At 45.8% G+C, this 144,179-nt stretch overlaps 1 protein-coding gene across 1 annotated transcript; it reads left to right on the forward strand.

The window, feature by feature from the left end:
* Positions 1-26,293: 26,293 nt before the first annotated feature.
* LOC143989919 (uncharacterized) lies at positions 26,294-118,069 on the forward strand. Its single transcript, XM_077490191.1, has 11 exons — positions 26,294-26,409; positions 35,074-35,197; positions 35,314-35,411; positions 35,491-35,697; positions 35,787-36,008; positions 36,088-36,294; positions 36,418-36,559; positions 44,769-45,684; positions 101,623-102,270; positions 113,347-113,353; positions 116,878-118,069. The coding sequence occupies exons 1-11, from the start codon at positions 26,323-26,325 to the stop codon at positions 117,436-117,438; spliced, it is 3,219 nt and encodes a 1,072-aa protein (XP_077346317.1). The 5' UTR covers positions 26,294-26,322; the 3' UTR covers positions 117,439-118,069.
* The last annotated feature ends 26,110 nt before the right edge of the window (positions 118,070-144,179 follow it).

Consider the following 144,179-nt stretch of genomic DNA (forward strand, 5'->3'; position numbering starts at 1 on the left):
TATCATCAAAAATTACACATACCTGATGCTCTCATGTCTTAATGGTAAGATCTTATTTTGGGTGGGTACTGGTGCTGTCCTGAAAGACTCCTGGAAAAAATGTTACCGGTAAGTAACTTTGAATTTTCCCTCTTTCGTCTTTCAGGACAGCACACTTGAGAGGATAAGCGTGCACTTACCCTAGGGTGGGACTACGGCTTGTAGGACTTTACGTCCAAAGGCTTGGTCCTGGGCAGATAATAAGTCCAGTCTGTGCTTAACGAAAGTCTTAAAACTTGACCACATTGCTGCTCTGTAGATCTGCTCGGGTGTAGCACCAGCCCACTCTGCTTGTGACGTTGCCATAGCCCTAGTGAAATGGGCCCTAATACCTTCCAGGACCTCCACCCCCTTTGCTATGTATGCCTGACAGATTGCCAACCTTATCTATCTGGCTATAGTATTTCTAGAGGCTTTGGACCCCTTCCTAGCCCCTGAAAAAGAGACAAAAATTAATCATACTTCCTGAATTTCTCCGTAATCTCCAGGTATTTGAACACACACCTTCTGGCATCTAACTTGTGAAAGACATGCTCCTGTTCCCTCACAGGATTTGAACAAAAAGTGGGAAAACTCATTTTCTGACTTCTATGAAATTTTGAAGCTACCTTTGGCAAAAAGGCCAGATCGGTTTTTAAAAATAATCCGATCCAGAAAAACCTGAAGGAAAGACGCCCTCCTTGAGAGGGCTTCTAGCTCACTAACCCTTCTCGCGGTAGCGATTGCTACCAAAAAAAACGTCTTGAGGGTTAGAATTTTTACCATACAAGAACTGATAGGTTCAAAAGGATCCTCTGTAAGAGCCTGCAATACTAAAGATAGATCCCAAACTGGAAAGGGATGGAAACTGACTGGCCTCTGTTTACTTAAACCTTTAAAGAACCTGGAAACCCAAGGATTCGCTGCCAGTTGCTCTTCAAGAAAAACACTTAAAGCAGAAACCTGTCCTTTAAGAGTACTGAGAGCCAGCCCCTTATCTGCCCCCCCCCCTCTGTAGGAACTCCAGCACGGCTACTGGAATACAAACATTAAAGGAGCTCTCCGCACACCAAGAATTTAATTTTTTACATACTTTCAAATAAATCCCACGTGTCTCTTCCTTTCTAGAACTCTTTTGGAGAACCCCTTGTTTCCCAGCATCTCCTCTTCAGTTGCCAGGCTGCCAGACTCCACCTCTCCACCTGAGGGCAGCAGATTGGGCCTTAAAAGAGTAGGTCTTCCCTGACCGGAAGTATCCAAGGCGGTTCCACCGCCAGCTTCTTTAGAATAGAAAACCCAGGCCTCCTGGGCAGTGTGGAGCTATAAAGATCAGGGTTGTGTCCTCTAACTGGAATTTCCTCAGAACTGCCGGCAACAGCACAGGAGGGGGAAAGGCATAGCACTTGGCAAAAGGCCATCTCTGAGAAAGAGCATCTCCTATTGCTCCATTCCCCCTGATTCAGAATAGAAGAGTTTTTGCGTTTTCTCTTGACGCAAAAAGATCCACACATGGGATCCCCCACTTCTGGACCAATCATCTTGTAGAGTCCCAGATTCAGGACCCAGTTGCTCTCTCCCAAGTTCCTCCTGCTAAGGAAGTCTACCTCTGATTTAGCGCTCCTTTCAGGTGTACTGCTGATAGAGCACCATGACCTCTGCCCAGCTGAATATTGCTTCCGTTAGAGAGCAAAGGGAACTGCTTCTTGTGCCCCCCTGTCAATTGATGTAAGCAACTGCTGAAAAATTGTCCGAACGGGCCTGAAGATGATGTCCCTGGAGTTCCTGCTGGAAAAACCTGAAAGCCAGGGAGATGGCTCTCAGCTCTCTCCAATTCAAGCACTTCCCCGCATCCTCGAAACTCCAGAATCCTTGGGCCAGACCTTTCTCCAGGTGTGCTCCCCAACCCATGCCGCTTGCGTCCGTTGAGATGACCTTGGACACTCTGTTTGTGGGGGGGGGGGCCTGAGAACTGCAGTCTTTACCCCCCCTTACAATGCTTAGTATAAATGGATTACAGGTAACCGACTCCCGTGTGGGAGAAAAGCCCCCAGTCTTCCTCCCACCGGGGTAAGCCTGTCATTGAGACTTTTGGGACTGCTCAGGAGGGCGAAAAATCGCTTCCTCACGCCCTCTGCCCTTGTTGGTTCAGACTTTTTTCTGGGACTCTGTCCTCGGAAGGTTAAACTTCCTTTGTGAGCGAGTCTTCTTTTTAGATTTTTCCCCCACTTTTTTCTTTAAGGGAAAAGCCTTCTTTTTATTCGCTGTTCAATCAAGGACAGCTTCCAAGTCTGGAACGAAGAGTAAATCCCCTTTGAAGGGAATTCCACAAAGCTTGATCTTTGAAGCATTGTCCCCTTGCCATGTTTTTAACCAAAGTGCCCTTCTGGCTGAATTAGCCAATGCAGAGGATCTAGCAGACATGCGGGGCGACTCTGCTGAAGCATCCGCTATGTATGTGACTCCTTTTAAAAACATTGGGACGGAGGAAAGAACTGTTTCCTTTGCGGTCTTCGCCTTAATATGAGCTTTTATATGAGGCAACCAATGCTACATGTTACGTGCCACCACTGTGACAGCCATGGCAGGCTTAAGATTGCTTAAGAAGAATCCCAAGATTTCTTGAGGAGAGAATCCATCCTCTTGTCAATAGGGTCTGCTAGCATATCTATATCTTCAAAGGCCCAATCTGTCTTTCTGGATACGCGAGAAAGGCTGCATCCAGTCTAGGAGATTTGTTCCTCACAGCAGCTTCATCCTCTGAAAAAGGGAATCTGCGTTTCAATGCTCTAGAAAAGAAAGGCTTCCTCTCTGGGTCTCGCCATTCCTTCCTAATGGTGTCTACCAGAACCTCATGGACTGGGAAGACCCTTTTCTTCGGTTCTCCGAGACCTTCATACATCTGGTCATGGAGAGACTGGGATTCTTTCTCCTCTTGGATACCTAGTGTAGTGTGAATAGCTCCCAGGAGCTCTTCCACTTCCTCCAGGGAGAGCTTGTATCAGGAGGATCTGGAGGACTCACCATCCACCTTCTTTCCCTCTGACTCTAAAGGGTCTGAGGATTCACTGTCAGGATCATCCTCTAATGTTGTTCTGTTACCCCCAAGTAACCCTTCATTAGCAGAGGGACCTGCTAAGGGGCCAGGTGTGACATCTTGCTGCGCTGGCAGAGGACTAGCTGGGGGTTGCATAGGTTGAACATTTTCAAACAAAGCCTTAAAAGATTGAAAAGTGCTGGAAAGTTCTTTAACAGAAGCCACCAAACCAGAACTTTGTTCCTCAGCATGATCCCTAACTAAGCCCTCAATGCAATTCCTGCATAACACTTTCCCCCAGGATTCCCCTAACACACTTCTACATAAGGGGCACGTCTTCTTGGACCCCTGTGAGAGCTTAGATTTTTCCATGGACTTTTCCTGTAACAACAAAAAAAACCCCACCAGCATCAGCCCCTGCCAGAAAAAAAATCAACACCAGACCGACACCAGGAGTGCACCCCCCAGGAACGACCACCACCAGGGTCCCAGACGTGCAACTCCTCCCTTCCCACCATTGAGGGGGTTCACCCGTGGAGCTAAGTGGGAAAATAGTAAGGAAACACCACCCTAGGGTTCCACTTACCGTAGAATGGCTAGTGCTGGCATCACCCGGAACCGAACAGGAACCGTCAGTCTCGGACATCCCTTCGGCCAGAATGATCGGTTTGCCACAAAACTGCTCCTCTTAGCTGTCACTACAGCCTGAATGGGGCACATACCAGCCTTCGTACCATTCGTTTCAGCGTCCCATGACCGGAACCAGAAGTCACTGGTGAACCGGAAGTGACCTCTCCCGTTGGAAAAGACGTCGCCCGTCATCAGACCCAGCCTTGTGCTCCATGCTGGCCGCACTAATGAGGGGGAGACTCAGACATTCCAGTAAACATCTTCCCCAGGCAGCGCCAAAATGAACGTCCCAGGCCTCCGCTTTCCCCAAGGGAGGATGGGACGCACCAAACACTGCAGGTAACAGACTCCCCAGCCCTGCTGCCGTGTATGAGAGACCTCAATCTCTCCGGACATCCCTTCGGCCAGAACGATCGATTCACCTTCAGGATAACACCGGCCTCAGCCTCCCCAGCTGAATTAAGCCCAGGTTCCTAGTGATGTCTCCTCGCCGGAGGAAACAACAAAACTGAAGGGCTGGAGGGAAGGAGTGGTTTTTAAGATCTGGTGGAGGCAGTGTTTCCTGAGAAGGGAGGAGCCGAGGTCTCTCAAGTGTGCTGTCCTGAAAGACGAAAGAGGGAAAAAATAATAGAATAAAGTAGGACACTAATTGTGCCTCAGGAGGAGTACAAATAATTGAAAGGCAATATAATTATACAAAAATAAACATATTTTTTCTAAAAAACTAAATTTAAGATACATTACAGTCTTAATGACTTAATTTGAGTTCAGGGATGTGCTAGTTCCCAGCAGGTTATATACATAGTTACATAGTTACATAGTTAGTCAGGTTGAAAAAAGACACAAGTCCATCCAGTTCAACCTTAAAAACAAATAAATAAAATAAAAAATAATCGTACAATCCAGATACCCAATTTTATGCCCACAATTGATCCAGAGGAAGGCGAAAAAAAAACCCAGCAGCGCATTCTCCAATTTACTACAGCAGGGGAAAAAAATTCCTTCCTGATCCCCCAATAGGCGATCGGATTTTCCCTGGATCAACTTTACCTATGTTAGTACCTAGTTATATTATGTACCATCAGGAAAGTATCCAAGCCTTTCTTAAAGGCCAGAACCACTGGCCAGAACCACCTCTGGCGGGAGTCTATTCCACATTTTCACTGCTCTAACTGTGAAGAAACCTTTCCGTACTTGAAGCTGAAATCTCTTTTCCTCTAGACGTAAAGAGTGCCCCCGTGTCCTCTGGGTTGACCGTACAGAGAACAACTCAACACCAAGTTCACTATATGGACCCCTAATATATTTGAACATGTTAATCATATCCCCCCTTAATCTCCTCTTCTCAAGAGTGAATAAATTTAGTTCCTCTAATCTCTCCTCATAGCCGAGTTCCTCCATGCCTCTTATCAGTTTGGTTGCCCTTCTCTGCACTTTCTCCAGTTCCCCGATATCCTTTTTGAGAACTGGTGCCCAAAACTGAACGGCATATTCCAGGTGAGTAGGGATGAGCTTCGAGTTCGAGTCGAACTCATGTTCTACTCGAACATTGCCTGTTCGCCTGTTCAGCGAACAGTGAACAATTTGGGCTGTTCGCAGCAAATTCGAAAAGCCCTATACAAGTCTATGGGAGAAATCTAAAGTGCTCATTTTAAAGGGTAATATGCAGGTTACTGTCCTAAAAAGTTTTTGGGGACCTGGGTCCTGCCCCAGGGGACATGGATCAATGCAAAAAAAAGTTTTAAAAACGGCCATTTTTTCAGGAGCAGTGATTTTAATAATGATTAAAGTGAAACAATAAAAGTGTAATATTCCTTTAAATTTCGTAGCTGGGGGGTATCTATAGTATGCCTGTGAAGGGGCGCATGTTTCTGGTGCTTAGAACTGTCGCTGCACAAAGTGTCATTTGTGCAGGAAAAAAAGTCTTTTAAAATCACTTGCGGCTAAATTGTCGGGTCTCCGTAATACAGAGAACACTCAATGAGTGTTCTCTGTATTAGCCGACAATTCATTCATTCATTCATTTAAAAAAAAAAAAAAAAAAAAAAAAAAGCGTGGGGGTTCCCCTAAATTCAATCAAAAGGCCCTTCAGGTCTGACATGGATATTAAGGGGAACCCCGTCAAATTTAAAAAAAAAATTGACGTGGGGGTCCCCCCAAATATCCATACCAGACCCTTCAGGTCTGATATGGATATTAAGGGGAACCCCGCATCAAATTTAAAAAAAAATTGACGTGGGGGTCCCCCTAAATATCCATACCAGACCCTTTATCCGAGCACGCAACCTGGCAGGCCGCAGGAAAAGAGGGGGGGACGAGAGAGCGGCCCCCCCTCCCTCCTGAACCGTACCAGGCCACATACCCTCAACATTGGGAGGATGCTTTGGGGGTCTGTGACCCCTCAAAGCACCTTGTCCCCATGTTGATAAGGACAAGGGCCTCATCCCCACAACCCTGGCCGTTGGTTGTGAGGGTCTGCGGGCGGGGGGCTTATCAGAATCTGGAAGCCCCCTTTAACAAGGGGACCCCCAGATCCCGGCCCCCCCCCTGTTTGAAATGGTAAGGGGGTACAAAAGTACCCCTACCATTTCACAAAGAAAGTGTCAAAATGGTTAAATAAGACAAACACACTTTTGAAAAATTCCTTTATTAAAAAAAAAAAAAATAAAAAAAAAATTCCAGCGGTGCTAATCCACTCTTGCTATCCAGCGACGGGTCTCCGGGGTCCAGCGATGGATGATCATATCCAGCGCCGGGGGATCTCTCAGTCCAGCGCTGTCCATACCTCCTTCTTCTGTCTCCACTGCGGAGACAATGCAGAGAGCCGAGCGATGACATTTCTTATATTGGGAGGGCGGGGCCACCCGTCACCTGACCCCGCCCCTCTGACGTAGGAGAGGGAAGCCAGGGGTTCCCCAGTGACGTGTGGGTGACCCCGCCCCCTCTGATGTAACGGAAACCTGCGTTACATCAGAGGGGGCGGGGTCACCCACACGTCACTGGGGAACCCCTGGCTTCCCTCTCCTGCGTCAGAGGGGCGGGGTCAGGTGACGGGTGGCCCCGCCCTCCCAATATAAGAAATGTCATCGCTCGGCTCTCTGCATTGTCTCCGCAGTGGAGACAGAAGAAGGAGGTATGGACAGCGCTGGACTGAGAGATCCCCCGGCGCTGGATATGATCATCCATCGCTGGACCCCGGAGACCCGTCGCTGGATAGCAAGAGTGGATTAGCACCGCTGGAATTTTTTTTTTATTTTTTTTATTTTTAATAAAGGAATTTTTCAAAAGTGTGTTTGTCTTATTTAACCATTTTGACACTTTCTTTGTGAAATGGTAGGGGTACTTTTGTACCCCCTTACCATTTCAAACAGGGGGGGGGCCGGGATCTGGGGGTCCCCTTGTTAAAGGGGGCTTCCAGATTCTGATAAGCCCCCCGCCCGCAGACCCTCACAACCAACGGCCAGGGTTGTGGGGATGAGGCCCTTGTCCTTATCAACATGGGGACAAGGTGCTTTGAGGGGTCACAGACCCCCAAAGCATCCTCCCAATGTTGAGGGTATGTGGCCTGGTACGGTTCAGGAGGGAGGGGGGGCCGCTCTCTCGTCCCCCCCTCTTTTCCTGCGGCCTGCCAGGTTGCGTGCTCGGATAAAGGGTCTGGTATGGATATTTAGGGGGACCCCCACGTCAATTTTTTTTTAAATTTGATGCGGGGTTCCCCTTAATATCCATATCAGACCTGAAGGGTCTGGTATGGATATTTGGGGGGACCCCCACGTCAATTTTTTTTTAAAATTTGACAGGGGTTCCCCTTAATATCCATGTCAGACCTGAAGGGCCTTTTGATTGAATTTAGGGGAACCCCCACGCTTTTTTTTTTTTTTTTTTTTTAATCAATGAATGAATGAATTGTCGGCTAATACAGAGAACACTCATTGAGTGTTCTCTGTATTACGGAGACCCGACAATTTAGCCGCAAGTGATTTTAAAAGACTTTTTTTCCTGCACAAATGACACTTTGTGCAGCGACAGTTCTAAGCACCAGAAACATGCGCCCCTTCACAGGCATACTATAGATACCCCCCAGCTACGAAATTTAAAGGAATATTACACTTTTATTGTTTCACTTTAATCATTATTAAAATCACTGCTCCTGAAAAAACGGCCGTTTTTAAAACTTTTTTTTGCATTGATCCATGTCCCCTGGGGCAGGACCCAGGTCCCCAAACACTTTTTAGGACAGTAACTTTCATATTACCCTTTAAAATGAGCACTTTAGATTGTGAACGTTCGAGTCCCATAGACTTTAATAGGGTTCTAAAGTTCACACGAAGTTTAGGTCTGTTCGCAGGTTCTGGTGCAAACCGAACAGGGGGGTGTTCGGCTCATCCCTACAGGTGAGGTCTTACTAATGATTTGAACAGGGGCAAAATTATATCTCTTTCTCTGGAGTCCATACCTCTCTTAATACAAGAAAGGACTTTGCTCGCTTTGCAAACAGCAGCTTGGCATTGCATGTTGTTATTGAGCTTATGGTCTACCAAAACCCCCAGATCCTTCTCCACTATGGATTCCCCCAGTTGTACTCCCCCTAGCATGTATGATGCATGCATATTCTTAGGCCCCAAGTGCATAACTTTACATTTATCAACATTAAACCTCATCTGCCACATAGTCGCCCAATTAGACAGTGTATTGAGGTCGGCTTGTAAATTGGAGACATATAGAAAATGGGCTACGCGTTTCATGGGTGATTCCGCTTCGTCAGGGCCTTGATGATAGCAGGGATGTAAACGCTGTGTGAATTCTACAAACAGAGTGTTGATGAATGTACCATATATCATATAATTAATGTAAATACATAATGATGCAATCAACACAGATATGTTAATCCATTTGTCTTTACTAAGGATGAGCCGAACACCCCCCTGTTCGGATCGCACCAGAACCTGTGAACAGACCTAAACTTTGTGTGAACTTTAGAACCCTATTAAAGTCTATGGGACTCGAACGTTCGAAAATCTAAAGTGCTCATTTTAAAGGCTAATATGCAAGTTACTGTCCTAAAAAGTGTTTGGGGACCCAGGTCCTGCCCCAGGGGACATGGATCAATGTAAAAAAAGTTTTAAAAATGGCTGTTTTTTCGGGAGCAGTGATTTTAATAATGATTAAAGTGAAACAATAAAAGCGTAATATTCCTTTAAATGTCGTACTTGGGGGGTGTCTATAGTATGCCTGTGAAGGGGCGCATGTTTCCCGTGCTTAGAACTGTCCCTGCACAAAGTGTCATTTCTGCAGGAAAAAAAATCTTTTAAAATCACTCACGGCTATAATGAATTGTCGGCTCAATGAGTGTTCTCTGTATTATGGGAGCCGACAATTCATTCATTGATAAAAAAAAAAAAAAGGGTGGGGTTCCCCTGAATTCAATTAACAGGCCCTTCAGGTCTGGTATGGATATTAAGGGGAACCCTGCATCAAATGTATAAAAAAAATTGACGTGGGGTCCCCTAAAAATCCATACCAGACCCTTTATCCGAGCACACAACCTGGCAGGCCACAGGAAAAGAGGGGGGACGAGAGAGTGGCCCCCCCCTGAACCGTACCAGGCCACATGCCCTCAAAATTGGGAGGATGCTTTAGGGGTCTGTGACCCCTCAAAGCACCATGTCCCCATTTTGATGGAGACAAGGCCCTCATCCCCACAACCCTGGCCAGTGGTTGTGGGGGTCTGGGGGTGGGGGGGCTTATCAGAATCTGGAAGCCCCCTTTAACAAGGGGACCCCCAGATCCCAGCCCCCCTGTTTGAAATGGTAAGGGGGTACAAAATTACCCCTACCATTTCACAAAGAAAGTGTATAAAATGGTTAAATAAGACAAACACACTTTTGAAAAATTCCTTTATTAAAAAAAAAAAAAATAATTAAAAAAAGGTTTCAGCGGTGGTAATCCACTCTTGCTATCCAGCGACGGATGATCATGCGGGGTCCAGCGATGGCTGATCTGATCCAGCGATGAGTGATTTTCAGTCCAGAGCAGTCCATCCATGCATCCATCTTCTGTCTCCACTGAGGAGACACTGCGGGGATCCCAGTGCCTGACGTTTCTTATATTAGGAGGGCGGGGCCACATGTCACCTGACCCCACACCTCTGACACTAGCGAGGGAAGCCAGGGGTTCCCCAATGACGTATGGGTGACCCCGCCCCCCTCTGATGTAACAGAGGTTTCTGTTACATTCATTATAGCCGCAAGTGATTTTAAAAGACTTTTTTTCCTGCAGAAATGACACTTTGCACAGGAAACATGCGCCCCTTCACAGGCATACTATAAACACCCCCCAGGTACGAAATTTAAAGGGATATTACACTTTTATTGTTTCACTTTAATCATTGTTAAAGTCACTGCTCCTGAAAAAACGGCCATTTTTAAAACCTTTTTTTTGCATTGATCCATGTCCCCTGAGGCAGGACCCGGGTCCCCAAACACTTTTTAGGACAATAACTTGCATATTAGCCTTTAAAATGAGCACTTTAGATTTCTCCCATAGACTTGTACAGGGTGTTCCGGCTTTTCGAATTTGCCACGAACAACCCAAATTGTTCACTGTTCGCTGAACAGGCGATGTTCGAGTCGAACTCAAAGCTCATCCCTAGTCTTTACATACACTTATATCAGAAAATATAAACATTGGCAGACTCACCCACGAAACGCATAGGAAATGTTCTATATAACCTGCTGGGAACTAGCACATCCCTGAACTCAACTTGAATGTATCTTAAATTTAGTTATTTTAGAAAATAAAAAATGTGTTCATTTTTGTATAATTATACTGTCTTTCAATTGTTTGTACTCCTCTGAGGCACATTTAGAGTCCCACTTTATTCTATTATTTTTTTTAAATATATTTACATATACTCTCTGGGATGGTGCCTCTGTAGGAGTATTGGTGTTCCACGCCCACCCCACCCCTACACATCCTTTATAATAAAGCCCCATTTCAGACTGAGGTAATTTACCCACACAGGACCCCCACACTATGCAGGTTAAAAGCTTGTTGCAGGTATTCTGATGCCATTACATACAATGCAGAACCAACAGTTCCACTTTGCATGTACCAAGGGTCCGCCCACATCCTAAGAGCCTCAGAAAAAAAATTCAGATGGAGGGACATTGGGAGGAGGAGCTGTGAGGTCAGTGTGATGTCATAGGACATATAGACTCTGGATGGAGGGACATTGGGAGGAGGAGCTGTGAGGTCAGTGTGATGTCATAGGACATATAGACTCTGAATGTAGGGACATTGGGAGGAGGAGCTGTGAGGTCAGTGTGATGTCATAGGACATATAGACTCTGGATGGAGGGACATTGGGAGGAGGAGGAGCTGTGAGGTCAGTATGATGTCATAGGACATATAGACTCTGGATGGAGGGACATTTGGATGGGGAGATTTGAGGGATCCTCTATATGAGGCTCCTGTGCAAACCAAATCATTGTTCCTGGGTGCGTCCTTCCTCTCCTAAACTGAAGAGTGAACTTTGACCTTTACCATACAGAATCTGTCAGGAATCTGTAAAATTAAGCTCTCATGTGATCAGGTGACGTGCGGAGGAATGCAATGTAAATAGCAGACAATTTTTCCCAGAGCTCCTTATGGTGGGGATGGATTTTGCTGAGCACTGGTGCCAAGTTTCCACCCTAGGGTTGCCACCTGTCCAGTTTTCTCCCGGACAGTCCAGTTTTTCAGTGATGTGTTCATTTTTCCATCTTCCTCAGACCCGGACACATCATTCACACCAGACTGCACCAGGAATGAAGAGTCTGATCGCCATCTGATGTGTGTCTTCCCTCCCGACGGCAGCCTGTTTCAGAACGGCAAAGTGTCAGTGGATCAAAGTTCCCCCTCCCCCACCTTCTCCACTCTGTTTACACACAAAAAACACACACACACACACACACACACACACACACAGAGGAGGAGGGGGAGGGGGACGTGCTGATCGTGGTCTGTACAAAGTTTTCTATGTTCTGCAGATGGACAGGGAGGAGGGGGAGAGTGGCTGGGAAGCCCTCTCCCCTCACAAAGCACCCCCCAGCACATATCTGCCCCCCCTTGCACTAACCCTCCCCTCTCTTAAAGCGTCCCCCAGCATATATCTGACCCCCATCTTGCACTAGCCCTCTCCACTCCCAAAGCGCCTCAGCACATATTAGACCCCTAAGCTCCCCCAAGCACATATCAGACCCCCAAGCAACCCAAAGCACATATCCAACCCACCCTTGCACTAGCCCTCTCCCCTCTTAAAGTGCCCCCAGCACATATCAGATCCCCAAGCACCCCCAGCACATATCTGACCCCTGCATTTTGTGCATTATTTATTTCTGACCCCCACTTTCCATGCAGAACACTCATAATTTGGCCACATGCACCGTTCACCATGGCGGGCTAGTCACCCCACAATACTGCTCTCTTTCGGGCCACCAAAAGTGTCATAGGTCTTTTACAATCTTATAGCGTATATGCAAAAAAATGCCACCACTAAAGTGTTTAGGTTTGACTTAAAGAAAAGGTGGCAAAACTATTCCACCCCACCCAGGGGCACTGCAGGTGTAGAGAAAATCTGTGTAAAATGAAAAAGGATATGGAGGATCTATGATGGAAAAGGACCAGGCTAACAAAGCAGACAGAATATTGGCATTAAAAAAGGATCAACACCAGAGATAAAACGATAATTCTCCCCTCTATAAGACTCTGGTGCGGCCGCACCTGGAGTATACTGTCCAGTTCTGGGCACCAGTCCTCAGGAAGGATGTACTGGAAATGGAGCGACTACAAAGAAGGACAACAAAGCTAATAAAGGGTCTGGAGGATATTAGTTATGAGGAAAGGTTGTGAGCTCTGAACTTATTCTCTCTGGAGAAGAGACGCCTCAGAGGGGATATGATTTCATTCTATAAACACCGGACTGGTGACCCCACAATATATAAATACCGGACTGGTGACCCCACAATATATAAATACCGGACTGGTGACCCCACAATATATAAATACCGGACTGGTGACCCCACAATTTATAAATACCGGACTGGTGACTCCACAATATATAAATACCGGACTGGTGACCCCACAATATACAAATACCGGACTGGTGACCCCACAATAAGGAAAAAACTTTTCTGCAGAAGGGAGTTTAACAAGACACGTGGCCACTTGTTAAAATTAGAAGAAAAGAGGTTTAACCTTAAACTACATAGAGGGTTCTTTAATGTAAGAATGGCGAGGATGTGGAATTCCCTTCCACAGGAGGTGGTCTCAGTGGGGGGCATCGATAGATTCAAGAAACTATTAGATAATCACCTGAACGACCGCAACATACAGGGATATACAATGTAATACTGACATATAATCAGACACATAGGTTGGACTTGATGGACTTGTGTCTTTTTTCAACCTCACCTACTATGTAACTATATGAGGAGAGATGAGGAGGAGATCCAGGAATCAGGATAAAGGTCAGGACAAGCAACAGACGAGCGCATCCAAGAGATGAAGCCGGGGTCACTACACAGAAAATCAATCCAAGGAAACAACAGGCAGGACGAGGAATAGCAAGAAGGAGCTCAGAGACAAATGAGAATATTGCTCAGCCAATGGGAGATGATCTCAGCATGACTTACATAATGAAGGAGATGAGGGGGAGGGGAGGAAGTCACTTATGGTGACCATAGAGACATGGAAATTCAGCTGGTTCAGCAGGGATCGGTCACATTTCCATCCATGTGTGGTCACTGCCGGATAAAAGTCACTCCATCAGCGGCTGCAGCCAATAGCTTCATCACTGATCTGTGTATTCTGAGAGCGAAGGAGCGCCCCCCATTGTCAGAATACAATAGTGCAGCGGGGAGGATTCCCCCATCCCCCTCCAATGTGTGGATGGGGGAATCACTTCCGTTTTTTCCTCTCATCCCGCTGGATGAACGATAAAACTGAACCATGTATGGCCAGATTTGGAGGGAAGATATATTCATCATCAACTGATCCCCCTGAAGGGGTTAATCTACATATTACCTCCTCTGCCTCCAGATCCAACAAGGTGTCCTCTAACACATGGAACTTCCTGTCTCTAGTTGACTTTACTTCCTGTCGTTCCTCATATCACTTTGTATTCCATAGAGACTTCCTGTCTGGGTAGAAGCGAGATCGCCACCTTGTGGAGATCAGAGCAACATTCATATATAAAGTGCTAGGGGGCTCAAACAATATTCTCTGCAGATCTACTGCTTCCACTTTACACCCACTTCACTGATCTTATGGTGTTTATTAATAAATGAAGTAAACTGATCCATGTTCAAATTCATATACAACATAAAGTGCTTTGTGCTCAGGATGCTGTTCCCTGCAGATCCACTGCTTCCACTTTGCATCCACTTCTTTAACCCTTTCCCGCCGAGCGTACGCATATCTGCATACTCGGCTTCCGGGGGGTATACCGGGATGATGCCCGCACCTGCAAGCATCGTCCCGGTACCGTTTTCTTCAGCAGGCGATTGGCTTTCCAGCCATAACAACCGATGCGGCTAAAAGCCGCTCGGCTGTTATGCCGGAGGAGCGGGAGGGGACGTCCCCCCCTCCCGCCGCTGTTACCGGTGCTCCCGTTCGATCGGGAGCACCGATTCAAGTTGCGCTGCCTCCGGCCACTGGGGAGGAACTGGAACGAAGCCGTAATTGGCTTAGTTCCAGTCTCCTCATAGTAAACACGTAAGCAACGTCATGACGTCACTTCCCGTTTACTCGGCTGCCAATGGCGCCGGTTTTAATAACAAAAATGTGAAAAACAGTGCAGCGCTTGATATGTATAAATGTAACATGTGACTGAATACAATAAAGCAATGAATCAGGAAAAAAACTTCAAAACTAGTGTTTCCAAAAAATTGAACATCAATGGTGAAAAATATAGATGTGCATACTGTGCAATGAGCAAAGAAATAATAAATTGAAATTGGTTATTGAACCAAAAAAACTTTTCTTTCTTTTTTTAAAAAGGCAAATAGTTGTTTAAACTACAGCTTTTTGCTATAAGACACAATATGATCAAGTGAAAAAATAAATAAACAACAAAAATAAAAAAAACAAATCAAAACAAGTCCCATGCCTTGGATGAGTGAAGTGATTTACAAGGCCCCATATACGTGAAGATAAAAGTTCCTTAAGTGAAACGTAAGTGAATGAAAACGTTAAAGTTGATCCCAGGTGTCACTGGTATAGGTGCTTGACCACGTAAATTCTTTCACTGTACAACTTAAGTAAGTAGTAAAGGCTTACCAGAGCAACCATTAGTGTGCGCAGATACGAACTCCCAAACGATTAGGATCAGACAAGATCGTTCCTCCGACACTCCTCGTGTGAATGGATGATTCGAATCACCTTTAGGGGCGGGAAGGTGAAAACTGACCCACACCTTCGGGTGTTCCTTGAACGTCGTCCGTTCCGGTCAATTCAAAAATTTCAGGTTGGCGTGTCACCGAATGGATGAAAAAGGAAAAAACGCCCAATCGTGTGATAAAGTCTAAAACATGTGAACTTTATTTTTCAACCAGATAGACTTTGGAAGCAACAAATGACTCGATCGAGTCGCATAAAATTGAACGAAGAAAAATGCTAGCAAAAGTATAAAATAAATAAAATCGAGCAGATAAAATAGCACGAGGTGTAGACGTATCTACCCGACGATCGTTTCGTCACAAATTGACGTCATCAGGGGTACGCCCACACCCTCGTGCTGAAGCTTTAAATAGCCTATGGGTGAGGTAGGGAGCCCTGCCATAGGTGCAGACCAAAACGTCCGTACGTAATCAGTTTAACCCACAAATGACCAGTCCCTTCGGATTGGTTACCACATAATAGAAAGACAAAAACGGTCAACGACCAGTTTGTTAGAATAAAATTGGAGTTCCATCATAACATAATGATGAAAAAATAATAACTAAAAAGAATACAGACATTAAATCCTGTGACAAATCCCCCCTTTTTTATTTAACAGATAGCCATCATCAACGCATGTGGCTATCTGACTGCATGTATATCCCAAAAATGGGTGGCTTGGTTAAAAAAACTAAATGCATACGTGTAGGTAAATGACCGTGATATTATGATGGGGGCCTATACAGCATTGACTACCCACCATCACCCATAGTCAGGTCACAAAAACTGCATGGGTGAAGCATATATAGCGGGTTTAGAAGAAACATTACATTAATTCTATTCTCATAAAAAATATATAACAAAAAAATGTATAAGTTACATGGCAAAAATTGCTATAGACAATGGTGATAAAATTAATCATCACGGTATATAAAACCCAAACTAAATGTAAAATCAGTACAGTAAAAGGGGAAAAGGAATGTTAAATCAACCGTTGTTGATAAAACAATTGATGTCCCATTCGATGTTAAGTCCCCCAGGGACGTGTGTCCCTAATTTATGGATCCAATTTGTTTCTGCCCTGGAGATTGGCCGCGCCAGTGAGGGGTGTATTTTTCTAAAGTCAAAAAGGTGGTACCTCTTGGATCTCGATTGTGTTTTAGATCATAATGTTTACTAACATTATGTTTGTCAAATCCTTTGCAAATGTTAGTAATATGCTCCCCCAGACGCACATGTAGCATGCGTACTGTGCGTCCCACATACTCCAAACCACATGGACATCTAAGTAAGTACACAACGCACTTGGTGGTGCAAGTAATAAATGCTCGTATGGGGTAAGTGAGTCCATTGCTAACCGAGGTAAACTCAGTGAATCTCCTACCCCGTAGAGCATTTAGCTTACAAGCTCTACATTTCCCACAGGGGAAAAAGTCCTTCAAATCCCCCAAAAAAGTGGGTCTAGTCGGGGGGTCAGGGACATTTGGAGCAATCATGTTTCGCAAGCTGGTTGCACCCCTGAAAATCACATTCGGTCTATCGGGAAGCTCGGGGCCCAAGATTCGATCATTTTTAATAACCGACCAGTGTTTCTGTAAGATTCTTTTCACAGCCCAATGTTGACTCGAAAAAGTTGTGATTAAGGAAACCCCATAGTTTTCCATGTTGTCAGTCCTGGGTGGTCTCAGCTAGCAATGTTTGACGATCCCTACTATTGACCTCCATTATGGTGGAATCAAGAGATTCATTGTTGTAACCCTTAGCTAAGAATCTCTCTTTTAGGATTAATGCCTCCTTGAGAAAATCATCATTGAAAGTGCAATTGCGTTTCAAGCGAAGAAACTGGCCCTTAGGGACCGCTGAGAGCCATGACTTATGATGGCAGGAATCAAGTGGAATATAGCTATTCCTGTCAGTTTTCTTGAAAAACGTTGTGGTGATTATGTTATTATCCCTGATGGAAATATTCAAATCCAAAAATTGGATATTAGTGGGGCTTGAAACATGGCTAAGAACTATCCCACGATTATTATTGTTTAAATGGGACAGAAAGAGTTCTGCTGATGAACCGTCACCATCCCAGATAAACAAGATGTCATCGATAAACCTTTTCCAGGTCACCAGTTCAGGGGGTTTGTCACTAAAGACTATATCCTCCTCCCACTTTGCCATGAAGAGGTTGGCCATGCTAGGAGCAAATTTAGCTCCCATGGCCACCCCCTTCACTTGCAAGAAATGGGTCCCATTATGCCAAAAGTGGTTGTGCGTCATGGCGAACAGAAGTAATTCCAGAATATAGTTACGTTGGGTCACCAAGATACTACCATCCTGGGCCAGAAAGTGATGGACTGCTTCATAGCCCAATTGATGGGAAATAGCGGTGTACAGTGAAGCTACATCCGCGGTGATCAGGAGATAGGTGGGTTTCCATTCAATCAATTGCAGAATGTTAATAACATGCTTAGTGTCTCTCAAAAAGGATGGGGTGCCCATCACCAGTGGTTGTAGATATTTATCAATGTATTTCCCTATACGCGAAGTTACAGAGTCAATTCCACTGATGATGGGCCGCCCTGGTGGATTTTCCAAAGATTTATGTATCTTAGGTAAAGAATACATAACCGGTAGGCGTGGCGCCAAAGGTACCAGAAAATCCCTTTCTTTTTTATTCAAAATGCCCATATTAAACCCTTTCTCAACCAACTCTTTTAATTCACCTTTGAACTGGGTAGTGGGGTCTAAGAGTAATGGAGAGTAGGTCTCGGGATCTGACAAAATCCTAGTCATCTCATTGGAATACATGGTTTTGTCAAGTATTACAATGGCACCCCCTTTGTCCGCCGACCGAACTACTATGTCTTTCCTATTGAGAAATGAGTCTAGCCCTGCCTTAAATTCCCGTGTGGGTTGGGCTGGTCTCAATTTCAAACCGTTAAGATCCTTTAATACCAGATCACGGAAAATATTAATGTTGGGTGCTGTATTACTGGCGCCGGTTTTAAAAAAATATACGGTATTCAGAATCGCCGTTTTCGGCGATCTGAATACATTGAAGTGTAAAGGAGGGGAGGAGGTCTTTTAGACCCCCCATCCCTCGATAAAGAGTACCTGTCACCGCCTATTACTGTCACAAGGGATGTTTACATTCCTTGTGACAGCAATAAAAGTGATCAAAAATTTTTTTTTTTAAAACAATTTAGTCATTTTAAAATAAATAAAATAAATAAAAAAATAAATTTTTTTTTTAAAGCGCCCGCCGTCCCCGCGAGCTCGCGAAGCAAAGAAAACGCATACGGAAGTCGCGCCCGCGTATGTAAACGGTGTTCAAATCACACATGTGAGGTATCCCCGCGATCGTCAGAGTGAGAGCAATAATTCTAGCACTAGACCTCCTCTGTAACGCTAACCTGGTAACCGTAAACATTTTTTAAAGCGTCGCCTATTGAGATTTTTAGGTACCGTACTTTGTCGTCAATCCACAAGTGCGTGCAATTATAAAGTGTGACATGTTTGGTATCTATTTACTCAGCGTAACATTATCTTTCACATTATGCAAAAAAATTGGGCTAATTTTACTGTTTTTTTTTTTTTAATTCATGAAAATGTCCCTTTTCCCAAAAAGTTGCGTTTAAAACACTGCTGCGCAAATACCGTGTGACATAAAATATTGCAACAATCGCCGTTTTATTCTCTGAGTCTCTGCTAAAAAAATATATATATATAATGTTTGGGGGTTCCAAGTAATTTTCTAGCAAAAAATATGGATTTTAACTTGTAAACACCAAATGCCGAAAATAGGCTTAGTCATGAAAGGGTTAATCTTATTGTTTTTTTTTATTTATTTTTTAATTGTCTTTTTATTAAATTTCAAAGAAAGTACAATATAATCGAGCAATGAGATACTCGATAAGCAGAAGTAAACATAGCGTACAACATAGACGTTAACTAGAGAAGTTCGATATTAATGTCCACAAATGCAGGAACAAAAGTGAACTGCATAACTATAACAGATAAAATAAATAACAAACAGTTTATGAATGACCAAAAAAAATCCGTGTGACAATAGGCCGGAGGCCAGAGAAAAACAAAGCAACAAAACATCCTTAAGATCGTCATGGTGAATCTCAGAGGGGGGAGTGGGTTACCCGGACTAATACATAACAAGGTTTAATGGGAGAGGGAAGGACGGGAGCAGAAGCCGGAAAGGAGGTGCTCCCACCGGCGGCTGCGGCCATTAAGGGTGTACAGACAGGGGAGCCCCATATTCCGACCGATCCCAGGGTTCCCAGACTTTATCAAACTGGAAAACCAAGTCATGAACCGAGGCTGTCAGGTACTCCATTCTCCATATCTCGGACACCAGTTGGAGAAATCTAGGCCAGGGGGAGTTGCGCCAGACAACCAGCATAGCGGGATAAGCCTCTTAGCAGCTAATAGAATATAGGAGATCAGCCGGTTTATATTTTTGGGTAGGCCCGGGATAGGGAAACCTAATAAGCAGTGTAGGGGGTCGATCCGAAGGGACGCCCCCGTCACCTCCATCACCAACGATCCCACCTCCAACCAAAAAGGACGTATCAGGGGGCACTTCCAGAAGATGTGGAACAGTGACCCGACGCCAAGCCCACAATGCCAGCAGCGCGGCAAAACTGAGGGATCAAATTTGTGGATGACATCGGGGGTCCTATACCAGAACATGAGAATTTTTATTGCCGTTTCCCTTTGCGTGACACACTTAGAGGATTTAAAAGTTGAAGCCCAAATCTTATCCCATGTCTGTAGGGGGAAAGGTTCCAGCAACTGAGACCATTTACTCATATACAGATGTGTAGATTCATTTAAGGGGGTCGACTCATGGAGGATTCGGTGGATAGAGGAGATTAGATGTAATTGGTGGGGACCCTGGGCGCAAAGGTGTTCAAAGACAGTGGGGTTGTCAAGGGTTAGGGTCAGAGATTTGGAGCTGAAAAGATGTCTAACCTGTAGGAATTTGTCACGCAAGGTTTCGAAAGCATGAAGCCTACGCGAGATGGGGTGCACCAGATTTCTAAGTTGGAAAAGGGGGGGTCCAGCCACGTGAAGGCCCTACCCAAAGACAATCCGTCAGGGATACTAGGGTTAAACAACACATTCGTGAGGGGGGGCAGGGCGAGGAGTGGGAGTACTTTTTGTTGCACTTTTGCCATATATCCAGGGTAAAGGACATTGGGGCCGTACATTGACGCCTAATATTAGGGTGAAATGGGATGACGGGGCACCTCAGATCAAGGAGCATGGGTGCACCGGATATAGGACCCCCTTCTCAATAGCAGCCCACTGACTCGTGGCGTAGAGAGAGGACCAAGAGGTAATAATTCGTAAATGAGTAGCATGGTAATATTTCATAATATCCGGAGCACCCAGACCTCTCCGACCCCGAGGCGCAAACTGTCAGCCCATATAAATTTTAAAAACCGTCTTTGGAGAAGTTTAAGCTGGGGAGTTGGAATGGCTACTGGCAGTGTCTCAAAATGATAGAGCAGTCTGGGCAAAACTGACATTTTAAGGACGTAGATCCTGCCCAAGAGTGACAGAGGATATTTGGACCAGGTCAGTAGGGAGTTATTGATGTCTTGGAATAGGGGAGGGAAGTTTGCACAGAACAGATGGGAATACGATGGAGTGAGTAAAAAAAACACCCAGGTATTTGAGTCTTTGCACCATCGATAAGGATAGGTTTCTTTAAGCCTAGAGAGTTGTGTAGCGGGTATGTGTATGGGTAGAGCTTCAGTCTTTGAGGTGTTCACTTTGTAACCAGAGATCCCCCCAAAGGATGAGAGTAGTTTGTGCAGTGAGGGGAGAGAGACCAGTGGGTTGGTAATAGTTAGCAAGATGTCGTCCGCGAAGAGTGATAATTTATACTCCACCTGTCGCATCACCACCCCACTGATATCTGGATGAGAGCGTATGGATTCGGCTAGGGGTTCAAGACATAAAATAAATAACAACGGTGATAAAGGGCACCCCTGCCGAGTTCCATTCATCAAGGGGAAGCAAGGCGACATGAAGGACGACATCTGTACCTGGGCAGTAACAGTTGAGCATAAAGCCTCAAGTGCTTTTAAAAAGGGGCCATCAAAATCATAGACTTTAAGCGTGGTGAACATATAAAGCCAGCATAGCCTATCGAAGGCCTTCTGTGTGTCTAAACTAAGTAGCAGTGCTGATTTGTTGGTCCTATCCAGAAGGTCCACTATGTTAATTGTGCGTTGGGTGTTATCTCCGGCGTGTCTGCCAGGGACAAACCCCACCTGGTCTCTGTGAGTAAGTTTGGGGGCAAGAACTGACAACCTAGAAGCAAGAATTTTCGTAAATATCTTGTAATCCGAATTTAAAAGGGAAATGAGCCTATAATTGTCTGGGATGGAGGGGTCCTTACCCGGTTTAGGGATCACTGAGATGTAGGAGTGTGAAAATTGGGGGTGGGGGGGTGTGCCCTCTAGTAAAGAATCGAAGAAAGTGAGCATGTGCGGTCCCAAGATATCCAGATAGGTTTTATAGTAGAAATAGGGGAGACCATCAGGGCCAGGTGATTTATGCGAAGGGAGCTCCTGTATAATAGCCGAGAGCTCATCTGCCGTTACTGTTTTATTTAGGGCCTCTAAATCAGTAGATGACAACTTGGGAAGTTTCAAGTTGGAGAAAAAGGACTTAAATTTCTTAAATTTCTTAAATTGTAAAGTGAAAATGGTTTTCTGGGGATAAGCAATTATACAGTTTGTGGTAAAAATTCGCCAAATGTGTTGGAGATTTCACGAGGGCAATGAGTCTTAGTTCCGTCTGGACGGGAGAGAAGGAGGGAAGGAGTTGAATGTGCGCAGACGTAATTTATTAACTAACATTTTGTGGGGTTTATTGGAAAATTCGTAAAATTTCTGTTTCATCCAGAGCAGCGATTTAGCTGCCCGATCGAGTTGGGCCGTTTTAATCTGTCGCCTGAGTAGGGTAACTTTCCGCAATCTCTCCACTGTGGGGGAGCCCAAAAGCCTCATCTCCGCCGAGAGAAGAGCAGAAGTTAGAGATCGAATATATTCGGTTCTGTCTCTCTTCAGTCTAGAGCTCTCTGCAATGCAAGCACCCCGAAAAATGGCCTTATGGGCCTCCCACAGGGTGAAAAAATCAGAGACCGACCCACTGTTTAGTTGGAAGAATTCTGCAAGATTCTGCGCAAGGACAAAGCAAGAGCTTTCAGATTGTAAGAGATGATTATTGAGTCTCCAATGACAAGCTCTGGGATAGGCCTGAGTGAGCAGGAGATCTAGGGTGATGGGGGCATGGTCAGACCAGGTAATCGGCATCACCTCAGAGTCAACCACAAATGGGATGAGAGGGGCAGATATAAAGAAGTGATCGAGCCGTGAATACATTTTATGAGCTGGAGAATAGAAGGTAAATTGCTGGTCTGTGGGGTGTTTAATCCTCCATGAGTCGAAAATGGTGGTGGGATCTAATAAGTTGCCGAAAGGAGGTAGCTTGAGAGGCAAGCTTCTTGGAGGGTGTTGAGGAGAACAGTGTTTGTCTATCTCTAGTGGGGGACATAACCAAATTAAAGTCCCCCCCAACAATCATAAAGGGCTGTGAAGGATAATGGGGAGAATCAAACATTAAGGAAGTCAATCTGACCAGCATTAGGAGCATACAGGTTGACGAGGGTCAGAGAGGTATTAAAGTATTGGCAGTCTAGGATTAGGTATCTACCATAGGGATCTACATGGGAGTTTTTAACCTTAAGGGGGCAAAATCGCAACACACGTCCTGCCTGTGGGGTCAGAGGCTAGGAAGGAGGAGGGGAAATGTTTGGAAGCAAACTTAAGGGAGCCATCTGCTTTAAAATTAGTTTCTTGTAACATAACCACATCTGCACCAGAGGACCTGAATTCCTTCAGGGCCACCCAGCGCTTACGTATAGAGCCTAGGCCCTTTACATTATATGACATGAGCTTTAAAGCCATAAGGGCAATCTAGGTAAGAAAGCATACTGTATGTAAGTACCTGGAAGTTATAACACAGCTGACAATAAGTAACAATGAGCCAGAACTCTAGTCGATATAAGGTATTGTTAGCATCAGTTATGCCTAGGCGGCGGGGAAAGAATAGGTACACCCAAAGCCAGGATAACTTGAGGCCAAACCAGCCTATGCAGTGCATAGGTAAACAACAAAACTGATCTGTAGGAATGGACACCGTAGAACAAAAAACATTAAAAAGAAACATTAAAGTGGTTGTAAACCCTTACAAACCACTTTGACCTACAGGTAAGCCTAGATTAAGGCTTACCTGTAGGTCCAAGAAATATCTCCTAAACCTATTTGGTTTAGGAGATATTTGCCCGAAAACAGGCACCGCTGTCTACGGCGCATGCGCCGTAGACAGCGGCGCGCAGGTGCACTGAGTGCGGCATTCTCAACGACGGAGCTGCCGCGCGTGTCGGCTCCCGTGCGCATGCGCGGGATTGACGTCATCGCGGCTTCGCCGAATGACAGCGGCGGAGCTGCGAGACCCCACCAAGAAGATGGATGCAGCGGACTACAGGGGACAGCGGCGACTTTGCTGGCTCCTGTGTCAGGTAAGTGACACATAATGGGCTACTATGCGATGCATAGTAGTCCATTATGCTTTGCCTTTGCAGAAAATGAAAGAGGAAGTAAACTCATCAGGGTTTACTTCCTCTTTAACAGAAGCGTCAGAAAAAGAAAAAAGAAAACAAGAACAAAAAAGAACAGAACATCTTGAGAGCCTGGGGAAAACATGTTCCTCAGGAGACCCAGGGCAACAACCCAGGCCAAGAGGGTCATGGCAGGACGACCACCGGAGGAGGTCTTACGTAAAAATGGAAGGGCCATCTACTCTCCTTATGAACTCGTAAAATTAACAAAGTGCATTAACAACATATAGTCTTTTGTAAGAACAAAACCCCATGGGAGGGGGAAAATAGTCTCGGCTTGAACATTCAAGGCAAAGGACAAACTTGCAACAGGATCTTTTCCTTTCAATTCACAGAGGACAGGAAAAGATGGGGGAGTATGAGCAACATACATAACTGAACCATGTGGGGTAAGGCGGGGGGGAGTCAGGGAGGTTGTTTGGAGAACCGTGGGCATTGAGGTGTAGAGAGATGCTAGATTTACTCTTCACGGGTGTCCAGATGCGGCTTGGTGTGTTGGGAAGAGGGCGAGTCTGGACATCAGCTGGATGCATGTCTTCTTCAGGCAGGGGAGGGAGCCCGAGGCTCTTTAGAAAGGATTCACTCTCCGGAAGATCACGAAGGGTGTGCTGAGTTCCAATTTTGGACACAAGCAGACAAAAGGGAAAGCCCCAACAGTATGGGACCTTGTGATGCTGCAAGTAAGAGGTAATTGGCCGAAGGTTCCTGCGTTTAGCCAGGGTGATGGGGGAGAGGTCACTGAAGATCTGCAACTTCACTCTCTTGTAGACAATTTGAGGTTTGTTGCACGTGGATTGGATCAGTGCCTCTTTGCTTTCAAAGAAGTGGAACCGGACAATAACATCTCTGGGTCTAGCCCCTGCAGGAGGCTTGGGGGCCAGAGAGCGATGAGCCCTGTCAAGGTGCCAGTCTATGTCCACTACCGTGGGGGGCCGGGTGTTAAAGAGGCCTAGCAGATAAGCACGTAAGTCAGAATCTTCCACAGTCTCCTCTAAAGAGGTAGACAGGATACCTCTAAAGCGCAGATTCTGGCGTCTCTCTCTATTTTCAAGATCCTCCTGTTGGAGCTGTAGTTGAGACACTGAGAGGCGTAGGTTGTGGTTGTCCTCCTCAACAGCCTGAACGTAGCTGACCATCTCATCAAATTTGTTTTCAAGCCTGTCCGTGCGATCACCAAGCTGGTTGATTTGCTTTCGTAGTTCCACCGCAAGTTTATTTACCTCGGCCGAGACATTGGTTGTGATCTGTTGAAGCAGGAGATATAATTTGGCATCCAGCTTGGCGTCCAATATATCGGGGGTAAGCATCCCCTGCGGGGGTGTCAGACCCAAGTCGGAGGCTTGGGGGACAATAACTGGGGGGTGCCAGAGCCCTCCATTCCCAGGGGCAGGTCCATATTGGAGAAAGGGTCCGGCGGGGGATGTGAGGGGGGCGGCTGAGATCTGGTAACAAAGCGGTCCATAATAGGCCCCGACTGCTGATCAGGGATGTGTTTGTAATATTCCTGTTGCTGACCAATTTTTCCCATGGGGCGCTTTAGCACTGCAATGAAGAGGAATGCTTACCCCCGGAGCTTTTAGTTGCTAGTGTGGCGTTGCGGGGGGTCACGGGGAGCAGATAGGCCCTTTAACTCATTTAAAAGTCATGATGGCAAGTGGTAGTGAGACACATATCAATAGCTGATGATGGGTTCAGATAGTTTCAGGAGAATTCACTCCCCCCTCACACTGGCAGACTGTGAAATTAGGAGCTGTAAAATGCTGGGTGTAGCAAAATGGCCGACTACTTCCAGGGTAGGCCGGAGCCAGGACCTTGCCTAGTTAAAGCTGCAGCCAGAGGACACCAGGTTCAATTTCAGGTGGGATTATCCAGGCCTGTACAGGATTCTGCCCCCCTATAAGATCAGTGAAGTAGGTGTAAAGTGGAAGCAGTAGATCTGCAGAGAATATTATTTGAGCCCCTAGCACTTTATATATGAATGTCTCCACATATTTTAGTGTATTTGTGATGATTTATATGCACACACAATAGGACAGCGCTGTGACACATAATGCTCTTCTAGTTGATAAAGGGAATACTTACCTTTGTTACAGCAGCAGTCCGGTATAAGTTATTTCTGTAGGTATTTTAGTTGTTACACATAGCGCGGGTTTTATTCTATTGCCCAAATCTGGGGATCAGGAGCCATTTCCACCCTTTACTCTCGGCTGGGGCTCTTTGTATCCATATAACAGATGTTCTACATGACTAAATCTGACATCAATTTTACTGCAAAATCAAAGGGGCCAAAATGTCTCCCCCCCGAGCAGAAATATATTTCTATCCCCCTTGGTGGGAATGGAGATGACCCATCTATAAGGATATACAGTACATACACACACAGCACAAGGCCGTGTTCACTCTACCAGACGTTTCTCAGGGCTGCAGTTCCTCTGAACTCCACAAGGTGGTGATCTCACTTCTCCCCAGACAGGAAGTCTCTAGGAAGACAGGAAGTCTCTATGGAAGACAGGAAGTGATGTCAGGTACAGACAGGAAGTTCCGGGTGAGAGGTGAGTCAGGAGGAAGTAGAGAGGAGACGTTGCTGGAAGAAGTAGCAGAGGAGGTAATAAGATCGTATTTTCTATTTACACCCAGTAACCCCCTTTTAGTGAAGGTCAGAAATATTAGATGTTTGTATTTAGTTTTATAAAATGGACAATCTCTAATCGGGATACAATGTATAACGCAGTCAGTGTATCGGTATAATGTGGAGTGTGAGTTCCGGGGTCCCCACAGGGGGAGGACATGAGGCTCCCTCAGTAAGAAGCATATTAATGATTGTATATTGTGTCAGGATAGAGCCAGACACCTCGGCACCACCTGAATCTGAGGGGAGGTCTCTGGCTGAATTCACAACACAAAGAAGGGGGTCAGTCTGGTGAGAGTCGCCTTCCATGGTGGACACAGAGAGGAGCTGATGGCTGCAGACCTCACTGGAAGTTGCTTAGAACTGATGGGTCAGTATGGACTGGGTGCTGCTCTCTGCACCCTGGACATATAGTTCTGTATTGTCTGTGCTGCTGAGCTGTGGTCAGACCCTCCCAACCCCCTCCAAGGGCCCATGGACTTCACCCTGCCTGCCTTGCATCAGCTACCAGCCCCTGTCGGCCCGAATATCTGCCCTGTTCTGGACTTCACCCTGCCTGCTCTTTTCAGCCACTAGCACCTACCCCTGTTGGACTTGATATCTGCCATTTCCTTTACTTAACCCATCACGCCCCTGATCTCTGCCCTTTTTTGGACCTGGATCTCTGTCCCTGAGTCGGGCCCATTTCCCTGGCCATCCTACGTGGACTACCTGTGTGGTGTTACATTGTTATCCGGTGGAATTTTTCATTGTACTGTGTCTTGCTACCCTATGTGCTAACACTGCTCTGCCCTGTGGACTATCACCCCTTTGCTGTCCTGAGGAGCACCCTTCATTTCTGTGCCTTCTGTTTGCCCCGTTAAAATAACAACCCTTATCTGTCCCATATTACCGCCCTGAGGATCGCTCTTCATTGCTGTATCTATTGTGTGTTCTGTGGACTAAGGTGTCCTTTTATGAAGCAGTGAAATCTATTCACTGCTTCATTCTCCGGCATTCACAGAGGAGATCTTTCTCCTCTGTGTGCCACTTTATGAAGCGGAGTAGATCGCTTCACCCTTGGAGGAGTGAAACGATCTACAAACGCTTCTAACACTGGAGAACGGCCCCTAATACTGGAATCTCGTGAGACTTTACGAGATTACAGTATTAGAAATTCACAGATACACAGAGATGTCAATATATTAAGCAGTGATAAATTATCACAGCTCAATACACTGACACACGGTGTGATTAATGTTAGTGAAATAAAGAGTCCCCCTACATAATATATACATGTATACACACACAGACATTATACATACATGTATATACACACACATTGTATATATATATACATATACACATTATATATATATATATATATGTATACACATAAATATGACAGGGGGACATGGTTACAGTGTTGGGGGGTAGTGATGGACGTTTCGCGAACGCGGCCGATCGTTCGCGAAACCGAACGTTCGCGGCGGGCCCCATTGACTTCAATGGGAGGCGAACTTCGCAAACCTACAGGTCAAATTTGCAGCCACAAAAGAATTAATAGCTGTGCAAACATAGTCCCGCCACATGGCCAATGACATAACACATGTATGAGGTGAATCTGGGATCGACAACTACAAGCATTCTTTTTTTATATGGGAAAATGTGCATGAAGGCAATGGAGGAGAGGGAAGGTCTGGGACCAGGGTAGGCAAAGAAGAGGGTGCAGGAGATGATCACTAGCAGCGTGACATACAGCAATGACACCTGCACCGTGATAGAGTGATCTGACAACAGCACCGTGATAGAGAGCACTGACATCAGCAGCGTGACATACAGCAATGACACCTGCACCGTGATATACAGCACTGACAGCAGCACCTTAAGCAGCCCCAGGAGGGAGTCAGCATAGCACAGGAATGGTGGGAGCCCCTCATAATAAGCATAGCAAAGGGATGGTGGGAGCACCTCAAAATATGCACAGCAGAGATACAGTCCCAGGGTGAAGTCAGCACAGCACAGGGATGGTGGGAGCCCCTCATAATTTGCACAACAGAGGTACAGCCCCATGAGGATGTCAGCAAAGCACAGGGATGGTGGGAGCCCCTCATAATAAGCAGCCCCAGTAGAAATATGACACCTCTCAACCTCTTCAAAGAGGAGCGTGCGGGCATATAGTACGGTGTGCTTTTTTTGGACAAGGAAGTGAGCCAAATGAAGAAAGAAGGTCTCTGTGCTCGATTAAAAAAATAGTTTATAGACATATACATGGTCTACTGGTCACATGTGTTGAATTCCTCCGAGATCCATGCCTCATTCATTTTTAGAAATGTGAGGTAGTTATCACTGTCGTGAGCTAGGCGAGTACGCTTATCGGTCACAATCCCCCCTGCTGCGCTGAACGTCCTTTCGGACAGGACACTGGATGAGGGGCAAGCCAACAGTTCCATTGCAAATTGGGCAAGCTCTGGCCAGAGGTCAAGCCTGCCCACCCAGTAGTCCAGGGGTTCATCACTCCTCAGAGCGTCCACATCGGCCGTTAACCCAATGTAGTCGGACACCTGACGGTCTAGGCGTTCCCTGATGCTGGATCCGGATGACACCTGTCGATGGGTCGGCTGAAAGAATGACCTCATATCCGAAGTCACCAGCACATCTTCAAACCGGCCTCTTCTTGCAGGCACTGTTGGATTGGTACCCGCAACTTTTTCTCTGGGAGTGGGAATTGTTCCTCTGCCAGCGCACGCAAAAGCAGAATGCAGCATTTCTCGAAGCAAGGCCTGGAAGTGCTCCATTCTGACAGCCCTCTGTGACGGCGGTAACATTTCTGCCATTTTGTGTTTGTACCGGGGGTCTAAGTACGTTGCCACCCAGTACTTGTCCTTGACCCTTATGCTTTTTATACGGGGGTCCCTATTAAAACACTGGAGCATGAAGGCCCCCATTTTCACTAAAGTGGAAGCGGTGTGGTGGCCTGGCTCCTGCTCATTATCCAGGATAATGTCGTCCTCTTCATTCTCCTCTCCCCATCCACGCACAACAGGGATCCCAGAAAGGTTTAAAGCATGCTCTTCTTGCTCCTCATCCGTCCCGGCACCATCCTCCTCTGACTCCTCTTCAGACTCCTGTTGTTGACTTGTCTCAGATAGAGTAGCCCCCCCTGGGAATTCATCCAGCATTGCGACTTCCTCATCTTCCCGCTCCTGCTCCTCCACAGCTTAATCAATGACACGACGCAATGCACACTCCATAAAGAAGGCATAAGGTACCATGTCACTGATGGTGCCATGGCTGCGACTGACCAGTTTGGTGATCTCCTCAAATGGCCGCAGAAGTCTGCATGCGTCGCGCATGAGCAGCCACTGGCGCGGTGAAAAAAAACCCAGCTCCCCAGAACCGGTTCTTCCGCAGAGTTCATACAGGTAGACGTTAACTGCACGTTTCTGCTGGAGCAGCCTATCAAGCATATAGAAGGTTGAGTTCCATCGCGTCGGGCAATCGCAAATAAGACGTCTGACCGGCAGATTGTGTCACCGCTGAATGTCAGCAAGGCAAGCCATGGCTGTGTAAGATCTTCTGAAATGGGCCGAGATTTTCCCTGCCTGCCGCAAGATGTCCTGGACCCCAGGGTATTTGACAACGAATCGCTGCACGACCAAGTTTAAGACGTGTGCCATGCATGGCACGTGCGTGATTTTGCCCTGTTTCAATGCGCTAAGCAGATTGGCACCGTTGTCACACACCACTTTACCAACTGTCAAATTGAGCGGTGTTAGCCACTGATCTGCCTGTGAACGCAAAGCTGAAAGGAGTGCCGGGCCAGTGTGGCTCTTGGCTTCCAGGCACAACAGACACAGCATGGCATGGCAACGTCTCACCTGGCATGTGGAATAGGTTCTGGGGAGCTTGGGCGGTGCAGCGGAAGAGACACTAGCAGCGGAAAAGGAGGAGGGAGCTGAGGAGGAGAGGGAGGAGGATCGAGTAGGAGGAGCAGGAGAAGAAGAAGTGTTAGGCCTGCATGCAATCCGTGGCGGTAAAACCAAATCTACACGGGTGCCACAGGTTACATGCTGACGGCCGTCAGAAGGTTCACCCAGTGGGCAGTAAAAGTGATATACCTTCCCTGCCCGTGTTTGCTAGACCACGTGTCTGTGGTCAGATGTATCTTGGCACCGACACTGTGAGCCAGAGATACATTCACTTGCCGCTGAACATGGCCATATAGCTCTGGGATGCCCTTCTGTGAGAGATACTTCCTTCCTGGGACCTTCCATTGTGGTGTTCCAATGGCCACAAATTTGCGAAAGGCCTCCACCAGTTTATATGGCAGTAATTGGCGGGCTATGAGTTCTGACAAGCCAGCCGTCAATCGTTGGGCAAGAGGGTTATCCGGCGTCATCATTTTTTTACGCTCGAACATTAGGCCAACGGAAGCCTGCCTTTTTGCAGAAAAATGTGAGCTTGGCGTGATGGAAGGTGGAGTGGAGGACAATTGTGAGGAGAGAGGAGAAGGAGAAGTAGAAGATGAGGCTGGACGGTGAGAGCCTGCAGTGTGGCTTTGTGTGTTCCGTTGCTCCCACTCGGCTCGGTGATGGCTGCCCATGTGCCTTCTTAAGGCGGTCGTCCCTAGGTGAGTGTTGGGCTTACCGCGACTAATGCGTTGACTGCAAAGATTTCAGATGGCAACGCTATTATCAGCAGCGGACACGTTAAAAAAAGCCCACACTGCGGAGCCATGTGCCGGTGTCCTGGGAGCGCCAGATGTGACCGTACATGGTCGATGACTCGCTCCTGATACATTTGCAGTCTGCTTTGTCCCTCCTGTGCAATGTAAGTTATTCCTGCTTCTCCTCCCTATCTGCTGGTCCATATCTCCCTCTGAACTCCCCTCCTCTTCCTCTCTTGTGGGCACCCACGTGACATCACTAGACACGTCATCATCAACGTCACCTTCCCCACCGCTATAAGTAGAGATCTCGGAGTAGGCAGCAACACCGGGGACCAACCTCCTCCTTGGGCTGATCTGAGTACTGTCGTCAGACTGCTGAGTAGCGGTTGTTGCTACCTCCTCTTCCTGATCCAATACCAAGAGTGGCTGCGCATCAGAAATGTCCTCTTGATATGGATCGGAAAATAATTCCTGTGACTCAAGCGGAAGGTATGTGGTGGTGGTGGTGGTGGTGGTGTTGTTGGTGGTAGTGTCTTTGGGGGTGCACATAGCAGAGAGTGAAGAAGAGGGTGCAGATCGAGAGGATGAGGAGGGTGCAGAAGAGTAAGGCTGAGTGAGCCACTCAACCAAGTCTGGTGCGTCCTTTAAAGTAATTGAACGCACCTTCTGCAACTTCCCACTTTGGCTCAAGGCTGTTGCTCCTGCCCTACCCCTACCACCCCTGCGGAAGGGCCTGCCTCTTCCTCTGCCTGTCATTTTTTAAATGACCCTGTGACAAAACTCTTAGTCCCTATACCGATGAAGGACTGCTGCAGTATAGGGCAGCGGTCAGCAGTGGTGCACCTCAACCCTATCTATTGTGGACCGATACCGGTCCTTACAGAACAGCAGACTGTACCTCACTCAACCCTATGTACTGTAGCACCCTTCACCAAGTTACCAGTCCTTATAAGGACCTTTGTGGACCAAGTAGGTTGTGTGTGACTGATTAGCAGACTGTACGTCAGTCCCTATACTGCTGAAGGACTGCTGCACTATAGGGCAGCGGTCAGCAGTGGTGAACCTCAACCCTATCTATTGTGGACCGATACCGGTCCTTACAGAACAGCAGACTGTACCTCACGCAACCCTATGTACTGTAGCACCCTTCACCAAGTTACCAGTCCTTATAAGGACCTTTGTGGACCAAGTAGGTTGTGTGTGACTGATTAGCAGACTGTACGTCAGTCCCTATACTGCTGAAGGACTGCTGCAGTATAGGGCAGCGGTCAGCAGTGGTGCACCTCAACCCTATCTATTGTGGACCGATACCGGTCCTTACAGAACGGCAGACTGTACCTCACTCAACCCTATGTACTGTAGCACCCTACACAGACCAAGTTAGCAGTCCTTATAAGGACCTTTGTGGAACAAGTGAGTTGTGAATGATTAGCAGACTGCAGCAGAAGGGCAGCAGTCAAGTATAATATTCTTTCTATATTTGGAAGAAAGAATATTATACGTGTACAAGCCTATTACCATACCACTGATACCAGTCCTGAAAAGAACCTTTGTGGAACTAATAGTAACAGCTACTGATTAAACTGCCCCTCACTGCCTGGCACACTGCTTCCTTCCTGTCCCTATACAAACTGGCAAAACAGAGGAGACTGGAACGATAACTGGTTACTCGAATAGCACTTTTGTGGACCTGATAGTAACAGCTAATAATGATGATGATGACTAATCTGGCTGTCCCTAAAATAGCAGCAGACACAGCGCTCTGTCCCTTTATCTAAACTGACAAAAGACACTCAGGCTGCTGCAAGAATCAGTAGCACAGCAAACCTATATACACCTAACACCTATACCAGTCCTGAAAAGAACTTTTGTATACCAAATAGCTAGCGATTTATCTCTCCCTGCTCCACACAGCAACCTCACCCTATAGTGACAGAAGAAAGAATGTAAAATGGCCGCCGGATCGGGTGTATTTATAGGTTAGGGGGAATGTCCAAGTGTCCATGTGCTGTAATGTCTCAATTGGCCGTCCTGTACCCCATGATGGATGTGTCATCATAGGTCAAAGTTCTTTTACACATTAAACACGAAAGTCCGCCGGGCGAACAACGCCAATAGTCTGCCGAACGAGCGGACCGCGAACGTCCGAAATTCGCCGCGAAACGACCGCCGGGCGAACCGTTCGGCCATCACTATTGGGGGGTCTGAACGAGGCATAAGGAAGTTAATCATCTTCCTCTTTCCCCCTCAGATCCCCCCAGATTTCCTCTTCACTCCCCGGTTCTCCACCTCTGAGCTGGTGAATCGGGCAGTGTGAATTCTGACACAGATCACCAGTGAAGCGCTGAGATCCCAGCTTCATAAAGTGACCGTTACTGTGTCATTCAATGAGGATTCTCAGTGTGCGGAGATAATCGGCGGGAGAACAAGTTCAAACACTTCTCCCCTGATTATCTCTGGTTTATAAACTGTTTATGGGCTGTGATCAGCGGCGATCCTCTGGATCTCCACTGATCACTGCTTCATAAACGGACACCTAATTCTCCTCCTGCCTGTACCCCGAGTCCCCCAATAAACGCCCCACGTGTCGGGTTCCTGGTGATTTGCCTCTGTGTGCTCTCTCTCTGCACTCTTCATTCATTACACCCCGTCATGTCCGTCCTCTTCCTCCATAGTCACTGCGATGTCTTTTATCTCCAGCAGATGATGATACACACATATATTATTATTATTATACATGATTTCTATAGTGCCCACAGTTTACGCAGCACTTTACAATATAAAAGGGAGACAATACAGTTATAATACAATAAAATACAAGAGGATTAAGAGGGCCCTGCTCAGAAGAGCTTACAATCTAATAGGGTGGGGCAGGTGGTACAAAAGGTTGTAACTGTGGGGAATGAGCTGATGGAAGTGATAAAAGATCAGTTGGAGACGTGATCGGCTTCCCTGAAGAGATGAGTTTTCAGGGGTCACCTGAAGGTAGCAAGAGTAGGGGATAGCCGGAGAGGTTGAGGTAGCGAGTTCTGGAGGATGGGAGATATATATATATATATATAGTGTGGAAACCTAGATTAACCCCTTCAGGGGGATCAGTTGATGATGAATATATCTTCCTTCCAAATCTGGCCATACATGGTTCAGTTTTATCGTTCATCCAGCGGGATGAGAGGAAAAAAACTGAAGTGATTCCCCCATCCACACATTGGAGGGGGATGGGGGAAGCCTCCCCGCTGCACTATTGTATTCTGACAATGGGGGGCGCTCCTCCACTCTCAGAATACACAGATCAGTGATGAAGCTATTGGCTGCAGCCGCTGATGGAGTGACTTTTATCCGGCAGTGACCACACATGGATGGAAATGTGACCGATCCCTGCTGAACCCGCTGAATTTCCATGTCTCTATGGTCACCATAAGTGACTTCCTCCCCTCCCCCTCATCTCCTTCATTATGTAAGTCATGCTGAGATCATCTCCCATTGGCTGAGCAATATTCTCATTTGTCTCTGAGCTCCTTCTTCCACTTTTTCTGATGCTCTTAGGATGTGGGCGGACTCTTGGCATCCTCACTAGCAAAGTAGGACTGTTGGTCCTGCATTGTGGGTAATGACATCAGAATACCTGCTACAAGCTTTTATCCTGCATAGTGTGGGGGTCCTGTGTGGGTAATTATATCTCACCCTGAAGTGGAGCTTTAATAAAATGGAGACCTGAATGGTGAGGTGAGGAGGATTCTGGGAATATCATTTATTTTTTCTATTTGTGTTCAGATCTAGAGTTTTCCTCCTGTGAAGTCTGGAGATCATATGACATCACATTGCCTCCACCTCCCTCCCTGATAGAATAGAGAAATACAAAGAAGATTCTAGAAGTCACCAGAGAGATGATGGAGGAGAGGTGAGGAGGATTCTGGGAATTCTGGGACATTATCCAGTAACAGACAAGGGATGTGTCTGGATGGTGACGGTATCATTGTGTGTGTCAGGTTCCTATAAGGTGTCAGGATGTCACTGTCTATTTCTCCATGGAGGAGTGGGAGTATTTAGAAGGACACAAGGATCTCTACAAGGACGTCATGATGGACAATCAGCCGCCCCTCACATCACCGGGTAAGAGGAGACTTTATTGTAAAGGAGAGAGCAGTACGGAGGCTCCACCTAGATCCCCCATCATCTGATAAACACATAGAAACAATGTATTCAGTCAGTGTGTGTGTTTCCTACAGATGGATCCAGTAATGGGAACCCACCAGAGAGATGTCCCCGTCCTCTGTATTCCCGGGATTCCACACAGGAAGGTCACACCATCCCCCACCATCATCAGGTAGATGATTGACAATTATTGGTAGTTCTGATTTATACACAGCATGATTGTTACAATGAATGTTTTATTATATATTCAGAGTGGAAACCTCGGGGATGATAATATTGTTCTTAAAGAAGAGTATAAAGAGGAGGAAGAGGAGTATGGAGTGATGGAGGAGTTTTCAGAAGGACACAAGGATATGATGGAGCCACCAAATACCAGGAACCCACCAGAGAGATGTCCCCGTCCTCTGTATTCCCGGGATTCCACACAGGAAGGTCACACCATCCCCTACCATCATCAGGTAGATGAGGAACAATCACTGATAGTATCATTAGGATCTGTACATTATCTGCATTGTTACCATTGATGTCATTTGTATTATATATTCAGAGTGGAAACCTGAGAGATCCCAAAGTTGAGATTAAAGAAGAGATAAAAGAGGAGGATGATGAGGATGGGGTGATGGAGGAGTCTCTAAAAGAACACAAAGATCTGTACCAGGACACCATGGTGGAGTCATCCAGCTACAGGAACCCACCAGAGAGATGTCCCCGTCCTCTGTATTCCCGGGATTCCACACAGGAAGGTCACACCATCCCCCACCATCATCAGGTAGATGACTGACAATTATTGGTAGTTCTGATTTATACACAGCATGATTGCTACAATGAATGTTTTATTATATATTCAGAGTGGAAGCCTCAGGGGTGATAATATTGATGTTAAAGAAGAGTATAAAGAGGAGGATGAGGAGTATGGAGTGATGGAGGAGTTTTCAGAAGGACACAAGGATATGATGGAGCCACCAAATACCAGGAACCCACCAGAGAGATGTCCCCGTCCTCTGTATTCCCGGGATTCCACACAGGAAGATCACACCATCCCCCACTGTTACAAGGTTGGTGGGATGGAGCATCTAGAACATGGACTCCTAGAGATGATGTGTGGATTTTCTATGTGATGTCACAATAATAAATCTTCTATCTTACAGATGATATTCTCTCTCATTTTCTTGGTTTAGAGTGGAGATCCAATGGATATAGAATTTGAGGTGAAATCAGAAGAAGAAGAGAGGTATGTGAGGGATGATCAGCAGTCTATGGAGGAGGATGGAATAACGGGGACATTTATAGAGGAGGACACTCCTACAGAGATCAGCACAGGTGGGTCATTAACACTAAATACATTCCTCCACTCATACTGCTCACTGATTGGTCAAGAGTAGGGCGGGGGCTGGGTGATAATCTTCCTTCTCTGTGCCGAAGACACAATTTATAGATCTAGACTGGATTTATGGAAATTCTGGGGTTCAGCTGGCAGAAAAATTTGATTTTCACCATAAATGTTGCTCTACCTTGGCAACTGGGGCATGTGCTTTGGGTCTTCTGCCCCATGCCTAGCATTATCTCTGACAGAACAATTCACCCAGGATTACTTGTTCTATTCTTTGATGATCACACACACGGGTTGGACTTGTGTCTTTTTTTGACCTCACCTACTATGTAACTATAATTGTGCCGGGTGGAGGGATATGTCTGTATAGTCTCAGACCCAAGTCACTGAGTGCAGTCTCAGGAGATGGGAGGCAGCGGTGTGGGACCTCTGCAACTTGTCTCATGTAAACATTTAATCTTCCACTGATTACTGAATACCAATATTATGAGTCCTGACCATTACACTGTATAATTTATATTGTACATTACATACTCCTGACCCCTGCACTATATACTCTATGTTGTACATTACATCATCCTGATACTATATAGTCCTATCTGTTGTATCTTATACAATATGTTGTACATTACATAGTCCTGACTTCTGCTCTCTCCCCTCTACCCATTGCTATATATACACATAATATGTATTCTCTTTTGTTACACCCGTTTCATACCAGCTGGACATTTTATATCTGATGATGTGATTGGAGCACAGACTTTTATATGTTGCTAATAATGTGATAACATCCTAAATCTTTGGAACCTTAAACAGAAAGTGATAATGAGGGAGGAGTCAATAACCCAATGATGGGGGTCTTCAGGATCAATCCAGTCTTCATCTTGGTTGTTCTCCCCCCATCCTCACTCTCTGACCTCTGGTGGGGCTCAGCCCCTCTGTTATTCATGACTAGGGATGAGTTTGGTGTTCGAGTCGAACGCATGTTCGACTCGAACACCGGCTGTTCACCCGTTCGGCGAAGCCAGAACTCCGTGGGCAGTGCATTGCTGCCTCATGATTGGCCAAGCATGCACTGTGACCCCGCATGCTTGGCCAATCACAGTGCCGGCAGCGAGGAGAGCCATAATTGGCCATAGGCAGGATGCCTGTGGCCAATTATAGCTCAGGGTGTTTAGTACACGCGCAACACTATATAAGGCCGCCAGCGCACGGGCCTTGTGTTAGTATTCCGGCATCTGCAGGAGTTAGTGGGTGTTGTGTGCCTCCAGCGCAATATACACCTGTATCTACCCTTTATTGCTGTTCTCTAAGCCCTTGTACACACGGTCGGACATTCTGACGGAAAATGTCTGATCAGACTGTGTTGTCAGATAATCCGACCGTGTGTGGGCTCCATCGGACTGTTTCCGTCGAAATATCCAACCGACAGAGTTTTAGAGCTGGGCTATAAAATTTTCCCACAACATGGTCCGATCGGACTTTGTCCGATCGTTTGTAGAGAATTCCGATTGGACAAAGTGCCACGCATGCTCAGATCAAATTCCTAGACCAAAGCTATTGGCTACTAGCCTGGACGTAGTCCCGTCGTAACGAAATAACGTCATCACGTTACGAACGATCGGATTTTCCGACAACTTTGTCCGACCGTGTGTATGCAACACAAGTTTCGGACAAAATCCGTCAGACAAAATCAAACGGATTTTGTTGTCGGAATGTCCGACCGTGTGTACAAGGGCTAATAGAGCCATCTGCAGTAGTTAGTGGGTGTTGTGTGCCTCCAGCGCAGTATACACCTGTGTCTACCCTTTATTGCTGGTGTTCTCTAATACAGCCATCTGCAGGAGTTAGTGGGTGTTGTGTGCCTCCAGCGCAATATACACCTGTATCTACCCTTTATTGCTGTTCTGTAATAGAGCCATCTGCAGGAGTTAGTGGGTGTTGTGTGCCTCCAGCACAGCACAGTATACACCTGTATCTACCCTTTATTGCTGCTTTTTTATCATACAGGCATCTGCAGGAGTTAGTGGGTGTTGTGTGCCAGCAAAATATACACAACCTAATTGCTGGTTTTCCCATCTCCCTGCAGGCCATTACTATGTCTGGAAGGCCAACAAGTAGAGGCAGACAGTCACAAGCCAATAAAAGAGGGCAAGCAGGCTCTGTTTCTAGAAACAACAGTGCTGGTCTTGGACGCGGTGCATCGTCATCAGCTCGTGGCCATGGGACACGCTTTTCCTTATTTTCGGCAGATGGGCGTGTTGAGCCGCATCATGCCGAAAACTTGGTAGAGTGGATGACCAAGCCCTCTTCATCCTCCTGATCCTCTCACCCAGGCTCAGGGTACTAGCAAAGCAGCTGCCAACACATCCTCTTCCCTCGTCTCAATGTCATCATCAGTCACTTCTTCCCTAGACCCACCATGTCCCCCCGAACTGTTTGAGCACAGTGTTGGGTACATGCTCCAGGAGGATGTCCAGTGTTTTGAAGGCTCTGATGATGATACTCAGCTAGAGGAAGGCAGTAGTGTGAACGCAGAGAGAGGAGATGCTCAAGAAGGACAACAATCTGGCAGTCATGATCCACAAAAATCCCAAACCTGGCATACTGCCAGGTTTGCTCCAGTGATGAAGTGGGAGGGGATAATGAGGTCACTGACTCCACATGGGTGCCTGGTAGGAGAGAGGAGTAGGAGGAGGCACATCTCCAATGAGGCAGGATGCCCTCCGGGGCCCAGTTTAGGGTCATCACACCGCAGAGCTCCGCCTGTGCAGGGCGCTGCCTTTGTGCGTTATTACAAAAGTTCTTTGGTGTGGGCCTTTTTTGAGACGAGTGCATCAGATCACACTGCTGCATTTGCAACATATGACTCAAGCGTATCTCACGTGGCCAAAACATCAGCCGCTTGGGCACCACATGCTTGACCAGACATATGTTGACCTGCCATGCAGCCCGTTGGCAAGCGTACCTTAAAGACCCACACCAAAGAACAAAGCGGACCTCTTCTTGCTCCTCATCAGCTGGATCTCCAACCCCACTAGACCTTCAGTCCTCTCTGAAACCTGCTCTGAGAGAAATTAAGGTGTAGAATTAGGTGTGTCACAGCCAAGTGCTTGCGGGCACTCTGCTAGCAGTAAACCCACGTCCAATTGTAGCAGGCAAATTTCACTGCACCAACTGCTGGACCGTAGAAAGAAGTTCACTCCCGGCCATCCACATGCCCAGCGGTTGAATGCTAGCTTGGCTAAATTGCTAGCACTTCAACTGCTGCCTTTTCAGTTGGTAGACTTGGCCCCCGTCCGTGAGTTTGTACAATGTGCGGTTCCTCAGTGGCAGGTCCCCAAACGCCACTTTTTCTCACGGAAGGCGATTCCGGCTCTCTACCGGCATGTGGATGGCAATTTCCTTGCCTTGCTGGACAGGGCGGTCAGTGGTAAGGTGCATATTACCGCTGACTCTTGGTCCAGCAGGCATGGACAGGGATGTTGCCTGTCTTTCACGGCCCATTGGGTCACTCTTCTGGCAGCTGGGAAGGATGCAGGACAAGGTGCAGTAGTGTTGGAGGTTGTTCTGCCACCACGCCTCCAAAATGCTATTATTGGTTGTGACACACCTCTCTCCTCCACCCCCTCCTCTTCTTCTTCCTCCATGGCCTCTTCCAGTGCTCTGTCTTCGGAACCAGCGGTGCTCCGTAGGCGTTCAAGGGGCTATGCAAGTACGCCGGCAAAAATATGCCATGCCGTGCTTGCGCTGGTTTGTTTGGGGGACAGGAGCCACACTGGGGCAGATATTTTGTCAGCTCTGTAGGGGCAGGCCGAGAAGTGGTTGACGCCACGCCAGCTTAAGCCAGGAATGGTGGTTTGCGACAATGACACCAACCTCCTCTCCCTCCGACAGGGACAACTGACCCATATGCCCTGTGTGGCTCACGTCCTTAACCTGGTGATGCAGTGGTTCTTGGGCAGGTACCCGGGCTTACAGGATGTCCTAAAGCCGGCCAGAAAAGTCTGTGTGCATTTCTGCCGATCATTTAATGCCAGTACTCGGCTGGCTGAGCTCCAAAAGGAGTTGAACCTGCCCAAGAACCGCCTTATATGTGACATGCCCACCAGGTGGAACTCAACGTTGACCATGCTGCAGCGGCTGCACACGCAGCAGAGGACCATCAATGAGTACCTGTGCGACTACCCCACCAGGACAGGGTCAGGGGAGCTTGGTTTTTTCTCACCACGCCAGTGGGGCATGATCAGGGATGTCCTGTCACCATTTGAGGAGGCCACAAGGATGGTGAGCAGTGACAGTGCATGCATCAGTGACACTGTACCTCTTGTCCACCTGTTGGAGCATACGCTGCATGGAATATTGGACAGGGCAGACAGTGTTCCTGCTGTGCCACCCATCACACAGGAAGAGGACGAGGAGGAGGATTGTGTCAGCATGGAGGTGGCTCCTGGTACTCAGCAGCAGCAGTCTTGTAGGGATGAATTACAGTTCCAAGAAACCCGTGGACTTGTACCTGGCTGGGAGGAGGTAGCTGCGGATCATGTTGTCCTTAGTGACCCAGAGGACTCCGGACCGAATGCCTCAGCTAACCTACGCTGCATGGCCTCCCTGATCCTGCAAAGCCTGCGGAAGGATCCTCGTATTCTTCGGATCAAGGAGAGGGACCATTACTGGCTGGCTACTCTCCTTGATCCATGGTACAAGGGTAAGGTTGCCGACCTTATCTTGCCATCGCAGAGGGAGCAGAGGATGAGACATCTCCGGGAGGCCTTGCAGAAAGGTCTGTGCAACGCGTTCCCAGAGACTGGGAGGTTACAAACTCCTGGTCCTGGACAACGTGCTGCTGATGCATCGGTCAGAAGGAGCGGTGGAGAAGGTGGCCGTCTGACTGATGCTTTCAGACAATTTTTTAGTCCGCAGCCCCAAGGTATGATCGGTTCCAGCAACCATCGCCAGCGTCTGATTTACATGGTGCAGGAATACCTAGGAGCAAGGTCAGACTTGGACACCCTTCCCACCGAAAATCCTCTGGCTTACTGGGTCTTGAGGATGGATCACTGACCAGAGCTTGCACAGTATGCAATTGAGCTACTGGCCTGTCCTGCATCCAGCGTTCTTTCGGAACGCACCTTCAGTGCTGCTGGTGGCTTTGTAACCGATCACAGGGTGCACCTGTCCACTGACTCGGTTGATCGACTGACCTTCATAAAGATGAATCAGTCTTGGATCACCATCAGCTACCAAGCACCTGAAGCTGATATAACTGAATCATTTTTTTTGAAATGTCACATCCCTTCAAGACTGCCTATGCTGATGCTGAGTGACTGTCCTGTTTTGTTGACTGACTATCCTCTTCCTCCTCAATGATCCCGCTTAAATCTTGGAACAACATTTTTGGTTCTGGGTGATGCCACCAGCCCAGTTTTTTAGCCCCTGTTTAACAGGGGCGTGTAATTACAATTTTTGTTGCAATGCTTTGCAGCAGGGCTCATTCCTGCACTTCAATTAGAGTATATGGTAGAGGTTGCAGTGTATAGGCCCAATTTTTCAGCCCCCGTTTAACGGGGCATGTAATAAAATTGTTGATGCAATGCTTTGCAGCAGGGCTCATTCCTGCACTCCAACTAGAGTATCTGGGAGAGGTTGCAGTGTCGTGGAACCAGCAAGCAGTGCCTAAGGCCCAATTTTTCAGCCACTGTTTAACAGGGACATGTAATTACCATTCTTGATATAATATTTCACAGCAGGGCCCGTTCCTGTGCCGACCGAGAGTAATTGTGAGGACTTATAGTGTTGTGGCACCAGCACCACAACCACCAAAGGCCCAATTTTTCTACCACTGTTCAACAATGGCAGGTGCGTTACATCAGAGGGGACTGAGTCACCCATACGTCACTGGGGAACCCCATGGGTTCCCTCATCAGCGTCAGAGGGGGCGGGGTCAGGTGACGGGTGGTCCTGCCCTCCTAATATAAGAAACGTCAGCGCTGGGATCCCCGCAGTGTCTCCGCAGTGGAGACAGAAGACGGATGTATGGACAGTGCTGAACTGAAAGTCACCCGTCGCTGGATCAGATCATCCATCGCTGGACCCCGGAGAGATGATCATCCGTCGCTGGATAGCAAGAGTGGATTACCACCGCTGGAATCTTATTTAAAAAAATAAATAAATAAAAAAGGAATTTTTCAAAAGTGTGTTTGTCTTAACCATTTTTACACTTTCTTTGTGAAATGGTAGGCCCTTACCATTTCAAACAGGGGGGGCGGGATCTGGGGGTCCCCTTGTTAAAGGGGGCTTCCAGATTCTGATAAGCCCCCCGCCCGCAGACCCCAACAACCACTGGCCAGGGTTGCGGGAATGAGGCCCTTCTCCACATCAACATGGGGACATGGTGCTTTGAGGGGTCACAGACCCCCAAAGCATCCTCCTAATGTTGAGGGCATGTGGCCTGGTTCGGTTCAGGAGGGGGGCGCTCTCTCATCCCCCCTCTTTTCCTGCGGCCTGCCAGGTTGCGAGCTCAGATAAAGGGTCTGGTATGGATATTTAGGGGGACCCCCATGTCAATTTTTTTAATTTGACACGGGGTTCTCCTTAATAGCCATACCAGACCTGAAGGGCCTGGTAATTGAATTTAGGGGAACCCCCACGCTTTTTATTTTTATTTTATTTTTATCAATGAATGAATTGTCGGCTAATACAGAGAACACTCATTGAGTGTTCTCTGTATTACGGGAGCCGACAATGGAAAGTGATTTTAAAATACTTTTTTTCCTTGCGAAATGACACTTTGTGCAGGGACAGTTCTAAGCACAGGAAACATGCGCCCATTCACAGGCATACTATAGACACCCCCCAGGTATGAAATTTAAAGGAATATTACACTTTTATTGTTTCACTTTAATCATTATTAAAATCACTGCTTCTGAAAAAACTGCCGTTTTTAAAACTTTTTTTTGCATTGATCCATGTCCCCTGGGGCAGGACCTGGGTCCCCAAACACTTTTTAGGACAGTAACTTGCATATTAGCCTTCAAAATTAGCACTTTAGATTTCTCCCATAGACTCGTATAGGGTGTTCCGGCTTTTCGAATTTGCCGCGAACGGCCCAAATTGTTCACTGTTCGCTAAACAGGCGAACAGGCAATGTTCGAGTCGAACATGAGTTCGACTCGAACTTGAAGCTCATCCCTATACAGGAGATATAAACATTAAAGCACCAGCGCAAGTGGGAGCATTTGCAACATATAATAATGTACAATAGTCAAGTGCTACAATGATGGTAAAACTGGCGCGTTTCGACCCCGCTGGGTCTTCTTCAGAGAATTTGTACGCTGTAACAGCAGTAGCATAAATTGAAGTACATGCAAGAAAAAACACAAAATGTGATAATAAAATCTAATCACTGTAACTACATCATATTATCTTTATAATTACCACTTGCATCGTGTTGCACAGTGTCTCCTGGACCTATATCGTCAGGGTAGAGTCCCTCATCAGATCATACCAAAGACCCCGGCTGGTAGGGGGGGCAGCAAACCGTCCCAGCGTGTCTTATGAGGAGTCACAGCATTAGGTTCCCAAAATCCCGGGTGGGTAGCCGAGGGCAAGAGGGGCACCTGTGGTTGAGCATCAAATATCACCTGCATCAGTCTCCTAATTCAAAGGAAAACACATATAGGGAGAGGGGGGAAGGGAAAAATGAAAAAAGGAAGGAACAAAAGAGGAAAAAAATTGTACCAAAAATGGGAAGGGAAAGCGGGGAATGACTGCATAAAAATCTATAAGCGCTGTGACCAAAGACTAACAGGCAAATGTGTGTGTGAAGAGGAAAAGGAACTAGCTAAATGTCTGTGAGTGATGAGTGTGGTGAGAAAAATGGACAATTAAAGAACTCGCTAGTGCACAATGGAAACAAAAAAAAGGGAGATCAAAGAGTTGTATAAAAGATACCTTTAGTTTTCCTGGATTATAATTTCCATATACAGAGACTGCCGGTTTCTGTCCATCCAGGTTGAGCGCCGGGGATCATCAGAATAAAGAAATGATCTGGTAGGAAATCAGAGGACCCATTTACTAGTTACCTTGAGGGGGAATTGTAAGATCCTTAGAGACAAAGCTGCCTGATGTGGGCGGAGTCCTGGTTTAGGGGAACCAATCAGCTCATGTCTAGTAATAATCTTTGTATTTCTATTTTAGTAGATGGACGAGAGATGAGGAAAACCTCAGAGGATTGTCTCACTTTGTCTCCAGACTGTAAAGTGCGGGACGGGGCCGTCCTTCCAACAGAGAACAGCTTTTCCTGTACTGAGTGTGGGAAGTGTTTCCCTTCTAAATACCATCTTAATAGGCATAAATTATCTCACACAGGAGAGAAGCCGTATTCCTGTCTTGAGTGCGGAAAATGTTTTTCACTGAAGCACAATCTTTCCAATCATCAGGAATCTCACACGCGGGAGAAACCATATTCCTGTCCTGAGTGCGGGAAATGTTTTTCACTGAAGTCCAATCTTTCCAGACATCAGAGATCTCACACGGGGCAGAAGCCGTATTCCTGTCCTGAGTGCGGGAAATGTTTTTCAGTGAAGTCAAATCTTTCCATACATCAGCGAACTCACACGGGGGAGAAGCCGTATTCCTGTCCTGAGTGCGGGAAATGTTTTTCAGTAAAATTGCATTTTTACAGACATCAGAGATCTCACACGGGGGAAAAGCCATATTCCTGTCCTGAGTGTGGGAAATGTTTTTCAGTAAAGTCCCATCTTTACACACATCAGAGATCTCACACAGGGGAGAAGCCGTATTCCTGTCCTGAGTGCGGGAAATGTTTTTCACAGAAGTCCAATCTTTACACACATCAGAGATCTCACACAGGGGAGAAGCCGTATTCCTGTCCTGAGTGCAGGAAATGTTTTTCACACAAGTCCAGTCTTTACAAACATCAGAAATCGCACACGGGGGAGAAGCCATATTCCTGTCCTGAGTGCGGGAAATGTTTTTCACAGAAGTCCAGTCTTTCCACACATCAGAGATCTCACACGGGGGAGAAGCCATATTGCTGTCCTGAGTGTGGGAAATGTTTTTCACGGAAGTCCCATCTTTACAGACATCAGAGATCTCGCACAGGGGAGAAGCCGTATACCTGTCCTGAGTGAGGGAATTGTTCCTCACTGAAGTTCTGTCTTCCTGTACATCAGGGACCCCACACAACCCTCGAGTTGTATTAGTGCCTTGAGTGTGGGAAATGTCTTGTATATGAATGTTGCTGGACATCACAGCTCTCATGTGGGGAAGAAGCACACCCTGATATACACCTCAGATATACTCCATGGCTGATCTTCATCATGGAAGAAACAGTTGATAAGGCGATCAGAGATCACCAAAGACATGGATGAAGTGTTGTAAAAATACAATGGATGGGCGGCTCATACAGATCTGGTAATGTACTTTTATGTCATGGCTTTCTTCCGGGTCCGCACCCATGCACGCACACACCCAGAAACCTCCACTGTCATTGGCTGCAGGTCCTAGCCACTGATGTTGCCCCATACCCTGCTGATCACCTGCAGCCAATGACAAATCATTCCTGTGCTTTATTTTGTAAACACGGAGAGCTATCTTGTGATTTCTTCTCTTCCCGAGTCCTTTTCTGTTCAGGAAGAGAAGAGAACACCACACTGTGAGTATAATCACCACACTTTACACCCACACACCTTAGATTGGCACATTTAACCCCATTGATTGCCCTCATTCACCCTTTGATCCCCCTTGTCACCCAACCAGTGCCATTAGTACAGCGTCAGTGTACAGTATTTTTCACCAATTGCTGTATTAGGGTCACTTGTTACATCAGATAGTGCCAGGGTCAGCTAGCATTAGATTGTCCGCACACTATCACACTTACACTATAGAATCCTGATCACCACCATTACTAGTATAGTGTCTGTATGGATCAATATCCTGATCACCACCATTACAAGTATAGTGTCTGTATGGATCAATATCCTGATCATGAACAGAACTATATTAGTGTCCCTCCTTAGTATAGTGTCCCTAATTACACAGCATTAGCAGATCAGCCCTTCTGCCCCCCAACAAGTGCAGTGTCAGTAGATCACCGGCTCCTTTGATACATTGCACACATAACCGCAGTGTTGGCAGAATCAGGCCTGATCTCTTCTAGCACTAGTAGGTAAGTTTTATTTGTGTAGCACCCTGGAGTTTAGGCAGGGAGCTTCTCACAAATCTTCTTGCTAGAAGTAGTTATCCTGGTTGATTGTTAGAGATCCATTCATTTCTCCCTAAGTATGGCCTTGTTGCACTTTTCTCTTCTACCTCTAGGTGGCCGGGTACTTGGTGGTACTAGATATGAGAAGGGCAACCCAAGGCCAGGTTATGGATATATGGGGTATCTCAACCAATGGGCAGGGGTTTCCTTGGCCTGCTGGTAGAGCCTATAAATTCTGGTGGAGTCAGGTGATCAATGTTCTGTGCCACCTGGGTTTCTGTCTGGGTGGATGTGTGTCGTATGCCCGGGCTGCTTGGGTCTATCCCAGGCACATCTGGCTACTAGGCTGTCTGAGGTCCTATCCAGAAGCAAGAGAGCAGAGCAGTATTGGGGCTGTGGCTTGCAGTCCAACCAAGAGTGACGGTTCTGCCGGCCGGAGAACTTGTCATGGTCGGAGGTAGAGGGGAAGCTGTCACCACTAAGGGACCATATACTTTATTACCAGGGACCTCAGTGAGTAACTGAAGCAAGTACCGGAGCAGTATTCTCACCAGACGGGCATGGTAATGAATTGGGAAACTTCAGATGGTGATAAAGCCAGGGACCCAGCCAGCAGAGATGAGGCTTGTAGAGCAGCCTTGTGTGCCAAGCCAGGGACTGAATGGGCCAGTGGGGTGAAGCTTGAGAAGTATTCAGAGTGTTTAGCTAGGGACCAAGCAGAGTGTTGGGGGTGACACTTGAGGAAGATACCGCTGTGAAGATTGGAGAAGCTCAAGGGATTCAGTCAGTGAATTAGAGGGTCTAGTGAGAGACCGGGAGCGCAGTGGGCTGAAGAACTACAAGGAGAAGTTGTAGTGAAGGTGAAAGAACTGTTACACTTTCTATTAGTAACTGTTAAAGACTGTTGCCATAGGAGACAGCATTCCTGCACGTGCAGATATGGCGTCTTGCTGGAGGACCTTTCCCTGCACGGCTGATTTCCTATTGAAGTCTCGGAGTCTGCTAATTGAACTTGCAACTACATAAGGGTGTCCTGGCCCTTACCCTCAAAAAGTTTGCAAGAGAAATAAACATCTCTTTTGCATTCAAGAAGTGTCTGGCGCCCAATAACTTTCACCTTGCATCCACTATCCCTCACAACCAACCATATACAGAAGGATGTCAGCTATCTCTGGCCCTGGAGGTTCTCATTAGACTGAATGAGGCCGGAGACCTTGCTACATTTGTAGTAGTTCAAGCAGTCCCTGACAGCCAGGAGCTCTTTTTCCCGTGAGTCACACTAGGTATCTGTGAATTTAGTGGCCAAAATGTCTCAACAAAGGTAGTGAAGAGGCCTACAGGATTCTGAGTATGACAGCAGAGAGCGAAGGAGGAGTCCTCACTGACAGATTTAGGCTCCAAATATGAACCTGTAGAGAGCAGCGACACCCTGACAGGGAGCTCAGAAGATGGAGGAGAGGTCCCTGCTAAGGTCAGGCGTACCCGACCCCGGGTAGCTGGAACACTTAATTTGTCTTATAAGCAGCAGAATGCCAGTACTAGTGTTTTGGATCCCAGACAAATGTCCGGCCGAGTTATCTGCACCTGGTCTAATGCTAATGTCCATGCATGCATGTTTAGAAGGAGTACGCTGACACACACTGTTCAGAGAAAAGCTTCCTTTATTGCTCTATTGGCATATAGCCTCCTTTATAGTAGAAGATGACTCATTATTTGCAAAAGCATCATCTCAGGTGTATTCTGTGCTGTCAAGAAGAGATTGGAGGACCCTTATCTAAGGGGTTGCCTGGCCAGTTTCATCCAGGTTTTCTGCTGATGGCTTGTGGACCCCTGGACTCTCTCCGATGGGAAGGGGGTCTCTAGGTGAAGCATTTTGAGTAAGGACATTCAGCATATATCTTGACATAATAGAAAATAGGCATTTAATCAAAGTATTAAACAATCCATAACAGTCCCCCCTTGAAATGTCTATTTCCTATTCTGTCCCTAGTAGGTGGTCTAACTCATCTGTCCTCATGTGCCTTGGAACTTTTTTCTTGTTGTACGTTAGATGTGTGATGGCTGGCCCATCACCCCCCCTGCCACAGTCTTTGCACATGTGGAAGTCAGATGCTATCCCTATGGCTGAATGGTCTTATAATTTATAGATATGGGGAGGGACTGTAATGGGGCATAGGGCTTCTCATAGTCCTCATCTTCTGCATCCTGGTGTATCATCACTGGGGTCGCTTGGTCGACTGTTTTGCCTAGGAATTTCTTTACACATGGAATAACACAACATACTATAGTAGATAGAAAGACCAGAATAACTAGTATTACAGTACCTATCCGAGCCAAGGTCTTCTGCCAACCACCCAAACCACTGGTCCCATGGCTGATCTATATCCAAATTCTTCTTCAGCTCTACTGATAGGCTTTCCAACATTTTTATGGCCAGAGTAACCTCACCATTTGGTCCAATGTTGTCAGGTATGTATGTATAGCATGTCCCTGTACCTTCTATCATTTTACAAACATTACCCTTCTCCGTTAAAATCATGTCCAAGGCCATCCTATTCTGAACTGTCATGTAAGATGTGGGTGCTATTTGGTCAGCAATCCCCTGTAGGGCATCTCTGGTGTAATTTATCTATACATCTATTATTTTGATCATGTGTTGCTATGCATGTACTCCTACTTGTCATGCTTAGCTCCTGTGCACGCTCCTTGTATATATATGAAATTAATAAATGTTTCAATGTCTTAAGATCTATGAAATTATAATAAATACCTATTACTGCAATCGACCTCCATTATTCAATTGCTTCATCTAAAGTCCCAACTCCCTTTTTTTTACTTCTAGTGTAATTTACAAACCACTGCTGGTTGTAATATATGTACATTTTTGTTGACAGTAATTAGGGGAATCCGACTCAAAACCTGCCTTTACTTGGTCTCTGGCGTTAAACTCATCCGGGACCCCTATGGCATCTATACACATGTGGGTCAAAACTTCCCTAAGGAGCACTCCTCTTAGTGATAGCCACCTGCTGGGCCCTCACCCGATTTACCAGGAAAAGGATATACAATGTAGACATCATGGTGCAATCAATGTCTTGTCCTCCAGAATTAGTGTTGTGATTAAAATGGTATTTCTATATACCTGACAAAGACCAGCTAGGTATAATTACGGTAATTACCACACTTACGAAACCCCTAGCACTGCAGTACTAAGGAGACAGCATTTTGCTGAACACAAGAAGAGATGAGTCAAGAATTGTGTTCAGGGGTTGTCTGGTTTATTCTGGGCGGGTCTACAATTTATATGCACCATTATCAGCCAATCATTGCATAGAACATGGGTGTGGTTAATACAGAGGTGTACATTACATATCATTAATTATGTCATCTGCTCTCATGAGTCACAGTCATGAGTCTTGTGTAGGGATGAGCCGAACACCCCCGGTTCGGTTTGCACCAGAACTTTCGAACGGACCCAAAATTCATACAAACTTTAGAACCCCATTGAAGTCTATGGGACTCGACGTTCGAAATTAAAAGTGCTAATTTTAATGGCTAATATGCAAGATACTGTCCTAAAAAGGGTTTGGGGACCTGGCTCCTGCCCCAGGGGACATGGGTCAATGCCTAAAATGTTTTTAAAAATGGCCGTTTTGGCGGGAGCACTGATTTTAATGACGATTAAAGTGAAAAAAAATTGAAATATTCCTTTAAATATCGTGCCTGGGGGGTGTCTATAGTATGCCTGTGAAGTGCCACGTGTTTCCCGTGTTTAGAACAGTCCCTGCACAAAATGACATTTAACGGAAATAACGTAATTTAAAACTGCTTGCGGTTTATCTGGTTCCGGCAGTATGGATGAAAATCATTGAGAAAAATGGCATGGGTAGCCCCCCCTGCCCATTACCAGCCCCTTTGGGTCTTATATGGATATTAAGGGGAACCCCGTACCCATATTAAAAAAAGGAAATACGTGTGGCCCCCAGGCCCTATATACTCAGAACAGCAGTATACAGGCGGTGCAAACAAGACAGGGACTGTGTAGGTTTGTTGTGTTAAGTAGAATCTGTTTGTAATTTTGAACTGGTACATTTTTAAAGTGTAGCTCCAGTCAAAAAATCTATTTTTAAGCTTTTTGGAAAACATAGGGAAAGGTTATCAGCCCTGTATAATTTGTTTTGCCGTCCGTCTTTTTTCATCTCACTTCCTGTTGTCTCCTTCCGTTTGCAAGTAGGAGACGTTTGTAAGTTGGATGTTTGAAAGTAGGGGCCTGCCCTATATGCTCTGCAGAAATGGCGGAACAAGGTGTTGGTGTTGTCACTACATTGTAAGCCCTCAAAGTGACTCTTGGTGGGCGCTGGAGCGCCCTGCTGTGAACGATTATATCAAGAATTGTAATTGCATGGCATTGTTGAACAGTGGTATAAAAAGTGGGCCTTTGGTGGTTGTGGTGCTGGTGCCACAACACTAACTCCTCACAGTTACTCTCGGTGGGCACAGGAACGGGCCCTGCTGTGAAATATTATATCAAGAATTGTAATTACCTGCCCCTGTTAAACAGGGGCTGAAAAATTAGGCACTGGTGCTGGTGCCACGACACTGCAACCTCTTCCATATACTCTAGTTGTGGTGCAGGAATGAGCCCTGCTACAAAACATTGCATCAAAAATTGTAATTAAACGCCCCTGTTAAACAAGGGCTGAAAAATTGGGCCTTAGGCACTGGTGCTGGTGCCACGACACTGCAACATCTCCCATATACTCAAGTTGTAGTGCAGGAATGAGCCCGGCTGCAAAGCATTGCATCAAAAATTGTAATTAAACGCCCCTGTTAAACAGGGGCAGAAAAATTGGGCCTTAGGCACTGGTGCCACAACACTGCAACCTCTCCCATATACTCTAGTTTTATTGCAGGAATGAGCCCGGCTGCAAGGCATTGCATCAAAAATTGTAATTAAACGCCCCTGTTAAACAGGGGCAGAAAAATTGGGCTGGTGGCATCACCCAGAACCAAAAATGTTCTTCCAACATATCAGCAGAGGAGGAAGAGGATAGACAATCAACATAACAGGACAGTCACTCAGCATCAGCATAGGCAGTCTTGAAGGGATGTGATATTTAAAAAAAAAAATATTCGGTTACATCAGCTTCAGGTGCTTGGTAGCTGTGGGTGATCCAAGACTGATTCATCTTGATGAAGGTCAGTCGATCAACTGAGTCGGTGGACAGGCGCACCCTGTGATCGGTAACAAAGCCACCAGCAGCACTGAAGGTGCGTTCACAAAGAACGCTGGATGTAGGACAGGCCAGTAGCTCAATTGCATTCTGTGCAAGCTCTGGCCAGTGATCCATCCTCAAGACCCAGTAAGCCAGAGGATTTTCGGTGCGGAAGGTGTCCAAGTCTGACCTTGCCCCTAGGTATTCCTGCACCATGTAAATTAGATGCTGGCGATGGTTGCTGGAACCGATCATACCTTGGGGCTGCGGACTAAAAAATTGTCTGAACGCATCGGTCAGACGGCCACCTTCTCCACCGCTCCTTCTGACCAATGCCTCAGCAACACGTTGTCCAGGACCAGGAGTTTGTAACCTCCCAGTCTCTGGGAACACGTTGCACAGACCTTTCTGCAAGGTCTTCCGGAAATGTCTCATCCTCTGCGACGGCAAGATAAGGTCGGCAACCTTACCCTTGTACCGTGGATCAAGGAGAGTGGCCAGCCAGTAATGGTCCCTCTCCTTGATCCGAAGAATACGAGGATCCTTCCGCAGGCTTTGCAGGATCAGGGAGGCCATGCAGCATAGGTTAGCTGAGGCATTCGGTCCGGAGTCCTCTGGGTCACTAAGGACAACATGATCCCCAGCTACCTCCTCCCAGCCACGTACAAGTCCACAGGTTTCTTGGGACTGTAAATCATCCCTACAAGACTGCTGCTGAGTGCCAGCCTCCACCTCCATGCTGACACAATCATCCTCCTCCTCCTCCTATTCCTGTGTGATGGGTGGCACAGCAGGAACACTGTCTGGATAAAGGGGGCCTTGAGAGGCAAGGAAGTCCTCCTCTTCCTGCCTCAAGTGCCCTCTCCATTATTCCACGCAGCATATGCTCCAAGAGGTGGACAAGAGGTACAGTGTCACTGATGCATGCACTGTCACTGCTCACCATCCTTGTGGCCTCCTCAAACAGTGACAGGACAGTGCATGCATCCCTGATCATGCCCCACTGGCGTGGTGAGAAAAAAACGAGCTCCCCTGACCCTGTCCTGGTGCCGTAGTCGCACAGGTACTCATTGATGGCCCTCTGCTGTGTGTGCAGCCGCTGCAGCATGGCCAACGTTGAGTTCCACCTGGTGGGCATGTCACATATAAGACGGTTCTTGGGCAGGTTCAACTCCTTTTGGAGCTCAGCCAGCCGAGCACAGGCATTAAATGATCGGTGGAAATGCACACAGACTTTCCTGGCCTGCTTCAGGACATCCTGTAAGCCTGGGTACCTGCCCAAGAACCGCTGCACCACCAGGTTAAGGACGTGAGCCACACAGGGCACATGGGTCAGTTGTCCCTGTCGGAGGGCGGAGAGGAGGTTGGTGCCATTGTCGCAAACCACCATTCCTGGCTTAAGCTGGCATGGCGTCAACCACCTCTCGGCCTGCCCCTGCAGAGCTGACAAAACATCTGCCCCAGTGTGGCTCCTGTCCCCCAAACAAACCAGCGCAAGCATGGCATGGCATCGTTTTGCCCGCATACTTGCATAGCCCCTGGAACACCTTTGGAGCACCACTGGTTCTGAGGACAGAGCACTGGAAGAGGCTTTCCAATATCTTGTAAGTTTCCTACATCAAGTGTTCCAAAATGTGGGTAGTAAGATGAACATCCGCATGTATAAACAGGAGATCATTCTACAAAAACAGAGAAACCAAGACCTAGGCCACCATTGTATGCACATGTGTGATATCTCACCCCATAAATTGCACTTACATCCAATATAGATAATCAGCTGTGGGTTCCAATGTAATCCATGGCTATGTAGCAATATCCCTAGGGGCCAATAATACTATATGTGACGTGGAATATACCCCATCTTCAGAACAACCCCTGCAACACAATGGCAATGCTTGTTACACTTAGGGGCTCCGCCAAACCAAACACAGCATAGCGAAGTCTCACCCTGTTATCCTAGGAAAACAATAAGTGGGGTCCAGATATATGCAGCTGGATATCCCGGAGGATAATACTTGGGAAGAAGGAGGGAGGGAAGAGCTTTAAAATGAACAAACACGCCATAACTGTACAGATACCGCGTGACACTGACAGCGCTGAGTAAAGGAAATGGCGATAACCAGCATTTGATTACATGTGATTGGACACAGCTGATCACATGGTAAAGAACCTACCTCATCAGCTCTTTACCACAAACGGTGATGCACAGTGTCCAAGGGGGACAGCACACCACCGATCGCCTCGCTACTCGCCTCCGTGAGCACACATGTTCAGCAAGAATGGTAACATGTCATATGACGTCCTCCCAGAACAATAGCAGTCCCACCATCATTGTACTTTAGGCTGGGCGGGAATCAGATAATATTGTTGGTTTAAATAACTTTTATCCTGCAAAGTCTACTGTAATTATTAGTGCAGGAGTATGATCTTAGGTACTAGTATGAAACTATTCCTGACAAAGGAAACTAAGGGATCTATGTAAAGAAAATATGTTGGACAAATGTGACAAACAGACCTCTAAGTGTTTGTGAAATCTTCCACTACAAAATTTACTCAGCCAATGGTAATGACTCCATTTAAATTTTTCTACTGTTATCAATGACCAACACGGTACAACACTTCATCCATGTCTTTGGTGATCTCTGATCTCCTTATCAACTGTTTCTTCCATGATGGAGATCAGCCATGGAGTATATCTGAGGTGTATATCAGGGTGTGCTTCTTCCCCACATGAGAGCTGTGATGTCCAGCAACATTCATATAGAAGACATTTCCCACACTCAAGGCACTAATACACCTCGAGGGTTGTGTGGGATCCCTGATGTACAGGAAGACAGGACTTCAGTGAGGAACAATTCCCTCACTCAGGACAGGAAAGTGGCTTCTCCCTCATGTGAGATGTCTGATGTGTGTAAAGATTGAACTTCTCTGAGAAACATTTCCCACACTCAGGACAGGAATACGGCTTCTCCTCAGTGTGAGATCTCTGATGGCTGTAAAGATGGGACCTCCGTGAAAAACATTTCCCACACTCAGGACAGGAATACGGCTTCTCTCTCGTGTGAGATCTCTGATGTGTGGAAAGACTAGACTTCTGTGAAAAACATTTCCCACACACAGGACAGGAATACGGCTTCTCCCCTGTGTGAGATCTCTGATGTGTGGAAAGATTGGACTTTTGTGAAAAACATTTCCCGCACTCAAGGCAGGAATACAGCTTCTCCCCCGTGTGAGATTTCTGATGTGTGGAAAGATCGGACTTCACTGAAAAACATTTCCTGCACTCAGGACAGGGATACGGCTTCTCCCCCGTGTGAGATCTCTGATGGCTGTAAAGATGGGACCTCCGTGAAAAACATTTCCCACACTCAGGACAGGAATAGGGCTTCTCCCCAGTGTGAGATCTCTGATGGCTGTAAAGATGGGACCTCCGTGAAAAACATTTCTCACACTCAGGACAGGAATACGGCTTCTCTCCCGTGTGAGATCTCTGATGTGTGGAAAGACTAGACTTCTGTGAAAAACATTTCCCACACTCAGGACAGGAATACGGCTTCTGTCCTGTGTGAGATCTCTGATGTGTGGAAAGATTGGACTTTTGTGAAAAACATTTCCCGCACTCAAGGCAGGAATACAGCTTCTCCCCCGTGTGAGATCTCTGATGTGTGGAAAGATCGGACTTCAGTGAAAAACATTTCCTACACTCAGGACAGGAATACGGCTTCTCCCCCGTGTGAGATCTCTGATGTGCTTCTAGACTGGACTTCTGTGAAAAACATTTCCCACACTCAGAACAGGAATACGGCTTCTCCCCCGTGTGAAATCTCTGATGTGTGGAAAGATGGGACTTCACTGAAAAACATTTCCCACACTCAGGACAGGAATACGGCTTCTCCCCTGTGTGAGATCTCTGATGTCTGGAAAGATTGGACTTTGCTGAAAAACATTTCCCACACTCAGGACAGGAATACGGCTTCTCTCCTGTGTGAGATCTTTTATGCACATTAAGATGGAATTTAGAACTGAAACACTTCCCGCACTCAGTACAGGAAAACCTCTTCTCTGTTGGAAGGATGGCCCCGTCCCGCACAGTCTGAGGTTCCTCAGGATAAGAGGAATACGATGGTCCGTCTACACTGTGTGGTGCCGGATGGACATTTGAGGTAGTCGGGTTTTCTCCTGGACTATACTGTGTGATGTCCTCATCTTCTACTTTACAGTCTGGAGACAAAGTGAGACAATCCTCTGAGGTTTTCCTCATCTCCCGTCCATCTACTAAAATAGAAATACAAAGATTATTACTAGACATGAGCTGATTGGTTCCCCTAAACCAGGACTCCGCCCACATCAGGCAGCTTTGTCTCCGAGGATCTTACAATTCCTATGGGTATGTTTAGTGTTGTCACCCCAGGGTGGCTCTGTAGACAACACAGTAAATGATATACTATACACGTCCTAAAATGAGTATATATAGGAATTGGAAAAAATTGACTTTTCAGGCATATTGTACTCTTTGTTAAAAGAAAAAACAGTATATTAGTGTGATAAGGGTACACAAACCCTTTACCATGTCCATGTGAAATTCACTATTATCCCCTCCCGAGGGAATGATTCAATACTGTGCATGTTCTCCGTCCCTTCAGCCACGTTATACAGCCAGGAATTCACAAACTCATAACTAGTCCCACATACTCTGGCTACATAATCCTTACAATTTCCTCCAGGATTGGGGGGGAGGGGTATCTTTACCTGTTATAACAGTTAAAGCAGAACTGCCTCACCTTGCAGCAGTGTTTCACACAACAGATATCTTATGCTGTAATCCTTATACTTTATACAATGCGATAGACAAGGAAAGAATGATAGAGCAAGAGTTTGCGGGCCCCAGTAGTGATTGCCCTATTAACCCTTCCCTCTCCTTCCCAAAAGGAGCGTAGTACTACTTATTAAAACTTCTTAACAGTCCCACCAAAGGACAGGCTTACCAAAAGCCACCATAAGGCCTGGTCCGTCTCCCTTCTTAATAAAAATGTAAGAGACTAAGGTGTTATCAGAGCTAAGGCAAGAAAACAATTTGTCAGATAAGACAAAAAATCTACTCCCCCAAGTTGATTAATCACCTTATCTCAGCCAGTGCCTCCATTTGTATAGAATCTATAGGTACATGACAGACCAGCCAAGGGTTAATACTGCAAACTACGGAGAGCCCCCGCTTCCGGGAGACAATTTCAATGAACAGAACTAGATAAAGGAGTGAGTTCAAAGAAATGTCTGAGTTTTATTGGTATACGGCTTATATTTGGTTCAACTTTACCAATCATAACCAATCACAATAAGGGGGAGTGGTTAGTAAGAGGTTATATTGAATATTATTAATAATTAAACAGTTCATCGTTATATGGTTATACACACCTATAACCTCTAAACACATAAGGTTACCATAGTGAACACACCATCTGGTGATGACTAATAGTCATCTTGCTGTCCCATGTTTCATGTCCCATTAACCACTTCATTACCGGGCACTTTCACCCCCTTCCTTCCCACACCAATTTTCAGCTTTCAGCGCTGTCACACTTTGAATGACAATTGCGCGGTCATGTAACACCTGTACCCAAATTAAACTTGTATCTTTTTTTCACACAAATAGAGATTTTTTTGGTGGTATTTAATCACCGCTGGGTTTTTATTTCGTATGCTACAAATATAAAAAGACCGTAAATTTTCCCCCCAAAAAAAGCATTTTTCTAAGTTTCTGTTATAAAATATTGCAAATAAGTCATTTGTCTTGATACATTTTTAACAAAAATGATGCTGCTACATTTCTTTGGTAAAAATAACCCAAAACAGTGTTTATTTGGTGTTGGCAGTGATGGGGAGGACAGAGCCCACGGACACAGCGGGGGGACATCGCAGGATCCTGGGGACAAGGTAAGTACACCGCACCAGGATCCTGCAATGCAATCCTGAGTGTGGCTCGGGGTTACCGCTAATGGTACTGAAATTTAACCCCGAGCCACACTCGGGAAAACCGCCAGGGAGGTTAAGTACCATCCATGGCTCTGAGGGTATTACAAATAAATAAAAAGTCACCATTTAGTAATAAGTCATATAAACAGGTGTATAAATCTGCTCCCTTGCTTATTGCAAGAGGAGCCTACTTACCATGGCCCATGACATGTATCCTACAGCGTAACAGGGTAAAGACCCCAGTGAAGGTGGGAATTATAGACCAATTTTGTTAATTAATAACAATTTAAAGATTATGATGAAAATCTTAGCTAATAGACTGTCTTCCTTCATCGACACCTATATCCATAAGGATCAGGTGGGATTTATCCTTGGGAGGCAGGGCCTGTACCAGATTAGGAAAGCGGTGGACTTAATTTCCCTCATGCAATCCTCTTGGGATGGAGGCCCTTCCTAGGAGGGATATATCCTTTCCATTGATCTCCAAAAGGCCTTTGACATGGTCACCTGGCCCTACATCTTCACCATCCTACAAAAATAGGGTTTCGGCCCGGGATTTACTAGAACCCTGGAAGCCCTCTATTCTTCCCCTAAAGCCCAAATCAAACTACAAGGTCACCTCTCAGACCAATTCCACATCCTGAAAGGTACCAGGCAAGGATGCCCCCTTTCCCCCATCCTTTTCGCCATTGCGATAGAAACTTTGGCATTAGCTATCAGACAACACCCGGACATACATGGAGTAAAATGTGGTCAATTGACCCACAAATGTGCCTTATTCCCCAACGATGATGTTCTTTTTGTCACCTCCCCCCTCATCTCCACCCCTGATATTCTCAGACTCCTAAAAACATTTGGTTCAGTTTCGGGCCTGCAAGTTAATATGACCAAATCAACAGCCCTAAACATCTCCACCCCCCAAGACCTAGTTGATAGACTAAAAAAAACACTTCCCCTTCTCCTGGAGCCCATCCTCTCTCCCCTACCTGGGCGCTCATCTCACTTCTACAATTGAGCTATTACACCAATGCAATTACCCCCCTATGCTTAAGAGATTGTCAGAAGACCTCTCTCAATGGTCCCTATATAAAATGTCCTGGCTGGGGAGAGTGAATGCGGTCTAGATGACCTTACTGCCCAGAATTTTGTACCTCTTCCGCTCCCTCCCCATAACAAAGCGTCTTCTAGATAAACTGCAATCGGCGATTATACGTTTCAACTGGGGCAGTAAGGGACATAGTCTTTCCAATACAGTTCTATTTAGATCCAGGAAAAAAGGGGGACTAGGACTACCTAATCTATGGTGGTATTATCAGGCTGCCCAACTCTGCCAATTCTCTGTCATTTATTCCAAAGATCTGAAACCCGACTGGGTAGACATAGAAAGACAGGCGACCTCCAACCATACCCTAGATTTCCTAATCTGGAGCCCACAGAAAGATCGACCCCCAATTCTTTCTCCCACACTCTCACATTCCATGACTCTATGTGATTCCCTACACAAACTGCACTCCCTGACATCGGCCTGGTGCACTCTGGCGCATATTTTCCATAAATAACTCCATATTTTCCATAACTCCTGTTCCCCCCGGGACTCAATATCAAGGCCTTTAGGTGGTGGCTAGAAAAGGGCCAATACAGAATAGGGCAATATTTCAATGGGAACAGCCCTATCACACTTAGCTATTGCATTTCTAAACTCGATATGCCACCTTCGGAAACATTCCGATATAACCAACTGTTACATTTCTTGCACCAAGTGTGGAAGAGTTCTGAGAATCTGCTCTTTGTAACTCAGTATGAGCTTTGGTGTTCCTCAGCCATGAGCGTGAATCTCCCTAATCTATTCAGCATTAGCCGAACTCTTGGAGAAAGTGACCTACATGCTAAAATGGGAGCGAGATCTCCAGTTTGAGTGGGACCTGGACAAATGGCACACAGATTTACAGGGGAATCCTTAATAGTTCCCTTGTGGAGGCGGACCTCAAAGTAATTTTCCACTGGTACCTGGTCTCCACCCGTCTCACCAAATTTTACCCTCAGTCTTCTCCTCATTGCTTTAGAGCAGGGGTCTCAAACTGGTGGCCCTCCAGCTGTTGCGAAACTACAAGTTCCATCATGCCTCTGCCTGTGGGAGTCATGCTTGTAACTGTCAGCCTTGCAATGCCTTATGGGACTTGTAGTTTTACAACAGCTGGAGGGCCACCAGTTTGAGACCCCTGCTTTAGAGGATGTGGCCACATAGGTTCTCTCCTGCACACAGGGCCTGATCGGTATATGTGCTTAAAGTTTCACTTGCAAACAATTCCCGTACAGGTTTGCATTGGGAGGTGCACAACGAGTGCCCAAAGCGACCCCCTGTACCTGGAAATAATGGGTGTCTAAAAATACAAACCAATTGTGAGTAAGAATGAAGTATAGTAATCTGAGACCAAATTCACTATATTTCCATTATGTATGGTCTAGTTCCCTAAGGAATGTCCGCTCCTTACTGACTCCCCGTGGGATGCTGGAGTATAGTGCTTCAACATCAAGTGTCACCAAAAGGTCTCTGGTTGGCACCAACATTCCCTCAATACACCTCCTGTGTGTCCTTAATGTATATTGGAAGCCTAATGACATGTTCCATGAGGTGGTAATCTAATAATTCACTCCCTTTTTCGGTAAGAGACCCTATACCCGATATGATCGGTCTGCCTGGAGGGTTGGTCATTCTTTTGTGGATATTTGGGATTTAAGAAACCATACGTATCCTGATCAATAAGTGGTAATTCCTTGGGACCCCAGAGCTGTAGGATACATGCCATGGGCCATATATACTGAGCCATGGATAGTACTTAGCCTAGCATTCAGCTGGTCACCTTTGATGCCAATAGATATCTCTCAGTTCATGTCCAATATACACCTCTCCTGGCTCTTCAGTTTTCAGGGGCCCCAATGAGCTCCAGTCGTCTTATGGTGACCGGGAACCCGCTGTGATGTCTTTGTGTTACCTGCCGGCCCCTCCTCAGTGACAACTTCATACTTAATACTCTAATTTACACATATATTCATATAGCTCCAGAAGAAGCCCATCCAGAGCGAGAAACTGGGCAACCAAATTTTGAATGTTCCCTTTGAATATTGAAGCAGAATTGACCTATTCCAGCTTGGCTCTATCAACCCCTCCATACATGACTGTATGATAAATGATTAGGTCATTATATATATATATTGTATATAGGTTACTAGATTTTAGGGGTTCATTTGTAAAGCCATAAGGAACCTTCTCGTCTATCTACCAGCCCAGTCCATGTAGGTTCAGGCTGAACTCTGGACTGTTTGGTTGGTCACTGAGAAATGTTTTTAAACCACATTCACTTTGTAAATGTTTTTTATTCTTGTCCTAGTCTTTCTCATTAATGATTTGTAATAAATAAATACTGTTATTTTTTTGTTTTTAAAAAGAGTACAATATGCCTTAAAAATTTCATTTTTTTCCCAATTCCTATATATGATCTTACAATTCCCCCCTCAAGGTAACTAGTAAATGGGTCCTCTGATCTCCTACCAGATCATTTCTTTATTCATGGACCTTAGTCAGAGAGTGAGGAAACAACGAGAACTGTCTTTTATAGGAGTGACAGTGATGAGGGGATTATAGGACGAGTGTCCCCTCCCCCTCTATCACTCATTGCCATCTTTCCAACACAAGAAGTCCTGACCTTCCTTATTTAGTCCATGATTTAGTCATGAATAACAGCGGGGCTGAGCCCCACCAGAGGTCAGAGAGTGAGGATGGGGGGAGAACAACCAAGATGAAGAATGGACTGATCCTGAAGACCCCCATCATTGGGTTATTGACTTCTCCCACATTATCACTTTCTGTTTAAGGTTCCAAAGTCTGAGGATGTTATCACATTATTATCACCATGTAAAAGTCTGTGCTCCAATCAAATCATCAGATATAAAATTTCCAGCTGGTAGGAAATGGGTGTAACAAAAGAGAATACATATTATATGTATATATAGCAGTGGGGGGAGGGGAGAGAGCAGAAGTCAGGACTATGTAATGTACAACATATTGTATAAGATACAACAGATAGGACTATATAGTATCAGAATGATGTAATGTACAACATAGAGTATATAGTGCAGGGGTCAGGAGTAGGTAATGTACAATATAAAGTATACAGTGTAAGGGTCAGGACTCATAATATTGGTATTCAGTAATCAGTGGAAGATGAAATGATTACATGAGACAAGTTGCAGAGGTCCCACACCGCTGCCTCCCATCTCCTGAGACTGCACTCAGTGACTTGGGTCTGAGACTATACAGACATATCCCTCCACCCGGCACAGCCAGCAGACAACACAACAAGTAATCCTGGGGGGATTGTTCTGTCAGAGATCTTGTCATACCCGGGTATGGGGCAGAAGACCCAAATCACATACCCCAGGTGCCTAGATCTAGTAATATCTATGGGGAAAATGAACATTTATCTGCCAGCTGATCCCCAGAATCTCCATAAATCCAGTCTAGATACATAAATTGTGTCGGCAGCACAGAGAAGGAAGATTATTGGAGAGAAATCCAGGAATACAGGACGGGGAACACAGCTCAGGAAAGTGACCAGGGGATTACAGGCTGATATCACCCAGCCCCCGCCCTACTCTGGACCAATCAGTGAGCAGTATGGGTGGAGGAATGTATTTAGTGTTAATGACCCACCTGTGCTGATCTCTGTAGGAGTGTCCTCCTCTATAAATGTCCCCGTTATTCCATCCTCCTCCATAGACTGCTGATCATCCCTCACATACCTCTCTTCTTCTTCTGATTTCACCTCAAATTCTATATCCATTGGATCTCCACTCTAAACCAAGAAAATGAGAGAGAATATCATCTGTAAGATAGAAGATTTATTATTGTGACATCACATAGAAAATCCACACATTGTCTCTATAAGTGTGTTTTATAACCTCCGTCCCACCAACCTTGTAACAGTGGGGGATGGTGTGACCTTCCTGTGTGGAATCCCGGGAATACAGAGGACGGGGACATCTCTCTGGTGGGTTTCTGTAGCTGGATGACTCCACCATGGTGTCCTGGTAAAGATCTTTGTGTTCTTTAAGGGACTCCTCCATCACTCCATCCTCATCATCCTCCTCTTTTATCTCTTCTTTAACTTCAACTTTAGACTCTCTCAGGTTTCCACTCTGAATATATAATAAAAATGACATCAATGGTAACAATGCAGATAATGTACAGATCCTAATGATACTATCAGTGATTGTTCCTCATCTACCTGATGATGGTGGGGGATGGTGTGACCCTCCTGTGTGGAATCCCGGGAATACAGAGGACGGGGACATCTCTTTGGTGGGTTCCCATTACTGGATCCATCTGTAGGAAACACACACACTGACTGAATACATTGTTTCTATGTGTTTATCAGATGATGGGGGATGGGTGGAGCCTCCGTACTGCTCTCTCCTTTACAATAAAGTCTCCTCTTACCCGGTGATGTGAGGGGCGGCTGATTGTCCATCATGACGTCCTTGTAGAGATCCTTGTGTCCTTCTAAATACTCCCACTCCTCCATGGAGAAATAGACAGTGACATCCTGACACCTTATAGGAACCTGACACACACAATGATACAGTCACCATCCAGACACATAACATACAGGCTGATATAGAATTTACCCCCACACTATGCAGGTTAAAAGGTTGTTGCAGGTATTCTGACATCAATACATACAATGCAGGATAAACATTACCACTTTGCAAGTAAGGATACCAAGGGTCCGCCTACATCCTAAGAATATCAGAAAATAAAGCCAGTTGGAAGGACATTGGGAGGAGGAGCTGTGAGGTCAGTGTGATGTCATAGGACATATAGACTCTGGATGGAGGGACATTTGGAGAGGGAGATTTGAGGGGTCCTCTATATGAGGCTCCTGTGAAAACCAAATCATTGTTCCTGGGTGCGTCCTTCCTCTCCTAAACTGAAGAGTGAACTTTGACCTTTACCATACAGAAATCTGTCAGGAATCTGTGAAAGTAAGCTCTCATGTGATCAGGTGACGTGCGGAGGAACGGAGTGTAAATAGCAGCCTTTACTCCATACTCATACTCTTAGCCCCTGTACACACGGGTCGGAGATTCTGCTAACCAAATCCGTCGGAATTTATCCGTCTGATTTTGTCCGAAATAACAAAGTTGACGGAAAATCCGACGTGATGACGTTATTTCGTTACGACGGGACTACGTTCAGGCTAGTAGCCAATAGCTTTGGTCTAGGAATTTGATCTGAGCATGCGTGGCACTTTGTACGATCTGAATTCTCTACACATGATCGGAGTATGTCCGATCGGAGCATTTTGTTGGAAAAAATTTCCAACAAGTTGGAAAACTTGGTCCGTCGGATACTCTGACGGAAACAGTCCGATGCAGACCACACACAGTCAGAATATCCAACAAAACGGTCCGAACGGACACATTCCGACGGAATCTCCAACCGTGTGTACAAGAGCCTAGACCTCTCTGCTGCTTTCGACACAGTTGACCTCCTGCTCCTCCTCCGCAAACTCCACTCCCTTGGCCTCTATGATTCTGCTCTATCCTGGTTCTCCTCCTACCTATCTCAGTGCACTTTCAGTGTCACTTACAACTCCATCTCCTCCGCTCCTCTTCCTCTCTCTGTTGGGGTACCTCTATACCCCTTCTCTGGGCCAGTTGATAACCTCCCATGGCTTCCAATACCACCTCTATGCCGACGACACCCAGATCTATCTCTCCACTCCTCAGCTCACCCCCTCCATCTCCTCACAGATCTCCAACTTACTGAATGACATATCGGTGTGGATGTCACACCACTTCCTCCAACTCAATCTTTCTAAAACTGAGCTTCTTATATTTCCTTCTTCACGATCCCCTCTCCCCATGACTTCACCATTAATATCAACAACACAACCATTGGTCCCTCCACACATGGCAGGGTCCTGGGTGTAATCCTTGACTCTGACCTCTCCTTCAGCCCCCATATCCAATCACTGGCTAAATCCTGCCCCCTCTGCAACATCTCCAGAATTCCACCTTCCTGACTAATGACACCACAAAGCAACTCGTTCACTCCTTGATTATTTCCCGCCTTGACTACTGCAACTCTCTCCTTATTGGCCGAACCTTACACAAGCTCCTCCCCCTTCAGTCTATTATGATTGCTGCTTCTAGACTAATACACCTCACTAACCGATCCGTGACTGCCGCCCCTCTCTGCCAATCCCTTCACTGGTTTCCCCTCCCCCACCGTATAAAATTCAAAATGCTAACCATAACATACAAAGCCATTCACAACATCACCCCCTCCCCCCCGTCTGCAGATATCGCCCAAATCGTCCCCTCCCCTCCTCCCAGGACCTCCTGCTCTCTAGCTCCCTTGTTACCTCCTCCCATACTTGTCTTCAGGACTTTTCCAGAGCCTCTCCCATCCTCTGGAACTCCCTGCCCCAGTATATCTGATCAGCCCCTACCCTGTCCACCTTTAGGAGATCTGAAAAGTCACTTATTCAGGGAAGCCTATCCCACACCCACCTAACAACCCCATCAAATCCTTCCCCACATCTATTACCTTTTGTACCACCACCCCTCCCTTTAGAATGTAAGCTCTATGAGCCGGGCCCTCCTGTCCCTTCTGTATTGAACTTTACTGTAATTGTGCTGTCCTCACTCTACATTGTAAAGCGCTGCGTAAACTGTTGACGCTATATAAATTGTGAATAATAATTATAATAATTTTAAAAGTAGACAGTCAAAAGGTAATTAGTAAGAGGCATGGTGAGTTTTTTTAAGTTATAATTTTTCCCACAATTCTTGCGCATGCGCAGTAGGGAACCGGGCAGTGAAGCCGCAATGCGGGGATGGCAGCGGGGGCAGCTGAGAGATGAGCCATTGCTCGTCATCTGCTGCCAACATTGCTGGATCCGGGAACAGGTAAGTGTCCATTTATTAAAAGTCAGCAGCTGCAGTATTTGTAGCTGTTGACTTTTAATATATATATTTTTTTAAGGTGCAGCTCCTCTTTTACGGTTAAACCGATTCTCCTCCAATCTCATTGTGTGTCCCGTGTCCTCTCACACCCCCTGAGATTGAAGAGCTTTTTTCCTATGCTGGGATCACCACTGAGATATTTGTAAATAGCTATCATATCTCCTCCTAAGTGTCTTTTCTCCAGTGAGAATACATTTAGTGCTTGTAGTCACTCCTCGTATTTGAGGTCCTCCAGCCCCCTAATTAATTTAGTTGCCTTTCTTTGGACTCTCTCCAGCTCCAGCACATCCCTTCCCAGGACTGGAGACCAAAACTGGACAGAATCCTCCAGATGTGACCAGAGTTTTATAAAGTGGTAGAATTATAGTTTTATCTCCGGAGAAAATGACCGGTTACACTTACCGATAACGGTGTTTCTGGGAAGTCTTTCAGGATGGCACCCTGAGAGATAACTGGTCCCACCTGACAAGAAACACAAAGAAGTAGGGGAAAAACCCCGGCCCCTCCCTGTGCTCCTCAGTTGTGAAAAAGTATTGACCCACACCAGTGCACGAGAGTGAGAACCACCCTAAATGTTCATACAACACCAACACGCAAAAAACGGGTGGGAAGTAGGCCTGCCGCCCTGGAAGACTTCCCAGAAACACAGTTACCGGTAAGTGTAACTGGTCATTTTCTCAAGTCGTTCTCCAGGACGGCACTCTGAGAGAAGAGCAAGTAGCTCAGGCCTACCTTAGGGCAGGACAACAGCCTGTAGAACCTTTCTACCGAATGCCAAATCGTGAGGCGACAGCAGTTCCACCCTGTAGTGCCTCAGAAAAGTGTTCTGGCTTCTCCACGTAGCTGGTCTGCAGAACAGTTCTACCGATGCTCCAGCCCTTTCTGTCGAAGAAGTCACCAGAGACTGTGTAGAGTGTGCCTTAAGGCTAGTGGGAATCGCTTTACCAGCCTGCTCATAGGCTGCAAAAACCAACTAATAAATGACTGGACCTTCTAAAATCCTTCTCTCTCTCTAAATAAATTAACAGACACCGTCAGACATCTAAACAATGAAATGAACTTTCCTCCTTGTTCTGAGGATTGGCACAAAATGAAGGAAGGAGGATCTCCTGCATCATGTGGAACTGTGAGGCCACCTTCAGAAGGTACAGGGAATCTTGCCGGAGAATAATCCTGTCATCAAATAAGAAAAAGGGCTCTTTTATAGGCAGAGTCTGGAGATTACCTATCCTCCTGGCTGTTGTAATGGCCAGCAGGAAGGTTGTCTTAAGGGCAAGTAATTTAAGCAGGATACAATCCAAGGGCTCAAACAGTGCCTTGGTCAGGGCTCCGAGGACTAGAGTAAGATCCAATAGTGGAAATTGGTTTATTTGCACCGGGGACATCCTCTCCCTACAAAAATCCTCTCTCGACAAAAATCTCTTGGTCATTGGGTTCAGTGCCAGTCTCCTGTCCAAAAAAACTGGACAAGGCTGCCACCTGGACCCTGAGAGTCTTAGTAGCTAGACCCTGATCCGTGCCATCCTGGAGGAAATCCAGTTTTGCAGGGATCTCCCGCTGGGAAGTCCCCCTCGCCTAACACCATGCAAGAAGTCTCCCCAGAATTTGTCAGAAATACGCCTGGTAACCGGCTTCCTACTCTGTAATAGGGTGTCAATTACTCTCTCTGAACACCCCCTCTGCCGCAGGCTCTCCCTTTCAATCACCAAGCCGTTAGCTTGAAGAAACCAGGATTTGGATGGCAAATTTCAACATTGCAGACCCCCTTTATATGCACTGCTGAAATTGAGGGGATCCTCTGTTCTGTCCACTCCAGGAGTTCCTGAGTCAGGCCCAAAAGAGCGCGGGACCTGGTGGCCCCCCAGTGATTCAGGAAGGCCGCTGTGCTTGCATTGTCAGAAAGGATCTGAACTTTTCCCACTAATTCTTTCGTCTAAAGACTTTAAAGCTTCCCTGACCACCAAGAGCTCCCGGAAGTTGGGGAAAGAGCCCCTCTGAACTTGGTTCCAGACACCCTGGGCCCCACAGTTCTTCCAGATGGGGCCCCAAACCCCAAGCGCTGGCATCACCCTGAGGGGTTGGAGCTGAGCTCAGTGGTGATCCTCCCCCAACCTATGAGGGTTGAGCCACCACTGCAAAGACTCCTTTTCTTCTAAAGGTTCCCCTTTTTCCATCCCAGGAGGATAGGAGGAACTGATGGAGAGTCCTGGAGTGGAGCCCATGGCACCGCAAGAATACAACTGTCATTAACCTGAGGAATCTCTCTCTGCCTCTAGGAGGGACGAGACTGCACCTATCGGGCCCTCTACTTTCCCCAGGGGCAACACAAGCTTCTGTGCCGCCGAATCTACCAGGAACCCTAGGTAAACCTTGGATTGCGCCGGAATCAGAGAGGATTTTTCCTGGCTGATTAACCACCCCAGGGACTCCAAAGGTACTTACTACTTCGTCCAGGTCAGACAGTATTAGATCACGACTCTGGTTGTAAACCAAAAGGTCATCCAGAAAGGGGGATCAGCTCTATTCCTTGGAGATGGAGGTGCAAAACCACCTCCCTTGAATTTATTATAAGGTGGTACTTTCCCGAGGGCTTTGGGAGCACAAAGATGTTGCTCTACTGGGACAGGTACTATAACTCCCAGCTCTGCCAGCTGCCTGACGCTGTGAAGGAGACCCACCGCTTTCTGCTGATCCCTGGGTAGGCGGTTTCGAAGGAAGCTTGGGGAAGGTGGGGAGAGTAGTTCCAACCTGTAGCCCTCTCTTATTATCTGTAGGATGGGGGGGCTTTGAGTGATTCTTTCCCACTGAGTGACAAAGTGAGAGAGGCCCCCCACCCTGACATCACTTGGTATCTTTGTCAGTGGATTTTGGGCCGGAAAAGAGGAGGCCCCCTTTTTGCTTGCCCTCACCAACTCCCCATTTCTTGCCTTCCTTATTATCCCTGAATCGGTTCTTAACCTGGGGGCCTCTAAAAAAAATCTTCCCCCATCTTTCTCAGGCTTTACCGGAAACGTCTCTGTAGACCTAGAAAGGGCCTGGTCCAACCCAAAACCAAAGTGTAGGGAACCCTCAAAAGGTCAAAAGGTAGACCACTCAAAATTTAGGTTTAGCGGTCGTATGTACTGTTTCAACTGCTGTGCCTGCCAAGTAGGCCACGGCTCTAATAATCACCTCCAAGGAGACCTGTTTGGACTTGCAAGTTTGCGACACATAGTCCATCAACTTTGGGACCCACGTGTCTGCGTTCCTGCCAACGCAGGCTGATGCCAAGGCTGGACTCATGGCCACAGCATTGGCCTCCCAGTCCCTGTGCAGAAGAGTCCCGGATCGTCGGTCCATTTAGTCCCTGATATTGCCTGCATTCTCGAAGGAGAGGTCAGATTGTTTGGACGCCTGTGATAGGGATGCATCTAGTCTGGGTGTCTTAAAAAAATCTTTCCTCCTCTTCCTCCTTGAAGGGCACCTGCATTTCCAGGTCTTAAATTTTAAGAGCTTCCTTTCAGGCTCCTTCCATTCTCTCGGAATGAGGGCCTGGTGGATTGGGAGAAGCCTGCTGGATTGGGGTTTAACCAGGCCTCTATACATCCTGTCCTGGGCAGAAGACTGAGCTGTAGACTTTTGTATCTCTTGTGAGGCATACACTGCAGCACATGGGATGCAGAACACAGGACATGGGGTGCAGCGGAAGGGTAGATGGTGCAGAATGCAGAACATGGGGAGCAAGGTACAGAAGAAGGGTGAAGGGCATACGGCGCAGAATATGGGATGCAGGGGAAGGGTAGAGGGTGCAGAATGGAGAACATGGGGTAAAGGGTATCAGAAAAGGGTGTAGGTCACCTCAGGACCATCAGGATGTAGGACAAGGGTGCAGAACGCAGGTCATGGGGTGCAGGGTGCCGAACATAGCACATGGGGTGCTGGAGAAGGGTGCAGAACATGGGGTTCAGTGTGCAAAACACAGGACATGGGGTGCAGGATACAGGACATGGGGTGCAGAATTCAGGACAGTAATCCAATCCCCCCTCCCCCTGTGTCCTCCTGCATGTCCTGTACATCTCCCCCAGCAGTGTGTGAGAGCAGAGTGGATGGAGAGGACATCTTGTGTACATAAAGCAGCATGTCCCTCCCTGGCTGGTCTCTTAGCTGGCTGCTTTGCAGGCTTGTCCTGGTTCCTCCTGTAAGGACTCTGTAGTCCTGTTTCTCAGCACCTTGTGGGGATCTTTGTGGCAGTGCCGAGGTGGCGCCATGTTGGAGATTTGGTCCTGCTCTTTCCTCTCTGTTCTGCCGGAGGGCTCTGCAGGGACACAGCCAGCTATGGGAGGGAAAGGAGCCGATGGTGACAGTAATGCGGCCGCAGAAAGAAGAAAGATCGGCAGCGGGAGCTCAGTGAGATGAGTCCTCTCATGCCGCTGTCCTGCCCGGTCCACCCCTGACTTCACAGGTTGGGTGCCATCATCTCCTCCTCCTCCCCTCCCCCTCCCGCCTGGCCCCGCTCCGAGCCACATTCCTGTCTGAATAATGTGTCCGGGTTTCAGGCAGAAACATTATTCAGACCAACAGTGAGAATGGGCTGACAAGAGCCCAGGGGCCAGGACACCATTTCTAGTCACCATGGTGACCTGGGATTTGTTCAGCCCTGACTTATGGTGACCATAGAGACATGGAAATTCAGCGGGTTCAGCAGGGATCGGTCACATTTCCATCCATGTGTGGTCACTGCCGGATAAAAGTCACTCCATCAGCGGCTGCAGCCAATAGCTCCATCACTGATCTGTGTATTCTGAGAGTGGAGGAGCGCTCCCCATTGTCAGAATACAATAGTGCAGCGGGGAGGATTCCCCCATCCCCCTCCAATGTGTGGATGGGGGAATCACTTCCGTTTTTTTCCTCTCATCACGCTGGATGAACGATAAAACTGAACCATGTATGGCCAGATTTGCAAGGAAGATATTATATTCATCATCAACTGATCCCCCTGAAGGGGTTAATCTACATATTACCTCCTCTGCCGCCAGATCCAGCAACGTCTCCTCTCTATGTCCTTCCAAATGGAATGTTCTTTGTTCTCTCTGTAGCTGACATCACTTCCTGTTTTCCATAGAGACTTCCTGTCTTCCATAGAGACTTCCTGCCTGGGTAGAAGTGAGATCACCACCTTGTGGAGATCAGAGGAACTGCAGAAACGTCTGGTAGTGTGAACACGGCCTTGTGCTGTGTGTATGTACTGTATATCCTTATAGATGGGTCATCTCCACTCCCACCAAGGGGGATAGAAATATATTACTGCTCGGGGGGGAGACATTTTGGCCCTTTTGATTTTGCAGTAAAATTGATGTCAGATTTAGTCATGTAGAACATCTGTTATATGGATACAAAGAGCCCCAGCCGAGAGTAAAGGGTGGAAATGGCTCCTGATCCCCAGATTTGGGCAATTATGTCACCAATATAAATAGAATAAAACACGCGCTATGTGTAACAACTCAAATACCTACAGAAATAACTTATACCGGACTGCTGCTGTAACAAAGGTAAGTATTCCCTTTATCAACTAGAAGAGCATTATGTGTCACAGCGCTGTCCTATTGTGTGTGCACATAAATCATCACAAATACACTAAAATATGTGGAGACATTCATATATAAAGTGCTAGGGGCTCAAGTAATATTCTCTGCAGATCTACTGCCTCCGCTTTACACCTACTTCAATGATCTTATATTATTTGCTGCTATATTAAATAAAGTAAAATCTTGTGCAAATTCATGTAAACATACAATATTTTGTGCTCAATATATTGTTCTCTGCAAGTCCACTGCTTCCACTTTGCATCTACTTGAAAAAAACTGATTTTGCAAAATTAAAAATCTACAAATCGATAAAAATCACCAGTAAGGGGGCGCCCTCACCATCACGTGTGTAAGAGGTGGAAGAGGGAGTGGCTACACTACAGCTGGCACAAAGTGGAGCACCGACACAACATGTCTTCACAGTCATCCCTATCAGTACTCACCACCCGTCTGGAGGAGATGGACGGAGCACAACTAGTCACTACCAGTCATCCTGATTGCTACTCCTTACCAGACCAAATCATCATCCATAACCAGCATCACGTGTTCTGGTTCTAACATCCCGCTCTCATCAACAGTTACAAATCTTGGTGTAAAAATGGACTCCCAGCTCCCTTCTGAAGCCCATATAAATCACCCATGTAAGACCTCTTTCTACCGCCTCCTTATCATCTCTAAACTCCGTCTGCTTCTCCTTCAGGGGTAAATGCTACATATATAAGAATACATGAACATAACAAATGTCTACTAGGTATATAAGCAAACAGTCTTTAGCATGCCAGCGATGCTGCCTAGAAGGATTGGGAATTCCTCTGAACACACAGTGCCGGTTTAGCTGACTCCATCCAGTCTGTCATCATGGAAAAGATGAAAGAGTTGTAATAGGAAGTGGGCTAGTTCCTGGTGATATGGCAGGAAATGTCTATTGACCATAGAACACTACCCATCAATAGTCTGCTGTTAAGAGTGGCATCTAGTGGGCAATGTTGATATTGCAAGTCTAGAATTATTTTTTCTTTATAGGCTGAAGGCATGAATGACACTCCCCGTCTGGTATCATCAGATGCCACTATTTATTCCTCAGATGACAACAACAAGATTCGTTCAGAAACTGGTCTGAGGAACAACTATGTCTCCTTGTTTCTATAAATCTTGACTTCCACTTTTCTAACCTTTCCATCTTCACTTGGAAAGGTGTTGGTGATGAGACCCAAAGGCCACTCATTCCTTTGGAATTGATGCCACTCCCAAGGGAAGTGGCATCCCATTGACTTGGGAGTGGCATCTAGTGGGCAATGTTGATATTCAAGCATACAAGTCTAGAAGATATTATTTTTTCTTTATAGGCCCCTCGCCTGTGGAATGCCCCACCCGACACCTTGAGGGCTCCTCAATCCACTGATTGTAAAGGTCTTAAGACATTATTTTTTAGCAAAGCCTTTTGTCTCTTTTAGATGTTTTGTTTCTTTGCATAAACTGATATTTTTCTGTTTCTTTTTAACCTGTAGCACTTTGAGATCTTTAGATGAAAAGGGCACTATAAATAAAATGTATTATTATTATTATTATGATGTCCACATCGCAGGCATGAAATATCACGGACCCGTACACACTAGCCGCACGCTTGAGAGATCATTTTGACTTTCTCCTTTTGGAGTGATTCCATCATGTTCTATACTTCAGCTACTGCTGAAAAGGGGAAAGAAAGGAGATTTACCACGTAAAGCACACCATCTACTTTGGACATGACCGCGTGTTGTTCACCATTCTCACATCTCTGCATTTTCTCCACTAGTTCTAAAGCCAACTGTCAACTGAATCCCCTTCAATGACCTTCCTGCCATAGAGCAACACAATGTCTTAAAGCTTTATACTTCTTTCTTCAGAGCTGGGACCAAACCTTCATCAGTCCGTCAAATTGACTTTACAATCGATTGTAGAGTCACTTTCATCTATTGTTTGTCCACCCTGTGCATATCTTGTTCTATCGCCTGTCTCTTGGGGCCTCCCCACCCATTCTGTGATTGTGTGGTTACACTTCTAGTGAATACCCCCATTTGTGGAGAACCTCCTTCCCCTCCCCCTCCCTTCTATTCCCCCTGCTTTACTAAGATCCATTCCTCTTCCTCCTTCTTCTATTCCTTTCCCCTCCCCCTATGCTCACATTTTTTGCTAGTGAGCTAGTGATCCACCAACACCAACATGGTCCTTATGTGCAAAAAAATGAATGGTGTGACTGGAATGAAGTTCCTTCAATCTGAAGCTTCATGACAGTGAGTGGACTTTTATATCTTTCTATGGTCATCTGCTTTATGGTCTCCTAGTAATATGGGTGACATCCAAGCCATGCATAGATGGTCTCGGTGGTCCCTGTAGAAATCCATATATATGGACATCTGTGTATTATTAACCACTTCATTACCCAACACTTTCACCCCCTTCCTGCCCAGGCCAATTTTCATATTTCAGCGCTGCCACACTTTGAATGACAATTACTCAGTCATACAACACTGTACCCAAATGGAATTGTTATAATTTTTTTTAAACAGATAGCGCTTCCTTTTGATGGTATTTAATCACTGCTTTTTTTTTTTTTATACTATATATACGCAAAAAAATAAAAATTTTAAATACATGTCCTCTTAGGTTCTGTTATAAAATGTTGCAAATAAATAATATTTTTTTTTCATAAATTTAAGCCAACATGTATTCTGCAACATTTCTTTGTAAAAATAACTTAAATCATTATTCAGTTCCTATTTAGTCTGTGTGAAAGTTACAGAGTCTATAAACTATGGTAAATATATTTAGAAATGAATCAGCCCCGATGTCATGATGGGCGGTCTCCATTCTTGAGGCCCTTAAAATGTCAGGATAGAACAAATACCCCCAAATGACTTTTTGGAAAGTAGACAATCCAAGGTAAGAGGCATGGAGAGTTTTTTCAAAGTTGTCATTTTTTTGGCAAGATTTTATGGAAAAAGGAAGAAAAATATATACATATTTTTACAAATTTTTTTGTTACATGAGGGGTACAGAATAATCATATGACTGTTGTGGTGGTGATTAGTGATAGTGACTGGTGTCAGTATGTAAAAAAAATCTAAATAACATATATATTTTTTTTTACATAGTGACACTTGTAGTGTTAACACATTGACCCTGTACTAGTCTGGGGAAGTGATCAGGATTAATTTTTTTGATGATTACTGTTATAAGCAACCATTTTTATGAATGACACAGGGTGTACTACTGTGATAGTAGTGATTGGTCACAGCTATCATATGGTATAGATGTGATAGGCCCCGTATGTACCATGTGATCACTGTGACCAATCACAGAGATATTCACAATAGTACACAATGAATAGCTATGAATGAAAGTCATTCATTGTGTACAACAGTCATGTGATCGCTGTGATTGGTCACAGAGATCACACAGTAGTGGGACCAGCCCAGTACAATGATCTGCCATTTGGTGGAGCTGCAGCATGGCTACTAGACATGGAAATGAGAATAAAGAAGTGTCTAAAGGAGATAGTGTGTATGGCAGGGTGACACTGCGAACACACCAATATTAATGTGCCAACATCCCAATATGGATTGCGAGAAAAGAAAAACTATTATTAGATGGACTTTATATGGCACATGAGTACTCAATCTAAAAAGTATTAGAAATATTTTATTATTTAGTTATCAAAAATTCATATACATAAAACAGTCACATAAGTACAACAATTATTTTGATAAAACATAGGGTTGCTATGACCCATTCTGCCTGACCACTAATATTCTCCAATAAAGCTTGAGATGTAACATATAATCCAACAATCAATGATACAAAGCCATTGTTTTGGTATCCAGTAGTAAAGAGATATTCAAAGTCCCGGAGAATGGTGTCAGGTGTGTGGGTCCGTGTTTTTAACTAGCAAAGTAGCTTGACATGTTCTGTGCTAATTTAGCGCTTCTTCAGGAGCGATTCGCACTACAATATATATATATATATATATATATACAAATCAATCAAAAAAATAAATAACAATAATAATTTTAATCAGTAAAAACATAACAAGATAAACATAAAAGAAACACCGACTATGGTGTTTAAACACATGTAACCCATGCTAATGCCTATGGGGTGCCAAACCGTCTAGACCCCAACACGAGAACGGGTGGAAGAGCAAGGGGGTACACAAACCTCCTAGAACCCCCAGGGGACCCAGGAGCAAAGCGGGGAGATGGGAGTTTGCAGGCATAAAAAACATGCCAATATGGTGCAACCAGCACCAAAAGTAGCATGAGGCATGCATTGCCCATCAAGTTACCAAGCAGGTATGGAAAGGGGGGAGCAAATGTTCATTGGTACATCCACAAAGCCCGTGGTTAATAAGTAGAGAAAACATATACTTGTATACATCCATATCCCCGTGAACCAATATTCAAAGAGAGATTATATATACTGTTTATAAATAATATTGTGGCAACATAGGGAGACCAATCCCCACATATGTTCTTTCAAAAAAGAAAGAAGAAAAGGGACAATAAAATCTTACCGTAGGATTTGAAAAAGCTGTATATAAATATTTGTCAGCTTGCTTGTAAGCAGGCAACGAATTCTGTGGAAATGTTAATGGCTGAGAGTCACTTTACATATACCATTCACATTTGAACGCGTCTTTAACCAAGGATGGAACGCCAAACGTATCGCTGGGTGATGTAGGTAGTGGTATATAATTGACGCTTAGGTCAAATATCCAAACCACAGTATCATCCACTAGATAACAATCTAAAACAAGGAAAGAGTAGAAATAATCCAGGCATAATTCACATACCCCCAACGCTAAAGTAATGCCATAATGGACCTAAAAGTAGTATTTAGGATTAGGCCATATTTACCTCCTAAAGGAAAGTGAACACATCTGCCATAACTGATTCCTTCCGCATATAGAGCTGTACTTACGGCATATTGATAATCAAGCTTCACGCTTAAATAGCAGACTCCGGCCGTGGGCGTGCCTCTCTGAGAGGAATCACATGACCACATCCCGGCCGACGGCTACTGCACGTGCACCAAGGGGCAGCGTCACATGACAGTGCCCATGGGGCGTCACATGAGCAGCAGAGGCGGGGACTAGACATGGAAGACTTCATATGATGTTCACCCAGGGTGGGAGAGCTCCCACTCGGCCATAATTCTATAGGCCGGACGGGAAGCAGGTAATTACAATCTAAATCTACCTGAGTCCTGTACAAGTTATATATGTAGTCTCGTGGTCCCTGTGTAAGTCCATGTGTGGACATTTCTACCTATGATAAATGACAGGATAAATCCACCTTGAGACTTTCCCCACACCTGGAGTGTGCTGAGTTCTTGGATAACTTCTACACAGTGTTTACAGATTGGCTTTATCACCCCAATTATCTTGCTCCAGTTCATGGATGTAATCATTATGTTTGGATGATCCCACCAGTCAGGAGACTTTCCTGTCATCCTACATGATCCCTTCTGAGGATTCTTCTATCCTTCCAAACAAATGTATGAAATCCTCAATGAGTCCTCCTTCTATGTGATCTAGAAGATCTGGAATCACAATGTCTTTATGGATGAAGTGGACCCAGTTTATATATTATTAATTGCTTTACAGCTTTTTTCACTCTTACTTTGAGAGATCTCCACCACCATCCCTATGTGAACATTATGTAGCACTAACCCCCGAAGGAGTTGCTGGTTAGATTTGGGCTTACCGTTACCTTCTGTCTTCCTCGTTCTACATCTAGGGGTGTCCCGTGGTAAATGGCCCAGTAACTTGAGAGACCGACAACAGATCCACTTGAATGGATTTTTATTTGCAAAGCGTAGACAATGAACAGTCTCTTAAATTGGGATCAGAGGGTTGGAAAGGGAATTCAGGTACTCTTATGCCGCATACACAAGATCAGACTATCCGGCGGACTTTTTGTTCCCAAAAGTCCGGCGGACTTAGAAAGAAGTTTTGACTAAAAATTATCCGCCGGACTCGGAATTGCCCACACACGGAGAAAAGTCAGTTCATTTTGAACGCGAATCCAGGTAGACGGGACTTGTGCAGGAAGTCAATGTCGCCGCCTCGAACGGGTGAGATTGACACCTCGCTGGCCCCGTCACATGGCATGGACTTAAAAGGGAAGCCCCAAGCCAAAACAACGGCGTGGTGGTCCCCCCAAGTCCATATCAGACCCTTATCCGAGCACATAGCCTGGCCGTTCAGGAAAGGGGGTGGGGACAAGCGAGCTCCCCCCTCCTGAGCCGTACCAGGCCGCATGCCCTCAACATGAGGGGTGCTTTGGGGAAGGGGGGGCCCTGCGGCTCCCCCACCCCAAAGCACCTTGTCCCCATGTTGATCGGGACAAGGGCCTCTTCCCGACAACCCTGGCCATTGGTTGTCGGGGTCTGTGGGCGGGGGGCTTATTGGAATCCAGGAGCACCTTTAATAAGGGGGCCCCCCCGATACTGGCCCCCCCACCCTATGTGAATGAGTATTGGGGTATGATGTACCCCTACCCATTCACCTGGTGAAAAAAGTGTAAATAAAAAAACACAACACAAGTTTTTAAAATCATTTTTTAGACAGCTCCGGTGGTCTTCCGTCTTGGGGGGTCTTCTCGCCGGACTCCTCCACTATCTTCTCCTCTTTTGCTAGCTCTTTTACTAGCGGAGGAGCCCGGCTTTCTTCTTCGTCGCCGCCGTCGTCCAGGGGTCTTCTTCTGACTTCGGGGTCTTGTCCCGCTCTTCGGGGGTCTTGTCCCCCTTTTCGGTTCTTCTGCCGGGCCTCCGCTTTCTTCTTCCAGCTCTTTTACTAGTGTTGGCCCGGTCTTCTGTCACTGTCGCCTTCTTCTCTTCTTCTCTTCTTCCTTGCGATGTTGACACAATGCTCTCTCTGGCCGCAATGGCAGGGACGCATTGTGCGGTGCCTTATATAGGGACAAGGGGCGGGGTCACTGGGTGATGTCACATGGTGACCCGGCCCCCTTATGATATCACAGTCCCAGCATCCTCCGGGACTGTGACATCATAAGGGGACGCCTAGTCCGCCGGAAAAATCCAGTCGTGTGTGGGCAGGTCCACTCGGAAAAGTCCGGCGGACCTCCGCTGCAAATTCTGGCGGGTTGTCCGCCAGACTAAGTCCATCGTACTAAGTCCGCCGGATAGTCCGATCGTGTGTACGAGACATTAGTGTCAAAGTCAAAATGACAACTTTCTTACTTTGACTGCATCCAGAGAATAGCCATTCGTAACTGGATGGTCACTCAGGTTGGACAGTCCCTCTCTCACAAGGCCTAGCAGCCAACAAGGTGCTTACTCAGAAACAAGTCTCTGCCACAGATGTTGTTGTAGAACGTACAAGATAATGTCTCTGCCACAGACGTTGTTGTAGAACACGTAGGGAAACTAAGCTTGATAACACTCGTAGGATACCTGGATCTCTCAGCCAGCTTGGCGATATCCACAAGACCGGATTCTCTCGGGTACTTCAGCCCTTCCATGCTCTTACTAAGAAACCAACCCGTACGTTCTTCTGAAGAGTCCTCCCCTGGAATGCTTGAAGTCACTGGGTCTCTTCCAAACCGGAGACGGCACCCAACCACCTCAGAATCCTTCTTTAATTTCCTTGCCTCGGGCTAGCCAGCCCCGAGACAACAAAATCGGGTGGATCCGCACCCCAGGCCATAGCCTTCCTGGGGGCTGGTCAGGGTGACCAGGACCATGAAGTCAGTACTAGTGATGGCCGAACAGTTCACCCGGTGGTCTTTTCACGGCGAATTTCGGCTGTTCGCGGTCCGCCCGTTCGGCGGACTATTGGCGCCGTTCGCCCGGCGGACTTCCACGTTTACTGTGTAAAAGAACTTTGACCTATGAGGACACATCCATCATGGGGTACAGGACAGCCAATTGAGACATTACAGCACATGGACACTTGGACATTCCCCCTAACCTATAAATACACCCGATCCGGCGGCCATTTTACATTCTTTCTTCTGTCACTATAGGGAGAGGTTGCTGTGTGGAGCAGGGAGAGATTACAGTGACCCAAATCGCTAGCTATTTGGTACACAAAAGTTCTTTTCAGAACTGGTATAGGTGTTAGGTGTAGTTCAGGATAGGCAGTGCAGTGCTAGTGATTGTTGCAGCAGCCTGAGGCCGCGTACACACGGGCGGACTGTTCGCCCAACTTTGTCCGCTGAACAGTGTTTCAGTGGACAGTCCGCTCGTGTGTGGGCTTCAGCGGACAGTTTCAGCGGACAGTCTGACGAACAAAGTTTTTTGGAAATCCCGTAAAACTGTCCGCTGAAACTTGGTTTGAGCGGACAGTCCGCTCGTGTGTAGGCTTGTTCGTCAAACTAAGTCTCGCGCATGCTCAGAAAGAATTTACACACCGAAGGTTGCATTGCAGTGTATAGGACGTCGTTTTTCTAGTCCCGTCGTACGTGCCGTTCACGTCATCGCGCACGGTTTCAGCGGACTGTTCGTTCATCGTGTGTAGTCAAGTCCGCTCATGCAAATTTTGAGCGGACTGTTTGTCAAACTGTTTGACGAACAAAGTTGGGCGAACAGTCCGCCCGTGTGTACGCGGCCTGAGTGTCTTTTGTCAGTTTAGAGAAAGGGACAGGACGGTGTGTGCTGCAGGGACAGTCAGTTTAATCATTAGCTGTTACTATCAGGTCCACAAAAGTGCTATTCCAGTAACCAGTTATTGTTCCAGCAGCCTCTGTTTTGTCAGTTTATATAGGGACAGGCAGGAAGCAGTGTGTCAGGCAGTGAGGGTCAGTTTAATCAGTAGCTGTTACTATTAGTTCCACAAAGGTTCTTTTCAGGACTGGTATCAGTGGTATGGTAATAGGCTTGTACACGTATAATATTCTTTCATCCAAATATACAAAGAATATTATACTTGACTGCTGCCCTTCTGCTGCAGTCTGCTAATCATTCACAACTCCACAAAGCTCTTTATCAGGACTGGTAACTTGGTCGGTATAGGGTGCTACAGTACATAGGGTTGAGTGAGGTATAGTCTGCTATTCTACAAGGACTGGTATCGGTCCACAATACATAGGGTTGAGGTGCACTACTGCTGACCGCTGCCCTATACTGCAGCAGTCCTTCATCGGTATAGGGACTGACGTACAGTCTGCTAATCACTCACACACATCCTACTTGGTCCACAAAGCTCCTTATAAGGACTGGTAACTTGGTCTGTCTAGGGTGCTACAGTACATAGGGTTGAGTGAGGTACAGTCTGCTATTCTATAAGGACTGGTATCGGTCCACAATACATAGTGTTGAGGTGCACTACTGCTGACCGCTGCCCTATACTGCAGCAGTCCTTCATCGGTATAGGGACTGACGTACAGTCTGCTAATCACTCACACACAACCTACTTGGTCCACAAAAGTCCTTATAAGGACTGGTAAGGTATAGGGTGCTACAGTACATAGGGTTGAGTGAGGTACAGTCTGCTATTCTATAAGGACTGGTATCGGTCCACAATACATAGGGTTGAGGTGCACTACTGCTGACCGCTGCCCTATACTGCAGCAGTCCTTCATTGGTATAGGGACTGAGAGTTTTGTCACAGGGTCATTTAAAAAATGACAGGCAGAGGAAGAGGCAGGCCCTTCCGCAGGGGTGGTAGGGATAGGGCAGGAGCAACAGGCTTTAACCAAAGTGGGAAGTTGCAGAAGGTGCGTTCAATTACTTTAAAGGACGCACCAGACTTGGTTGAGTGGCTCACTCAGCCTTACTCTTCTGCACCCTTCTCATCCTCTCGATCTGCACCCTCTTCTTCACTCTCTGCTATGTGCACCCCCAAAGACACTACCACCAACAACACCACCACCACCACCACATACCTTCCGCTCGAGTCACAGGAATTATTTTCCGATCCATATCAAGACATTTCTGATGCGCAGCCACTCTTGGTATTGGATCAGGAAGAGGAGGTAGCAACAACCGCTACTCAGCAGTCTGACGACAGTACCCAGATCAGCCCAAGGAGGAGGTTGGTCCCTGGTGTTGCTGCCTACTCCGAGATCTCTACTTATAGCGGTGGGGAAGGTGACGTTGATGATGACGTGTCTAGTGATGTCACGTGGGTGCCCACAAGAGAGGAAGAGGAGGGGAGTTCAGAGGGAGATATGGACCAGCAGATAGGGAGGAGAAGCAGGAATAACTTACATTGCACAGGAGGGACAAAGCAGACTGCAAATGTTTTAGGAGCGAGTCATCGACCATGTACTGTCACATCTGGCGCTCCCAGGACACCGGCACATGGCTCCGCAGTGTGGGATTTTTTTAACGTGTCCGCTGCTGACAATAGCGTTGCCATCTGCAATCTTTGCAGTCAACGCATTAGTCGCGGTAAGCCCAACACTCACCTAGGGACGACCGCCTTAAGAAGGCACATGGGCAGCCATCACCGAGCCGAGTGGGAGCAACGGAACACACAAAGCCACACTGCAGGCTCTCACCGTCCAGCCTCGTCTTCTACTTCTCCTTCTCCTCTCTCCTCACAATTGTCCTCCACTCCACCTTCCATCACGCCAAGCTCACGTTTTTCTGCAAAAAGGCAGGCTTCCGTGGGCCTAATGTTCGAGCGTAAAAAAAATTATGACGCCGGATAACCCTCTTGCCCAACGGTTGACGGCTGGCTTGTCAGAAATCATAGCCCGCCAACTACTGCCATATAAACTGGTGGACTCGGAGACCTTTCGCAAATTTGTGCCCATTGGAACACCACAATGGAAGGTCCCAGGAAGGAAGTATTTCTCAGAGAAGGGCATCCCAGAGCTATATGGCCATGTTCAGCAGCAAGTGAATGTATCTCTGGCACACAGTGTCGGTGCCAAGATACATCTGACCACAGACACGTGGTCTAGCAAACACAGGCAGGGAAGGTATATCACTTTTACTGCCCACTGGGTGAACCTTCTGACGGCCGTCAAGCATGTAACCCGTGGCACCCGTGTAGATTTGGTTTTACCGCCATGGATTGCATGCAGGCCTGACTCTTCTCCTCCTCCTCCTACTCCATCCTCCTCCCTCTCCTCCTCGGCTGACTCCTCCTTTTCTGCTGCTAGCGTCTCTTCCGCTGCGCCGCCCAAGCTCCCCAGAACCTATTCGACATGCCAGGTGAGACGTTGCCATGCCGTGCTGCATCTGTTGTGCCTGGAAGCCAAGAGCCACACTGGCCCGGCACTCCTTTCAGCTTTGCGTTCACAGCCAGATCAGTGGCTAACACCGCTCAATTTGACAGTTGGTAAAGTGGTGTGTGACAACGGTGCCAATCTCCTTAGCGCATTGAAACAGGGCAAAATCACGCAAGTGCCATGCATGGCACACGTCTTAAACTTGGTCGTGCATCGATTCGTTGTCAAATACCCTGGGGTGCAGGACATCTACCTGTATGAACTCTGCGGCAAAACAGGTTCTGGGGGGGTGGGATTTTTTCACCGCGCCAGTGGCTGCTCATGCGCGACGCATGCAGACTTCTGCGCCCATTTGAGGAGATCACCAAACTGGTCAGTCGCAGCCATGGCGCGATCAGTGACATGGTACCTTATGCCTTCTTATGGAGCGTGCATTGCGTCGTGTCATTGATCAAGCTGTGGAGGAGCAGGAGCGGGAAGACGAGGAAGTCGCAATGCTGGATGAATTCCCAGGGGGGGGCTACTCTATCTGAGACAAGTCAACAACAGGAGTCTGAAGAGGAGTCAGAGGAGGATGGTGCCGGGGCGGATGAGGAGGAGCAAGAAGAGCATGCTTTAAACCTTTCTGGGATCCCTGTTGTGCGTGGATGGGGAGAGGAGAATGAAGAGGACGACATTATCCTGGATGATGAGCAGGAGCCAGGCCACCACACCGCTTCCACTTTAGTGCAAATGGGGGCCTTCATGCTCCAGTGTTTTAATAGGGACCCCCGTATAAAAAGCATAAGGGTCAAGGACCAGTACTGGGTGGCAACGTACTTAGACCCCCGGTACAAACACAAAATGGCGGAAATGTTACCGCCGTCGCAGAGGGCTGTCAGAATGCAGCACTTCCAGGCCTTGCTTCGAGAAATGCTGCATTCTGCTTTTGCGTGCGCTGGCAGAGGAGCAATTCCCAGAAGGAGTTGCGGGTACCAATCCAACAGCGCCTGCAAGAAGAGGCCGGTTTGAAGATGTGTCGTCTGGATCCAGCATCAGGGAACGCCTAGACCATCAGGTGTCCGACTACATCGGGTTAACGGCCGATGTGGACGCTCTGAGGAGTGATGAACCCCTGGACTACTGGGTGGGCAGGCTTGACCTCTGGCCAGAACTTGCCCAATTTGCAATGGAACTGTTGGCTTGCCCCTCATCCAGTGTCCTGTCTGAAAGGACGTTCAGCGCAGCAGGGGGGATCGTGACAGATAAGCGTACTCGCCTAGCTCACGACAGTGTTAACTACCTCACATTTCTAAAAATGAATGAGGCATGGATCTCGGAAGAATTCAACACATGTGACCAGTAGACCATGTATATGTCTATAAACAATTTTTTTAATCGAGCACACAGACCTTCTTTCTTCATTTGGCTCACTTCCTTGTCCAAAAAAAGCACACCGTACTATATGCCCGTACCCTCCTCTTTGAAGAGGTTGAGCGGTGTCATATTTCTGCTGGGGCTGCTTATTATGAGGGGCTCCCACCATCCCTGTGCTGTGCTGACATCCTCCTGGGGCTGTACCTCTGCTGTGCATATTATGAGGGGGTCCCACCATCCCTGTGCTGTGCTGACTTCCTCCTGGGGCTGTACCTCTGCTGTGTATATTTTGAGGTGCTCCCACCATCCCTGTGCTATGCTCATTATGAGGGGCTCCCACCATCCCTGTGCTGTGCTGACTTACTCCTGGGGCTGTACCTCTGCTGTGCATATTTTGAGGTGCTCCCACCATCCCTGTGCTATGCTCATTATGAGGGGCTCCCACCATCCCTGTGCTATCCTGACTTCCTCCTGGGGCTGCTAACGGTGCAGGTGTCAGTGCTGTATATCACGGTGCTGATGTCAGTGCTCTCTGTCACGGTGCTGTTGTCAGATGACTCTATCACGGTGCAGGTGTCATTGCTGTATGTCACGCTGCTGATGTCAGTGCTCTGTATCACGGTGCTGCTGTCAGAGGACTCTATCACGGTGCAGGTGTCATTGCTGTATGTCACTCTGCTGGTGATCATCTCCTGCACCCTCTTCTTTGCCTACCCTGGTCCCTGACCTTCCCTCTCCTCCATTGCCTTCATGCGCTCCACAGTCCCGAATTGTCACAACAATTTCCCATATAAAAAAAGAATGCTTGTAGTTGTCGATCCCAGATTCACCTCATACATGTGTTATGTCATTGGCCATGTGGTGGGACTATGTTTGCACAGCTAATAATTATTTTGTGGCTGCAAATTTGACCTATAGGTTTGTGAAGTTCGTCTCCCATTGAAGTCAATGGGGCTCGCCGCGAACGTTCTGGTTCGCGAACTATCGGCCGCATTCGCAGTCCGCGTTCGCGAAACGTTCCGATCCCGTCGGAAGTTCATCCATCACTAGTCAGTACATCATTCTGGAGTCCAGAACCCTGAACCACGTGACATCTGCATCTTAAGTACCCTCTCCCAGAGCGCCACTCCCACTGTGTGGGCTCAGAGAGAGAATAACTTAAAGAGGGATTCCACCAAAAAAAAAATATTAAAAGCCAGCAGCTATAAATACTACAGCTGCTGACTTTTAATAAATGGACACTCACCTGTCCCGGGTTCCAGCGATGCCGGCAGCCGAGGCCGATCGATCGCTCGGCTCTCGGCTGCTGCAGTCACCATTCTAGGTGAGGGAATCAGGAAGTAAAGCGAATCGGCTTCACTTCCCGGTTCCCTACTGCGCATGCGCGAGCCGCGTCGCGCAATAGGAAATTTCCACGCTGTCACTGGGACCCGTGTGTGTCCCAGCAGACAGTGCGGCAGGGCAGGAAATGGCGTAGACTCCCACGGGAGTCTATGCCCGGAAGTGGGTAAAAATACCTGTCTTTGACAGGTATCTCCACCCCCCTCCCTCCTGAAAGGTGTCAATTGTGACACCGGAGGGGGGGAGGGATCCGATCAGCGGAGGTTCCACTTTAGGGTGGAATCCCGCTTTAAGCACCTAACCAGACCATAGTTCCATGCCTGCCAGAAGAGACAGTGCCCCCTGTGGCCAGGCTCACAGTCCAGTCAGACTGATGCTGAAGTCTAATTTAGATAATTGTACCCAAACCAAACTGCAGTTTAGGCATAACTTTAACTTTGAAAAACCCATAGTGCGTGCTCTCCAGGAGTCACCGCTACAATTACATAATTGCAATTTATGTTCAACATCTTCATTGTGAGTGGATATATTTATGCTTTTGGATATATTTTTTGTATTTTCTTCACCAAAATGATCAGTTTTGGGGGGAATTGTTTTATGAGTTATACATTTGTTGTTACCTTGTGTTCTGTGTCATTAATGCTGTGTACACACAATTGGAAATTTCACCAGCAAAAGACCGATATGAGCTTTTGTTCGGGAAATGTGACTGTGTGTATGCACCATCGGACTTTTGCTAGTGGAATTTCAGCCAGCAAAAGATTGAGTTAAGTCTTAAGTTTCTATCAGAAATTCCAATCATCTGTGGCAATTCCGATGTGCAAAATTCCGACGCATGCTCGGAAACAATTCAATGCATGCTCGGAAGCATTGAACTTCATTTTCTCGGCTTGCCGTAGTGTTGTATGTCACCGCGTTCTTGATAGTCGGAATTTGGTGTGAACGTGTTTAGGCAACACAAGCTTGAGTGGAATTCCGTCAGAAAAATCATCCAAGGCTTTTCCGACGGGAATTCCTATAGTGTGTACGCGGCATAAGATTTTTCTATATGTAATAAAAATATCTTTGTTAAAAAATTGGTTACATAAGAACTGTATCTATTTTTTCTTACTTTGTTGTGTTATATTTGAACTCCTCTGGTAGCTCTGTAAGATATTTTATAGAAGTGGTTACTATGAGACATTTCTTGGGGCTGCAGTTCTGCTGAACTCCACAAGGTGGTGATCTAACTCATATTTAGACAGGAAGTGATGTCAGTTACAGACAGGAAGTAATCTGGAATAAAGACAAGACGTTCCATGTGGCAGGGAAGAGAAGACGTTACTGGAAGTAACAGCAGAGGAGGTAATAAGATCTTATTTACTATTTACACACACCGGGCTCACCTCCGCCGATCACTTCCAGCAGTGCCCAGTGAGGCTCTTTGTTCTCGGTGACCCCAAACATGGCACATTGCAGCCACTGAGATTCCCAAGTGATGACAAAGGCTGAGGGGCATGAATGGGCGGAGGGGGTCTGAACTGGGGTGCCAGTCAGAGGGGGTTATGGGCAGAGGTGGCAGAGAGATGAGATGAGGAGGATGGATAGGAATGGGTGGGACAGATGAAGGGGCAATAATATGGGCAGCCCTGGAAGGGGCACATAGGTGTTGAGGGGAGATGGGGGGGGAGAGGGCTTGGCAGAAACTCCAGAGAGCAGCTGGCAGAGGTAGGAGAGGAGTTTGAGATGTGCAGAGATCCCCCAAGAATTCCCCCTTTACACATCTCAAGGGCCCCACACACACTGAGGTCCCCCACATACAGGCACTCACCAGGCTCTGGGTGCTGCAGCTGACATCAGTGACGGGTCCCTCAGAGCCGGCACAGGGCGCAGAATCAGCCCAGTATGGAGAACTTGGAGCTTGTGTCTGGGGGAGGAGGAGTGGGGAGAGGAGTTGGCTGCTGTTGGAGGGTGCTGTGCCCGTGTTGGGAGCAGATCAGACACAGCAAGGGGGCTCTGCAAAGGCTGAATGTGTTGCACACTCTTTTCTCAGCAATACTAATTGGCGATCACCAGGGGAGCCTCCCCTGATACTGGGACCCTTTACTCCAGCAGCAAGACCCTTTTCTGCTGTCTTGGTGCCCCCCTCCTTGCGATGGCAGAACGCCAGGGTCACAGTTGTGATCTTTACAACCGTAATAGTTCTGCCACTGGTTCTAAATAAACTAGAGGAGTTGAGGGGTCTCTGAGGAGGTAGTGGGACTAAATGACTCTGGGAGCCTCTAAAGAGTTGACTTCATCTGAAGGACTCTGGTACCCCGAGGAGGAAGTGTAGATGAAGGACTTTGGGGGCATCCTAGGAAGTAATGGGACTGAACAACTCTGAGAGGATAGTGGGGCTGAAGGGCTGAGGGGGTAGTCAGGCTGTAAGGCTCTGAGGTAAGAGGGGGCTTTAGGGCTCATAGGGGCTCTTGGTCTCTGATGGTTTTCCCACCCCACCCCACCCCACCCTACTTTTTCTGACCTTCTTAAAGAATTCTTGCCAACAAATGAAGGGTGCCTTCACCTCATCATATCATTGGTCAAGAAAAATGCTCCAGAAAAAAAATGTTCCACACAATAGACCAAGACTAAGAGAACAAACCCCCCCTTCCCGTTCCCCCGTTCTCCTCCTCCTACTGCTATTGAAAAGGACAGAACAGACTCCTCCCCCACAGTTCTGTACTCCACCAGCAACATCCTCCTGCTATCCAATCCAATCCCTTCTCTTACTGCAGGGAATGACAGTGACATCACTCCGATCAATCAGCAGGCTGCCGGAGATTGGAACCTTGCAGCCGGAGTTCTGGCAATTATCTTGATTAGCCGACAACTCCGACCGAAAGTCAGCAAGTTCCCCTTCCTGGACATCATGATGACCCGACATTGTCCTCACAGCACTGCCTCAGAGCAAACAAGTCAAAGGAAGGATCGTATTTATCATTCCTTGTCTGCAGATGTAAAACTTATTAAAGCCAATTTAGAAACTAAACAAACCCAACAGAGAGAAGAGAATTTCTGATCTAGGAGGACAAGAGGGTCCCAGGAGCCAAAAAACATATTCAGACGCTAAACAGTCCAAACTAAATGGGTTTCCATGGGGGGAGTAGTTCCCACATCATATTATTGTGTGACCAACATCATCCAAATAATTCTTACTTTCATTTCCCAAAGTTATCCGTCTACAAGGAGACCTGTATAGATCAAATGACGGCACCAATGAGGATGGAGGAGGACCGGAGTCACATGACTGAGAAGATACTAAACCTCACCCTGGAGATCATCTACCTGCTGACCGGAGAGGTGAGGAGGATTCTGGGAGGTCACATGACATCACTCTTATCTCTATTAATAAAACACAGACCTGACCGGAGAGGTGAGGAGGATTCTGGGAGGTGACATGACATCACTCTTATCTCTATTAATAAAACACAGACCTGACCGGAGAGGTGAGGAGGATTCTGGGAGGTCACATGACATCACTCTTATCTCTATTAATAAAACACAGACCTGACCGGAGAGGTGAGGAGGATTCTGGGATTCTAACATGATATTCCTATTTGTTCCCCAATACAGAGATTTCCTCTTGTGAAGTCCGGTGATCATATGACCATCACAGTGCCTCCATGTGACTCCCTAAAACCTGAGAGACACAACATGGAGAAGATTCTAGAAGTCACCAAGAAGATGATGGAGCTGCTGACAGGAGAGGTGAGGAGGATTCTGGGAATTGTGGGACATTATCCAGTAACAGACAAGGGATGTGTCTGGATGGTGACTGTATCATTGTGTGTGTCAGGTTCCTATAAGGTGTCAGGATGTCACTGTCTATTTCTCCATGGAGGAGTGGGAGTATTTAGAAGGACACAAGGATCTCTACAAGGACGTCATGATGGACAATCAGCAGAATTTGAGTTTTGTGAAGAATGTAAGGAAGGAATTTCCCCGGAATGAGATGATATTGAACCTCACCCTGGAGATCCTCAGCCTGCTGACTGGAGAGGTGAGTGTAATGAAGGGCTTAAATCTGACTCCGCTGGGAAAAAAAATTTAGATTTTGGGAAAACCATTAAAATAATTTTCAGATCAACAGGTCATGGGACATCGGTGTGACCAGCGAGCTGTTGGTATAACAATAATTCTTTTTAGAAACAGCATTAAATAATAGAATAAATATTAACACTCACAGTGTCTTGAAAAAGTATTCATACCCCTTGGAATATGTATTTTATTGGGATTTTATGTGATAGACCAACACAAAGTGGCACATAATTGTGAAATGGAAGGAAAATGATAAATGATATAAATAAAATATGTAAAAAGTTTGTGGGGGGCATTTGTATGGCGCCCCCCTAAGTCAATACTTTGTAGAACCGCCTTCGCTGCAATTACAGCTGCAAGTCTTTTTTGGGGATGTCTCTACCAGCTTTGCACATCTAGAGAGGACATTTTTGCCCATTTTTCTTTGCAAAATATCTCAAGCTCTGTCAGATTGGATGGAGACTAGGGATGAGCTTCGTGTTCGACTCGAACATATGTTCGACTCGAACATCGGCTGTTCGCCCGTTCGGCGAATTCCGAACATTATGGACCGTTCGCGCCAAATTCGTGTGGCGCTCACGGCCCACAATGCACTGCGTCATCGCAGTGCATTGCTGGCTCATGATTGGCCAAGCATGCACTGTGACCCTGCATGCTTGGCCAATCACAGCGCCAGCAGCGAGGAGAGCCATGATTGGCCACAGGCATCCTGCCTGTGGCCAATCATAGCTCAGGCTGTGTAGTACACGCCCCACACTATATAAGGCCGCCAGCGCGGCGGCCTAGTGTAGTGTGTTGGCGTCTGAAGCAGTCAGTGGGTGTTCTGTGTACCTTCAACACAGTACATACCGATCGTTATCGGCCAATTTTTCTTGCTCTTCTGTAGTGGTTGTTGTCTGCGTGCCCTGACCGCAGTATACACCGCTATATTCACCTCACCTATATAGCTAGTGATCTATCTTTTATAATAGAGCTTGCAGTCAGTAGTGTTAGGAGCTTGTGCGTGCTGTCTGCGTGCTCTCTACCCAGTATACACCGCTATATCCACCTACATAGCTCTTCTCTATTTGAGCCCACTTGCCATCTGCAGGAGTTATTGGAAGTTGTGTGTGCCTCCAGCACAGCACAGTATACATCTGTATATACCCCTTTATCTCTGGTGTTCTATAATAAAGGCATCTGCAGGAGTTAGTGGGTGTTGTGTGCCTCCAGCACAATATACACTACCCAACTGCTGCTTTACCCAACTCCCTTCAGGCCATTACCATGTCTGGAAGGCCAGCAAGGAGAGGCAGACAGGCGCGAGCCGATAAAAGAGGGCAAGCAGGCTCTGTGTCTAGAGACAACAGTGCTGGTCGTGGACGCGGTGCATTGTCATCAGCACGTGGCCATGGGACATGCTTGTCCTTCTTTTCGGCAGCTGGACATGTTGAACCGCAACATGCCAACGACTAGGTAGAGTGGCTGACCAAGCCCTCTTCATCATCCTCATCCTCTCTCACCCAGTCTCAGGGTACTAGCAAAGCAGCTAACAACGCATCGTCTTCCCTCTTCTCAATGTCATCATTAGTGACTCCTTCCCTAGACCCACCACGTCCTCCTGAGGAGTCTCCTGAACTCTTTGAGCACAGTGTTGGGTACATGCTCCAGGAGGATGCCCAGTGTTTTGTAGGCTCTGATGATGACACTCAGCTAGAGGAAGGCAGTAGCGTGAGCGCAGAGAGAGGGGATGCTCAAGAAGGACAGCAATCTGGCAGTCATGTTCCACAAGCTGCAGCATACTGCCAGGTTTGCTACAGCGATGAAGAGGGAGGGGATGATGAGGGCACTGACTCCACGTGGGTGCCTGGTAGGAGGAGGCACATGTCCAACGAGGCAGGATGCCCTCCGGGGGCCAGTTTAGGGGCAGCACACCCACTAAATCACACCGCAGAGCTCCGCCTGTGCAGGGTGCTGCCTCTGCGCGTTATTCTAAAAGTTCTTTGGTGTGGGCCTTTTTGGAGATGAGTGCATCAGATCGCACCGCTGCTATTTGCAACTTATGTCTCAAGCGTATCTTGCGTGGCCAAAACATCAGCTGCTTGGGCACCACATGCTTGACCAGACATATGTTGACCTGCCATGCAAGCGTACCTCAAAGACCCACACCAAAGAACAAAGCGGACCTCTCCTTGCTCCTCATCAGCTGGGATCTCCAACCCCACTAGACCTTCAGTCCTCTCTGAAACCTGCTCTGAGAGGAATGAAGGTGTAGAATTAGGTGTGTCACAGCCAAGTGCTTCCGGGCACTCTGCTAGCAGTACACCCGCGTCCGATTATGGCAGGCAAATATCCCTGCCCCAGCTGCTGGACCAGCGAAAGAAGTTCACTCCCAGCCATCCACATGCCCAGCGGTTGAATGCTAGCTTGGCTAAATTGCTAGCACTTCAACTGCTGCCTTTTCAGTTGGTAGACTCTGCCCACTTCCGTGAGTTTGTACAATGTGCGGTTCCTCAGTGGCAGGTCCCCAAACGCCACTTTTTCTCACGGAAGGCGATTCCGGCTCTCTACCGGCATGTGGAAGGCAATGTCCTTGCCTCGCTGGGCAGGGTGGTCAGCGGTAAGGTGCATATTACCGCTGACTCATGGTCCAGCAGGCATGGACAGGGACGTTACCTGTCTTTCACGGCCCATTGGGTCACTATTCTGGCAGCTGGGAAGGATGCAGGACAAGGTGCAGTAGTGTTGGAGGTTGTTCCGCCACCATGCCTCCAAAATGCTACTATTGGTTGTGACACACCTCTCTCCTCCACCCCCTCCTCTTCTCCTTCCTCCATGGCCTCTGTCCTCAGAACCAGCGGTGCTCCGTAGGCGTTCCAGGGGCTACGCAAGTACGCAGGCAAAACGATGCCATGCCGTGCTTGCGCTGGTTTGTTTGGGGGACAGGAGCCACACTGGGGCGGATGTTTTGTCAGCTCTGCAGGGGCAGGCCGAGAGGTGGTTGATGCCATACCAGCTTAAGCCAGGAATGGTGGTTTGTGACAATGGCACCAACCTCCTCTCCGCCCTCCGACAGGGACAACTGACCCATGTGCCCTGTGTAGCTCACGTCCTTAACCTGGTGGTGCAGCGGTTCTTGGGCAGGTACCCTGGCTTACAGGATGTCCTGAAGCAGGCCAGGAAAGTCTGTGTGCATTTCCGCCGATCATTTAATGCCTGTGCTCAGCTGGCTGAGCTCCAAAAGGAGTTGAACCTGCCCAAGAACCGCCTTATATGTGACATGCCCACCAGGTGGAACTCAACGTTGGCCATACTGCAGCGGCTGCACACGCAGCAGAGGGCCATCGATGAGTACCTGTGCGACTACGGCACCAGGACAGGGTCAGGTGAGCTTGGTTTTTTCTCACCACGCCAGTGGGGCATGATCAGGGATGCATGCACTGTCCTGTCACCGTTTGAGGAGGCCACAAGGATGGTGAGCAGTGACAGTGCATGCATCAGTGACACTGTACCTCTTGTCCACCTCTTGGAGCATACGCTGCGTGGAATAATGGACAGGGCACTTGAGGCAGAACAGAGGCAGGAAGAGGAGGACTTCCTTGCCTCTCAAGGCCCCCTTTATCCAGACAGTGTTCCTGCTGTGCCACCCATCACACAGGAAGAGGATGAGGAGGAGGAGGATGATTGTGTCAGCATGGAGGTGGAGGCTGGCACTCAGCATCAGCACCAGCAGCAGCAGCAGTCTTGTAGGGATGATTTACAGTCCAAAGAAACACGTGGACTTGTACGTGGCTGGGAGGAGGTAGCTGCGGATCATGTTGTCCTTAGTGACCCAGAGGACTCCGGACTGAATGCCTCAGCTAACCTACGCTGCATGGCCTCCCTGATCCTGCAAAGCCTGCGGAAGGATCCTCGTATTCTTCGGATCAAGGAGAGGGACCATTACTGGCTGGCCACTCTCCTAGATCCACGGTACAAGGGTAAGGTTGCCGACCTTATCTTGCCATCGCAGAGGGAGCAAAGGATGAGACATCTCCGGGAGGCCTTGCAGAAAGGTCTGTGCAACACGTTCCCACAGACTGGGAGGTTACAAACAACGTGTTGCTGAGGCATCGGTCAGAAGGATCGGTGGAGAAGGTGGCCGTCTAACTGATGCTTTCAGACAATTTTTTAGTCCGCAGCCCCAAGGTATGATCGGTTCCAGCAACCATCGCCAGTGTCTGATTTACATTGTGCAGGAATACCTAGGGGCAAGGTCAGACTTGGACACCTTTCCCACCGAAAATCCTCTGGCTTACTGGGTCTTGAGGATGGATCACTGGCCAGAGCTTGCACAGTATGCAATTGAGCTACTGGCCTGTCCTGCATCCAGCGTTCTTTCGGAACGCACCTTCAATGCTGGTGGTGGCTTTGTTACTGATCATAGGGTGCGCCTGTCCACCGACTCAGTTGATCGACTGACCTTCATCAAGATGAATCAGTCTTGGATCACCCACAGCTACCAAGCACCTGAAGCTGATGTAACCGAATAATTTTTTTTGAAATATCACATCCCTTCAAGACTGCCTATGCTGATGCTGAGTGACTGTCCTGTTATGTTGATTGTCTATCCTCTTCCTCCTCCGCTGATATGTTGGAAGAACATTTCTGGTTCTGGGTGATGCCATCAGCCCAATTTTTCTGCCCCTGTTTAACAGGGGCGTTTAAGTACAATTTTTGATGCAATGCTTTGCAGCAGGGCTAATTCCTGCAATAAAACTAGAGTATATGGGAGAGGTTGCAGTGTGGTGGCACCAGTGCCTAAGGCCCAATTTTTCTGCCCCTGTTTAACAGGGACATGTAATTACAATTCTTGATATAATATTTCATAGGAGGGCCCGTTCCTGTGCCCACCCAGAGTAACTGTGAGGACTTATAGTGTTGTGGCACCAGCACCACAACCACCAAAGGTCAATTTTTCTACCACTGTTCAACAATGGCATGTAATTACAATTCTTGATATAATCGTTCAGAGCAGGGCGCTCCAGCACCCACCAAGAGTCACTTTGAGGGCTTACAATGTTGTGGCAAAACCAACACCTTGTTCCGCCATTTCTGCAGAGCATATAGGGCAGGCCCCTACTTTCAAGCATCCAACTTACAAACATCTCCTACTTGCAAACGGAAGGAGACAACAGCAAGTGAGATGAAAAAAGACAAAACAGATTATACAGGGGTGATAACCCTTCCCTATGTTTTCCAAAAAGCTTAAACATAGTTTTTTTGACTGGAGCTACACTCTAAAAATGTACCAGTTGAAAATTACAAACAGATTCAACTTAACACAACAAACCTACACAGTCCCTGTCTTGTTTGCACCGCCTGTATACTGCTGTTCTGAGTATATAGGGCCTGGGGGCCCCGCGCATTTCCTTTTTTTAATATGGGTACGGGGTTCCCCTTAATATGCGTACAAGACCCAAAGGGGCTAGTAATGGGCAGGGAGAGCTACCCATGCCATTTTTCTCAATGGTTTTCAACCATATTGCAGGAACCAGATATAACATTAAAACCGCAAGCAGTTTTCAATGATGTTATTTCTGTTTAATGTCATTTTGTGCAGGGACTGTTCTAAACACGGGAAACACGTGGCACTTCACAGGCATACTACAGATACCCCCCAGGCACCATATTTAAAGGAATATTTCACTTTTTTTTTACTTTAATCGTCATTAAAATCAGTGCTCCCGCCAAAACGGCCATTTTTAAAAACATTTTAGGCATTGACCCATGTCCCCTGGGGCAGGAGCCAGGTCCCCAAACCCCTTTTAGGACAGTATTTTGCATATTAGCCGTTAAAATTAGCACTTTTAATTTCGAACGTTCGAGTCCCATAGACTTCAATGGGGTTCTAAAGTTCGTTCGAATTTGGGGTCCGTTCGAAAGTTCTGGTGCGAACCGAACCGGGGGGTGTTCGGCTCATCCCTAATGGAGACATTGGAGAGCGTCTGTGAACAGCAATTTTCAAGTCTTGTCACAGATTCTTAATTGGATTTAGGTCTGGACTGTGACTGGGCCATTCTGACACATCAATATACTTTGATCTAAACCAGGGGTAGGCAACCTTAAAGCCGAGTTCCTCCAAAAAAATAAGTCAGTAGCTATAGTACTTTTAAAGTAAGGACACTTACCTGCCCAGGGCGTCCGCAATGTCAGCACCCAAAGCCGATCTGTCCCTTGGCTCTTGGGTGTTGACACCTCCATCTACGGTAAAGGGAATCAGGAAGTGAAGTCACCTGGTTCCCTAGTATGCATGCACGAGTCGTGCATGCACACTAGGTTGTAACGTATACCTGTACTCCCACTAATCCTAATTCTACTCCCACAGATCCCCACCGGCAACCCACCCCCGCTTCTGTCCATCCCAGGCACTTGTGTGTGACATCACCTGGGATGGATGAGAGAGGAGAGCTGGCTGGGATCAGCACACCATAACAGACATGTACCAGCAACTTCCCTGTGCAGCTCTGCATGTGTAAGAAAATAAACAGTACTACATTCCCCCTGTGTCCAGACCTGGTGACCCCCCCCCCCGTGTTCCCTGCCCCGGAGACTCCCCTGTGCCCTGCCCCGGAGACTCCCCTGTGCCCTGCCCCGGTGACTCCCCTGTGCCCTGCCCCGGTGACTCCCCTGTGCCCTGCCCCGGTGACTCCCCTGTGCCCTGCCCCGGTGACTCCCCTGTGCCCTGCCCCGGAGACTCCCCTGTGCCCTGCCCTGGTGACACCCCTGTGCCCTTGCCCTGGTGATGTACCTCCCCTGTACCATGCCCTGGTGAAGTGACGCCACTGTGAATTGACATGGTGACCTCCTTGTGCCCTGACCTGGTGACACCCTTGTCTAATTTCAGTTGAAGATGAAATTTGTGTGTGCATATCCCAAGTTCACCCAGAATTTATCTTCTATGCAGAAAAAAAGCCAGCCTAGGTTTCACATTAAGAAAGTACAGTGCCTTGAAAAAGTATTCATATCCCTTGAAATTCCCCACATTTTGTCATGTTACAATTGGGCAAATCTTTGCCCAATCAGGGCACAGTGTAAGCTAGCTGTTAATGAACAGGGCCAGGGTGTCTTTAACAACCGAAGAGTTATCAACTGTCAATGGGTTTCCCCGCTGACAGCTGAATAAAAAAAGTGCCGGTAAAAAAAAATAAAGAAAAAAACGTCATTATATGGAAGTGATTGGTCTTAAAAGGGGTATGGTGGCCTGAGTACTGCCCTGGGGGACATGTATTAATAAAAAAAATAAAAATAAAACTTTTTTTTTTGTTTTTTTCAGGAGCAGCGATTTTAATGATGCTTAAAGTGCAACAATGAAAATGAATTATTCCTTTAAATATTGTTCCTGGGGGCCCCTTAATGTGCCTGTAAAGTGACGCATTTGCAGCATATACAGAACATGCTACATGCTCCATACCAGACCCTTAAACAAGCATGCAGCCTGACAGGTCAGGATAGGGGGGGACGAGCTAGCGCCCCCCTCCTGACCTATACCAGGCCACATGCCCTCAACATCGGGAGGGTGGGTGTTTTGGGCCAAGGGACTTTTCGGAATTTGGAAGCCCCCTTTTATCAAAGGGGGCCCCAGATCTCACACCCCCTATGTGAATGGGTATCACACCCCTACCCATTTACCAAAAAAAGTGTCAAAAAGTAAAAACCACAGACTGTTTCTGACTAATCCTTTATTAAAAAATGTAATCCACGCTCTCGCCTATATAAGAGCTGTCAAAGGGAAGAGAGAGCATACAGCAGGTAACTTCCAAAGGAGGTGGAGTGTTTTAATTTTTTCCTATTTTTCTGCTCCATCGGGGGCCCTGCACTGACAGGCACTTATAAGGCATCACCGATGAGGTGGCATGGATGGGCACTGACAGGCAATGAAAGGTGGCACTGATGGGTGGCAATGATAGGCATCACTGATGGCACTGGCAGGCATTGCTGATGATCACTGATTGGCGTCCATCTGCCTGTGCACTGATTGGCATATCCCTGGTGGTCCAGGGTGGCATACCTGGTGGGCGTCCTTTGTGGGCATCCCTGTTGGTCCTGTGGGGGTCTGCGCTGATTATCAATCAGAGAAGACCACCCTGTCAGGATAGCCACCGATCAGCTCTCCTCTACTCGCGTCTGTCAGACTCGAGTTAGAAAATGCCGATAAATGGCTCTTCCTGTTTACACTGTAATCAGCAGAGGCTCTTTACTGAGATCGGTGTTGCATAGTGGGAAGCCCAGCTACATATAGTGGGAAGCCCAGCTACATATAGTGGGAAGCCCAGCTACATATACTGGGAAGCCCAGCTACATATAGTGGGAGAGGAGTGGGAAGCCCAGCTACATATAGTGGGAGAGGAGTGGGAAGCCCAGCTACATATAGTGGGAGAGGAGTGGGAAGCCCAGCTACATATACTGGGAAGCCCAGCTACATATAGTGGGAGAGGAGTGGGAAGCCCAGCTACATATAGTGGGAGAGGAGTGGGAAGCCCAGCTACATATAGTGGGAGAGGAGTGGGAAGCCCAGCTACATATAGTGGGAGAGGAGTGGAAAGCCCAGCTACATATAGTGGGAGAGGAGTGGAAAGCCCAGCTACATATAGTGGGAGAGGAGTGGAAAGCCCAGCTACATATAGTGGGAGAGGAGTGGAAAGCCCAGCTACATATAGTGGGAGAGGAGTGGAAAGCCCAGCTACATATAGTGGGAGAGGAGTGGAAAGCCCAGCTACATATAGTGGGAGAGGAGTGGGAAGCCCAGCTACATATAGTGGGAGAGGAGTGGGAAGCCCAGCTACATATAGTGGGAGAGGAGTGGGAAGCCCAGCTACATATAGTGGAAAGCCCAGCTACATATAGTGGAAAGCCCAGCTACATATAGTAGGAGAGGAATGGAAAGCCCAGCTACATATATTGGGAGAGGAGTGGGAAGCCCAGCTACATATAGTGGGAGAGGAATGGAAAGCCCAGCTACATATAGTGGAAAGCCCAGCTACATATAGTGGAAAGCCCAGCTACATATAGTAGGAGAGGAATGGAAAGCCCAGCTACATATAGTGGGAGAGGAGTGGGAAGCCCAGCTACATATAGTGGGAGAGGAATGGAAAGCCCAGCTACATATAGTGGGAGAGGAGTGGGAAGCCCAGCTACATATAGTGGGAGAAGAGCGCTCTGTCATAGAATGATAGAAAGCCAACAAAATGTAGCTTAGCGGCCTCAGATGGACATGTTGGCTCCCTGGGCCCCCTCTTGAACTGATAGGGCCCGGGTACCATACAGCAGAGCCAGTGGTACCCCCTTATCAGTGGCCCTGCACACAAGTACTATGAATACATAAAGTCTACATACTCTGATATTTGATTATAGCACAAGATGGCGGCATTGGATATAGAAAATAACTAAATGGGTAACATTTCCTGGTGGGTCAGTGAGCCTTACTAGTAAAACATTAGTGACTCTATTATATGACTTCTAGAAGGATCTATAAATCTGACCACGTTGTAATCATATCATTGGATGGAGATGTCTGTCCTTTGCTGAATCTGGAACATTGTGGCCAATCCCTGGAGAATAAATATAAAGCTGACCATAGAGGTGAGGGATTATGGGAGAGTGATATTTATCTTTGTATAATACAGAACTGTACAGTAATAATGAAGAAATCTACAAGAAGGAGGTCTCATTATATGACCACAAGATCCTCAAGAAACCAGAATCCCATCACCATCCCCCCACCTCCATCCCCGATCCCTACAAGACACAACATACAGAAGATTCTAGAAGTCACCAAGAAGATGATGGAGCTGCTGACAGGAGAGGTGAGGAGGATTCTGGGAATTCTGGGACATTATCCAGTAACAGACAAGGGATGTGTCTGGATGGTGACTGTATCATTGTGTGTGTCAGGTTCCTATAAGGTGTCAGGATGTCACTGTCTATTTCTCCATGGAGGAGTGGGAGTATTTAGAAGGACACAAGGATCTCTACAAGGACGTCATGATGGACAATCAGCCGCCCCTCACATCACCGGGTAAGAGGAGACTTTATTGTAAAGGGGAGAGCAGTACGGAGGCTCCACCTAGATCCCCCATCATCTGATAGACACATAGAAACAATGGGGGTTATTTACTAAAGGCAAATCCACTTTAAACTGCAAGCGCACAGTGCACGTGAAATTGTCCTGAAAGTGCACTTGGAAGTGCAGTCACTGTAGATCCGAGGGGGACATGCAAGGAAAAGAAAAAACATAAATTTAACTTGCACGTGATTGGATAATAAAATCAGCAGAGCTTCCCCTCATTTCAGATCCACCCCTCAGATTTACAGCGAATGCACTTCCAAGTGCAATTTGAAGTGCACTTTGCATTTGTAGTTTGCACTTGTAGTGCAAAGTGGATTTTCCTTTTGTAAATAACCTCCTATGTATTCAGTCTCAGGAGATGGGAGGCAGCGGTGTGGGACCTCTGCAACTTGTCTCATGTAATCATTTCATCTTCCACTGATTACTGAATACCAATATTATGAGTCCTGACCCTTACACTGTATACTTTATATTGTACATTACATACTCCTGACCCCTGCACTATATACTCTATGTTGTACATTACATCATTCTGATACTATATAGTCCTATCTGTTGTATCTTATACAATATGTTGTACATTACATAGTCCTGACTTCTGCTCTCTCCCCTCCCCCCACTGCTATATATACACATAATATGTATTCTCTTTTGTTACACCCATTTCCTACCAGCTGGACATTTTATATCTGATGAAGTGATTGGAGCACAGACTTTTACATGTTGATAATAATGTGATAACATCCTCAGACTTTGGAACCTTAAACAGAAAGTGATAATGGGGGAGGAGTCAATAACCCAATGATGGGGATCTTCAGGATCCGTCCAGTCTTCATCTTGGTTGTTCTCCCCCCATCCTCACTCTCTGACCTCTGGTGGGGCTCAGCCCCGCTGTTATTCATGACTAAATCATGGACTAAATAAGGAAGATCAGGACTTCTTGTGTTGGAAAGATGGCAATGAGTGATAGAGGGGGAGGGGACACTCGTCCTATAATCCCCTCATCACTGTCACTCCTATAGAAGACAGTTCTCGTTGTTTCCTCACTCTCTGACTAAGGTCCATGAATAAAGAAATGATCTGGTAGGAGATCAGAGGACCCATTTACTAGTTACCTTGAGGGGGGAATTGTAAGATCCTCAGAGACAAAGCTGCCTGGTGTGGGCGGAGTCCTGGTTTAGGGGAACCAATCAGCTGATGTCTAGTAATAATCTTTGTATTTCTATTTTAGTAGATGGACGGGAGATGAGGAAAACCTCAGAGGATTGTCTCACTTTGTCTCCAGACTGTAAAGTAGAAGATGAGGACATCACACAGTATAGTCCAGGAGAAAACCCGACTACCTCAAATGTCCATCCGGCACCACACAGTGTAGATGGACCATCGTATTCCTCTTATCCTGAGGAACCTCAGACTGTGCGGGACGGGGCCGTCCTTCCAACAGAGAAGAGCTTTTCCTGTACTGAGTGCGGGAAGTGTTTCCATTTAAAATCCAATCTTCATAGGCATAAAAAATCTCACACAGGAGAGAAGCCGTATTCCTGTCCTGAGTGTGGGAAGTGTTTCCATTTAAAATTCAATCTTCATACGCATAAAAGATCTCACACAGGAGAGAAGCCATATTCCTGTCCTGAGTGTGGGAAATGTTTCCGTTATAAATCTTATCTTAAGGTACATCTAAGATCTCACACAGGAGAAAAACCATATTTGTGTCCTGAGTGCGGGAAATGTTTTTTAACGACGTCCAGTCTTTACACACATCGGAGATCTCACACAGGGGAGAAGCCGTATTCCTGTCCTGAGTGCGGGAAATGTTTTTTACGGAAGTCCGATCTTAACAGACATCAGAGATCTCACATAGGGGAGAAGCAGTACTCCAGTCCTGAGTGCGGAAAATGTTTTTTACAGAAGTCTGATCTTTCCAAACATCAGAGATCTCACATGAGGGAGAAACTGTATTCCTGTCCTGAGTGCGGGAAATGTTTTTCACAGAAGTCCCATCTTTACAGACATCAGACATCTCACACGGGGGAGAAGCCGTATTCCTGTCCTGAGTGTGGAAAGTGTTTTTCACAGAAGTCCAATCTTTACAAACATCAGAGATCTCACACGGGGGAGAAGCCACATTCCTGCCTTGAGTGCGGGAAATGTTTTTCACTGAAGTCCCGTCTTTACAGCCATCAGAGATCTCACACAGGGGAGAAGCCGTATCCCTGTCCTGAGTGCGGGAAATGTTTTTCACAGAAGTCCCATCTTTACAGACATCGGAGATCTCACACGGGGGAGAAGCCGTATTCCTGTCCTGAGTGTGGGAAATGTTTTTCACAGAAGTACAATCTTTACAAACATCAGAGATCTCACACAGGGGAAAAACCATATTCCTGTCCTGAGTGTGGGAAATGTTTTTCAGAGAAGTCCAGTCTTTCCATACATCAGAGATCTCACACGGGGGAGAAGCCGTATTCCTGTCCTGAGTGTGGGAAATGTTTTTCAGAGAAGTTCAGTCTTTCCATACATCAGAGATCTCACACGGGGGAGAAGCCGTATTCCTGTCCTGAGTGCAGGAAATGTTTTTCAGTGAAGTCCCATCTTTCCACACATCAGAGATCTCACACAGGGGAGAAGCCGTATTCCTGTCCTGAGTGCGGGAAATGTTTTTCAGAGAAGTCCAGTCTTTACAGACATCAGAGATCTCACACGGGGGAGAAGCCATATTCCTGTCCTGAGTGAGGGAAATGTTCCTCACTGAAGTCCTGTCTTCCTGTACATCAGGGACCCCACACAACCCTCGAGGTGTATTAGTGAGTGTGGGAAATGTCTTCTATATGAATGTTGCTGGACATCACAGCTCTCATGTGGGGAAGAAGCACCCCATGATATACACCTCAGATATACTCCATGGCTGATCTTCATCATGGAAGAAACAGTTGATAAGGAGATCAGAGATCACCAAAGACATGGATGAAGTGTTGTAAAAATACAATGGATGAGCGGCTCATACAGGTCTGGTAATGTACTTTTATGTCATGGCTTTCTTCCAGGTCTGCACCCATGCACGCGCACACCCAGAAACCTCCACTGTCATTGGCTGTAGAACAAGTTTGTCAGCAGGTCCCAGCCAATGATTTTGCCCCGTACCCTGCTGATCACCTGCAGCCAATGACAAATCACTCCTGTGTTTTATTTTGTAAACACGGGGAGCTATCTTGTGATTTCTTCTCTTCCCGAGTCCTTTTCTGTTCAGGAAGAGAAGAGAACACCACACTGTGAGTATAATCACCGCACTTTACATCCACACACCTTAGATTGGCACATTTAACCCCATTGATTGCCCTCATTCACCCTTTGATCCCCCCTGTCACCCAACCAGTGCCATTAGTACAGCGTCAGTGTACAGTATTTTTCACCAATCGCTGTATTAGGGTCACTTGTTACATCAGATAGTGCCAGGGTCAGCTAGCATTAGATTGTCCGCACACTATCACTCTCACGCTATAGGATCCTGATCACTAACATTACTAGTATAGTGTCTGTATGGATCAATATCCTGATCACCACCATTACTAGTATAGTGTCTGTATGGATCAATATCCTGATCACCACCATTACTAGTATAATGTCTGTATGGATCAATATCCTGATCACCGCCATTACTAGTATAGTGTCTGTATGGATCAATATCCTGATCACCACCATTACTAGTATAGTGTCTGTATGGATCAATATCCTGATCACCACCATTACTAGTATAGTGTCTGTTTGGATCAATATCCTGATCACCACCATTACTAGTATAGTGTCTGTATGGATCAATATCCTGATCACCACCATTACTAGTACAGTGTCTGTATGGATCAATATCCTGATCACCGCCATTACTAGTATAGTGTCTGTATGGATCAATATCCTGATCACCACCATTATTAGTATAGTGTCTGTATGGATCAATATCCTGATCACCACCATTACTAGTATAGTGTCTGTATGGATCAATATCCTGATCACCACCATTACTAGTATAGTGTCTGTATGGATCAATATCCTGATCACCATATGATATGAGAAGGGCAACCCAAGGCCAGGTTATGGATATATGGGGTATCTCAGCCAATGGGCAGGGGTTTTCTTGAATCCCTTGGCCTGCTGGGAGAACCTATATATTTGGGTGGAGTCAAGTGATCAGGGTTCTGTGCCACCTAGGGAGAAAACGTTTTCGCAGAAGGGAGTGTAACAAGACTTGTGGCCCCTCATTAAAATTAGAAGAAAAGAGGTTTAACCTTAAACTACAGGGTTCTTTACTGTAAGAGTGGCAAGGATGTGGAATTCCCTTCCACAGGCGGTGGTCTTAGCGGGGGGCATCAATAGTTTCAAGAAACTATTAGATAATAACTTGAACGACAGCAACATACAGGATATACAATGTAATACTGACATATAATCACACACATAGGTTGGACTTGTGTGTTTTTTCAACCTCTTCTAATATGTAACTATGTAAGCTAGCTGCTACCATAACAATGGTATTTAGCGTCAAAGTACCGAGGTACGGGTACAGCAATTTGCGTGAAGTGGTTAAAGGGTAACTCCACTTGCGTGGCAAAAAAAAAGCAAATAAAGAAAAAATAATATAGCGCATATAATTGCGACACTAATCATATTGTAATTGAATGTTATTAAAAATGACCTTTCCTTTTCAATCTGCAGCCAGTGTAATGTTCTGAGAATACATTGCAATATGGCAACCTGGAGTTGTCCTGTACACAGAGTATGTACTGACCACTCCCCAGAAACATCATTTCCTGCTTGTGTGATTGGCTCACCAATTTTCCCAGAAGTCTGCCCTAAGATACAAGTCAGATTTCAGGCATTACCTGAAACAAAAATTTCATTTTTTGGAGAGATACTTTCAATAGGAACACGTCTAAAGGGATGCAGGCCCAGCAGCTTTCCTCATTAGTGCTCTGCAGCTGCACAGCTGACAGTTAATTATGAAACCACTCCCATTAGAATCACTTAGAACAGAGGCACAGACACACACACCGGGATTTCTTCAGAATAACAAAAGGTAGGAATCCGCAACAAAGATTGTTATAATCCCTGCAATGTACACAGATCACCCAGAGGGGAATGTTTTTTTTTCAACAAAAGTGGAGTTACACTTTAACCATTGTAATTTACTTCGCAGGAACACCAATCAGCTGCAGCACTGATCTGTTTATTCTGACAGCAGCAGGGTGTTGCTCTCCGAATATAAACATCCTTGCCTGCAGTGCTGCAGGAGGAAAAAAAATGTGTATGTCCAAGCATGAGGGGCATGTGTGGTCAGTGCATGGATTGCTCCTTTGCTCCAGCATATATGTTTTTTCACTTTTTTGGTATATATTTCAGTTTTTATTGCGTAAATCTCATATCGTTATTGTGTTTTATTGTTAACCATTGTTTGCTTTAGAGCAGGGATCTCAAACTCAAATTGCCTGAGGGCCACAAGACAAGTTTTCATATCCCATGGGGGCCGCATGCAAACTTAAAAAACAACAGTACTGGTGACAGCAGGCGCATTATTAACCCCCAGCACTGGTGTCAGCGGATTCATTATTAACCCCCAGCACTGGTAGCAGATGCATTATTAAACCCCAGCACTGATGGTAGCGGATGCAGTATTATACCCCAGCACTGGTGTCAGCGGACGCATTATTAAACCCAGCACTGGTGTCTGCAGACACATTATTATATCCCAGCACTGGGGGGGGGGGGGGGGGGGTTGTGTTGCGCTTCCTTAGTACCAAAAGAACTAATACAGTCAATAAAAAATATATATAAATAAGTGTCAAAACAGAAAGTGCAATAGTGCTTTGTAAACTACAATAACACTTAGTGCTTATGAAAAAAGGTGCATCTGTGCATTACATAAACGGCTAGTATAAAGTGTTCCTGTGCATCACTCAGGTGTCTGAAAATACGCAAATATGTGCTTAAAACCATAAAGTGCATATAACAGGTTAAAAAATGCAATATATAAAGAAATATATGTGATATAAACGCAGTTCTAAACGCAGCAAGAATTTTGTGATCTAAACGTAGAAAAAACATGCAAAACAGATGCAAAAAAACAAAATGCATTCATTGGATTACTTAAAAATCAATAGCAGCAAAATAATGAATCTCGATAGAGTGTCCCATACACAGTCCAATCGTGAAATTTTGGATGCAATATCACAAACACAAGTAAGGTGCAATGTGCCAAGCCAACTCTCTTCCAATGGTGTTCCGTGCCAGTGCTAGTTATATTAAATAATTACCTCACGGCTGCGAGGTATGCAGCAGAACAGCTAATATGCAGGGGGTACTTGGGAGAGTCAGGGGGACTGCAGAGAGGACTTCTGACGGTGCCGCTTTCCTTGTAGTTGTTACCAGCGAAAATGCTCAAAACGACAGGTAAAAAACATCCTCCATAGTGTAGTATTTAAAATAGAATATTTTATTTAAAACAACTTTAGCTACTCACAAGAGGGAACGGGAAAACAGGCACACAGCTAACAACAGATCAGTGAGCGACTTGCTCGGATGTAGACGTCACTTCCGGTTTCCTACGCGTTACGTCACATATGGACTTCAACTGGGCCAAAATTGCACGATTGGACTATGTATGGGACACTCTATCGAGATTCATTATTTTGCTGCTATTGATTTTTAAGGAATCCAATGAATGCATTTTGTTTTTTTGCATCTGTTTTGCATGTTTTTTCTACATTTAGATCACAAAATTCTTGCTGCGTTTAGAACTGCGTTTATATCACATATATTTCTTTATATATTGCATTTTTTAACCAGTTATATGGACTTTATGGTTTTAAGCACATATTTGCGTATTTTCAGACACCTGAGTGATGCACAGGAACACTTTATACTAGCCGTTTATGTAATGCACAGATGCACCTTTTTTCATAAGCACTAAGTGTTATTATAGTTTACAAAGCACTATTGCACTTTCTGTTTTGACACTTATTTATATATATTTTTTATTGACTGTATTAGTTCTCTTGGTACTAAGGAAGCGCAACACAACCCCCTCCCCCCTTTTCTGCATTATTGAGAGTCAACTCATAGAGTGTTTGCTGCTCCCATTAGAACAGATTTTTGCCTTCTTACCACCTTTTAGCCATATAGCGCGGGAGCCTTTGATATATATATATCCCAGCACTGGTGTCAGCAGACGCATTATTAAACCCCAGCACTGGTGTCAGCGAACGCATTAGTAAACCCAGCACTGTTGTCAGTGAACACACTATTTACCCCCAGCACTGGTGTCAGCAGACGCATTATTATATCCCAGTACTGGTGTTAGCAGACACATTATTAACCCCCAGCACTGGTGTCATTGGACACATTATTAACCTCCAGCATCAAGCCGGAGTGTCCCACAAGGAGGGAGCCATGTGACGGGAGTCACTTTTGGGCGCAGGGTGACCAAGAAAATAAAGAACCGTGTATCTGCCATATTAGAAATAGTGGCTGATTCATAATGCTGGGACAAATACTGTTAGAAGATGCTGATGTCAATTCCAGCCACCTGTCTCTGCCTGAGTCTGCTATAATGTAAATGAGTCTAGTGTGGCTTCACTTTCAGCCATTGTTGTCTGGGCTAATTAACTCTGCAATTGTATGAAGGAGTTCAGTATTGAGAAGTATGATAATGTGTATTGTATAGTTGGTGAGCTAGGAGACGTGAAGTCTGTCCTAAAGGTCATGTCTCTGAGTCACCTAGGCTGTCTAAAGGATTAGATAATTAGCTCATGTTAATTAGGTTTCTGGTCAGAGGTTGTACTTTCATCCTGCTGTATATATTTGTGTGAGATCTCAAAATAAAAATTCATTCCTGTTTGAACCTCAATACAGAGCCTCGTCTTGTACTTGGGGGAGAATTATTCATATGGTTTCTTGTTCGGCTGATTGAAGTGTTCAGTAGCTGCCTTTGGGTTCGGAAATGAAATGTCCTAAATGGCTTTAACCCCTTTCATACTCGGGGTGTCGTTACAGAATAATTTAAAATGTTTTCTTAAAAGGCAATGGAAATGTTCAAAGGGATCCCATAACCATTCCATAAAAGCATTCCCAGCATTAAACATATATACACACCTGTACAAAACCCTCCACACACCTACATGTATATAGATATACACCTGTGTACAACCAATACTAAAAACCATTAAAACATATATAGACATGTACATATATAAAAATACAAATGCAAGCATATACATGCATGTATGCAGCAACTACTGAAATTAATAAATACAAATACAATAATGGATACTTCTATGAACACATTACCGCCAACCCACTGTGCATTGAAACAATGAAACTAAGCTAATTAATTAATGACAATACACCGGAGGAGCAATATTGGAGCTTCCATGTACATAGTAATCATAATTGTCATATCCGTATCCATTTAGCAATAAATATACGGTCATTATATTCCATTGTTTCACGGAGAGATCATTACCCCACTTTAGTCTAATATATTTTATAAAAACAAATCCTGTTAGATAAAAAATATTGTTACAAAAAGATTCATTATTCTAAAAATCTATTACATACCTTTAACCTCACTATCGAACTACCCTATCCAAACCTACCATCTACACACATTACTCTTATCCATATCTGCAGCAAAAAGACTCATTGTGCTTATCATCTAGTTCCAAAATTCAATGCGCCCTTCTATCCCCATGGCAACATAGCTCAATGCCATGGGTATGACCAGACTAGGTGTTTGGGCCGAGCCCCTATTGGTAATATCTATATCAAAGAGGGGGCCACACGCCCAAACCAGATTAGCGATAAAAGTAAGAGTAAAGGATCACCTTAGCTAAAACACATGTACTAGGGGCCTCTGTGGGTACTACAAGAGTCATACTACATTATGCAGTTCAATTTCCTCATTCAGGCCATGCGGAGCTAAAGTCCCCAAAGTAAAAATCCAAAAAGCCTCTTTTGTGCATAATATCTGATACTTTTTACCACTATCAAAGTCATTTGATATGGCCTCTATTCCAAAAGCTTTGAGGCTGTCTGTATTACTATTATGGACCTCCTTGAAAATGTCTTGGTACCAAATATTTTTATTTTTCTGTTGAAATATTACTTCTGTGCTCATTCATCCTTGTCCTCATTGGCCGTGAAGTCCGACCAACATATGTGAGGCCACAGGCGCACAGGAGGCCATATATGACATATGGGGTGCCACATTTGATGAACTGCTTGATCTTATAGCCCTTGCCATCAACTCTGACTACATTCCTTTTTCCTGTGGCACATATGTGCACAATTGCCACAATTACTACTCCCACACCTATAACTGTCTTTTTGGTCAAAGATGGTGGTCCAAGGATTGTTTAGCCCTATGGTCCTTATCTTCTTCACTCTACTTGGGGCAATGACACTCCTTAGATCCTTGGGTCTCCTAAAGACTAGATTCGGGTGTCACGATAGGCTGGTCTTCAGGATCTGGTCTGATTCAAGAATCTTCCAGTTTTTTCTGAAGATTTTTTGTATAATGGTGACTTTGTTGTTAAATCTAGTACAAAACCTTACTTGTGGTTGTTGGTCGCTATCATATTTTGTCAATTTCTCACCCCCTGCACAGACATTGTGATACAGCTGTAGATATTTTTCAAAGGCTTCTTCTATGTGCTCATCTTCATACCCCTTCTCTTTCAAGTTTGCTTTTTAGAATCAGGCTTTGTTCTTCATAATAATTTTTAGCGTACAAGTCCACCTAAGTCTACAAAACTGACCAAAGGGGACATTCATAATCCACCTAGGATGATGATGGCTGCGGGAGTGAAGGTAAGAATTGCCAACACTCGGCTTGAAATTAATTCTTGAATGGATTACTCCATTATCGTCGGTCCGTAGCTCTAGGTCTAGAAAGAACAAGTAGTTTTCATCTACCCCATGTGCGAATGAGATTCTGAAGGTATTCCTTGCACAATGTGCCAGAAATCCTTCCAGTTCATCGTCGGTACCTTTCCAAATGATAATGACATCATCAATATACGGTGCATACAGGACTAGGTTCCTCCCAAATGGGTTGTTAGCCCAAATATATTTGAGCTCCCAATACCCTATGAATAAATTTGCATAGCTGGGAGTAAACCTAGCCACCATGGCTGTGCCCTTCACCTGCCTAAAGAAACTATCCATAAATGAAAAGTAATTGTGGGTCAAGGTAAACTCGATACACTCGTATATGAATTGGGCTTGTAGAGGGTTGAACAAATGTGCTTCCGCCAAATAGTACTCTACGGCTCTAAGGCTGAATTCATGCCAAATGGATGTATACAGGAACGCTACATCGATCGATAACCATCTGTATCCTTTCTCCCATGTATACGCAGTTAAAATCTCTAGGGCATGGCCGAGCCCTTTATTTATGATGGCAGGCTGGTTACCAATCCTTGGAGAAAATGGTCGATGTAACTACCAAGATTGCTGGTCAGACTATCAATTCCTGCAATGATTGGTCTACCTGGAGGCTTCTCCATATCCTTATGCACCTTCGGTATGTGGTAGAAGTGAGGGACCACTGGAGGTTTTGAACATAGGAATCGATGCTCGCTTTTAGTCAGGACATGATTCAATAGTGCCCTGTCCAATGGCCATTTAAGCTTGTTATTAGAGCTACCAGTAGGGTCCCATAGGAGTCCTTTGTATGTGTTGGTATCACCAATCAGCCTAAAGGCTTCCTCCAGATATTGATCCCTATCTTGTATGACAAAGTCTCCACCTTTATCCGCTTTTCTAATTACAATTTCTGAATTCTTTCTCAGGCTGCTCAGAGGGCCCTCCATACCTACTTCATGGCCCTTTTTATATTTGTAACCTTTGTTATCACACATCTTCCTAAACTCTTCCATCACAACCTCATAAAAAGTGGGTATGAAGTTGCCCTTATTCCAGTGCAGGTAGAAGCTTGATTTCGGTCTAAAATTCGTATTGATAGTCTCTCCCTCCAATGCCGGGGGGGGGGGGGGGGGGGTCTCATCAACAAACTCTTGGCCTCCTTCTGTATATAATTCCTCCAAAATCTCCAGCATTATTATTTACTATATTATATTATTTATTCTGCATCGCAAAAAAATGGCCTGGTCATGAAGAGAGTAAATCTTCCAGAGGTGAAGTGGTTTAACAAAAACATTAAAGTTACATCAAAGCACATAAAATTCCCCCCCAAAAAAAAGTTGAGGCCCCCCACCTCCACATATACACACATATGAATGTAAACACAAGTGTCGGGGTGCCTACACTTGAAAACATTTATTGTGATACATATGTTACATATCGCTGCACACACCGGAACGAGAGCGATAATTCTATCACCAGACCTCCTCCATAACACTAATCTGATGACCTATAGGGGACTTTTGAACCATCCCCTATAGAAAATATAGGGTACAGAAATTTGTCGCCATTCAGGGCGCACACAAATTTAAGGTGTGAAATGTTGAGTATCTATTTACTTGGTGCAACCTCATCTTTTATATTTTACCAAAATTGGGTAATTCCTTGCATTCCTTTGCCCTAGAATTAACTTTAGTGTATTTGTGGTAATATCGTGTGACATAAAAAATTGGAACTTACCACTATTTTATTCTCTAGGGTGTCTGCTTTCCAAAAATATATCATGTTTTGGGTTTTTTTATGTAATCTTCAGGCCTACAATGATTTTTTAAACGTGTGCAGAAAATGAAAAAGATAAAAAAAAGACTCTGGTAGTGAAAGGGTTAAAGTTGATGAAAAAATGAAAAAATCTGTGGAGGTCACATGACTCCTGTGGAGGGCGGAGCTCCAGTCTGCAGCCAGATACCATCAGGAAATGACGATGTGACTGGAAACATTGTTTGTAATGTCTATTGAATGTTTGTTACATTAAAGTTCATTAAACAAACAATAAAAAAGCAAATTTCCTGTCAAATGTAGAGCTCCACTCTCGGAAGACAGGAAGTCTCTATTGAAGACAGGAAGTAATGTCAGGTACAGACAGGAAGTGATGTCAGATACAGACAAGAAGTGATGTCAGGTACAGACAGGAAGTTCCGGGTGAGAGGTGAGTCGGGAGGAAGTAGAGAGAAGACATTGCTGGAAGAGGCAGCAGAGGAGGTAATACGATCTTATTTTCTATTTACACCCAGTAACCCCCCGTCATGTCCGTCCTCTTCCTCCATAGTCACTGTGATGTCTTTTATCTCCAGCAGATGATGATACACACATATATAGTGTGGAAACCTAGATTAACCCCTTCAGGAGGATCAGTTGATGATAAATAGTGATGGGCTCCGGTGTGTTGGAAACCCCACATTCCCGATCCCGCCAGGAAGCCAACACTGCACAGTGCTAATCACAGACAGTGAGACATTTCCTGCTCCTCAGCTGTACAGATCAGGAAATGTCTCATCTTCCTTCCAAATCTGGCCATACATGGTTCAGTTTTATCGTTCATCCAGCGGGATAAGAGGAAAAAAAGTGATTCCCCCATCCACACATTGGAGGGGGATGGGGGGATCCTCCCCGCTGCACTATTGTATTCTGACAATGGGGGGCGCTCCTCCGCTCTCAGAATACACAGATCAGTAATGAAGCTATTGGCTGCAGTCGCTGATGGAGTGACTTTTATCCGGCAGTGACCACACATGGATGGAAATGTGACCGATCCCTGCTGAACCAGCTGAATTTCCATGTCTCTATGGTCACCATAAGTGACTTCCTCCCCTCCCCCTCATCTCTTTCATTATGTAAGTCATGCTGAGATCATCTCCCATTGGCTGAGCAATATTCTCATTTGTCTCTGAGCTCCTTCTTGCTATTCCTCGTCCTGCCTGTTGTTTCCTTGGATTGATTTTCTGTGTAGTGACCCCGGCTTCATCTCTTGGATGCGCTCGTCTGTTGCTTGTCCTGACCTTTATCCTGATTCCTGGATCTCCTCCTCATCTCTCCTCCATATCCAGAGCCTATATGTCCTATGACATCACACTGACTTCACAGCTTCTCCTAGCAATGTCCCCTCATCCAGCTCTTTTTTTTCTGATGCTCTTAGGATGTGGGCGGACCCTGAACATCCTCACTAGCAAACTAGGACTGTTGGTCCTGCATTGTATTTAATGACATCAGAATACCTGCTACAAGCTTTTATCCTGCATAGTGTGGGGGTTCTGTGTGGGTAAATTATACCTCAGTCTGAAGTGGAGCTTTAATAAAATTGAGACCTGAATGGTGAGGTGTGGAGGATTCTGGGAATATCATTTGATTTTACTATTTCAGATTTATAGTTTTCCTCCTGTGAAGTCTGGAAATCTTATTACCATCACATTGCCTCTACCTCCCTCCCTGATAGAATAAAGAAATACAAAGAAGATTCTAGAAGTCACCAGAGAGATGATGGAGGAGAGGTGAGGAGGATTCTGGGAATTCTGGGACATTATCCAGTAACAGACAAGGGATGTGTCTGGATGGTGACTGTATCATTGTGTGTGTCAGGTTCCTATAAGGTGTCAGGATGTCACTGTCTATTTCTCCATGGAGGAGTGGGAGTATTTAGAAGGACACAAGGATCTCTACAAGGACCTCATGATGGACAATCAGCCGCCCCTCACATCACCGGGTAAGAGGAGACTTTATTGTAAAGGAGAGAGCAGTACGGAGGCTCCACCTAGATCCCCCATCATCTGATAAACACATAGAAACAATGTATTCAGTCAGTGTGTGTGTTTCCTACAGATGGATCCAGTAATGGGAACCCACCAGAGAGATGTCCCCGTCCTCTGTATTCCCGGGATTCCACACAGGAAGATCACACCATCCCCCGCCATCATCAGGTAGATGAGGAACAATCACTGATAGTATCATTAGGATCTGTACATTATCTGCATTGTTACCATTGATGTCATTTTTATTATATATTCAGAGGGGAAACCTGAGAGATCCTAAAGTTGAGGTTAAAGAAGAGATAAAAGAGGAGGATGATGAGGATGGGGTGATGGAGGAGTCTCTAAAAGAACACAAAGATCTGTACCAGGACACCATGGTGGAGTCATCCAGCTACAGAAACCCACCAGAGAGATGTCCCCGTCCTCTGTATTCCTGGGATTCCACACAGGAAGATCACACCATCCCCCACTGTTACAAGGTTGGTGGGATGGAACATCTAGAACATGGACTCCTAGAGATGATGTGTGGATGTTCTATGTGATGTCACAATAATAAATCTTCTATCTTACAGATGATATTCTCTCTCATTTTCTTGGTTTAGAGTGGAGATCCAATGGATATAGAATTTGAGGTGAAATCAGAAGAAGAAGAGAGGTATGTGAGGGATGATCAGCAGTCTATGGAGGAGGATGGAATAACGGGGACATTTATAGAGGAGGACACTCCTACAGAGATCAGCACAGGTGGGTCATTTACACTAAATACATTCTAGAGCTGCCACGACACGTTGACGTAATCAATTACGTCGACTACAAAAATATGTCAACGTGCGTGCAGGGCGTCGATGCGTCACACAGTGAGAGTTGCAGGTCCACACCCCCACCGCGGCTTTCAGCGCGGTGCTTCTCTCATCCTGCTCCGTGTCTCCCACTCTCCTCCCCCCTCTGTGCATCTGTCCCCCTCTGTGCTGCCGTCCCCCGCTCTTCTCCCCCTCCATGCTGCTGTCCCTCTCTCTTCTCCCCCTCCGTGCTGCCGTCCCCCTCTCTTCTCCCCCTCCGTGCTGCCATCCCCCTCTCTTCTCCCCCTCCATGCTGCCGTCCCCCTCTCTTCTCCCCCTCCGTGCTGCCACCCCCCTCTCTTCTCCCCCTCCATGCTGCTGTCCCCCTCTCTTCTCCCCCTCTGTGCTGCCATCCCCCTCTCTTCTCCCCCTCCATGCTGCTGTCCTCCTCTCTTCTCCCCCTCTGTGCTGCCGTCCCCCTCTCTTCTCCCCCTCCGTGCTGTCGCCCCCTCTTGGTATCTCAGGATGGAGAGCGGAGGTAGAAGCCGGAAAACCCGGCTCCTTCATTTTCAGAATGGACAGAGTCGGTGACCACTGACTGTCCATTCACATAAGTGACACATTGTAACCTCCTGTGATTACGATGTCTCAGTTAATGAATGGAGAGAAGCCGCTGTCTTCTCTCCATTCATTATCAGTGCAGCAGAGGCTGCAGAGAAAGGCACTGGGGAATCTCTGTCCCAATCCCTTTCCCTGTCTCAAATGGGAGATGTCAGAGGTCTGTTAAGACCCCTGATATCTCACCATAGACCCCCCAATAGGGCTGATAAACAAATTGCAATAAATAATAAATAAAAAAATGTAAAAAATAACACTGACACTGTCCCCACACACTCTCCCCCTTAAAAAAGAAAGCATTGTAAAAAATAAATTATAAACAGTCATGAACTTCTGAATCGAAAAATAAAAATGGGTAAGATAAAAGAATATATATATATTTATATTCTTTTATCTTAACTTCACAAAAAATAAGTACATAAAAAAGGTAAGATAAAAAAATATAACTACATACTTATATATAATATATATGCATGTGCTAATTATATTCTTTTATCTTACCTTTTTTTTTTTTTTTTTATGTACTTATCATGTTTTGTTATCCAAAGGATTAATTAGCTAATCAAAAAAAAAACCACTAGATTAATAAAAAAAATAAATAATAATAATCGTATAGTCGATGACTAATCGGAAAAATAATCAATAGATTAGTCGACAGACAAACTAATTAGTTGCAGCTCTAATACATTCCTCCACCCATACTGCTCACTGATTGGTCTAGAGTAGGGCGGGGACTGAGTGATAATCTTCCTTCTCTGTGCTGCCGACACAATTTATGTATCTAGACTGGATTTATGGAGATTCTGGGGATCAGCTGGCAGCAAAATGTTCATTTTCCCCATAGATGTTACTAGATCTAGGCACCTGGGGTATGTGATTTGGGTCTTCTGCCCCATACCCGGGTATGACAAGATCTCTGACAGAACAATCCCCCCAGGATTACTTGTTGTGTTGTCTGCTGGCTGTGCCGGGTGGAGGGATATGTCTGTATAGTCTCAGACCCAAGTCACTGAGTGCAGTCTCAGGAGATGGGAGGCAGCGGTGTGGGACCTCTGCAACTTGTCTCATGTAATCATTTCATCTTCCACTGATTACTGAATACCAATATTATGAGTCCTGACCCTTACACTGTATACTTTATATTCTACATTACATACTCCTGACCCCTGCACTATATACTCTATGTTGTACATTACATCATTCTGATACTATATAGTCCTATCTGTTGTATCTTATACAATATGTTGTACATTACATAGTCCTGACTTCTGCTCTCTCCCCTCCCCCCACTGCTATATATACACATAATATGTATTCTCTTTTATTACACCCATTTCCTACCAGCTGGACATTTTATATCGGATGATGTGATTGGAGCACAGACTTTTACATGGTGATAATAATGTGATAACATTCGCAAACTTTGGAACGTTAAACAGAAAGTGATAATGTGGGAGGAGTCAATAACCCAATGATGGGGGTCTTCAGGATCAGTCCAGTCTTCATCTTAGTTGTCCTCCCCCCATCCTCACTCTCTGACCTCTGGTGGGGCTCAGCCCCGCTGTTATTCATGACTAAATCATGGACTAAATAAGGAAGGTCAGGACTTCTTGTGTTAGGAAGATGGCAATGAGTGATAGAGGGGGAGGGGACACTCGTCCTATAATCCCCTCATCACTGTCACTCCTATAGAAGACAGTTCTCGTTGTTTCCTCACTCTCTGACTAAGGTCCATGAATAAAGAAATGATCTGGTAGGAGATCAGAGGACCCATTTACTAGTTACCTTGAGGGGGGAATTGTAAGATCCTCAGAGACAAAGCTGCCTGATGTGGGCGGAGTCCTGGTTTAGGGGAACCAATCAGCTGATGTCTAGTAATAATCTTTGTCTTTCTATTTTAGTAGATGGACGGGAGATGAGGAAAACCTCAGAGGATTGTCTCACTTTGTCTCCAGACTGTAAAGTAGAAGATGAGGACATCACACAGTATAGTCCAGGAGAAAACCCGACTACCTCAAATGTCCATCCGGCACCACACAGTGTAGATGGACCATCGTATTCCTCTTATCCTGAGGAACCTCAGACTGTGCGGGACGGGGCCGTCCTTCCAACAGAGAAGAGATTTTCTTGTACTGAGTGTGGGAAGTGTTTCCATTTTAAATCCAAGCTTAATGAGCATAAAAGATCTCACACAGGAGAGAAGCCGTATTCCTGTCCTGAGTGTGGGAAATGTTTTTCACAGAAGTCCAGTCTAGACACACATCAGAAATCTCACACGGGGGAAAAGCCGTATTCCTGTCCTGAGTGCGGGAAATGTTTTTCAGTGAAGTCACATCTTTACACACATCAGAGATCTCACACGGGGGAGAAGCCATATTCCTGTCCTGAGTGTGGGAAATATTTCTCAAATAAGTCCAATCTTTACACACATCAGAGATCTCACACGGGGGAGAAGCCGTATTCCTGTCCTGAGTGCGGGAACTGTTTTTCACGGAAGTCCAGTCTTTCCATACATCAGAGGTCTCACACGGGGGAGAAGCCACATTCCTGTCCTGAGTGTGGGAAATGTTTTTCACAGAAGTCCATTCTTTCCATACATCAGAGATCTCACACAGGGGAGAAGCCGCATTCCTGTCCTGAGTGCGGGAAATGTTTTTCAGTGAAGTCTGATCTTCACAGACATCAGAGATCTCACTCGAGGAAGGAGCCACTTTCCTGTCCTGATTGAGGGAATTGTTCCTCACTGAAGTCATGTCTTCCTGTACATCAAGGACCCCACACAACCCTCGAGGTGTATTAGAGCCTTGAGTGCGGGAAATGTCTTCTATATGAATGTTGCTGGACATCACAGCTCTCATGTGGGGAAGAAGCACACCCTGATATACACCTCAGATATACTCCATGGCTGATCTTCATCATGTAAGAAACAGTTGATAAGGAGATCAGAGATCACCAAAGACATGGATGAAGTGTTGTGAGTCATTACCTCTCATTGGCTGAGTAAATTTTCTAGTGTTAGCTTTCACAAACACTTAGAGGTTTATTTTTAATTTTTTTATTTGTTGAACGCATTCACCCAACCGTGATGAATATTGGACGTATTTTATGTCATACACTGATTTCTTTGGCTCCATCTAGTGGCCACAATGCAGTAATGTACTATTTTTACTAATGGACAAATATCACATTATGTCCACTAGATGGAGCTGGTGATCATTGGAAATTACGGTGCTGCAGTAATGCCAGATTTTGTAATGGTTGAATGAATATTTGTCACATTGAATACATTTTCTATAAATAGACTCCTTAGTTTCCGTCATCGAGCATAGATTCATATAAATAACGTCTTTTAAACAATACCGGGACGTTGGCACATTGTTATTTGTGTATCCACAGCATCACCCTGTGATGATACACGTAGTTCCACGCTTATTTGTCAAACATTCCTGGGGGGGGGGGTTCTAATCCTGGTGGGGGGAGGGTCCTAATCATGCCTGTGAAGGGACATCTCTGTGATGTACAGAAAGTGATGCAGCTGAGCTGAAATTTACAAAGGAAAAAAATGCACACAGCCCCCCCCCCCCCCCCCCCAGGGTTCTTCTATGTATTTGGGCGACCTTTGGAGGGTCTCTATTCTTGTGGTTCAATATATACTGCGCTGTGGCGATAAAACTTTATCAAGCCGCCAACACAGCTTCTAGACAAGAAAGCGTGAATAACAAAAGAAAAATAAATGTGTAGCGCTATGATAAGGAATAAATTATACGGATCACCATATAAAACATTCAAAGAAGAAAAACCATATTCCTTGATATTGATTAAGCATAGAAACCATATTTGGAAAATAGAATAAACATTAGAATATACATATATGTGAAAAAATGTATATGTGAAAATATACAAATGAGAAAAAGTGTAATGATCATTAACAAATAATCAGAAAGAAGTGCTAGGGCCAAAACAAGTCCCACAAATATAATGTCCAATGGTGAGTTTGTAGAGAGATCAATTTTCCCAAAAGCTGCTTTCAGACTAAAATGCGTGCTCTTCTAACATGCAACACCGCCACCACTGTGGGAATAAAAGAGGCTTACCAGAGGACTTGGACTTGGTAAGACATATGTCTACAAGTCTTATGGGCTTTGTATATGGGATCTATCCGGTATGTGTGGATATTCCTTGGACTCAGCTTGTGCAACCACATCAAAGTATGTACTAAAATCGTTACTGTCCGATGTGAGATAGAAAGATAGTCTCGTTCAAAAGAGGGGAAATGCGACATAGCGTAATATTGTCACGTAAAAATTTTAATAATTAAAAGTAAAAGAACTCACATGTTGTTGGTATCAAAAAAGCAACATGTACATAAATGTAGAAATAGCGGTGTCTGCAGAGGAATCCACTCAACGCATTTCAACTAAGGAGTCGTCATCTGGGGTGTGGACCCCCTCTGCCTGCCCCACTTATAAAAGGATGTTGACCCCCCATGTTGTTTAGGACGCTAATAAAAATTCCCGCCTTACGTCACTTCCGGAAATAGACCGGAAATGTTTGTCTCGTGGGAAAAACATATTTATCCATTAGATAACGCCATTCTGAAATGATCAACAGTACCCAGATCATTAACGCTAAGTTAGTTACCCAAAATGTTGTATACTGTGTTATTTATACGGCTAAAAGTCATCTGGTTTACTTTGTGGCCGATCGCGATATCCAAGCCTCGCTTTCAGCGAGATAGCAGCCAATCTCTGCTACATAATCAAGCCTCACTTTGAAAACAAGGAGCGGATGGCATCATATCCGGTCTGACGTTCTCAACATCCAAGCCTCGATATGAAAAAGAAGCATGGCTACCCTTTCTTCCGTATTTCCACATGGGGACGACGGGACGATGCTGTACAGTTGCCATGAAACTTTCGCCCTCATAAATAGAGAAAAGAGGGGGAGGAGACCAAGAAAGAAAAAGTGTGCATCACAAAGAGAAAAAGAAAAAGGAATTTTTTTTGCAATATATACAGCGAAAGAATGCAAATTAGAGAGAGTGGATAGTAATGTCTGAAATATATGAAACAAGGGTGAAAGTGAATAAAAGAAGGAGAATTAAAAATGGGAAATAAAACAAATTTAAAAAATTAGAAAATGGAAATAACAATAAATAATAAAAATGAAAATAAATATAAAACTGGAAGATGAAAAAAAAAAAACTAAAATGAAAATAAAAATAAGAATGAATATAAATAGAATAAAACTAAAATTAAAATAAAAATAAAGTGGAAAATAAATGAAATCAAAATAAATGGTAAAATAAATGGAATGAAAGAAAACTAGAAATAGACATAAAAAAATCTAAAAAAAGGAAAATAAGAGTAAAACTGAAAATATAGATAGAGTTAAATATGAGGGTTAAGTTCATGGCTAGTATGTATCAAAATACAAAACTACAAATTGTTTGGAATGGGTTTATTTAGGCCCCCATTTTAGGGCTGAATATCAAATTTCATCATTATGCTTTATAAACTCATAAACGGGAGCTATAATCAGCTCCTAACGACTGGGGTCATCGTGTACAGCTGTACAAACATAATTTAAAAAAATATTTTTTATATTCTATAAAGTCAATATTCAAACTAACCTCAAAACTGCCTTAAAGTATATACAGACTGTACTTGAACACGACTAATAATAATGTATTCCACTATACTATGCAAGGCCGCATATAGAATTTCCAATATAAATTAAAAATTGCAGTGTTGACAAAATGCCCAACGTGAATTTAGAGATTATTTGGCTAAGTGGAGCCTCCATTTATTGCACAGCTCTTATATCTATAGTCCAAGGGGGATAGGAGGGATTATTATCCCTACTCCTTAGATCTACCTGTGCTTATAAAGAGGTTCCGCTCATGGAGTATAGATGTTATATATACTGAAGTATATATAAGAAAGAATTTTTGATACAAAAAAAATATTGTATAAAAAATAATTATGATAAAAACAAAAACAACAAAGAAATAGAAATAAGGAAAAGTCATTTGGTCACATTATGTCTCTACTAAGATCTATTAACGAAAGAGTTAATGTCCCATTCTACGTTAATTCCTTGTGGATAGTGGGTCTGTAACTCATAAATCCAGAAGGTCTCCAACCTGGAAACACCTCTGATAGTGGCACCTCTTCTCCATGGTGCAATGTATTTATCTATGATGAGGAACTGTGTCCCCTTTGGGTCACGGTCGTGACATTGTCGATAGTGTCTTGGGACTGTGTGCTTGGTACTGCCCTGCTTAATCAGGCTAATATGTTCGAAGACCCTTGTAGTAAAGGATCTAATTGTGTGGCCTACATATTACCTGCCACAAGGGCAGGTCAACATGTATACCGCATTTTTGGTGGCACAAGTACAAAAATGTTTGATCTCATAAGATCGACCCGTGATGGAAGATCGAAATTCTTTAGTGGTCTTGCGACCACATGTATTGTGTTGACATACAAGACATTTCTTGCAGGGGAAATAACCTGTCCAGTTGTAAAAAAGGAGGGCCTGGTGGGGGATTGATGACAGACGGAGCAATTTTGCTTTTAAAGTGTAAGTAAACTCCCCTATCGTTTTCAGCCAAGGAAGCTGCCATCTTTGCCTCTGTTTAATCTTCAACTGCTATGGTGCTGCACATGTGATTCGTTATGACACCAGCCATTGGATGGTTCGATAGTTTGGCTGAGAGCACAGCCAATGTGCAGTTAGCATTCCGGGCATGCCTTTTTTTTTTAACTGTTTAAATCCATGGGTTTACTTCCACTTTAAGTGTCGGTACCCCCCGATATACAACCTTAGGTCTAACTGGAATAATAAGCCCCAAGATCTTGTCTTTCCTTAAAATGTCCCAATGTTTAATAAAAATTTCTTTAATTTGTTTATGTTGTATTGAGAATTTCGTAAGAAAAGACCACTTGTAATTAGTGTCTTCTTCTCTTTGGGGTCTTTCGACTAGCATATGGGAACGGTCAATGTTAGTAACCTCCACCAAGGCTTTCTCTACTTCTGCCTGATTGTATCCCTTTTCGAGAAATCTAGATTTGAGGACATCTGCTTGTATTTTGAAAGTTTCAATCTCTGTGCAATTACGGCGAAGCCATAGAAATTGTCTCTTAGGGATGGAATTCAACCATATCCTGTGGTGGCAACTATAAGCAGATATGAAGCCATTTCTGTCAGTGGGTTTGAAGTAGGTACTGAATTTGAGCTCCTGTCTGACTTTTTCTATTGTAAGCTCCAAAAAGTTAATTTTAGATGCACTAGATTGAAATGTTAATGAGATTCCTCTATCGTTAGTCTTGAGAGTCAGGAAAAACTCTTCGAGTGATTCGAGGGTGCCAGCCCATAGGAGGAGGACGTCGTCTATATACCTGATCCACAGCTTTAGCTGGGAACGGTCTAAAACATAGACGACGTCCTCCTCCCATTTGGCCATAAATAAATTGGCCAGGCTGGGGGCAAATTTTGCCCCCATTGCGACTCCCTTTATTTGTAAATAGAAACGACTATCAAACCAAAAGTAATTCCGCTGTGTGGCAAACTCCAGTAGTTCTAGAACAGTGATGGCGAACCTATGGCACACGTGCCACAGCTGGCACGTCAAGCCCTCCGTGTTGGCACGCCAGGGGAATCCCCCAGCCAGGCAGTCACTTGCACTGACGTTGCAGGCAGGGAGGAGCCGGCTCTCTTCCTTGCTTCGTTGCTAGTGACATCGGCAGGGGAGTGGGCAGCCAGTCATCTTGTTCCATGTGTGTCGTTTAAGAGGGGTGTAAAATTCTTCTTTCTCCACCATCCAGACTCTGTTCAGCAGCTTATTGCCTCCCCGAACCCCTACACTTCTGGTAAGGCATTCAGGGATTCCTTTCTGCGGGTACCCTATTTCAGCTCCCCCTGCTCCAGGACGACTTTGGTTCAGTCTGTCCTAGTGCAGCCTGTGAAAAAGAAGGGGGAGGGGCGGTGCTGGGAGCTGATTTTACATTTGGAGAGGTGCAATGGCTGCTAGCTGGCATCCAGGCAGCGGGGATATCGGGGAGTGGCCGGATGTCGGGGATTCCTTCAATACTGTCTGGGGAGAGCTGGACAATGAGGCAATAGAAAGGTAAGGAGGAGGTTGGATCCTCCGATCTACATTGTACTGTGTGGGGGCATGTTAGTAGTGCAGGAAGCATGTGTCATGTACAGTAGGTGAGTGTAATGGTCATGTAGGTGAGTGTAATGGTCAGGTAGGTGAGTGTAATGGTCAGGTAGGTGAGTGTAATGGTCAGGTAGGTGAGTGCATGTGTCAGGTAGTGCATGTGTCATGTAGGTGAATGCAATGGTCAGGTAGGTCAGTGTATGTTGCACAGTGCATTCTGCATTCTTTTTGGTCCCTTAGGGCTCATTCAAAGCTGGCAGGTTTAATTCTGTGTTGGCACTTTGAAAGAAATAAGTTGGTTTTGCGTTGCGGTTTGGGCACTCGGGTTCAAAAAGGTTCGCCATCACTGTTCTAGAATATAATCGATTTGGGTTGAGATTAACGTTGGTTCCTTCCTCAGAAAGTATTCTACTGCTTCCATCCCTCTTGAATGCGGTATGCAAGTATACAAGGAAGCAACGTCCGCTGTAACCAAAAGCCAATCATCTTGTATCTTGAACTTAGAGAGTAGGTTAATTACATCCTTAGTATCTTTTACAAAAGATGGGGTTCTTCTAACCAGGGGTTGGAAGAAGAAATCTATGTATTTCCCAATACAAGAGGTTATGGAGTCTATGCCACTTATAATGGGGCGTCCAGGGGGGTGTGTAGTACTCTTATGTATCTTTGGCAGATAGTATATAATTGGGATCCGTGGGGCAACTGGGACCAAAAATGACTTTTCCTTATAATTTAAAATTAAAGAATAAAAACCTTTGCAGACTATATCGTTTAATTCTCTCTTAAACTTCTTTGTTGGATCATTTGGTAATTCTGAATAGGTAGTGTGATCACTCAAAATATTATTCATTTCTCCCATATAATCAACTTTGTCTAATAAGACTATTCCGACACCCTTATCAGCCGGACGGATGACCAGGTCCTTGTTCTCACACAAGGACTTCAGACAGTCCGTCGGCAAGGGATTGCGGATCCGTCTAATTGGTAATTGTGCAAGGTCTTTCAAAACAGAACAGATGGAGCTAATGTATTAGGGGGATTAAAAAGTGAAGGGTTAGATAACCCAGAGTGAACAATACCAGAGGTGGTCGCTCTAACAATGCTTCTAGTAGGGTTGGTAATTAGATATCTTTGTATGTTTATCTTCCTAATGTACTTATGCACGACAACAAACGTATTGAATATATTCAACCCCCGTGGAGGTGCGTATTTTAACCCTTTATTTAAAACCACCTTTTCATTTTGTGACAATGTTACGCTGCTAAGGTTGAACAGTCCTTGGCACGTCAGGTTCGCCTTCTTTTTTCGTTCTCTGTGCTGTTTAACCACTTCTGGATCGAGACTTTTTTTTAGATTTGTTGTTTACAAGGTAAAATAATTTTCTTTTGCTCGGAAATTACTTAGAACCCCCAAACATTATATATATATATATATATATATATATATATATATATATATATATATATATATATTTTTTTTTTTTTTTTTTTTTTCAGACACCCTAGAGCAGCAGGGGTGCCCAACCACTGGCCGGCGGTGCCTTCCGATGTGGCCAGCCATGTCTTGCTCTGAGATGGTGGGTCGGCAAACCCAGATTGCGGGTTCCGCCATTTCCGAGCATTAATGTGAAGAAGAGAGCCGCCGCTAGAGGAAGCAGAGCCGATGCTTCCTGCATAGCGCCGGCTACTTCACAGGCAGAGTGATACCAAATGTACTCCTCCTGTGACAGGAAGCATCGGCTCCGCTCTATACTGCAGCTAGTAAAAAATGGTTTTGGCTGCGTTACCCCTATATCAAACATTAGCACACCACTATTTTTAAATGTGAAATAAACCATGTGATTTCCTAAAGAAACATATATGTATATAAATGAAAAATCCAAATAGTATATAAATAACAATTGTGCACGGTATTATATGATATTATCACACACTATCAATCCACATATACTTTAACATAGCACCAGTATAAACGTCACATATTCATGCATTTAATTCTATTTTATATTGTCCAATTAATGTGCAACATGCCAGTTTCCACTGGTGATCCCCGTGCAAGCTATCCTCTGTGTATATACAATTCCTGTGCTCTCAGTTTTTCTTTTGTGATTACTTGTGTTGGTACCAGTACCAGCCTTAGAAAGCAGCCTTAGGCCCCTTTCACATGATTGGTCCGATCAGGTCTGCCTGTCTGTTTTTCAGGTGGACTCAAACGGACTCTCCATTCACCTCTATAGAGCAGCAGATGTAAACGGACTTGTGTCTGTTTACACCGCCTATCTGCAATCAGATCTCCTTAAAAAAAAAACAGAGGGGGATCTGTCCCCTTCTGTCTGGGCGAATCGGAGGGCCCTTGGGGTAGAGCGTGTTGCATCTGTGTCTGCTCTACATATGCAGAGTGGACACAGACTTGTCATCCCCCTTTACTCTCATTGTGGCCCGCGACCAGTTACCAAGTCGATAAAGTGGCCCTCGCTCCTCAAAGGTTGGGCACCCCTGCCTTAGAGAATAAAATGGCGGTTATTACAATTCGTTATATCACACCGTATTTGGGCAGTGGTCTTACAAGCACAATTTTTTGGTGGGAAAAAATACACTCTTTTTTAATTAAAAAAATAAGACAACAGTGAAGTTAGCCCAATGTTTTTTTCTATGTTGTGAAATATAATGTTACGCCGAGTAAATTGATACCCAACATGTCACGCTTAAAAATTGCGCCCGCTCGTGGTATGGCGACAAACTTTGGCACTTAAAAATCTCCATAGGCGACATTTAAAAATGTATACAGGTCACCAGTTTTGAGTTACACAGGAGGTCTAGGGCTAGAATTATTGCTCTCGCTCTACCGATCGCGGTGATAACTCACATGTGTGGTTTGAACACTGTTTTCATATGCAGGCACTACTCACGTATGCGTTCACTTCTTTGCACAAGCTCAGCGGGACAGTGTGCGATACAGTTTTTATTTTTCTTACTTATTTTACTTTTAAATTTTTAATTTTACACTGTCTCTTTAAAAAACTAAATTTGGGTCTCTTTATTTCCTGATACAAGGAATGTAAACATCCCTTGTAATAGAAAAAAGCATGACAGGTCCTCTTTAACCACTTCCGGACCTCCCGCCGTCTTTATTTGTTGGCACTTTAAAGAGGAATATCGTTGTTATGGCAGCAACTACCATAACCCCGGTATCTTTTTCAAGAGCGACGGTCCGCTTTCAGGTGAAAGTGGTCTCTGCGGCGGATTTGCTGCCAGATTACTTTTATCGGGGCGGGAGAGGCCCCACTTCTCCCGCCGTGCTCTGGTAATCTCCGCAGCTCAACCGGAGCCATTGGTAGCAATGGAGACAATCGCGTCCGCTCTCCTCTGAGCCTGGATGAACCCCACCCTGCTCCATAACATTGGAGGGCGTCAAACATCACTTTTGCCCAATGGGCTTGAAGGAGATTTTTTTTTTAATTACTTTTTTTAAATTGCATTTTAGTGTAAATATGAGATGTGAGGTCTTTTGGACCCCCAGATCTCATTTAAGAGGACCTGTCATGCTTTTTCTTCTATTACAAGGGATGTTTACATTTTTTGTAATAGGAATAAAAGTGACCCAATTTCTGTTTTAAAAGGACAATGCAAAAATAAAAAATAAAAGAAATAATAATGAAAAAAATTAAAGCGCCCCGTCCCTGCCGAGCTCGCACAAGCGAACGCATACGTGAGTAGCGCCCGCATATGAAAACAGTGTTCAAACCACATATATGAGGTATAGTCACGATTGTTATAGCGAGAGCAAAACTTCTAGCCCTAGACCTCCTCTGTAACCCAAAACTGGTAAACTGTAGATTTTTTTTTAAAAAGGGTATTTTTTCAAGAAAAATCCGCTTGTAAGACCGCTGCGCAAATACTGTGTGACAGAAATTATTTCAACGACCACCATTTTATTCTCTAGGGTGTCTGAAAAAAAAAGAAAATATATATATATATATATATATATAATGTTTGGGGGTTCTAAGTGATATTCTAGCAAAAAAAAATATTTTACCTTGTAAACACTGAGTCTGAAAAGTGGTTAATGTGAGATCTGGGGGTGCATTTAAATGCAATAAAAAAAGTCTTTAATTTTATCAGTAAAAAGAAATTTCCCCATTTAGACCATTGGGGCAGAAGTGATGTTTGGCGTTCCCTTCACTCAGCATCCAGCCTCTCAGGGGACAGCTTCAGATTGTCTCTGCTGCAACGGTAAGCGCCGGAGATGACGGAACATGGCGGGATTGGTGGCCCTCTCTTCTCCCACCCCCAATAAAAGTGATATTGCGGCAAATTCACAGCTGAGACCACTTTCATCCTAAAACTGACCGCATGCCATTCAAGAATATATATAGTATTATAGTAGCTATCTACTGCGATAACCCCAGTATTCTACACCAAAGTAGAGATGTATAACTTCGGCGGGTGGTCAGTAAGGGGTTAAAGAAGTAGGTGCGAAGTGGAAGCAGTGGATATGCAGGGAACAGCATCTTGAGCACAAAGCACTTTATGTTGTATATGAATTTGCACATGGATCAGTTTACTTAATTTATTGATAAACAACATAACATCAATGAAGTAGGTGTAAAGTGGAAGCAGTAGTTCTGCACAGAATATTATTTGAGCCCCTAGCACTTTATATATGAATGTCTCCACATATTTTAGTGTATTTGTGAGGATTTATGTGCACAAACAATAGGACAGCGCTGTGACACATAATGCTCTTCTAGTTGATAAAGGGAATACTTACCTTTGTTACAGCAGCAGTCCGGTATAAGTTATTTCTGTAGGTATTTGAGTTGTTACACATAGTGCGGGTTTTATTCTATTATTTTGATGACATAATTGCCCAAATCTGGGGATCAGGAGCCATTTCCACCCTTTACTCTCGGCTGGGGTTCTTTGTATCCATATAACAGATGTTCTACATGACTAAATCTCCAATCAATTCTACTGCAAAATCAAAGGGGCCAAAATGTCTCCCTCCGAGCAGTAATATATTTCTACCCCCCTTGGTGGGAGTGGAGATGACCCCATCTTTAAGGATATACAGTACATACATATAGCACATGGCCATGTTCATACTACCAGACGTTTCTCAGGGCTGCAGTTCCTCTAATCTCCACAAGGAGGTGATCTCTCTTCTACCCAGCCTGGAAGTTTCTATGGAATAGACAGGAAGTGATGTCAGGTACAGACAGGAAGTTCCGGGTCAGAGGTGAGTCAGAAGGAAGTAGAGAGAAGACGTTGCTGGAGTAGTAGAGGAGGTAATAAGATCATATTTTCTATTTACACCCAGTAACCCCCTTTTAGTGAAGGTCAGAAGTATAAGATATTTGTATTTAGTTTTATAAAATGGACAATCTCTAATCCGGATGCAATGTATAACGCAGTCAGTTTATCTGTATAATGTGGAGTGTGAGTTCCGGGGTCCCCACAGGGGGAGGACATGAGGCTCCCTCAGTAAGAAGCACATAAATGATTGTATATTGTGTCAGGATAGAGCCAGACACCTCGGCACCACCTGAATCTGAGGGGAGGTCTCTGGCTGAATTCACAACACAAAGAAGGGGGTCAGTCTGGTAAGAGTCGCCTTCCATGATGGACACTAGACATGTGCAGAGTAAAATATTTCGTTTTCGTCCGAAAACTTAATTTATTTAGTTACTCCCGAAATTCGTTTTTATTTATTTCGTTTTTCGTTCAAAAATTGCATTCGTCCGAAAATCCACATGAATTACGGTCGAATCTGTCTTGGAAGGCTTATGGTGTCTGTCGAATGTATAAAGAAGATTCGACGGAGCTAGTATACAGCATACTTTAGAACCCTATTAAAGTCTATGGGACTCCAACGTTCAAAATCTAAAGTGCTAATTTTAAAGGCTAATTTGCAAGTTACTGTCCTAAAAAGTGTTTGGGGACCCGGGTCCTGCCCCAGGGGACATGTATCAATGCAAAAAAAAGTTTTAAAAACTGCCGTTTTTTCGGGAGCAGTTATTTTAATAATGATTAAAGTGAAACAATAAAAGTGTAATATTCCTTTAAATTTCGTAGGGGGGGGGGGGTTGTCTATAGTATGCCTGTGAAGGGGCGCATGTTTCTGGTGCTTAGAACTGTCCCTGCACAAAGTGTCATTTATGCAGGAAAAAAAGTCCTTTAAAATCACTCGCAGCTATTATGAATTGTCGGCTCCGTAATACAGAGAACACTCATTGAAAGTCATTGATAAAAAAATAAATTAATTAATTTAAAAAAAAGCGTGGGGGTCCCCCAAATTCAATTACCAGGCCCTTCAGGTCTGGTATGGATATTAAGGGGAACCCTGCCTCAAATTTAAGAAAAAATTTGACGTGGGGTTCCCCCTAAATATCCATAACCAGACCCTTCAGGTCTGGTATGGATATTAAGGGGAACCCCGCGTCAAATTTTAAAAAAAATTGACGTGTGGTTCCCCCTAAAAATCCATACCAGACCCTTTATCCGAGCACGCAACCTGGCAGGCCGCAGGAAAAGAGGGGGGGACGAGAGAGCGGCCCCCCCTCCCTCCTGAACCGTACCAGGCCACATGCCCTCAACATTGGGAGGATGCTTTGGGGGTCTGTGACCCCTCAAAGCACCTTGTCCCCATGTTGATGAAGACAAGGGCCTCATCCCCACAACCCTGGCCGGTGGTTGTGGAGGTCTGCGGGCGGGGGGCTTATCAGAATCTGGAAGCCCCCTTTAACAAGGGGACCTCCAGATCCCGGCCCCCCCCCTGTTTGAAATGGTAAGGGGGTACAAAAGTACCCCTACCATTTCACAAAGAAAGTGTAAAAAATGGTTAAATAAAACAAACACACTTTTGAAAAATTTCTTTATTAAAAATAAAAAAATAAAAAAAAGATTCCAGCGGCGGTAATCCACTCTTGCTATCCAGCGACGGACGATCATCTCTCCAGCGATGGCTCATCTCATCCAGCGCAGCGAATCCATCCTTCTTCTGTCTCCGTGGAGGAGACACTGCAGGGATTCCGGCGGCTGACGTTTCTTATATACGGAGGGCGGGGCCACCCGTCACCTGACCCCGCCCCCCTCTGACGCTGGAGAGATGACCGTCCGTCACTGGATAGCAAGAGTGGATTACCACCGCTGGAATCTTTTTTTTATTTTTTTATTTTTAATAAAGGAATTTTTCATATGTGTGTTTGTTTTATTTAACCATTTTTTACACTTTCTTTGTGAAATGGTAGGGGTACTTTTGTACCCCCTTACCATTTCAAACGGGGGGGGGGCCGGGATCTGGGGGTCTCCTTGTTAAAGGGGGCTTCCAGATTCTGATAAGCCCCCCGCCCGCAGACCTCCACAACCACCGGCCAGGGTTGTGGGGATGAGGCCCTTGTCCTCATCAACATGGGGACAAGGTGCTTTGAGGGGTCACAGACCCCCAAAGCATCCTCCCAATGTTGAGGGCATATGGCCTGGTATGGTTCAGGAGGGAGGGGGGCCGCTCTCTCGTCCCCCCCTCTTTTCCTGTGGCCTGCCAGGTTGCGTGCTCGGATAAAGGGTCTGGTATGGATTTTTAGGGGGAACCCCACGTCAATTTTTTTTAAAATTTGACACGGGGTTCCCCTTAATATCCATACCAGACCTGAAGGGGCCTGTGAAGGGGCGCATGTTTCTGGTGCTTAGAACTGTCCCTGCACAAAGTGTAATTTGTGCAGGAAAAAAAGTCTTTTAAAATCACTTGCGGCTAAATTGTCGGCTCCCCGTAATACAGAGAACACTCAATGAGTGTTCTCTGTATTAGCCGACAATTCATTCATTCATTGATAAAAAAATAAAATAAAATAAAAAAGCGTGGGGGTTCCCCTAAATTCAACTACCAGGCCCTTCAGGTCTGACATGGATATTAAGGGGAACCCCGTGTCAAATGAAAAAAAAAATTGACGTGGGGGTCCCCCTAAATATCCATACCAGACCCTTCAGGTCTGATATGGATATTAAGGGGAACCCCGCATCAAATTAAAAAAAAAAATTGACGTGGGGGTTCCCCTAAAAATCCATACCAGACTCTTTATCCGAGCACGCAACCTGGCAGGCCGCAGGAAAAGAGGGGGGGACGAGAGAGCGGCCCCCCCTCCCTCCTGAACCGTACCAGGCCACATACCCTCAACATTGGGAGGATGCTTTGGGGGTCTGTGACCCCTCAAAGCACCTTGTCCCCATGTTGATGAGGACAAGGGCCTCATCCTCACAACCCTGGCTGGTGGTTGTGAGGGTCTGCGGGCGGGGGGCTTATCAGAATCTGGAAGCCCCCTTTAACAAGGGGACCCCCAGATCCCGGCCCCCCCTGTTTGAAATGGTAAGGGGGTACAAAAGTACCCCTACCATTTCACAAAGAAAGTGTAAAAATGGTTTAATAAGACAAACACCCTTTTGAAAAATTCCTTTATTAAAAATAAAAAAAAGATTCCAGCGGTGCTAATCCACTCTTGCTATCCAGCGACGAATCTCCGGGGTCCTGTGATGGATGATCATATCCAGCGACGGGGGATCTCTCAATCCAGCGCTGTCCATACATCCGTCTTCTGTCTCCACTCCGGAGACACTGCGGAGATCCCAGCGCTGACGTTTCTTATATTAGGAGGGCGGGGCCACCCGTCACCTGACCCCGCCCCCTCTGACGCTGGTGAAGGGAGCCAGGGGTTCCCCAGTGACGTATGGGTGACCCCGTCCCCTCTGATGTAACGGAAACCTGCGTTACATCAGAGGGGGCGGGGTCACCCACACATCACTGGGGAACCCCTGGCTTCCCTCTCCAGTGTCAGAGGGGCGGGGTCAGGTGACGAGTGGCCCCGCCCTCCTAATATAAGAAACGTCAGCGCTGGGATCTCTGCAGTGTCTCCGCAATGGATATGATCATCCATCGCTGGACCCCGGAGATCCGTCGCTGGATAGCAAGAGTGGATTAGCACCGCTGGAATCTTTTTTTTTATTTTTTTTATTTTTAATAAAGGAATTTTTCAAAAGTGTGTTTGTCTTATTAAACCATTTTTACACTTTCTTTGTGAAATGGTAGGGGTACTTTTGTACCCCCTTACCATTTCAAACAGGGGGGTGCCGGGATCTGGGGGTCCCCTTGTTAAAGGGGGCTTCCAGATTCTGATAAGCCCCCGCCCGCAGACCCTAACAACCACCGGCCAGGGTTGTAAGGATGAGACCCTTGTCCTCATCAACATGGGGACAAGGTGCTTTGAGGGGTCACAGACCCCCAAAGCATCCTCCCAATGTTGAGGGTATGTGGCCTGGTACGGTTCAGGAGGGAGGGGGCCGCTCTCTCATCCCCCCTCTTTTCCTGTGGCCTGCCAGGTTGCGTGCTCGGATAAAGGGTCTGGTATGGATTTTTAGGGGGACCCCCACGTCAATTTTTTTTTAAATTTGACACGGGGTTCCCCTTAATATCCATGTCAGACCAGAAGGGCCTGGTAATTGAATTTAGGGGAACCCCCACGCTTTTTTTTTTTTTATCAATGAATGAATGAATTGTCGGCTAATACAGAGAACACTCATTGAGTGTTCTCTGTATTACGGGGAGCCGACAATTTAGCCGCAAGTGATTTTAAAAGACTTTTTTTCCTGCACAAATGACACTTTGTGCAGGGGCAGTTCTAAGCACCAGAAACATGCGCCCCTTCACAGGCATACTATAGATACCTCCCCCCCCCCCCCGCTACGAAATTTAAAGGAATATTACACTTTTATTGTTTCACTTTAATCATTATTAAAATCAGTGCTCCTGAAAAAACGGCCGTTTTTAAAACTTTTTTTAAAACTTTTTTTTGCATTGATCCATGTCCCCTGGGGCAGGACCCGGGTCCCCAAACACTTTTTAGGACAGTAACTTGCATATTACCCTTTAAAATGAGCACTTTAGATTGTGAACGTTCGAGTCCCATAGACTTTAATAGGGTTCTAAAGTTCACATGAAGTTTAGGTCTGTTCGCAGGTTCTGGTGCGAACCGAACAGGGGGGTGTTCGGCTCATCCCTACTCCTGGACCCCAAGAATCATAGTGAACACTAAACTGTCCAGATTAAATATTTTCCCACTGGGGACCATAGTGCTTAACCACTTCAGCCCCGAAAGGATTTACTCCTTTACAGACAAGGCCATTTTCTCAAGTCATCTTCCAGGACGGCACACCTGAGAGATGAGAGGCTCCTCCCTACAGGAAACACAATCAATCGACAGCTGTTTTAAGTCCCCACCCTTCCCCTTGATCCTCAGTTTTTGATTGTGTTTCTCCCTACACAGCGAAACTGTTTGTTTTTTTCCAAATGACCCGAAGCCTGGGGCTGGTGGTCTCCCCCTGGGAGCCGGACCACAAGCCTGGGAAGCCTCTGGGTCTGGTAGGATATTCTTGTCCTTCCTGGGGGGTTCCCCTATCTTTTCCTCAGGGCGGGCAGCAGAAATTGGAAGAGCCCCCCTGAGAGCTGAAGGACCCTGGGTACAGTGGTGTACCCAGAACTTCAGGGGCCATTATCCTGTCTCCCCCCTCCTTACCTGTACAGGTGGCTGTTCAGACGGGGGTGCTGGCCATCGGTTCTTTCCAGGGGGCTTGTCCCCGACTCCTGGGTCTCCGGTAGCTCGCGTGGGCTGCCGGAGAGGGCGTGGCAACAAGCACCCGCGTCATTTTCAAACTTCGGGAAAATGGCAGCGGCGTTCTTACCCAGGAGGGAAGGCTGAGAGTCAGTAGGAGCAGGCGCCCACATCCTCCTTTCTCTAGAGCGAGGAGGCACCAGTTTACTACGGTGGATGTCTGCCTTAACCACCTCAGATATGAAGATGGGAATGAGGAATGGAAGGCATTGCCCCCCCCCCCCCCCCCATGTATATAGACTGACTTCCCTATGGGGACAGCAGTTGGGGGGGGGAGCACTTTGGCGGCTATCCTCCTTGCGTGTGGACCATAAGGATGGAAAAGCAAGCCCGCTGGCTGTGGCAAAAAGAGGAAGACGACAACGGTGAGTACTTTACTTTCCTTTTGCCGTGGGAATTTAGCTGCAAAATCCCCAATTCCAGCCAGAGGGTTCCTGGGCATTTGAGATCTCACCTGGGGTCTGGATTCAAATAGCCCTTAAGCTTCTGCTAAAAACACCAGCCGCAGCTCCCTCTTACATCAGAGAAGCTGTATGGTGGACAGGTGGTGCAGAGGAACGAGTGTGCCTAAACCACTTCAGATGAGAAAGAGGTAGGTAGGCCATTGCTCCCCCTTCCCCGTGTATATACTGACTGGTGCAGTGCAGAACCTGGGGTCGGGATACAAATAGCGCAGACGCCACTGCTAAAACCACCAGCCACAGCTCCCTCTTACAGCAGAGACACTGTGGTTATCGCAGCAGTAGGTTGCCAGCCTCTCCCTACATGCCCAGTTGTGGTACATTTAGTAGGGATGAATATAGCGTACAGAGGGGACCTGGTAGATACAAAGTTACTTACAGGCCAGGTATACCACTGAACAGGTTATTAATTGGGCAGTGGTTGGTGGATTCAGAAGCTCCCCTGGTCAGCAGGTGCACTAGGTTACCGGCCCTATTAGCCCAGCTGCTAGGAATCTGAAGTTGCTTCACAATGTTTAAAAGCTGACCTAACATTCAAGGATGGGCAGAGACCAAGCTACTGTGTGGCACAGTAGGGGTTCCCTTGTCACAGATCCTCCTTTTGGGGGTTGCCTGCTATAGTTAACTTTCATAAGCTCCAACCTCCCACTCCACCTTTACACTGTGTTTATATTATAGTGTAGGAGGTAAGAAGAAACTTTTTTTTATTGGTTTGGGCTACAATCCACGCAGTGGCAGATCTAAAGGCGATTCACCATAGATCGCTCCCTACATCCTTTTAATTGAGGATTTTCTGTGCAAACCTATGCAAGAGCTACATAATTAATTGTTTGAAGCCTGCAAATAGCTATTTACCTCCCAGGCTAAACTGGTAACCACCTCTTCTAGAGAGGTCTTAAATTGGTCTCTAGGGCTGGGCTCATTGAGACTTTAGTTGCTAATCAGCACCACCTGGATATGTGCTGGCTAGCGTTTGCTCAGTCTATGGAGGTAAGGTAGGACAACAACTACTACTAATAGTAGGGTGTCCAACCATTTTAGGATCTGTTCCTTCTCTGGTGGTGAAGGTTTAGTATCTACAGCCCAGGCTATGCCTATGAAATAAATTGCCTGTTGGTTATTTCATAAAGGGATAGACCATGACTCCTCATTGGCTGCACACCAGTAGACCTCAGTAGTGAAGGTTTGTGCTTGCTGGGATGTTTTTGTGGCACAGCAGAAATACACATTGAGATTTGTGACATCTCTGCTTATAAGGGCTATATTGCTGTACATCAGAAATGCACTGCACTGAAGCTTGTTTGCTGTCCTTTATATACTAAAGGTACTGCTTTGTTTGGCTACAGATCAGAAAAATACAACAGTGAAGGTGGTCTGTACTTTCTGGTTTTGTGTTGCACAGCAGAAATGCACATCATTGTGTCTGGTGACATCTCTGCTCATAATGGTTATATTGCTGCACATCAGACATACACAAGATTGAGGTCTGTCTGTGGGGCTTTGTGTCCTGTTTTACTGCCTTGTTGGTTACTTATCAGAAAGGCAGCAGTGAAGTCTGATGGTCCTGATTTGCAGGGCGCTGTGCTGATTCAGACAGTGCTATTAACAGCAATGGCTGCCGAGTTTAAACATGCGATTTGACATGTTGAGTCGCATGACAAATCATTTCAATATGGATGTGCTATCTCTATTCATAGTGTTTTATTGTTGCACATCAGATTTGTACAGCATTAAGGTCTGTGAGGTTTTGTGTCCTGTATTACTGCCTTATCAGAAAGGCAGCAGTGAAAATTGATGGTTCGAATTTGTTGGGCTACATAGTAGAAATACAAATTGAACCCCTGCCAGGTGTAGTACATATACTGCCTTTGGTAATCCATGTAGCACCACAAAGTGGTGTTGTGCTGATTTTAGCCATGCGATTTGACATGTTGAGTCGCAAGGCCAAATCGCTTCAATATGCATGTGCTATCTCTATTCAGAATTGTTATATTGTTGCACATCAGACATATACAAGATTGAAGGTTGTCTGTCCTTTATGTCTTGCATATACTGCCTTATTGGCTGCATATCAGAAAGGACACAGCAGTGAAGGTTGCTTGTCTTTTTCTGATTTTGTTTTTGCTGCTCAGCTGAGAGACACATTGAGGATGGTGGCCTCTCTGCTCAGTATTGGTATATTACTACACATCAGACATACACAAAGATTGAATGTTTGTGTCCTGTATGTCCTATATTTACTGCCTTATCGTTTGTATATCAGGCTAAGCAGTGTTTCTCATGGATCTACCTTTCTGCATCTTAGGGATACACAGCAGGGGTTTGTTGGCTGCAATCCTCCAGGGAGTCACAGCATTGGGGACCCCTTACTGGTTCGACCTGAAAATTGCTATTTGTTTTTTTTTTTTTCCCTGTGACCTGTGTAATCTTGAGGTCTGTGGATCCAGGAATCAGGGACTGCTGGTGTCGCACAGACACAAATGGTACCCATTGGAAGCCATAGTATATGACTTCTCATGCGTCTTGCAGTCCCAAGTCGCAGGTTGGGTCGCACGGGTGTGGGAACCCTAAACTTATCTGTCCCTTCTGATTGAGGTTTTGCTACACAGCAGGAATACTCATCATGGCGTTATTGTTTTATTTTGCAGCAGACCAGAAAGATTGCAGCTGTAAAGGCTGTCTGTCTTTTTCCTCAGTGTCTGCTTTTATGTTGTTGCACAGCAGAAATACTCAAGATTGAAGCTTGCTGGTGCTTTCTGTTTCAGAAAAACACAATGCTGCAGGTTGCTCGTGTCCTTTCTCAGTGTTGGTTCTATCTGAACTACACTACAGAAGTGCATGACAGAAAGGATTGTCTTGTGTTCCATATTTTTCCCTGTGGCATAGCAGAAATGCACAACACGGGAGTTGGTGTTCATATTAATCTTATAACTGTGGTGGTTTGTCAGAAATACACAACATAGAAGTTTGGGTCTTTCTGTCTTTATAGCCTTGTTTTGCTGTACATAGGTAAAGCACAACAGTAAAGGGGGTTCCTGTCCTTTCCGTATTTATATATCAGTTATGACCTAGCTAGCTGCACTAAAGAAATACGCAGCATTTAGGGTTTGCTTGAGTCTTAATGTTTTTACGTCTTGGCAGCACATCAGAAAACCAGACTATGAGGACTGTTTGTCTACGTTGAGGTTCAGATTTGGGTCTCTTCCCATATTTGATATATTGGTTTAGCTAGTCACACTCAGGCACACAACATTGTTGTCTATGCTTGTGTCCTTTCTGTCTAAATCTATTGTGCCGTGCCCACAATCTATGATCATTGTATTTGTGATATTAATAATGCATGTATCACCTTTTTGTATTTCAGCCTTCTTTTCCATGGAGGGGCCAGGAGTTCGGGCTGCAGATGCCACCTGTCAGAAAACCTTGACCACTTACATTCAGGGATGCCAGAACCATTTCCTAGGGTTGAAGCCCTGTAGGGTTATGGGACACTGGAGGAAGGGGATAATGAATCGCCCTGTTTAGTAAGAACTTGGAGAGTTCTGTTCAGAGGAGTATTAGGGCCTGAGGATGAAGTATAAAGATGTATACCCGATCGAATAGGTTTCGGCTCGGTGCATGGCCTTCATTTCGCCCTTTTAGCAAAACTAGACGTAGCAATATGGGTAGTCTACTCCTGCTAGGGACTTTAATCTCCTGAAGTAGGCTCTCAGGCGTAAGTAAAAACATAGATTGGGCATGCCTTAAACCCAGGGATCAAGCTTCTGTTAATCTATTTCCCTTAAGTAGGCTTCCCTTTAGTCTTTTGCTGACTTAAAGATAAAAAGGAACAAAAAAAAAAGAAAAATTGTCTGTCGGGGCCCCCCCTTTTTTGCAGTTTTATTTCCCTCAACAGGGTAGTGTTAAGACAGGCCCTCTTATTGATTAATGTAGTGTCCTTGACTTACACAGGTCTCTTATTTATCTTTTTAGTGGTTCTAAGTAGCACCTACATGCACAATAGGCCATGGTTGTTAGATGTGTGAGATAGGCAACATTGCTAACCTACAAGTTTAACATGTTTTCTGATTCCATTTTTAAGAGCCCATTTCACCTAGATACTGCATCCAAAGCGGAAAAGGCAGGAACAGCCGCATGAGCAGACCTGCAGATCAGCCGCATGATCCAGCTAAGATGCCTTCATCAAGCATATGAGCATATGGAGTGGAGGTAAAGCTCACTGCAGAACCAAGGTTCGCCAAGAGGGTCTTGCAGTGGCCCCACCCTAAGGTAGGCCTGAGGTACTTGTTTATCCTCTCAGGTGTGCCATCCTGGAAGATGACTTGAGAAAGGTACCAGTTACTTACCAGTAACTGTCTTTCTGGGAAATCTTCCAGGACGGCAGGCCTTCTTCCCGCCCGTTGGAGGAGGGAAAATTCTAGAACACTAGAAGGTGAGTACCTATGAGGAAGGATTTCCCTTGTAAACCTGGTTCAGGAGTTACTTCTCTACAAACTGAGGATCAAGGGGAAGGGTGGGGACTTAAAACAGCTGTCGATTGATTGTGTTTCCTGTAGGGAGGAGCCTCTCATCTCTCAGGTGTGCCGTCCTGGAAGATTTCCCAGAAAGACAGTTACCGGTAAGTAACTGGTACCTTTTGTACTTTTTACTGTAATAAATAGCTCAGTTTTGGCCGATATGTATTCTTCTGCATATATTTGGTAATAAAAAAAAAATTGCAAAAAGTGTATATTGATTGGGTGTGTGCAAAAGTTATAGCATATAGACATTATGGCAGACATATCGAACACTTTTGACTCATTTTTGGACCATTGGCATCTATGCAGCGATCAGTGCTATAAAAATGCATTGATTATCGTGTAAATGTCACTGGCAGGGAAAGGGTTAACTGTGTTCCCTATGTGTGGATTCTAATTGTGGAGGATGGGACTGACTATAGAAGATGAGAGATTGTGGTTCCTGTCTCGTAAGAACTCACGATCTCTCTCTCCTCTCCTCACAGAGATGGGTTGTGTGTGTTTACACACACACGTGCCTGTTCTGCCTCTTGTGACCGGCAGTCATCGCGACCACCGTTCATGAGCATCGGCACCCCCCGCTGTGCAGGGGGTGCTCACACGCCTGCTTAAAGGGACTGACGTACAGCTACAACAGTTTGCGGGATTGTGTCGACCTGCCGCAGTATAATGATTGAGGATGGTCAGCAAGTGGTTAAACCACTCAAGTGTTGCTTTAGCAGTGTGTTTGGGGTCATTGTCCTGCTGGAAGGTGAACTGAGTGGTACAGGTTTTGCTTAAGAATATCCCTGTATTTAGCACCATCCATCTTTCCTTCAATTCTGACCAGTTCCCCAGTCCCGACTGCTGAAAAACATCCCCACAGCATGTTTCACTGTGGGGATGGTGTTCTTTGGGTGATGTGATGTGTTGGGTTTGCGCCAGACATAGCGTTTTCTTTGATGGCCAAAAGTTCAGTTTTAGTCTTATCAGATCAGAGCACCTTCCTCCATATATTTTGTGAGTCTTCCACATGCCTTTTTGCAAACTCAAAATATGCCATTTTGTTTTTTACTGAAAGTAATGACTTTCTTCCGGCCACTCTGCCATAAAGCCCAACTCTATGGAGCGTATGGCTTATTGTCGTCTTTTATGTACATATACTCCTGTCTCCAATCACAGTGAAAAGACAGCAGTCAACGGGAGGCCTCCCATGGAGGCGGAGTTTTTTAATTTTTTATTTCTATTTTTCGGTTGTGACGGGCGGTGTGATTGAAGATGGATGTACATGTCAGAAAACACTTATTTTATTTATTTTTTTAAATAAAGGAATTGGCAAAAACCGTATTTTGTGGTTTTACTATTTGACTATTTTTTTGGTGAATGGGTACAATGTACCCGATACCCATTCACATAGGGGTGGTGAGATCTGGGGCCCCCTTGTTAAAGGGCGCTTCCATATTCCAATAAGCTCCCCACCCATAGACCTCCACAACCACTGGGCAAGGGTTGTGGGGATGAGGCCCTTGTGGGACCCCAAAGCACCCTCCCCATGTTGAGGGCATGTGGCCTGGTATGGTTCAGAAGCGAGGGCCCTATCTTGTCCCCCCTTTTCCTGTGGCCTGCCAGGTTGCATGCTCAGATAAGGGTCTGGTATGCAGAGGTGTACCTAGGGTCTCCAGCGCCCTTGGCAAGGAGAATCTGCATCGGCGCCCCTCTTGGTGCGGAATGCTGGAGGCTGGAGCCTCAGCCGGAAAGCGAGACTGAGGTTCCAGCATGCCATTCAGAGTAGAGGAGGAGGGTTACCTCCTCTCCGTGCCGCGGTCTTAGACTTTGCCAGCACCACCACACCAGGCAGGCACACTCAGAGTCAGGCAGCCACAGCAGGCTTAGACTAACAGATCAGAGTGCTGTCTGAGAGCCTGTCTGACCTAAGGACCCCTTTACATTACACAGAACCCTACACCTCTGGACCCTTTTACATTACGCAGCACCCTACACCTCTGGACCCCTTTACATTATGCAGCACGCCAAACCTCTGGACACCCTTTACATTACACAGCCCTTGTAGCTCTGGACCCCTTTACATTACACTGCATCCTGCGCCTCTGGACCCCTTTACATTACACAGCACCCTGCACCTCTGAACCCCTTTATATTACACAGCACCCTACACCTCTGGACCACTTTACATTACACAGCCCTTGTACCTCTGGACCCCTTTACATTACACAGCATCCTGCACCTAAGGACCCCTTTACATTACACAGCAGCCTACACCTCTGGACCCCTTTACATTACACAGCACCCTGGACCCCTTTACATCACACAGCCCTTGTAGCTCTGGACCCCTTTACATTACACTGCACCCTGCACCTCCCAACCCCTTTACATTACACAGCACCCTACACCTCTGGACCCTTTAGATTATACAGCACCCTACACCTCTGGACCCCTTTACATTACACAGCACCCTGCGCCTCTGGACCCCTTTAACCACTTTCAGACCGGACCATTTTGCTGGTCAATGACCAGAGGTCTTTTTACAATTTGGCACTGCGCTGCTTTAACTGGTAATTGCGCGGTCATGCAATGTTGTACCCAAACAAAATTTGCGTCCTTTTTTTCCCACAAATAGAGCTTTCTTTTAAAGGTATTTGACTGACTCTGCGATTTTTATTTTTTGCGATATAAACGTAAAAAGACCGCAAATTTTGAAACAAAATGATATTTTCTACTTTTTGTTATTAGAAAAATCCAATAAACTCAATTTTAGTCATACATTTAGGCCAAAATGTATTCAGCCACATGTCTTTGGTAAAATAAAAGTCAATAACTGTATATTTATTGGTTTGCGCAAAAGTTGTCACATCTACAAACTAAGGTACGTTTTCTGGAATTTACGCAGCTTTTAGTTTATGACTGCCTATCTCATTTCTTGAGGCGCTAAAATGGCAGGGCAGTACAAACCCCCCCCCAAATGACCCCATTTTGGAAAGTAGATACCCTAAGGAAATTGATAAGAGGCATGTTGAGCCCATTTAATATTTTATTTTTTTGCCTCAAGCGATTGAATAATGACAAAAAAAATATTTTTTATTTTTTTACACAAAGTTGTCACTAAATGATATATTGCTCACACATGCCATGGTTATATGTGGAATTGTACCCCAAAATACATTCTGCTGCTTCTCCTGAGTACGGGGATACCACATGTGGTCGACTTTTTGGAAGTCTAGCCGCGTACGGGGGCCCGAAAGCCAAGCACCGCCTTCAGGATTTCTAAGGGCATACATTTGTAATTTCACTCCTCACTACCTATCACAGTTTTGAAGGCCATAAAATGCCAATATGGCACAAAACCCCCACAAATGACCCCATTTTAGAAAGTAGACACCCCAAGCTATTTGCTGAGAGGCATGTTGAGTCCATGGAATATTTTATATTTGGCACAAGTTGCGGGAAAATTACAAACTTTTATTTATTTTTTTTTTTTTTTCACAAAGTTGTCACTAAATGATATATTGCTCACACATGCCATGGGCATATGTGAAATGACACCCCAAAATAAATTCTGCTGCTTCTCCTGAGTACGGAGATACCACATATGTGGGACTTTTTGGGAGCCTAGCCGCGTACGGGGCCCCGAAAACCAAGCACCGCCTTCAGGCTTTCTAAGGGCGTTACAGTTTTGAAGGCCATAAAATGCCAAGATGGCACAAACCCCCCCCCCGAATGACCCCATTTTGGAAAGTAGACACCCCTAAATTTAGGGGTACACTAGTGAGACTAGGTAATAAATGGCGGTTGCCCTGAAACTATAAAAAAATAACTAACCAACCAGCGTCACCTGTAACAGTTATATGGTGATCACTGGTGAAAGAGTTAACTAGGGGGCAATCAGGGGGCTTTATGCGGTAGTATATGGGGGTCCCTGGCGCTATAAAAATCTGCGGCGAACCTAAATACCTACCTGCCTAACTAGCGTCACCTGTGACACTAATACAGCGATCAGAAAAACGATCACTTCTTAGGCTGGGTTCACACTGGAGCGATGCGGGAACGCCACGAATCCGCGGCGGGTTCCCGCATCGCATGCCTCCCGGCGGCAGTTCACGCTGCCCTATGCGAACTGCTGGGAGTGTCAGTGAAATGTTAATGACACCCCCAGATCAGTTCGCATATCGCAGTGCGATCTGCAAACTCGGATCGCATGGTGTGAACACCCATGCGATCCGATTCTGCTGCGGACCAAAAAAAGGGTCCCGTGCGAATTTGCGGCGGGTGCGGCGCGAATTCAGCCATACTATCTGTATGGCTGAACTCGAATCGCAGAGATCGGATGTGATTTGCACTGCAGTGCGGTGCGAATCACATCCGTTCTCATAAACCGCTGCAATGTGAACCCAGCCTTAGTGACACTGGCGACGGGGGGTGATCACGGGGTTAAACCTTTATTGGGGGGGTTGGGGGGTACATTAGAACTAAAGGGGGCTAACCCTAACTGCCCTAACAGTTATTACAGTCACAAATGACACCAATGCAAAAAAAAAAATGCAATTGGTGTCACTGTGACTGGGGGGGGGCAGGGGTAATTGGGGGGGTGATCGGGGGGTGAAGGGGGGGTGTGAGTGTGCCTGGCATGTTTTACTGTGTAGTGTCATGTTGGTGCAACTCACCGATCCTCTCTCCTCGGTGCCGGAACGAAAAATACCGACACGGAGGAGAGATTACATCACTTCCTCTGCCTGTGTTTACATTACAGGAGAGGAAGTGATGCCATGCTTCACTTCCATTCGTCAGGAGCGATCGCGAGGGGGTGGCCATGAATGAATGGCCGCCCCCTCATTCCAGATCGCTCCTGCACGGATACCGGCCGCCGCTGGCACGGGGGGGGGCCCGATCAGGCCCCCCCACCCGCGGGAAGGCAGGGACGTACAGGTACGCCCATATGCCTGCCCGTGCCATTCTGTCGACGTATATCGTCGTGCGGCGGTCGGCAAGTGGTTAAATTACACAAGACCCTGCATCTCTGAACCCCTTTATATTACACAGCACCCTACACCTCTGGATCCCTTTACATTACACAGCCCTTGTACCTCTGGACCCCTTTACATTGCACAGCACCCTACACCTCAGGACCCCTTTATATTACACAGCACCCTACACCTCTGGACCCCTTTACATTACACAGCACCCTGCACCTAAGGACCCCTTTACATTGCACAGCACCCTACACCTCTGGACCCCTTTACATTACAAAGCACCTCTGGACCCCTTTACATTACACAGCACCCTGGACCCATTTACATTACACAGCACCCTGCACCTAAGGAGCCCTTTACATTGCACAGCACCCTACACCTCGGGACCCCTTTACATTACACAGCGCTCTGCACCTCTGGACCCCTTTACATTACACAGCATCCTGGACCCCTTTACATCACAGCCGTTGCAGCTCTGGACCCCTTTACATTACACAGCATCCTACACTTCTGGACCCCTTTTACATTACACAAAACCTAGTGTAGTAAGGCCAACATTCTTCACTGAGTAAATTCGATTTTGGTAAACAAAATCATTTTGCTATGAGGTTCTATCCTGAACATTCACATCTCTGCATTTAGCAAATAGGAAAAATAGTAGCACTCAGTGTAAATTTGCATGTTTAGAGTATTAGCCATAACG

The sequence above is a fragment of the Lithobates pipiens genome, unplaced genomic scaffold (assembly GCF_037356315.1).
Source record: "Lithobates pipiens isolate NorthernLeopardFrog02 unplaced genomic scaffold, aLitPip1_a1.2 Scaffold_18, whole genome shotgun sequence".
Classification (NCBI taxonomy): Eukaryota; Metazoa; Chordata; class Amphibia; order Anura; family Ranidae; genus Lithobates; species Lithobates pipiens.

Coding starts and splice junctions, on each gene's coding strand:
- LOC143989919 (XM_077490191.1), top strand. CDS start 26,323: ATGTCAGGTACAGACAGGAAGTTCCGGGTGAGAGGTGAGTCAGGAGGA. Junction 35,198..35,313: donor GCCGCCCCTCACATCACCGG/GTAAGAGGAGAC, acceptor TGTTTCCTACAG/ATGGATCCAGTAATGGGAAC. Junction 35,698..35,786: donor CCATCCCCTACCATCATCAG/GTAGATGAGGAA, acceptor TTATATATTCAG/AGTGGAAACCTGAGAGATCC.